The 144,179-nt window shown below is 44.0% G+C and overlaps 1 long non-coding RNA gene across 1 annotated transcript; it reads left to right on the forward strand.

Moving 5' to 3' along the window:
• Nucleotides 1-28,952: 28,952 nt before the first annotated feature.
• On the forward strand, nucleotides 28,953-111,966 carry LOC146863897 (uncharacterized). Its single transcript, XR_014976585.1, has 3 exons — nucleotides 28,953-29,103; nucleotides 110,366-110,506; nucleotides 111,808-111,966. It is a non-coding gene; the product is annotated as an uncharacterized LOC146863897 (long non-coding RNA).
• The last annotated feature ends 32,213 nt before the right edge of the window (nucleotides 111,967-144,179 follow it).

Here is a 144,179-nt window from a genome sequence, read left to right on the forward strand (position 1 = left end):
TATTGGGAAGATTCAAAACAGGCCCCAGAACCATAACAAAGAGTCGAAAAAAAAAGATGGCTGCCCCCATTGGCGACCCCGTGGTGAAGTTTGCACACTATTTCCCCCGAACACGCAATCCGTGTTGCCGAACGTCAGAAACGTCTCGCGAGCATGTGGAACAAGCAACTCCGCATGCTCGTGGAACTCTGTGTAGCGTTGCAGAGTTTTTTTACCACTTCGCAAATTCTGCCTTGGTACTTATGTGATCGCAGCCCCTAACCAGGCTTCGTAATCATTAGCCGCAAGCTCAATATTGCTATCTAACAAATGTCAAGAGCTATTTAGAATATTACACAATATTTTGTTATCAATGTTTGTCCAAGCCTGATAATTTTGCTGTAATTTTAAACACAATAGCTTTATGATCAGTCCAGGTCAGAGGTATTATGTTTTCAATCGAGAGCTCAATAATATTAGAAAAGATATCATCGAGAATATGATTCGTATCATGGGTAGGAAGACTGATCTGTTGTACTAACTTAAAACACAGAAGGATATCAATGAAAAATTCTGGGACAGATTTATAATGGACTTGCGCCACTTTTACTCTGCTGTTGCGTCACTTTTGTGACGCAGCAGCGGCGTAAACCCTGCGCCATGTTGCGCCCCATTTACAACGTGACGCATCTAGGGAGATGCGTCATGTTGTAAAGCTTGCACCACATGTGGGCGTACCTGCACAGGGGGGGGCGTTCCGGCGCAGGAACGCCTCCGAAAAGTGGCTGAGTGAAATCTACAAGATTTCACTCAGTCACTTTTCCGGCCATGCTGCGTCAAAACCCTGCGCCTGCTTGAAGCAGGCGTAAGGATTGACGCAGCATTGTAACGATAGGGCACTCCCGAGCCTTGCTGGAGCTGCGTCGCGCTTGCGACGCAACTGCAGCAATGCGCCAACCTTCCGCCATCAGATGCGTCACGCATCTGTTTATCCTTGCGCCACGATGCGCTGCATTGTAAATGCGGCGCATCTATTGTGGCACAAGGGTAAACTTTCGTGACGCATCTTCCCTGGCGCATCCATGCTGATTTGCAGGGATGCGCCAGGGAACATAAGTCTGCCCCTCTGTGTTTATGTCACCATTCTTCATGCATGTAGCAAACACCCGGACACCATGAAGATAAGATAAGAAAATTTGTATTGCACAATTAATTAAAATCATTGCAATGAGGTGAAAGAAACCAAATATAAAATACATCAGTTCCAATATTACAAAAGGGTATAAAAAAGTGTGTTTGATCAGTTGTTCAACAATTTAAAAGGTTTAAACACTGCACACGCAACTGGCACAGCATTATGAATTATAGTTCTGTGTGTTGGTCGGAGTCCAAAACTGCCTTTACTGCCATCAAATATTTCATGAAGCGTGCCGCCAGCTGCACTGGTTCACCTTTCATGCACTCCACTAGGGCAGCTTGACATGTCCGCATATTTAAAATATGCCAAATAGGGCGAAGCCAGTATATTCTCAGTGTGCATAGTTTCTCGTAGATGCACAGTATGTGACTTAAGGATTCCTCTACTGCACCATATGCTTGGTACTTAATAGCTACAGCCTCTTTGTACCCTCGTCCATATTTGTATGCCAACAATGGGATCAATTTGAACCGCAGTTTCATTTATTGACACTTCGTTATTGATTTTATGAGGGAGGACAGATAGTGTGGCAACGTCCCACTACCATAAAGTTTTAGTGCCCAGCTTCCATGACTTGAGTTTTTCAAAGTTTGCATATCAATGTCAGCAGACAGTAACTTAGTCTGTTTTGTTAAAAGTCTCATGGTCGCTGATATGGGTATGGGGGCTGACCATATTTCCTTTGCTTCCAAAGCCTCAACACAATGCGCTAGAAATTCACACGATATGGACCCTCGGTGTTTATCATTATCCAGATGTTTTTCTTTAGTGTTTTGTCCTGGGCTTGTTTAGCTTTTAGACAATACACCATAAATCTAGCTTTCAGTATCCACTTCTGGGATTTAAGGTTGAATTCCCTATCTATTTGCGCATGTGAGGTAGCGGTCGGTAGGAAAAAGACTGTACGGAAACAGGCAGACTGAGCTCAGTCCAGCCATGTTGTCATCTTATCTTTGAAGGCCATTGCTCCATGGGCTACAGACGGTAAAAATGTTGCCCCCATTATTCGAATTAAGGGAGTGAAGTCAGGTAAACTTATGGCTTTACTTGCTCTCCAGAAAATGCCTTCCAAAGATTGAGCCGTTCCTTGCATTGCAGTGATGTGAGCGGAGGGCAGTCCTTTGTGATTGATCCACACTCCTAGGTACTTGTAGAAGGTCACTATCTCAATGAGTTTACCTTCAATGGTCTATGCACCTTTTCTTTTTGTTTGTCGGAAGATTATCATTGCCTTTTGTCTTTGCTGTGTTTATTTTTCAAATTGTTCTCTCTGCAGTATAGAGACAATGCCAATAAAAGCCGAAGTAGGCTGATTGTGGTTTGATCAAGTGATATTGTATTGTCCGCGTATTTAAGCAATTGGATTTTGGTTTTGACTGGTTTGGGAGGAAACGCTCATACTTCAGCCAACCATTCTGGTAAATCGGCCAGGTATAGATTAAAAAACATTGCGTCCAATAAGCATCTTTGCTTTAAACCTTTATTGGTTTGTATATTTTTGGTGGTGGACCAGGCTGTAGTGACTCTAATCTTGACCCAGGTATCCGAATATAGAGCAATCAGTGTTTTTAAAAGCGTTTTACCAATGCCCCAATTTGTTTGTTTCATCCATAGTCACCGGCAGGACATACTGTCAAAGGCGGTTTGGAAATCAATGTATGCAAGATACAGAGCCCTGCCTTTTTTTGCCAGTGTTGTCTCGATCAGGTTGGAAATACAGATCAGGTTGTATTCGATGTGTGATTCCTTTTGGAACCCAGTTTGCGTGTGAGGGATCAATTTACGCACTTGGCCCAAGCTGTCAGCTCTTGTAGCATTATACTAGTGTAGCATTTCCCATCCACATCTAAGAGCTCAATCATCAGACAGTTTTCTAGGATAGACCTCGAGCCTTTTTTGTGTATTGGGACAAGAAGGTATCCCCTCCATGACTCAGAGTTACTTCTTCCCAATCTATACTCCCAGGATAAAGGCGCCATGATTGTTGCCCACTTAAGTGCCATCCCTTTGAAGACTGGCAGCAGAATACCATTGGGGCCTAGTGCTACTCCAGAACGCATTTGTTTGATGAGATGCAATATTTAATTTCGGTCATCGGGAAGGTCTTGTGGCTCCATGCTCTGATATACGTTGTTAACGCTCCTCATAAGGGGAGATGTGCCATTGTTACTGGATAGCTCCACACAGAGAACTTCAATGTAATTTGCCCTAGCTGTAGGCGAGATATTTGTGATTATAGGGCAATGAGTGGATCTACAGCACTTATTCATCCAATTCCAGAAACGCTTCTGGTCCCATGATTTTATAATTTCATGTGCTTTACTCCAGTGGTTTTCTTTCATCATTCTTGTATATGAGAATCTTGCTTTTCTATATCCTCGGTGGATATATTTACAATTTGCCTTTAGGGATCTATATTCAGGCACCTCCTCCGTGTGCATGATATTATTTAGTTTGCGTTTTATTGTCGCTATTAATAGCTTTTGTTTTGTGGGGCAATCATTTTTGGGGGGAATTGGTTGGGTCTTGAATTTGTCACCGTTGTTAATTTTTCCTTTGTTTCTTCCAAGAGGAGTTCCTATGATTTAATTTGGGGCAATTCACCATTTCCCTGGGTTACTTTGTTCAACAGAGATTCCACTTCCCGGACACCATGAAATGGAGTATCCCCGATGGGGAATTAATGAGAGCCAAACGTAATTGCAGTGATGTCTCTACATATAAAAAACAGGAACTATGCATTTGCAAGAGAATTAAATGGTATGTTATGTTACGGATATTTCTAGAGTGCAACGGTTACCCAAGGGTGTCCTGGCGCTAGTTACCTATCCTTTCAACTAAAGCAGCAAAGGCAGAGCTACTTATCAAAAAGCCATGTTTTCAGACCCCTCCTGAAGGCTAAAAGATCTGTGGCATTTCTAAGGTGGACAGGAAGGTCATTCAAGGTTTTTAGCTGCCCCAAAGACAAAGCTTCGGCCTCCCCACATTGCTTTTTTTATATCTGGAACTGTAACCAACTTGGCTCCTAGCGAAAGAAGATTTTTTTAAACTGTTTTTGTAGATAATTGGGTCCTATTCCTTGAAGTGCTTTAAATACGGTGCAAATAAGCGCACTCGATTCCTCACCGGAAACCAATGTAATTTTTTGATTCCTTTGGAGATTGAGTCAAACTTGGGCGTGCCCGTAAGTAGCCTGGCAGCCGCGTTTTGCAGCCTTTGGAGTTTGTTCATAAAACGTTCTGGAATATTTAAATAGAGACTGTTGCAATAATCCAGCCTTGATAGGACCTGTGCGGTGACCACTGTTTGCTGACTATCAGATGGTAAAAACTGTAAATAATTTTTTTTCACTGTTTTAAGAACACACGCAGTTGAAGAAGAGACTGCATTTACTTGGTCACCGAAATTAAGTCTGTAATCTACTATTACTCCTAGGTTTTTCACTTTTATCATAGGTACAGCAAGAGAGCCCATGGAGGACGGCCACCAGTTTGGGTTCCAGAAATTGCCATAATTCCCAAATTTTATAACTTCTGTCTTGCCTAAATTAAGCTTTAGACAATTTTCCGCCATCCAGCTGCCAACTGATTCCATACAATCCTGGAAACGTTTATCCATGCCCACCTCCTGTCCTGGAATCAGAGACACCACAATTTGGGTGTCATCTGCAAAGGAGGTGAGGCCAAAGCCAAAGGCACTAATGATTGGGGCCAAGGATGTGACATATACATTGACCAATGTGGGGCTCAGCGATGACCCTTGCGGGACTCCACAGGGAAAAGCAAAAGGTTTTGAATGGTGATCACCCAGAGATGCAATTTGTACTCTACCTGTTAAGAAAGATTATAGGAATTTCCATGCTTTATCCAGGATCCCACATGCCCTTAAACGGTCCATCAAAAGATCATGATGGACCATATCAATGGCCGCGGAGAGATCCAGTAGGATCAAGGCGGCCTTGCCACCTTGATCCACAGCTTTCCTAATGTCAGCAGTGGCCTTGATGAGAGATGACTCCGTACTATGTCCCTCTCTAAAGCCATATTTGGTGGGATCCAAGGCTTGGGTCTCTCGGAGAAAGGCGTTAAGTTGTACATTTATAATTTTTTCTATAATTTTTGCTGGTAATGGGAGCCGCAAAATTGGACGAAAGCTGTTTGGGTCCTTGGAGTCCAGACTGTGCTTTTTTTAGAAGGGGTAAAATCGAAGCCACCTTCCAGAGTTTGGGAAAATGCCCTGTTTCAATCATAGCATTAAAAATAGGCGTAAATGCAAGGGTAACTGATTCCATGGCTAGTTTGGCCACTGCAACTGGGCATGGGTCATAAGGGGACCCTGAACTTGCTGCCACGAGCATGCTACGAGTATTGTCCATGGTTAATGGCTCACACTTGTCAAGGATATGGGGGGGACGCTTTAAAGATTTTATGTTCCTCTTTTACCGTGGCCATCCCAGCTGCACTTGGAACATTGAAGGCCGAAAAAATTACCTTCAATTTATTCAGGAAGAATTTGGCGATAACTTCGCAAAGTTCCTGACTCGACTGAACTTTAGCTGGGTGTGGTGATGCCAAGCTAGAAACTGTTCTTAAAAGTAATTTTGCCGAGTTTTTTGCTGAATCAATTCTGTTAGCGTAGAACTTTTGTTTGGTGGTAAACAGGAGTTGTTTATAGCTCAGAAGGCTATTTTTATAAACCTTCTTTTCTGTTTCCTTATATTCTATCCTCCAGCTCCGCTCATGACGCTAACACTTCAGTTTTTCATTTCTCAGTTCTTCAATAAACCGTGGAGCGGAGGGGAGTGCTCTTTTGGGAAAGATGGTTTTAACTGGAGCTTGTTTGCCGCAAGCTCTCTCCAACCATTTGGTATATGCGATGGTCCATTCCTCCAAAACCAAAGGCATTTGGTCCGCAGTCGATGTAAGGAGTTCCTGTAGAGCGTTTCCATCCACTTTATTCCAGGCTCTAAATTCTATCTGCCTCTTGATGCATGCCCCACCCACCCACTGGTCCCTAAGGGCTAGCTCAAACTGAACAGCAGCATGGTCTGTCCAGATGAGAGGCAGTACACCGGTAAACCGGAGACCTGGGTGGTTCGTAAAAATACCGTCCAGGGTATGTCCAGCCACATGCGTAAGGCCAATAACATGCTGCCAGAGGTCCGCGCTCTTCATCATATCGATGAGGATCGCTGTGTCCAGTTCGGTGGGAGCCTCCAGGCAGTAATTGAAATCCCCCATAATGATGTAAGCATCCTTGCAAATGCTATCTTCAAGCAAATTTCCAATGGACATATTAAAGGGGTTCCTAGCTCCCGGTGGTCTATATAGTAAAATACCTTTAAAGGTATGATAATGGGATAGGCTAAGGTTAAAGGACAACGCCTCACAAGCTAATTTTGAGGCAGAGCGAAAAACCGCCTTCATTGAGCTGGGGTAAATGACTACTTGTCTTCCCCCTTTCTTATATGGCCCATTCAGAGTATGGCATAAGAACCCGTGGTGGAGTGGCTTTCACCAGGTCAGGCCCTGATGCTTCGTCAGTCCATGTTTCCGTAATGAAAGCCATATTTATGTCCCTTCCCTCGATTAGCCTTGTGCACTCAATGCTGTGCTTGACCAACGATCTTGCGTTCAGAAGGATGCAATAAAACACTAGTGTTTCATGCCCCGGTGACACTGCCCTTACGTCCTTCATATGCCTAATTGCTTGGTTTTGAATCTTTGGCAGGGTCACTTTACAAATGGGACAGGTAACTGAAAGAGATATTGGCTTAGAGTTAAAAGTGAGACACAGGCATTCTGAATCCTTATCCACCATGTTCAAACCTAACAAAGCTGTTCTAGAATATTTGATAAGGGTGGTTTTACCTGACATAGGACTGGCAGGGTTCCTGGCGATGAGCGCGGGACGAGTGAGGACGGGCGCAGAAGGGCTTACCTTTGGCGCGCCTGCTGCGCACTTGCGCCAGCCTCTCTAATTATAGCGTGTTGAGGAAAAAGCCTAGTCTGCTCACCGAAAGTAGCCCTAAGATGGCGGCCCCGCCAAACAATACGGATGTGAGCTGGGACTAACGCAGATTCAGATTCGGGATGAACAATGAGTAACACAACCAACCGCAGAATTAAAACAAATATTTCTAAAATGTAGTTTTCTAATATAAAATCTATTTAAGTTTGTGCAAATGACGCAATTCTAGTGCAAGTATCGTAACGAATTCTAGCGGTCTCCCGGCTCAAGCCTCAGGAGAGGTAACGCTGCGCGCTTGCGCCAGCCTCGCTATTTATAGTGTGTTGTGGAAAAAGTCTAGTCTTCTCTCCGAAAGTAGCCCCAAAATGGCAGCCCCGCCAAACAATGCGATGTGAGCTGGGACTAGCGCAGATTCAGATTCGGGATGAACAATAAGTAACACAACCAATAGTAGAATTAAAACAAATATTTCTAAAATGTAGTTTTCAAATATAAAATCTATTTATGTTTGTGCAAATTACACAATTCTAGCGCAAGCATGGTAACAAAGTCTAGATGTCTCCTGGCCCAAGCCTCAGGAGAGGTAATGCTGCGTGCTCGTGCCAGACTCGCTAATTATAGCGTGTTGAGGAAAAAGCATAGTCTGCTCACTGAAAGTAGCCCCAAAATGGCAGCCCAGCCAAACAATGCAGATGTGAGCTGGTACTAGTGTAGATTCAGATTCAGGATGACCAATGAGTAACACAACGAACAGCAGAATTAAAACATGGCATAAAGTGGAAAAGCAAGAGGGGAGTTACCCAGGTTCGGTACCTTCTAATTCCAAAAAATGAATGAGGGAAGTCACTAGAATATTTTGTTTAAAGACCCTCCCAAAACCACCCTAGAGAGCAATCCCACTAATAGACTTATTACCATGTACTGCGTATCACACCTAGAGCTACACATTCTCAACAGGCAGTGTCAGGAAGAATCAAACTACATATCAAGTAGCTGAATGCTCAGCTCCTCTTCTGTATTCCATCCATTGGTTGTACCTAGATCAATGATAAATCAAGACTCCTGTTGTCTTAGCTTGAGTTCTCTATTGCCACCCCTGGTACACGGTGAACACGTTTAATGGCAAAATACTCTTACGCAAATCCTCTCTATGCCATTCCACTTTACAACACTCCACTGCACCCCACTCCAATATAAGCTATTACACTTTACTCCACTCCACTGCATGCAACTCCACTGTGCTTCACTCTACATTATTCGACTGTATGCCACTCTACTGTATGTTACACCACTTTGCTCCAACCTACACGATTCTACTGTATGTCACTCTACTGTATGCCACTACACTGTATGCTACTCCACTCTACACCGCTCTATGGTTCACCACTCCACTTTGAGCTGCTACACTCTACGCTATTCCACTCAACTGCACTCCACTCTGTGCCACTCCATTCTACGACACTTCACTGCACGGCACTCTACTCTATGCCATGCTACTCTAAGCCTTTCCACTGAACACCACTCCAACATACTCCCCTCCCCTCTACGCTATTCCACTCTCTGACACTTTAATGTATGACACTCCACTCTACTCCATTACACTGCATGCAATTACACTCTGCGCTACTCCAGTGTATGCTATTAAACTGTATGCAACTTCACCCTAGGCTACTACACTCTACGCCATTCCACAGTATGCAACTCCATGCTACACCACTCCACTATAAGCTATTCCACTGTACATCACTGCATTGTACTCCACTCTACGTCACTTCAATGCACATTAATGCACTGTATGCAATGCACTCTATGCTCTTCCACTGTATGCCACTCTATGCTACTCCACTCTTTGCTAATCCACTCTACTCTTCTCACTCTATGCTATTCCACTCTGTGATATTCCACACTATGCCATTCCACTGTACGCTACTCCACTCTACTCTATTCCCCTATATGCAAGTCCACTCTATGCCATTCCACTCTACACTATTCCACTGTATGCCACTCCACTGTATGCTACTCCACTCAATGACAATCCACTGTTTGCTATTTCACACTACCCCACTTCACTGTATGCCACTACAGTCTAGGCCACTCCAGTATTTTACCACTGCACTGCCGTTTCACTGTACACTACTCCACTTTATGCTTTTCCACAATATGCCATTCCATCGTATGCCATGCAAATCTATGCTATTCCACTGTATGTCACTCTAATGTATGACACTTCAGTCTATGCCACTCCACTCTACACCACTCCACTGAATGCTATCCCACTGTACGCTATCCCACTGTACGCTATCCCACTGTACACCAGGCCACTGTATGCCACTCCACTGTATCCCACTCCACTTTTACTCTACTTCACTGTATGCAAATACACTCTATGCCACTCAAACCATTTTTAAGGAAGAGGTAGGTAGTAGTGGTAAAGTGTGCACAGTCCTGAGGCCAAAAAAATCAAATTTGAGCAAAAACTGGAGGTAAGTTGGCCAAAAGATTGGAGGAAGAACAGTCTAAGGCTGACAGGTCTAACATCCACAATGCACTACAATACGATACTCCACTATACACTTTTCCACTCTACAACACTCCACTGGACGCCACTCTACTCTATCCCTTTCCACTTTACTGTATTTCTCTGTACACCACCACAGTCTATGCCACTCCACTATATCCAACTTCACTCTGCACTACTCCGCTCGACGCTATTCCTCTCTATGCCACTGCCCTGTATGCCACTCCAATCTATGCTTTTCTACTGTATGCCACTCCACTCTACGTCAGTCCACTATAAGCTTCCATTGGTCACCACTCCACTGTATGGCACTCCACTCTAAACTATTCCACTCTATGTCACTCCACTGTATGCTGCTCAACTGTATGCCACTGCACTATGTGCTATTCCAGTGTAAGCCACTCCTCTGCACGTCACTCCACTTTCCACCACTCCACTGTAATCCATGACGCTGTACTCCACAACACTTTACACCATGACAGTGTAGTCCACTGTGATAAATTGGGTTGCAGGTTAACTGGGGTGTGAGCCCTGGTCCAGCAATAGCCACAATCCCCTGCAGGGTGAAGTAGAAAAGTCACAACATTAACCTATGCTTATCCCTGGGCAGTTTGGTGCAAAAAAGCCAGTTAGGCTTAACTTAAAGGTAAAGTATAAAGTATTTATGTAGCACAAAAACAGTAATAAAGTAAAAACACGACAAGAAAAACCCCAAACCAATTTTGAAGGATAGATTACATTTTAATAAATTATTTAATATCAAAACAACAAAAATCCAATCAGTAGAACCAGAGTTAAAAAAATCTTTACGTTTTTAGGAAAAAACAATGCCTAAAAGATAAAAGTATCAACTGCAGGCATTTAGTCACATGAGATAGGATCTAAATTGAAAATATGGCCGACCACGATGGATCACGGTTCAGATACAAGATGTGGATTGGGCCCAGTCAGAGCTTACATTCAGACTTACACAAAATTCTGAGAAGGTAAAGTTTAGCGGCGTAAGGCTGCAGCACGTGTCTGAGGAGGGAGTGTCATTGTCATTTGGAATGAAGCCACAGTGAATATTTCTACATTCGAACTTAGTCGCTGAAATGGAAGCCAAAAATCTCCGGTGGGGCGAGGCAGAGGACTGTAGCTGAAAACAGTTCCATGAGGTCATATACTCCTTTGGCGAAGAACCACTTAAAAGAATTTGCTACTGTGGAGAACAACATAGCGGGAGAATAAGAGGAGTCAATTAAAACAGTGAAGAACCTTGGACGGATATGTGAGTAGGTTGGTTCCTGTCTCCTACTTGTTCTCAAAGCAGTTTTTGGCCAACATTTTTCTAAGTTTTCAATTTTGGGATTTAGCCATATGGGATCCTTCAGCACCACAACCAAGGGTCCAGGACTGGGGGGCACCTGTTTGGGGTTCAGGACTCATTCAGGCTGTGTCCAAGAGGGGTTCAAGATGGTGGGAGCCTCTTATGTCCCCACGGCTCTGAACTGGAGGCCTGCAAACTAGGCCTTGGAGTAGCTCTGGAAGTCTTGGGTGCAGGTGAAGATGTAGAGCTTAGCAGCAGAGTTCACCTCAGAGGGTTCAAGGCAGGCTCCAGGCAGCCAGTAAAACAGTCCTTCCAGGCACAGTGGTGCTTGGACATAATTAATAGAAAAAATACTCTGATGTATAAATATCATGGCAAGAATATAGGGATATCAAAAATATTGTGAACAGGAAAATCGAAGGTAAAATATCGTTTTTAGTCTTGTTTTTATTTTCATAAAAAAGTAACAATGAAGAAAATATTGCTGTATGCAATATCAATTATAAGTGTTAATAAGTATGTAATTTATTGTAGTGTGTTTTATTGTATACATGTATTTTTGTCTATTTGCGTTTTTAGTAAGATCATTTTTTAATTATGAAATTCTTGAAATTTGCATTTTTAGTTGTATTAATGTACATAATTAACTGTTACTTACTTTTTTTAGTAGAAGAATATTGGGTTTTTAGGTGATCAGTGTGGGCAGAGTTTAAAAAAAAATTATGTTTTAAATTGAAACTTTCAGTTAATAATTTTCACAATATGCAAATTGATAATTTAGAATTTGTATATTCATTCTGTCATATTAATATTCGTAATATGGTAATTAAGATATATATCAATGGTATTAAATATTTTTCTTTAAAAAAATGTACATAAAATTTGAAAACATACAAAAATTATATTTTTATTTTAAAATGTAAGCTTTTATATTTTTAAAACAAATATTTAAATTGCATACACATTTTACATTTTTCAATACTTTTTTTTTTACATTTTTTAATATAAAATGTATTTAAAGATTTTTTAATTTGTGATTGTTAATTTTGTCTTATGATTTTACTTTCAGTTTATTTTGTAAGTATATAAATGGTAGTAAACATTTCCAGCAGTATATTAATTTATAACAGTCATCAAAATATTAATTTTGTACATTAAAATGTAAATATGCATATAAAGGTTTGTAGTTCGGATTAGTGTGTTCTAGATAACATTTTTGGTAATTACATAGTAAAATAAAGCAAATATGGTAAATTTCAGCTCTTTAGCATCCAACACCTTCTTCAAATAGCCTTAGATTGGAGTAGGATTAGTATATATGACCCCTTTAGAGCCCAACACCATCCCCAATGTGATTAGATTGGGGTGAAAATTGTAAATGCCACCTGTTTAGTGTCCAATGCCTTCCCCAAATTGATTAGCTTGGAGTGGGAATAGTAAATGTCACCCCTTTATTGTCCAACACCTCCCCAAACTGATTTAAATGGGAGTTGCAACAGTAAATGTCACCCCTTTAGTGCCCAACGCCTTCCCTAAAGTATTTTAGAATGGGGTGGCAATAGTAAATGTCACCCTTTTAGTGTCCAACACCTTCCTCCAATATGGTTAGATTGGAGTGGGAATAGTAAATGTCTCCCCTTTAGTGTCCAACACCTCCCCAATTTGGTTTAGAATGGAATGGGAATGGTAAATTTCAGCCCTTTAATATCCAACACCTTCATCCAATATGGTTAGATTGGAGTGGAAATAGTAAATGTCACCCCTTTAGTGTATAATACAGTGCCCCAATATGGTTGGAATGGAGTTGAATATTAAATATCATCCCTTAAGTGTCCAACTCCTTCCCCAAATTGGTTTACATTGGAGTGGGAATAGTAAATCTCACCCGTTTAGCGTCCAACACCTTTGCCCAATATGATTTGATTGGAGTGGAAATAGTAAATGCCACCCCTTTAGTGCCCAATGCCGTACAAAACTGCTGTAGATTGGAGTCAGAATAGTAGATGTCACTCCTTTAGTGTCCAACACCTTCCCAAATTTGTTTAGATAGGAGTCCGAATAGTAAATGTCACCCATTAGTGTCAAAACCTTCCCCTAATATGGTTATATTGTAGTGGGAATAGTAAATGTCACTCCTTTAGGGTCCAACACCTTTCCCAAACTGCTTTAGATTGCAGTGGGAGGAGTAAATGTCACCCTTTTAGTGTCCAACACCTTCCTCTAATATGGTTAGACTGGAGTGGGAATAGTAAATTTCTCCACTTTTGTATCTAACACCTTCACCCAGTATGATTAGATTGGAGTGGGAAAAGCAAATGTCACCCCTATAGTGTCCAACGTCTTCCTCAAACTGCTTTAGAGTGGAGTGGAAATAGTAAATTTCACACCTTTAATGTCCAACACCTTCCTCCAATATGGTTAGATTGGAGTGGTAATAGTACATTTCACCCCTATAGAGTCAATGCCTTCCCCATATTGGTTTAGATTGGAGTAGTAATAGTGAATGTCACCCCTTTAGTGTCCAACACTTTCCCAAATTCATTTACATTGGAGTGGGAATAGTAAATGCCACCCCTTTAGTGTCCAACACCGTCCCCAAATTGGTGTAGATGGGAGTGAGTGAACATAGTAAAAGTCACCCCTTTAGTGTCCAACACTTTCCCCCAATATGGTTAGTTTAGAGAGTCAATATTAAATCTCACTCCTTTCGTGTCCAACACCTTCCCCAAATTGGTTTAGATTGGAGTGGGAATAGTCAATTTCCCCTCTTTAATATCCAACACCTTCACCCAATATGGTTAGATTGGAGTGGGAATAGTAAATTTCACCCGTTTAGTGTCCAACACCTTCTTCCAAAAGGGTTAGATTGGAGCAGGAATAGTACATGCTACCCCTTTAGTGTCCAACACCTACCATAAATAGATTGGAGTGGGAATACTAAGGGCCCTATTGCGATGTCGGTCGGAGTCGCCTCCAACCTACAACGTCTTTGTGTGGGATCCGACCGACCGCAGGTCGGCAGTTACGAACATCGTATTATGATGCAACCGCACATGGTTCAGTCGCAAACTCCAATTTTTCCATGGGAGCTTGTGAAGCTGGTGGAAACTGCACATAGCACAAGCGCCCGTAAAGAAATGAGAGTTTGTGTAAATCCCTGCACCATGTGACAGGCACCTTATGGTGCCTGTTACATGGTGCAGGGGTTTTCAGGGGGGCACAATAGGTGCCTCCCATGCTCATAACCGTAGGCCCCTGCTAGGGGCCCCCAAAGTCACTTTCCGACAGGCTTTCCATGTCAGGAAGCCCGACATGGAAAGCTTGTCGGAAAAAGACATCATAATCCTGGTGGCGGAAACACAGGGATTATGTGTGGCTTCTGACTGGCCGATGGGCTCCTTGATTTTTATTATGTTTTCCTGGAACAAGCTGTGGTAAGGTGCTGCTGTTCGTTGAAACAGGTAAGTCTTTTTTTAAGGATTTTTTATGGGTTTTGAGTGGAGCGGGATTTAGGAGGGAGGTTTAGAAGTAAGTCATAGGGTTTTTTTTTTTGTATATTTAGATGTATCATTGTTTTTTTTTTAAAAGAAACCTTTATTTGACTTCAAAAAGTTACAGACAAGTGCCTACAACCCCTTGGGCCGGCCACTGAGAGCATGAGACGTGTCATTGTACCGTTATACAGATTAGGCAATCCGAAGATCCCGTCAGTCCATCAGCACTCCCAGTGAAGGCAGAAGCAGCAATTAAGTAACAATATTAAATACGGTTTCTATTTTCATTTATAACTAATAAACATGACACACAAACAAGGCAATAGGCAGTGTGAATATCAGGACGCGCTCCCCGGGGTAGGAAATCAATGACCTGCTGCAGAGAAGGGAGGGGGCCCGGGAACAGAGGAAAAATCGAACTGTAACCTACTCATAACCTAACAGATGAGGAATGGGCAGCTAGGGGGACACAGGGACATCCAATACAACAGCCAAAGGAGGGGCACAGATGTCTCCGCGATAAGAATTCCACGGACCCCACACCCCAGTCCATTTCCTAGGCTTGCCTCTCGCTACATACACCGTCTTTTCCCTAAACATGCACCAATCCATATTCTCCTTCCACACCGAGATCGTGGGCGACCTCTGGGAACCCCATAACTGTGCGATGTTGCGTTTAGCCACCATTTTTCCCAAAGTCGCCCACTGCGTCTGCGCCACATTATAATCGTTTGGCTCCCACACATTCAGCAGACATCTCCTAGCTTCTGGAAGCAGAGCAACATGTGTGACCTCTTCCATTACCGCGTGCACCCGATGCCAAAAGTGAGCCACCTCAGGGCATTCCCATATAACGTGAAGGAAAGTACCCAGTGAACCACAGCCACGTTTACACATCCCATCCACGGAGAAACCCATGCGCATCAGGCGAGGACCAGTGACATACACTCTATGGAGCACCTTTAGTTGTACGAACCGAAGACGGGCCGAAATTGCCACCTCCCTCGGGGAGGCTACTGCCGAGACCCAGTCCTCATCATCTAATTCCAAACCGTCAGACACCCAGGTCGCCCTCAAGTGGGTCAACAGGTCTGCCCGGTCGTTGATAAGTTTTTTATAGATCAGGGAGATTGTGCTGTCAGGCACGTAGCCATCGAGCACCCTGTCCTCCAGCAGGGAGTTTTCGGGGATGACAGTAGCATCAGGGAAAACCGAGCACAACGCATGACGGACCTGAGCATACCGGAAGTACTCCCTATCATTCAGCTTATATTCCGCTTTCAGCATTTCAAACGTTTTAAACTCCCCTTTCACCCAGAGATCACTCACCTTACATATGCCAATCATATCCCATTTCTCAAATCCTTTAGTTTTCCACAAACAGCCCAGCCTTGCTGAAGCATACAGTGGAGTCGCTGGAGTCAGGCGGTCTTTCCAACCCATCGCAGCGTTAGCAGCATGCCACACACGTACCGCTATCTTGGTTGGGCCTGTCAACTGCACACCAGGAGACTTCGAATAGAGTGCTCTATTATAATCCCCCCCAGGCAATAGCATTTTATCCATCTCGAACGCCGGGTTCAGGGCCGGTCCGTACATCCCGTGGTTAACCGCCGCCAATTGGGACGCCCAATAGTATCGCTTAATATCGGGGAGTGCAATACCCCCATCATACCAAGGGAGTGTCAATTTTGAAAGGGCGATTCGCGATCGCCCGTCCCAAAACAACTGCCTCTGCAAGCTCTCCACCTCACGGAAGTAGCGGGCCGGTATGACGTCAAGTGTATGTGCATACAGGAATCGTGGCAGCGACATCATTTTAAACAACGCCGCGCGTCCGAGCGGCGAAAGCGGGAGCCGACGCCACCTCGAGACGTCGGCCCTCAGTCGTTGGAGTGGGGGGAGTAAGTTCCGCTCATAACGGGCCACAGGGTCTAATGTTAAGAATACCCCCAAGTACTTAAACCCTGACTGCGAAATCTGGATAGAGCAGCCACGCGGGAGGAGAGGAGCATCCCCAGAGAGAACGTAGATGCATGACTTGGCCCAGTTAATGACCAAACCGGAGTTGTGACCAAAAGAGGTCAGAACATCAACTAGTACAATCAAAGACTGCCGTGGCGCTGTGAGGTACAGGAGAATGTCGTCCGCATAAAGAGAGATGCGGTCCTCAAATTCAGGCGTCCACCTAATGCCGCGCAATGAGGGCTCCCATCGTAACCAGGCAGCCAGAGGCTCCAATGCAAGTGCGAAGAGGAGGGACGACAATGGACAACCCTGCCGCGAGCCTCTTCCCAACTCGAAGGGTGCCGATGCTCTGCCATTCACCACTACCTGAGCCAATGGTGCCTCATACAGCAACTTTACTCAACCGATAAACCCGGGGCCAAAACCAAATTTCGCAAGCGCCGCCCAAAGATACGGCCATTCTAGGGTATCAAACGCCATTGTAGCATCCAAGGATGCAAAAATGGCTGGTTCGCATATGTACGCCGCTCTTGCGAGCACTCCATGAAGACATCTCAGGTTCAGAGCCGTATTGCGGTGAGGTATGAAACCGGACTGATCCGGATGGATCAAGTCGCCAACGACCCTAACCAGATGATTAGCCAAAACCTTAGCCAGAATTTTAGGCTCCGCGTTTAACAATGAGATGGGCCTGTAAGAAGTACACCGATCCCGCGGCTTCCCCTCCTTGTGAATCACGACTATTGTAGCGAGACGCTGATCATAGGGGAGGGAGCCCATGTCACGTGCCTCAAGGAACATGTCGCAAAGATGAGGCGCCATCTTGTCCGGGCGCAGCTTATATAGTTCAATGGGAAAGCCGTTGGGACCCATGGCCTTGCCAGAAGCGACCGAGCGAATAGCCAAAGCAATCTCATCCGGCGACAACGCCGCATCCATCAGCACCCTGTCCGCCTCCGACAAAGACGGCAACTCAATATCTCTCAGCAACAGATGAGAATATTCCTCAAGGTCATCCGAGACTGGAGAATATACTTCTCGGAAATAAGTCGCGAAACATTCAGCAATGTCCACAGGGTCAGTCAAACACACGCCATCCGTTCTCTCAATAACCGGCACCACTCGACTCGCTCTCTCCTTCTTGTCCAACCATGCAATCAATTTTCCAGCTTATCTCCCACATCGTATAAGCGCCCTTGTTGCTCTCTACTCATCACTTTGGCAGCATCAGTAACCAACGCTTTATAGTCAAGCTGCTTGAGACTGAGAACATGCAACTTATCATTCGTAACACCCAACTCCAGGTCCCCCTCCAACTTGGCTATTTCGTTTTCAAGGCGAACCACCTCTTCAGTCTTGCTTTTCTTGGAGTGGGAAATTAGAGAAAGTGCTTGCCCACGGATCACTGTTTTGAAGGCTTCCCACAACGAGACAGCAGATGACACTGACCCCACATTTTCATTGAAATAGTGCTCAAGGGACTTGACCAGGTCCGCCCGGAGTTTAGGATTACGCAGGTACCAGGGGTTAATCGGTGCTACCCTCCCCTCGGCCCCGAGGGTGACCTGGATGTGCAACAGTAGTGGGGAATGATCAGAAACACCCCGGGCCAGATGTCTTACTTCCCTAATCATCCCAGCCTGGGCCGCAGGCATAAGGACATAATCGAGTCTCGACAGACTGCCATGAGCCCCTGAGTGCAAAGTGTATTGCGCCTGCCCCGGGTGCATCAGTCTCCAACAATCTATCAGCCCGAGGGTATCTATAAACCCACTCAGCCAGGCCTGCGCCCCCGGGAGGTCCCTGGGAGGGTGACGATCCGCTCTACCGGATACGACAGAGTTAAAATCGCCCCCCATCACCAGAACCCTCCCCGGGAGCCCCAAGACCAAACGCCCCAAATCAGCAAAAGTTGCGGTCTGCAGCCCTGGCGGGACATAGACAGAAACAAGCGAGACGGTTCTGCCCTCCCATCGGCCTACAAGTGCAGCATACAGTCCTCTATCATCATGGATCACATCGTCTACTTCCAACGGGAGAGTGGTTCTAAGCAAGATGCCCACCCCCGCGAGCCAGAAGTGAAACCAGAATGAACAACGAGACGGTATCCCCGCCTATTCATAGCATGGCAAGAATTCCCAATTAGATGCGTTTCCTGTAGAAAGACAATGTCTGGCGATAGCCGTTTCAAGAACTGCAGCACTATTCCACGTTTAATCCTATCCCCCAAGCCATTCACATTCCACGAAAGTACTCTCAATCCCCTACCCCCATCCCAACCCCGCACACAACTCCCCCCCCAGAGAGCACGACCCCGACCACCAGTCGTATAGCGTTACGTTGCCTTGTAAAACATTCAAACAGTCCCCAACTCAACCCCACCCCCCCAACATTTCAAATACAACTCCCCCCTCCCTGCACCCCTGCGTGAGCCCGTGCAGCCCCCCCAACTTGCAGTGTGCCTGTCGCCCTAACATTAACTAATCTACAAAAAGAAAACCCCAGAGGAGGAAAGAGCCTCACTGAGCACCCCACAACCCCCGGGCATTAAAGGATAAGGCACTGAATAGAACATCAAACCAAAATATGGAAGTGTCATCGCAATGTTCAGTCACCGGGACCAAAGTCTATTCCTGTCCAGCCAGGCCCACTCCGTTCTCCTCGGTCGGTCCCTCTCGACTTCGTCGCTGGGGCAGGGTATCAAGCCAATCTCCAACCTCCTCCAGCCGATCGAAAAAATGTGTCCGATCCTCAAACTCCACTCGCAACCTGGCCGGAAAGAGCATCGCATATTTCAGGTCCATGTCTCTCAGTCGCCGTTTAACACCCATGCACCCCTGTCGCTGTTTTTGAACCGATTGTGTAAAGTCCGGGTAGAAACTTATATGAGTGTTCTCAAACTTCGTTGGCCCACTCCCCCTCGAGGCCTGCAGGATAGCGTCTCTGTCCCTGAAATGAAAAATTCTGGCAATGAGGGGCCGTGGGGGAGCGCCCGGTTTCGGCTTCCCACTCGGAACTCTATGGGCCCGCTCGACCGCAAAGAATTTACTCAATCCCTTGGGTGCGAGATGGTTGATCACGAGGTCTTCCACGAAAAGGTCAGCCGCAGGGACCTCCGATTTCTCCGGTACCCCTATTATGCGCACATTATTCTGCCGAGCCCTACTTTCAAAATCCTCCAGCCGACGGACAGACAAATCATTGGACGTCCGCAGATTACGGACCTCGGTTTGCAAGTCAGACACATCCGTTGCCAGACTCGACGTTGTCATACCCAAGGATTTGACCTTCTCATTTGTTTCTGCAAGGTCTGCTCTGACAAGTTTAACGTCGATCAAAACCGTGTCCAATTTATGGGCCAAGGTGTCGAATTGCTGGCCGACTGCTGCTTTCATCTCATCGATGGCGCCCATGACGTCCTGCAATGTTAACTCCGTAGACGATCCAGGGCCATCCTTGGATCTCTCCGGTGACTTATGCAGGCCACCAGGGGATCCTTTTGGCTGGGTATAGCGGTCCATGTTATTAGCTTGGGTATGAGCTCCCCGCCTAGTCGTCTTGGATTTTTGCTTGTCTCCGTCCAATCTAGCCGCCATTGTCTGATGGTCACCAAGGTTGTCGTCCAACAACACGATTAGCACTCCTCGGAGAGCCGATCTAGGGAGCCCCAGCGATCACCAAAGGTGGTCCAGACTAGGGTCCAATATCCAGGCAGGACACCCAATCTTCCCACCATCAGTGTATGCCGACAATCCAGAGTCCCTCCGTCAATTTCAGCAAGGAGACCCAAAACCGAAAGTGAAAGTAGGGAGTGCGCACCGGTCCGGGTCCCGCAGGCCGTTGTTGTTCACTTTCTGCCCGGGCACCATGCCAACTCAAATCCGGGGCAAGGTCAGGAGTAGGCCGCCGACTTGAAATCGATGCTATCCCGGTTCCTGAAGTCCGATTTGAATTTGGACAACGGGTATCACCTCCGCATAGGTTCGCCTTTAGAAGCCCGTCGATGGAATCAGGATATAGTCAGGATAGACTTAGGAGGTTGTGGAGGCCCTCGGGAGCCCTGTGCCTACGCGGCCATCTTGGTTGCGCGCTAGGCTCCTCCTCTGCATTGTTAGTGTTTTTCACTTGTTTGTAGTTTTGCGTTTCCCTACACTATGTTCGTAATGTATCACTATGTTATTTTAAATAGTGTGATGTTAGCTATATTTTGATGATTAACTGATATGTATATTATGTATTTATGGCTATTTTATATGTTTTGCTGGTGTTTTTTAGGCTGCAGGTTTTTGTCTAGAAAATTCCCTATGGGCAATTAGGGTGTAAGCTTTTGTTTTTGCTCAGACAATCAGTTTTAGTTTATAATGAATCAATGTTTTTTTCTTTGATTTCCATTTTATGGGGTGGTCAGGAGAATTTATTTTTTAAAACATGGTTTCTAGTCTTTTATTGGTTGTAGATACTTTGGTTTGCTTTGAGGGATTTCTATATTGGGTTTGTTGAATTGTGGTATCTTTTTTGAGTAGTTTTTGATATTTTGTAGCTAATGTTTGGCCCATTACTATCTATTATTATGTGGCTACAGAGAAAGATCTGCAGCTACAAAACAGTAAGGGTCCTATTACGAGTTTGGTGATCTCACTGCTGTACCGCTGTTGTGGCGGTCCCAAGAAGACAGCTGCGTCGGCGGTCTCCCACCCTCCATATTACGATGCATGCAGCCTGAAACACTGACGGGGTCAGAGGAGTGGTTCGCGCCTGCGGTGCGCCGGACTGCAATGTTGACAATGCATACTCCATCTCTGTAAATTCCTCAGCTTCCTGCCAAGCCTATTATGAAAACACAGTTGTACTGGCGGCCCTCTTGCGGGGGTTCCCCAAGGGTGTTAGGCGGTCGCAGTAAGCTCTCAGCACAGCACAAGAACAGTGGCCATTCAATGGATACAAACACCACACAGCTGATGCCAGTTGGCTAAGTGGACACACCTGCAAATCACACCATAAAACACACCCCATTCTAGACCATGATCCTTTGCCTCTCCACTGCTGCAAAGCAAGACAGAGGCCAAACTGTTTTGGTGAGATAGGGCAGCCCTATTTTTCCTCATCTTTTTTTGCACTCTCCAATCACTTTTCTTACACATTTTCTCACATCCCTTGGTGTTTTTTCTACATAGTCACTCACTTTACTTTATAATTATGTTATGCCAAAAAAAAAACACGTTTTTCAGAGGCTGAATTGTCATTCATGGTGAATGAAATCATAAGAGAAGAGCCACAATAGTTTGGACCCCAAGTCCAACATACTCCTCTCACTAGGAACAGTGAAATGTGGTCCAGGATAGTTGACAGAGTGAAAGCTGTATGTTCCACCATATGCACACAGGCGGAAATTAGGAAGTGGTGGAACGGCATAGGGGAAGGTGTGTCTCCCCCCTCCGAGCAACACCTCGAGGCCAAAAGACTGGCAGTGTCCTCCCAGCGCCCCACTACATCTGTTTCCCTGAAAGGTGAAGGTCTTGGCCATCCTACATTGTGAGGGCTTGACAGGGGTATCTGGGGGAGTGGGGTCTAGTAAGTTTCACCTCACTTACTGAAACAATACCTCAACGATCTGTTGGCTATCAACTCATCTTTTGCCCTGTGTTGTGTACCTAGTTTCCTAACGTGTACTCCTCAAAGTATCAGAGATGTGGGTTTGTCTGTGCCAATGTGTATTATTGCATATAAGATCTCATGTATAAATCTCCATTACAAGCCAAATGTTGGAATGGTGTCTGTAAGTGTCTTGCTATAAAAATATCATCCCAGGACCCATGATATGTCTCAATTTTTAAATATATGGTCCAACACAATTGCATTTTGGCAACAGGTATGCAAGAATATCCAATTTGCAAGTGTTGAGAAGTAGAGATTGAAATGACCACAACTACAATGAGGCCGTTTCTGTAACAGAAAACAAGATGCAATTATAATTTTGCCCATTCTCACTTGTCCGACATGTTACAACTGATGTTCATTCCTTATGGACTGAGCAATCTGCATACAATTTTCTACTCAGAGACATTTCTGCCTACTTAGCTTTATGTTGTCCTGGTCACCTCAACTGAAACTATGGATGGCAAGAGTGACACCATACCAAGTGTGTAGCTCAGATATTTGTAAGGCATAAAGTTAACTCAGCTGATTAGAAGTGGCAGGTGACCCATTGACTCGGCACTGCTCACATGTTGACTAATGCCAAACATACAACCATGTTGTATAATCACCTGTTTTGTACCCAACTAGGCTTTATAATGGTCAAATACACGTTACCTCTCCACTGTGTTGCCTTAAATGTTTGTGCAATGTGATGTTCATTCCTTATTTCAAAATACAACATCTGAGGACATCTAATGAACTGCTTAATTCAAGGAGATGTATTGAATGTATCCAAATGTCCTTTTTAAAAAAAAAAAATATTTTTATTGAGATTTTTACCCCTTTTCTTATTATAAAGAAACACGGTACAGAGAAAAAAAAAAAGAAAACAAGTTTATGATACAATCAAATCAGTTAAATATGCAGAACAGAGAACGAGATTATCGAGTCGATTATGGACTGGGTGACTTGAACAAGATAATGATAATTCATGCAGCGCAATACATTTTCTCAAAGCTAGGACCCCTAATTTTCAAACATACAAACAGAGCCCTTTGCTCGCTCAAGTGCAACAAAAATAAGCATTAATTAACACTAATCCTACTTTTAGACAAGTAAGCGCTGTGTATCCTACATTTGCTGTATCCAATCCAAAATTGGGGCCCAAATTTTACAGCCCATAGCCCTTTTCCTTCTCCATTAGGTCTTGTAAATTGATATCTCTAAATTGTAAATGGCTAATAGTCTTGATCCCCAATTAATGAAGGTGGGTGGGTCAGGACTAATCCATTCATTAGTTATGCAAGCACGTACAAGCGCCATGGCAATAAACAAGAGAGCAGTTGCGGCTCTAGATCTTAAATTACCTTCACTTTCAAAGCCCACCCTGATAATTACTAATTCCCCGGTAATTTTAATCGGAGCGCCCAGAATTATACTCAAGAAGTTCTAAATCTCTTGTAAAAAAGGCATTAATCTAGGACAAGAAAAAAACATATGAGCCGAATCTGCAGCCCATAAACCACACCTATTGCACTTGTCCCCCATTGTTGCCCCCCATTTAGCAATTTTACCGGGAGTATAGTACAAATCAAAAAGGGACATATAGTGCTGACTTCTTAGTCTACCGGTCATTAATATCCGGTTCGCCAAATCCAAGGACTTTTCTATATAAATACCAACAACTCCCAATTTGTTTGCCCATTTTAAATTCCACATATCAACATCATCAGGGAATGTTTCCAAAATTAGTTGATATAGCTGTCCTATAGAGGTTTTTTCCTCACAAAAACCGCCAGGAGACCCTGTCGAACGCCTTCTTGGCGTCCAACAGGATCACCCCCAACAGGGATTCGGTAGCCTGAGCCCAATCCAGCAGAGCTGGATTGGGCTCAGGCTCAGCAGAACTCTTCTTACATGATCGGCAGTATCCCTACCCGGGATAAACCCATGCTGATAGTCGGATACTAAAGGAGTAATAACCATACCTAAGCGCCCGGCCAGAATTTTTGAGAAAATCTTGCTATCAGAATTGATAAGCAAGATAGGCCTGTATGACGAAGGGTACAGCTCAGGTTTGTCCTTTTTAAAAAAAACAATTATGGTGGTTTTGCGCCAAGAATCCGGAGCCGAGCCATGTTGAGCAGAAAGAAACAAAAGCATAAGTTCAAACCGAAGCACATGTCGGAACGTCTTAAAAAATTCAAGATGGAAAACATCTGGGCATACCGCTTTGCCAGTAGCTAAAGACAATATTGTTCCCTCCACTTCTTCCCAAGTTATACTTGCGGCTAATTTCTCATTTTGGTCTTGAGTGACCTTATTTTTTGCTATTCCACATCTAAAATCCTGCATAATATCCTCTACACCGATTGTCTCTTCTTCTGTATATAAATGATGGTAATACCTGCTAAATACGTCCAGAACTTTGCCAGGGGAGTCCTGAATCTGATCAAGATAGTCCTGAATTTTGTGAATTCGATTTGCACTTTCCCTTTGTTGCAATCTCTTTGCTTACATCCTAGCGGTATTTTCCCCAACTTCGTATACTTGAGTCCTATAGAGGACGGATTTAGCAGCTACCTTCATAGCAGAGTGTTGATGAATCTTCATTTTTAGAATAGCAATAGCTTTTAGGGTAGACTCACTGTTTTGTTGCCGAGTTATTTCCCCCATAAGATCTATTTCTAAGTTTCTTAGCTGATCTATCCAGCCTTTAATTTCCACCTGAATTTTCCGCTGTTTAGCTATGGAATAGCTGAATGTTTCACCCCAGACCCCGGCCTTAAAAGCATCCCATAAAATAGGGTCAGAAGATGTGCCCCAATTGATTTTAAACAATTCTTTAATCCAATTACCCATATGTGCACAGCAATCGGAATCCAACAAGAGTTTGCGTTCAAACGTCCATGCCTTCCGTTGACTCCTTGGACTGATAGCGAATTCTAAAACTACCGGATTGTGGTCTGAGGTGATCCTGGGAATAACTTCTATCTTAGCATGCAATACTTTTTGAGCTGGAATGAAAAAATAATCCAAGCGCACACATTTTTTATGTGGGGCTGAATAAAATGTAGCTCCAGAGTCACCACTCTTATGGGTGTACCATACATCCACCAACCCAAATTCTCTAACTAAGCCTTGAGTAGCTTTGAAGACCTTAGTTTTCTTACCACTATATGGGAGATTGCTTGTTATATCGAAGCAGCTCTCTAAATGTAGGTTAAGATCTCCACAAAAGATCAGAGGGGATGACCATAAAACTAGTTCAACACTCAGATAAAACATCACTTCTGGATCATCTAGGTTAGAGCCATAAATGGAACAGATCGTCAATGGCGAACCATTAATTTGAATCTCAACAATGGCCTATCTCCCCAGGATGTCCTCCTTTACCCGTTTGCAAACCCCGAAACATGCTTAATCAAAATCGCCACCCCCCTGGTAGTTGTACTCTGTCTGGTACAAGCGAGTACTTCCATGCCCAGATCATTCAACCAGCTTTGATTATTCCAGGGATATGGGTTTATTGTATACAAAGCACATCAATACGCATAGCCTGCAAGATTTGGGCCTTTACCCCTCTTTTTCTCTTATCATTCAAGCCACATATATTCCAGGAACATATGCGTAGTTTACCGGTCGTCATTATGTCTAAACATTATCAATTCCGGTCTACCCAGCCCAGTACCAAGACTACGTTTCGTCACTCCCCCAAAAATTGAAGTCATTCACATTGAGAAAAGTACCATAACCTAAATGCATGCCAAACAATAAACACCGACTGTGCATCCCCCAACCCCCCCTCCCTCCCCCACCCCATACCCACCCGAGCCTCCCGCACCCCACTCCCCCCTCCCCTCCTGCACCCCACTCCCCCCCTCCCCTCCCAAATGGGGCATAAGTACCTAGTCCTCTGTGATGGGAAGCGGATAGAAGAACACTCCCCCCCCCCTAAAAAATGTATACAAATATACTGGAAAGAAGAGAAGAAAGAGGAAAAGCAGTTGAAGAGAAAAATATACACAAGAATAAAAGGGCAGTACACTTATCAGACATTCCCCGAAGGGATCACCTAATATTGTCCATATATATATTAGCCCTATTATCCGTCAATTCCCTTCAAATTGTACTCAAGAACTCCTTTGATGCAATTTCGGATACAAAAACTGTGCCTGACCCTTATGGATAATTTTCAATTTAGCTGGGTTGAGTAAGAAGGCCTGTTCCCCCTTCTCCTGAAATAGCGGAATCATTTGGCGCAGATGCTACCTCTTTTGCACTGTCATCTGACAAAAATCAGGATGAACAAAAAATTAACATCCTTTTCCCCCTCTCTTCCTGTCTCGTCGTGCTAAATCATAGATTGCTTCCCTTGACAAAAAATTATTAAGGCTAATCAAAATCGCTCTTGACCTCTCAATTGTGCCCCCAGCTCTAGTTCGCTGATTAAATGGAAATCTATGAGCTCTCTGAAGCTCCACATTCCAATCCCATTGCTTAAGCTCTGGAAAGGCTTAGGAAAATAGTTCAATTACAAACTGCTGTGTGTCTTTGCCCTCCAGTCCTTCAGGAATTCCCAAAATCCGTAAATTGTTCCTTCTGGAGCGATTTTCCAATTTCGTCAATTTCCAAATTGTATCCTCTTTCAGGGAATGCAGAGATGCAAGAGTGCCTTGTGCTGTACTGTTTTATCCTCCAATACTGAAATCCTGGCCTCAGCAGCCCCGATTCTTGCTGAAAACTCAGTACAGGTCTTTGATACTCGGCGCAGGGTGTTTTGTAGTTTTCGCACTACGCCCTGAATCCAAAGCCCTTCTGCCCTAGTCTCCTCTCGATGGGCCATTATGCTTTGGTAAATGGTAGAGAGGGTGATTTCTCCTTGTACTGGAATATCTAAACTTGCAGTTTCTTTAGAATTAATTCCTTGTTCCACATCGCCGGTAGATTGAGGAGAAAACGGATAGTCCCAGACTAATGATCCTGCTAGGCCGACAGAACCTTTTTCCAGTGGATGATGTGATTCCCTTTGTTTACGAACAGTCCCCTTACTGATAGAGGTCTCCTCACTCATCTCATCTTCATCTAACTGTTGACTGCTTATGTCACTTGTGTCATCTGCCCAATCTCTCCCTAGGCTCTCATTTTCAGAAGAGTAAGAGGGGTCTGACATGGAATAGAACTTATCACCAGAATCTACATCTCTAACCCCCTCTTTGTACGGTTGTTCCATATTCCGTAGGCCCAGAGTCTCTTCCCCCCTTTCCAAATGGCTACCTTCCAGATTATTTATATTCTCCAGGGCCTGATTAACGTCCAAAAAGTCGGACAAAGGCATAGCAGCTGGAGCAAGTATCATAGGTTCCTTTCTTGGTGTTACATCACTAATAATCAAACTCCCAACCGGAGCCAACTCACCCTTAGAGAAAGAAAGTTGTATGGTTCCTACCTTCCCCGCCTCAGATCCAATACTTTGCATATCGCCGCTTGTGTCCACTGATCTGCTCTCCATGGCCCCAGTGCAGCCGCTCTCTTCAGCCGAAGTTGCAACAGTAGCAGGATCATTACTGTATTCTGGCAGAGGTAGCGGTATTGCAGCTGCAACATTATTGTCCGTCATAATTTTGTTACAGCCATTCCCCCGATGAAACATTTGACTCTGCACCCACCGAATTCTTCCCTTTTACCAGTTGTTTTTTTAGCAGCCCCGGGACCGTTAGGTGTTTGCAGACGGTACTGCCTCCTTTCTGCACCGGGCCGGGGGAGGAGCCATTAGCACCACGGCGTGCTCCGCCATCACCACTTCTTCCAAGACCAGTCTTCGTCGGGCTCTCGGTAGAGGAGACTGTTGTTGTTGTCGAAGGGCCCCAGGTCTTGGAGCCCCTAGCTACATTCTTCGGAGCCAACGCAGAAGCCGATGAGCACAGGAGGAGCTCCAAGCACAGCCGGCATGCAGAGGCAGTACAGCACCAGCTCAGAAAGCCGACGCGCCACAAGCCCCACGACCAAGTAGGTACGGTTTTCCGAGCATGCAGGAACTGATATTGCCAGAGCATTCCTTGTTGTTTTAAATTTAGATTGTCCAAGCCATCATCCAGGCAAATTTTTGCCAAATTAAAGATATGGCGGGGGGGAGGATTACTCCGGGAGAGAGTCCGAATCCAACTTACTCAGCCGAGCAAGCGGTCGCCATCTTGTCTCCTCTTCATGCCTTGTCGGCGTGAAAACCCGAAAACAAGATGCAATTATAATTTTGCCCATTCTCACTTGTCCGCCAATTACAACTGATGTTAATTTCTTATGGACTGAGCAAGCTGCATACAATTTTCTACTCAGAGACATTTCTGCCCACTTAGCTTTATGTTGTCCTGGTCACCTCAACTGAAACTATGGATGGCAAGAGTGACACCATACCAAGTGTGTAGCTCAGATATTTGTAAGGCATAAAAGTAACTCAGCTGATTAGAAGTGGCAGGTAACCCATTGACTCGGCACTGCTCACATGTTGACTATTGCCAAACATACAACCAAGTTGTATAATCGTCTGTTTTGTACCCAACTAGGCCTTGTAATGGTCAAATATACGTTACCTCTCCACTGTGTTGCCTTAAATGTTTGTGCAATGTGATGTTCATTCCTTATTTCAAAATACAACATCTGAGGACATCTAATGAATTGCTTAATTCAAGGAGATGTATTGAATGTCTCCAAATGTCCTGTTACTAAAGTTCAATACCACGGAAATATATCACCGTACTGATCGCCACCTATTTTGTTTTACCTAGGTCTCTACTTACTGTGTCACAAAACATTTGGTTGTAGATACCACACTTCTGCCAATAACAATGCTCTCTATTTCACAACAGGTTGTACTGGCAAAGCACCCGGGCAGAGCTTGACCAGTCAAAAGACCCCCACTCCAACCCTGGATGAAACTCTCAGTGATGACAACACTCCTGGAGATGTGGACGGGGAGGACGTTGCTGGTCTATCTGGTCAGCCTGGGCAGATGGTAACAATGAGTCTCACTGTACGCACACCAACACCTCCTACCTCAGCTGCAACACCTGTTGTTGACAATGTTTAGCTCAGGATCACAACCATGTCGCACCAACACAAACATACAAGTATCTTTATTCAATTTTTTCCAACCATAGGCTGGCATTATGTCAGAAGCTTAGTTAATCATACATGGGGTCATAAACAGGCAGAAACATGTTGAACTAATTTAGGGGTATATTTGTTGATACACCCTAGTCCTCTTTTCTTTTAATCATGTACTACGAGACCGCATATTAAAGACATGGGTCTCCCAGAGCCAGTTTTATTCTAAAAATATCTATTTTTGTACTCTACCCCTCACTCTCCCCATTTCCAGTCCCTTTTCCATATAAAACACCCCAGCTCCTCTTCTAGACCAGAAGAGTTGTAGCCCACACCAAGGACCTTGCGACCCTGGTGTGAGGAGCAAACCCTATGATGAAGCATGTCACCCATGGGTGCATGAGGGTTCTCATCCTAAGAAAAGGTCTTCCCCACCTCACCCCACCTGTCCCTATGCTTTAGATGCACATACCCTTCCTGGCTCAATGTAGATAACATTTCATGCGTGGGGGCCCTTCTTCTTTTTGCGTCTATGTTTTGTTGAGGGTCTACTTTAAATGACAATTGTACCAAACAAGCCACTTTTCTTCATTGTGTCAGGAGTAATGCTCCCTCACCACTGCGTCTCAAGTGACCCTTCTTACATGTGATTATAGTGTACAGAGCACTTTGGATGCAGTGACTGAGCAATACTTCCCCTTGGTAAATGGGGAATCTACAGTAACATGAGATAGAAAACATCACTGGTTCCATCAGTATTAGTGCCTACATGTTGGCATGTGTACCTTTCCCAGTTGTAGTATCATCTGCACGCCTGTTTCATTGAAGAACTATGGGGCATATCAACAAGCAGCAGCGATAATTATCGCTGGCCGCCCTTAGCGTGAGGAATTTTATTGCCGGCTATCACAGATAATTTTCGCCATGCTAGCGCTATATTACCAACGCATAGCGCAATGGCGATAATTATTCCTGTGATAGCGATGTTTCCATGGAACTTCGCTGGTTTTCCAGCAATGTTCCATGGAAAACAGCGATATCCTTGTTGATAGGGCTGGGTGGTCTCAGCCCTATAATCCACCACCCATTGACTAACATTGTTTAGTCAAAGGAAAAGCAGGCGTAAGGAAAGTAGCGATAACCAAGGTTAGCGCTACTTTTCTTATCGCTATGCTTGTTAGCGTGCCAATTGATAATTGGAGAAATGTCGGTTAGCGACATTTCTCCAGTTATTTTGGGACGGAACGCACCCTTTGCATCTCATTAGAGATGCAAAGGTGGGCGTTACGGGAAAGGGCGCTGAGGCAAGGATCCACGCGATAGCGTGACCTTGCTGATAAAGCGATAAAATTATCGCCGCTTTTCGTCCGAAAACGGATGCAAAAGCGGCGATAATTTTTTAACGCCGCCTTGTTGATATGCCCCTTAGTTTCTTCATAGATTGATGACTGAGTCCATCACAAATGTGTGTGTAGGCCAATCCGTATTTGAAAATCGTTATTTCTGATGGGTATACAGTTCATGTGTTACCACAGACAGGAGTGTGTAAACATTGGTGTGTGGGTCACCCTAAACCATTACTCAATGTAATTAGTCAGGTCCAATTGATGAAGCATTGAAGGACATGAGAGGTAGACTTACAATAGTTTGTCACAATGTGAATTTCCATGCCAATAATGTGGGAGTATTCAGTTTCGTGAACTGCACATGTTGATTTGACAAGGTTAATTCACTGACTGGTGACATGCATCAGGGAGTGACATGCAGAAAATGTAGGGATCAAATGTGAGTGTCTATGGCATTCATATTTACGAGATAAAAAAGTAAAGTGATGTGCCTTCCCATTAGGACAAAAGTGAGACAACCTCTTCATGTAATGGAGATTCCCTGAGCCTCAACAACCTTCAATATTCTATTGCTATTTATGTATGCAATGGACGAATGGTGTTGTCACCAGTACCAAGGTAGATTGGGGATGCTCCTAGGCGTAGGTTGAGCACGATGCTGTGGATATTTGTGGACAAATCTCCCAGATATTTGGGCCATATTGCTACAGTCTACTTTTCTGTGCAAAATGTGATATATAGCAAAGATACTTAAGTACCGTTTTCATGAGACTATTCTGACAGTGGACATATGAGGACGTTTCTATTAAGAAGTGTCAACAGTGTGAAATGAGCATTTCCATGTCACCTTCTTACTGCTACTGTACATATCGCTGTAACATAGCCTTATTACAAGTCCATCAATTCATCATGATGTGGTATTAGATATCTGACCATTTGCTGATTGCAGGGCCTTGTGTTGAATCTATAGGGATGAGTTTGTCATTGCCATCCTATTTGATGATATCAGGTCACTATGGTATACTAGCAGAGACAAAGTATACAAGGTGATCAAGTATTCTACTAGATACATGAGGATGGAGTTGAGACAACGTTACTAATGAGTTCACGGTGAGCAACTGTTTACAGGTCATATAACATGCATGTGCTCATGCTAATGTTGAAGTCACTATAGTTCAAGTCTTCTGTGCACTTTAGTAATGTTCTGTGGTAAAAGCTCTTGGTCCAGTGTATTCTGGTGCATGTCATTTCTGCATCAACCCAGGCAAGCGGAGGAGACAGGACCAACATCATTGGGGAAGCAGCTGGCCACAGTGGCTCACATCATGAAACGACAGACACTGAGGAAGCCAATGGTTGAGGGGAGTGCCAAGGAGTACACAGAATCAATGTCATTATCTTCAGAGTCAACCTCAAGTGGACACTCCCTAGTCATGGTGTAACACACATGAAGAGTAACAATATCATCCTTGTCTGCCACCCCCTTCAATCCCCCCTCCTTGTTGCTCCCCACCTAGTTGTCCGGGCCTGCTCTCCTAAAAGGGGAGCCATCTCCTTCGCTCCAGGCACCTCTGCCCTTGCCCCTGTAACCCATTCTGCCCTGAGTGAGTAGGCTATTGACCTCCTGAGGCACATCTCTGCATGGCAGACAGCACTACTGAATGCCATCCAGGGGTAAGGCAGCCATCTGCAACAGATGGTGGCCTACCTGGAAGGCATCCACAGTGTTAAGTCTGACCTACATATATCTTTTCAGGCTCTGGCCTCTTCCCTCACAGCAGCCTTTCACCTGTCCCAAACTTCCACCCCACCTCCTGCCTCTTCCCCATCCAAATTCCCTGTTCCCATGCCTGTCCCAAGCATACTCACACATATGCATGCACGCACTTCAATAGCCCAAAGCAGCACACACAAACAGAACCACAAAAGAAAACAGAATCATGCAACTACTCACCTCACACTCACCCCCTCACTACCACCACCCCCAGCATGCCCCTAGACACCACACTTGCACCCACAGACCCATTCCCAAAACTCAGCATTCCCCCAGATAACACACCTGCACCCACAGAGCCATCCACCACCCCCAGTATTCCCACAGACTCCACACCAGCACCCACAGACCCATCCACCATCCCAGCATTCCCCCAGACAACACACACACAACCACAGACACATCCACAACTCCCAGCCTACCTAGCATGTCCCCATCACAAAATCCCAAAAATGCAAATGCCCACACACACCCATACAACAGACACCTACAAAACACAAACAAGATACATCAGACCAACTGACACCTGCACCATCAACACCCACACTGGAACACCTTCACACCCTCTACCTCCCAGCCCTTGCTCCCTCCCTGACATCCTGCCCATTTTCCCAGTGAAAGCATGTTATTTGCACTTTCCCTTGTCAAAGCCACCCCCGAGCCAAAATAACCCCTCACTCCAACACATGCCTTCCACATCCCAATCCACCCCTGAGAAAAATGATCCCCTGAGCCCTAGACCCAGGTGTACCCCTGAGAAGAACATTGCCGAAAAAACAAAGACACCCCTCCCAATACTGACCCCACCCATCCAAAGTGACATCATTGAGGTGGCTGGACTGCCCACTAGATGACCCTTCTTCAGAACTTGCCCTGGCTGTGTCATGAAGCGCAAGTTTAGGGCACAGCAGTGTGCTGGACCACACAATGTGTCAACGGACTAGCCATTAACCTTTGATTTTCTCCATGTGGTTATTTTGTAGAAATAAAAACCTTGCTTGGCTTAGAACACATTAGCCCTGCCATTTCTTTTCGGACTATTTGATGTTATTGAATGCCTGGGGATGAGTGACTACAGTTGTGGTTGAAGTGGTTAGTATGATCTGACCTTGGAACCAGTGCTGGATTTACACAGGACAAGGTGAAATGGTCAATGGATGGATATGTGGGATGAATTCCAATTGGGGATGACATTGCATTCGGTGGAATTTTATATGGTTTGTATTTCAGCTTGGCTTGGCCAATATCAGCATCATTTAGCTTGCACTTCTCCCTATGATGTAGGTTGGATATGTGTTTGATGTGTGCAAGTTAGTTATTTGTTTATCCATACATGGAGGGTATTACATTGTCATACTTTTTTAGAAACTCTTATGGACATATGTCCATTTGTGTGCATGTACCTTACACCTTCTTCATCCAAATGCAATGCAAATGCTGTTACTGCTTTGTTTACTTTCATGACTTGCACTTACATATTTCTCACATACGCATGGCACTTAGTTATGCAATTGGTTGTCCCTGATATACTTCAAGCCAAAGGTCCTGTCCACATAGAGGTTTTGAGGCATGTGCAAGGTGACAGTGGCCCAGGGCTCCAGCGTTTCGGGGGTTCCCCTGGTAGACTCAAGCCTATTCTGCAGAGTCTTCACATTGTGACCTTTGAATGCTTCTCACTCTGATTATTTGGATTCCCATTTACCTTTTAATGTGGGTGATGTGTGAAAGTCAATTATAGAGATTTAGCAGAGAAGGTGTGTTTTCAGTTTCATGACTTATCCATATAAATGTATCTTTGATATCACAACAGGACCTAGCATGTGAGCAATGTGAAGTGTCACTGACATGTCCAAAGAGGGAATCATAGAGCTGTAATTGGACCACATATTCAGAAGTATTCCGAACAGGCGGCCCACAAAATATGTTTGGCCCAAGGACCCCACACCTATCGACTTGTCCATGGCGGGGCATCTATTTACTGAGGAGTCAATGGAAACAAGTAGAAGTGGGATTTACTATTTGCTGCTTCCACGACGGTGTCGCTTTTGGATGTCATTAAGCAGGAACAGAAGGGGCAGGACATGTAGGATTGGCTCCATGGCTGCAAAGGACGTGTGAAGCTGAGTACAGGTGAGTTCCAGCCTTATATCCCTCCCTTTCTGCCAGCTCAGATGTGGAGATTTGACCGCCACAGTCACGGAGGCAGGAAGGCACATCATGATTGGGCCAGCGATAACACTGGTGGTACACCCTCTGACAGATGCATTTGCCTATCCTGCTGCTGCCGCCAAGATGTTCTGGTGATGGCGGTGGTACCACAGCGGACTTTCGTCTATGAAACTGCATGCATCGTAAAAGGGTGGTCGGACTGCTAACTTGGCAGCAGGGATTTAGATGCCTTGTGGACAGCGGTACTATAACTGCCAAACTCGTAGTCAGGCCCTAATTTTTATTTCTTTTTTTCTTTTGGGTGGGAAATGTGATTTAATGTTTATGTCAAATTGATCCGATTGATATTTGCTTGGTTTATGTGTTGTAATTATTTTTTATGATGTATTGAGTTTGTTTCCAGCTATCTTGTTTGGGGATGGTTAAATGTTTTTTTTAAATAATGTATATTTATAGCCTTATATAAGTTTTTATTATAGCAGTCTTTATTAACACTGAGATTTAAAAGAATTATTTGACTGATCTAATAAAATATTATCTTTATTATTTTTTTTTTTTAATGGTTTGGTATGTTGGTTTAGAGTTTGTCATAGTTTTTGAGGACTTTGGCAGATTACTACTTATGTTATAGTATGCTTTTGGCTATGATTTCCGAGAAATTTTCTCCTTTGTTATTTAAGAAGAGTTTGACTTAAAATTGTTGCATGTTGTACATTTGTTTGGATTGTCTGCTAAATTTAGGGGCAATTTGGCTAACAGATTGCTCCATTCGTAGTTCTTGGTATCTTTGCTCTTTTTGTAATACCTCTATAAATCTGTAGAACGTCGGATGAGTTTTGACTGCTGTCGATTGGAAGACATTGTGGCATCCTTCCACTGCATTGTTTGTTTTGGTTTCCTGTGCCAAGGTGTTGTCATAGACATTCCACCATGGAATTTGAAAATTGAGTTGGCGTCTGAGTCTTTAGCGATGTGGTCTGCCAAACCAATTGTCTTTGAAATAGTCTATACATGGACTACTTTTGTCTTATTTTTTGGTAGAAAGGGCTTTCTATTAGTAAGGTGTTGTAGTTGGCTACATCTGTGACAGGGACATAGATTAGTGCTATTATTTTTTGTTGATTTCAAAAGCAAATTGACTGTTTATAGAATATTCTACACATATATACGTTAAGCAAAATAAAAGTAATAGCCTTGTATGGCTGTGTGGGGTACATTTTCAGAATGGTTTGAATAATGGCTTGCTCAAAGTCTATGATTATTTTTTGGGGGTAGTAGTTATTTGTTTTATGTTTTTTATGGTTTAAGGGGCTGTAGTAAGTGTAGCTTTGTTTAATTGGAAGTAGGGAATAAATAAAATGGACATCTTTGTTTTGATGTTCACTATGAATGATGTCTAGTGAATGGTTTTGGTACTCATTTTGAAGGTTCCAGCCATCATCCACGTTTGATATTTGCTACGTTTACTTACCTTGTCTGCAATAGAGACTATCAAGATTTGTTGCCTTTATTTAGGTTGTCATGTAAAAGGCAAGATTCCTCATTGTGTGTAATTGTTAAATGTTCAGGTATGTGTTTGTCTTGGTATGTTCTCCGGGCAGGTGAGTTATCCCTGGTGGCTGTTTTTAGTTCATGCAATTAAATATTTTAAAATGAGTATAGCTGGTAGTTGCCCGTTATGTGTTCGGGAAATTTGGGTAGTATATCCTTTTAGGATTTTGCTTGTGGGTTCCTGGGAGGTAGTGCTTGCCTCTCACATATCCTTCAATATCCCTTTTATTTCTATTCCGATCACATTTCGGGGTGGGGGTGCTCTCTTATATGAATTGAAACATCTTGTTTTGTCGTTGCCCTCCCATAGTATTAATTAGAGGAATATTTAGTACAATTGTAATTTATATTTTCTGATGATGCAATTTTTCTTGGCTGTAGGTGTAGCCCATGTGATTTAGTACGACGTTCCTGTCTCTGAAGTGATAGATTTGGCAGCCTTTGTCATTGTATCTGTAAGTAGTCTAATAGTATAAATATATATTATATTTTAGCTTTTGCATGTTTGTTATTAACATGTAAAAAAATGCAACTACTTCTATTTTCTATAATTACATGCACCTTCTGTTCAGATGTTTCACACGTTTTTGCATCTTTTCCGTTGGGGTGTTCTAATGTGGAGCAGGTACTTTCTTTTCTGTTGGTTGCAAAAAACTGTAATCTTCATTTTAAATTTTAATTTGTTGGTAGTTTGTAGAGGTTCAGGTCGTTAGGCTTATTTTTGCTCTTTATTTGGGTGAGTTTATACTTTATCAGTTTCTGTATACTTACTTTTATATCTTTTTGCTGCTTTGTTTTAGTTGTTATTTTCTGGTAGCTTATAGTTTTTTTGTGTAATAGATTTTTTCTTTTAGGACATCTATGTAAAGAGATTGAAATTTGAGAGTGTGTTAATGTTAATTTGCTACTTCACTTTTTAAAGTTTAATAACAGTTATATTTTTACTTTAAATACAAGTTTTACCTACTTAGTTAGCTTTTCAGAATTACATTTTTTTCTTTAATGTTCTGGTCAGAGGATCTGGCACAGTTTCCTTGTCTTGCAGCATTTGTTGATTTTGAAGTATTTAGTTGTGGAAATTAGTGTGCCTTTTAAATTGTTGATTTAATTGTTTGTTTGATTTTATTGGGTAATGTTGTTTATAGTTTCATTTTATTGGTTAGCTTCGTTTAGTATGGAAGTTGAGTCCTTCTATGTTAAATAATAATTAAGGTTTTATATTTGATGTATGATATATAGTTTGAGCTTTCTGGATATAAATGATTGTTTACATATATTTATTAATATTTAGGCTGTTGTTTAAATGCTTGTAGTTAATGAAAACAGTTTTTGGGGTTGTATTGTTAATATTTTAGGTATATAAATTATTGGGGTGAATAATAAATATTTAGTTGATTTAATATATTTGTATTTAATTTACATATGTTTCTAATAAGTTTGGGGTTTATTTGACGTAATTGTTTTATGTAAAAAGTGTTTTTTAACTATTTATTAATGATTATTCAATTATTTTGGCAATAATTTTGTAGTTGATATTGTGGAAATCAACATTTTTGATATTTTTTTTCTAAATTTTTTGTTTTTTACATAGCTAAAAATTGAGATTTTTAACAACAATATTTGTGTTAATGATATTTGTTGTTTTACAGTAAAGTATAGGAAGTCGATATTTTTGTTATCGATCTTTCATTTCCAATATTTTTGATATTGTATGCATCGATATTAAGTCAGTGATTAGGTAACAGCAGCAGGCAGTCCTCTGAGAGTACTTCCACAGGTCCAGTAGTGAACTGAAGAGTGGGTCTGGGGGTCCTTTTCTGATACTCTGGTGCCATTCTTCTGGAAAGTGAGAGAAACTTTGTTAAAAGCTCTTTAAAGTGCATGTCATTTTCTGACTTTCCTGCCCTAGCTCCAAGCTGGCTGCAGGGATAATATGGGGTTGTTAGTCCCTCTTTATGAAAGCAGAGCCCAGGCCATTCAGTAGTAAGTGGGGCTGTGCTCAGTGCCGTTCCCCTATCCTGCCCGATGGCCTATTGAAGTACATCCATTCCGTATATAATGAGAATTCCAATAGTGTAACTGCCAACCACATGACCCAAGAAAGGCTGCTGGCACAAATGGCTAGGGGCAGGTAAGTGCCAATTTTCTAAAGTATTCAAATTAATTTGGGCAACCCAGTATACCCTTGTGGACTTGTGTAGTTGAAGTTAAACAGGTAAGAGGGCCTGCTAGGGATTTGTTTTACACAAAAGAGTTTGTATCAATCTGTCTCTTATACAAGATGTCTCACCATGAAATCCCAAATTATTGGAACAGTACTTACATTGATGACTAGTTAATTTTCTTCTATTACAACTGTAATATCTGTTATCAATGTTTGTGTGAATTTATGGTATGAACCCATATTTCTCTGTATTTTCATATAAACTGAAAAAGAAGAGACACCCGACTAACGGAAATTATTTAATCATACAAATAAGTACATGTACTGTTCCAAATAATTTCGATGTCATGGTGAGACATCTTATATAAGAGATAGACTGATACAAACTCTTTTGTGTAAAACAAATCCCTTGGAGGCCTCACAGTTGTGAAAAATGAATGTGTGAGTTTTTCACCACCAGGACATGTAAAACTCTAAAGTACATATGCAACCTATTGATTGCTATGGGCAACCTAGGTCTTAACTTAGGGGTGACTTATACGTAATAAAAATGGGAATTTAAGACTCAGCAAGGGGGTTTTAATGCCAAATTAACATGCAATTTAAAGCTGTATGTATGTTGCAATGGAAGGCCTGGGACATGTTTTAGAGTGCTACTTCAGTGGGTGGCACAATAAGTGCTGCATGTCCACGGGTAGCATTTAATTTACAGGTCCTAAATATAAATTTAAATATGCCAATTAGTTATATGCCAATCAAACCATGTTTAGGGGAGAGAGGAAAAAAAACTTTAGCACTGTTAAGCAGTGGTAAAGTGCAGAGTCCTAATGCCAACAAACAAAATGTCCGCAAAAATTGGAGGTAAACAGGCAAAACATTTGGGGGAAGAATATCCTAAGGCTGACAGGTCTAACAACCACAATGTATTACAATACAAGTTACGACACTCCACTGTACGCTATTCCACTGTATGCCACTCCACTGTATGCCACTCCACTCTACTCACCTCCATTTTACTCTATTACACTGTACATAGCTACACTCTACTCTTCTCCATTATATTCTACTGCACTGTACTTCACTCCAATGTATGCCACTCCAGTCTACTCTGCTCCACTATACGCCACTTCCCTCTAATCTACTCCACTCAATGCTATTCCTTTGTATGCCTTTTCCTTTGTACAATACTCTCATCTACGCTATTCCACTGTATGCCACTCCACTCTACGCCACTCCACTCTATGATATTCTACTGAATGCACTCCACTGTATGCTACTTCACTCTATGCCACTCCACTGTACAACACTCCACTCTATTCCACTGTATACCCAACACCGCCAGACACAACTTTCGAGAAAGCATGGAAGCTGTTGCCAAATGGATGAAAAACAGCCGCCTACAACTAAACACCAACAAAACGGAAGTACTCATCATGGGCCCAAACCCCGACACCTGGGACGACACCTGGTGGCCCCCCGCCCTCAGATACCGCCCACCCCACAGGCCACGCATGCAACCTGGGAATCATCCTGGACTCAGAGCTCAAAATGGACAGCCAGATCAACTCAGTCTCGTCCTCCTGCTTCTGCACTATCCGCCTCCTACGTAAGACCTTCAAATGGATCCTCCTCAAACACAGAAAGACCGACACTCACGCCCTGGTCATCAGCAGGCTTGACTACGGCAATGCACTCTATGCCGGAATAAACAAAAACCTCACCCGCAAGCTACAGAACATCCAAATCGCTGTAGTAAGACTGATCCTCAACCTGCCAAGACACTGCCACATCTCCCAGCACCTGCTCACACTCCACTGGCTCCCCATCGAAGCTAGAGTCACCTTCAAGATTCTAACCCACACTCACAAGGCCCAACACGACACCGGACCAGCATACCTGAACATCCAACTCAAATTCCACGCACCCCAAAGGACCCTACGATCAGCCCAGCTCTCCTACACCGTGGTCTCCCACACCAGAATGACCAGATCGGGAGGCCGCTCCTGGAACGACCTTCCGCTCTACCTCAGTCAGACAACATCACTCCCCATCTTCGCAAGAAACCTCAAAGCCTGGCTCTTCGACAGACCCCCTCCTTGATGGACTGGAACCTGCGACCCCCTCCCCCAGCGCCTTGAGACCCTTACGGGTGAGTAGTCGTGCCTAACAAACACCTGATTGATTGATGCCACTCCACTGTATTCCACACCACTGTGTACGCTACTCCACTCTACACCAATCTACTCTACACTATTCTACTGTATACAACTCCCCTCTCTGTCGCTCTACTCTATGCAGTTTCACTCTATCCCATTCTACTGTATGACACTCAAGTGCATGTCAGCACACTGTATGCTTAAGTCTATGCCACTCAAGTGTACTCCACTCTATGTACTTCTACTCCACTGTATGGCCCTCTTTGCTCTTCACATCTACCAAACTCTACGACATTCTATATAACTCCCCTGTGCAACTCTGTACTCCACTCTATGTCACTATACACCACTGCAGTTCACTCTGTGCCCATCTACCAGACTGTGCTCCACTCCACAACACTCTACACAACTCTCTCTATGCCACTCCACCAGAATATACTCCACTCTACTCTATAACACACTGCTCACCTCTGCGCCACTACTTCACTCTATGCCACTCCACTCAACAGCACTGTATGCTATTCGACTGTAAAATACTCAATGCCACTGAAATGTACCACACTATACCACACTCTACTCTTCCTCACTCCACTTCACAACATTTTACTCCTCTGTATGCCATTCCTCTCTACTCCACTCTATGACAGTATCAAACACTCTACAACATGGCATACCACTCCCCTGAATGACACGCCTTTCCACTCTATAACACTTTACCCTACTCTATGCTACACCACTACAGTGTACACCAATCCATGGCACTGTGCTATATGAGGCACCACTCTACTATGTGGCACTTTATTTCATTCTCTTCTAAACCATTGCACTCAACTTCAATGTACAACAGTTTTCCCATTCTATGTCACTGTATACCACTCAAGTGTACGCCACTCCACTCTACAACATTCTACTCTATAAAAGTGCACTCTGCAACACATTACTAGACTCTATACTCTCGGTGGCCCACTACAGGACGATACTCCACTCCACATAACTGAACTATATGACAATTTACTGAACTGTACTCCACTCTATGCGACTTAATCACAGAATACTCTTCACCACTCTAAACTACTGTACGACGGTATACTCTACGATACTGCACTCCACTCCATGACACTTGACTCCACAACACTGCAGTCAATGACAATCCACATTACAACACACAACTGTACTGTACTACACACGAGACCACTCTATACAAAGCCGCTCTACTCTATGATACTTCACTCAACTATATGCCCCTCTGCTGTATAACACTATACTCCACTATACACAATGATACTCCACACAAGTCCACTCCACTCTATTCCACTCTACAACACCAGATTCTATGACTCTTTATTTTATGACACTGTACTTCACTATACTCTACAACACAGCACTTAGCAACACTCAATTAAATGACACTTGAGACTACGATTTGAAACACATTTTTATTAAAAAATAAAAACCATTTGAATTCAATGAAAAAAACAAAGGTTTACACAGTCTTGTCAACTCACTTGCCAAACTTCATTAACTATAACTCACCTTTTCTCCATGTACTGGTTACATACTTCCACATTATGTAACTTATAGATTGTGAAATTATAGCATTCAAAACAACACTTATGACATCTGAAATGACATTATTACTGAGAACACAGCGCATGGTAAAGTGGCGAGTTATAGTTAATGCAGAGTGGTGAGTGAGATGTGACAATATTATGTACACAGGTGTGCGGCTTATATTAAATTGAAGGTGGTGCATGAATTATAAATTTGAGTTTTATATCTATATTTATATCCATATATCTATCTTTCTATCTATCTATCTATCTCTCTATCTATCTATCTCTCTATCTATCTATCTATCTATCTATCTATCTATCTATCTATCTATCTAGACAAATATATTAAGATACACATATATATATATAAATATATATTGGTATATATATATATATATATCTATATTCACTGAAAAAAACATAGGTTTCAGGGGCGTTATAGTTAGCTGGACTTTTCACTCATACAAAACCATTGAAATGCCCCCCCTGCTATATAACACTATACTCCACTATACACAATGATACTCCACACAAGTCCACTCCACTCTATTCCACTCTACAACACCAGACTCTATGACTCTTTATTACTCTTTTATGACCAAGTCATGAGTGATGTAATATGTGACGTCATCAGCAGTGCATTGCGGGCGCGCGAGTTATAGTTAGCTGAACTAACTATAACAGGGGAATTGCAATGGTTTTGTATGAGTGAAAAGTCCAGATAACTATAACGCCCCTGAAATCTATGTTTTTTTCAGTGAATTTCTAAGGTTTTTTAAATGCTAATTCCTAACTATAACGTGCCTGAAACCTATGGTTTTTTCAGTGAATTTCAAAGGTTTTTTAAATGCTAATTTCTAACTATGCCTACAGAGATAGGACATGTGAAGAAAGAAGAAAAAACGCACAGAAAGAAAAAAAAGAAATGCAGAAAGAAGCAACAGAAGTCCTCAAAGACGAAGAAAAGTGCAGGAAGAAGGATAGCGTGCAGAAAGAACAAACAGAAGAGCAGAAAGAAGCCTTGTTGCAAAATCATCCTGTACCCTCAACTTTTTCAGACGGATACTGGTGGTAACTGAGTCTGACTAACCAGTCCTAGAGCCAGTGCTATGTTGAAAGACACTTAGAATACCGTGAAAACACCTACCTACAATAGGGAACACTATGCGTTGGGGCCCCCCTGTTATTACCATGACCTCCTCTGTAAGCCCCTAGTATATAATAGGGCAGGGGATTAAAACTACCTCTTAAAACGCGCCACAGGGCGTGTTTGCACACGTCACCTCAGGCCCGGTCCCCTCCCTTCTCCACTGTGTAAACACGCCCTGTGGACGTTTTTTAAGTTGGGACATTAAGTCCCCTTGAATCCTGAGGGTCCCTAGGGGCAAAATAGACCACTAGGTACGTCCAGTAAGTGCCATTGCAGAGAGGTGTAAAAAGGGGCACAGCCTGCACCACCTCTCTACAACGCAGAGCAGTGGCGCTTACTGGAAGCACCTGGTGGGCTAGTTGGCCCCCAGGGTCCCTCAGGATTGAAAGGCAATTATTTCCCCAACTTAAAACGCGCCACAGGGCGTGTTTGCACACGTTAACTCAGGCCCCGTCCCCTCCCTTCACCACTGTGTAAACATGCCCTGTGGCCGTTTTTAGTTGGGAGATTACGTTCATTTGAATCCTGAGGGTCCCTAGGGTCCAAGTAGCCCACTAGGTACCTCCAGTAAGCGCCACAGAGCTGTGTTGCAGAGAGGTGTAAAAAGTGGCACGGCCTGGACCTCCTCTCTTCAACGCAGCTCAGTGGTGCTTACTGGAAGCACCTGGTGGGCTAGTTAGCCCCTAGGGGCCCTCAGGATTGAAGGGGAATTATTTCCCCAACTTAAAACGCGCCATAGAGCATGTTTGCACACGTCACCACAGGCCCCGTCCCCTCCCTTCACCACTGTGTAAACGTGCCCTGTGGCCGTTCTAAATTTAGAGATTAAGTCCCCTTGAATCCTAAGGGTCCCTAGGGTCAAACTAGCCCACTAGGTACCTCCAGTAAGCACCACAGAGCTGCGTTGCATAGAGGTGGAAAAAGGGGCGTGGCCTCAGAACACCAGTCTGCATTGCAGCTCCCTGGCTCATACTGGAGATACCTGTTGGGCTAGTTGGCCCTCAGGGACCCTCAGTATTGAAGGGGAATTAATTCCCCAACTTACAACTGGCCAGGGGGTGCATTTACAGAGTGCTGCAAGGAGGGGGCGTGGCCTCCGGCGCGATGCCAGTCTTTTTTTTTTTTAGAAGGAGGGCTGTGTGGCCCCCCTTCTTTTTCTTATTTAATGGACCTTCGGGACCCCATCCCCCAGGGCCTGTACTCTAATTTTTTTTGTTGTAAAAAATAAATTTGGCCCTCCCAAGGCCTTAATCGGCCCCGGGGACCCCAACCCCCGGGTCATGGCCTTTTTAAAAAAAAAATTCTTTAGGAGGGGGCTGCGTTGCCCCCCTCCTCAGGTCACTTATGGCTCCGGGGACCCCATCCCCTGGGGCCGGCCTTTGTTTTTCATTATTTAAAGAAAATATATATTTATAGAAACAACTAGGACATGCTGGACAAACCGGATGTACCTATCACCATGACGATTTGCGTGATATTCATTAAAAGGCGACTATGCATACAACGAATCCACGTGGAATGTATTTACACCGCTATTGAAGCTCTGACGTGTCTGACGCCCTACCGTGCCTAATACCGGTGCCCCCGCCGGTGGGTACTCTCCAAGTAGACACCCTTGTCGTTTATTTATACAAACATGGGTAGCTATTGACGGGCACATTTAATACACACGCACACCAAGCCATTCAAAGGGGATTCGACAAAAATTCGACCAAACTATGCAAGAAACCCCCCTCACGGTTCATAAAACACACATCCACCGCCGAATGTGTAATACTTTTTATTTTACTCTCTGGAAAGGAGACAAACCTCACTTGAGAGTCACAGCGTGCTCCTGGCTGAGCCCAATGCTGTGTTACACCCACCAGTGCCTGCCGAGTGCCACACACCTCTGTGTTGTAGTCCACTAGCTAGTGCTTATGCTATGACACTCTCTAGCCCATGTGCACTGTAACACCACACCGTGAATATGTCATGCCACACTTGCCTTCGCACGGGTTATATTGCCCCATCTAACATGCCTTCCTTGATGCCTATGTTATAACGCACAGCGCTATGCCATACATATTACAATCTGGGATCCATATCTTTGTCACAGTGCATATGCAACGTTACACTCCCCATCACATATTTTATATTGCAACTTTAGAGACTAACTAGGTTACACAACACTGCCCTGTGCATATTACACTCCAAGGCGCATATCGCATAGAACGCGCTAGTGCCTGTGCTATCTCGCGCTCTCCAATGAATCTGTCATTGCGCACAATGTATTGCATATTATATTTCACGCCCCGGTTCATCTTATATCACACTTTTTGGTGCATAATTTATACCATATACTATATCTAGTTTTCATTTTCAATCGTGTTCTCAGGACTATGTTCTATATAACACTGCGTCCACCTACCCTTTTCACGGGCATTACATTTTGCGATGGGGGTGGAGGGTCAGGGGGTGTTTCTGCCAAGTGAGCCCGGAGTCACAGTCACAAACGTCCTCTTCTTCCTGAATAAAAGTGAGATTATGCTGCATACTTGTTCATATTTTAAGTAATTCGCACAGACACACATTTTAAAAACAATAAAGTTCCTAATGCCCACCTTCTCTGAACAGTTAGCTTGCTGCCCCATCCCCCTCCTCCCTATCCTCTGTTGTCTGAATCCATGGACTAGCCTCCTCCCTCCTGCCATGGATGGTCTGATGTGCTGCCACTGCCCTCCATTTAGCATGATGTACCAGTCTACTCCTCCTGCCCTCCATTGCCCAATTCTATGGCCCATGATTGACCTCCTGCTTAGCCTCTGTGCTTAGCTTGCTGCCCCTATTCTCCTTCCCCCTGCCCTCCGATGTCTTTGTGCATGCCCCTGCTCCATCCTTTTTTCCCACCATGTTCCATGGACCTGCCACTCCTATCTACTCTGAGTGTTCTGTTGAGCTGCCACCCCCCTCCCACCTGCCTAGCATTGTCAGATGACTGTAACCTGTCCCTGAGACCTCCACCCTGCCTGTCCATATTCCATGCCCCTACCCCCTTCCTCCTGTCCTCCATGGTCCATTTTACTGCCACACCCTTCTGCCCTCCTTGGTCTGTTGTCCTGCAACTGCTCCTCCTGCCTGCCCCGCACGGTCTGTTGTGAGGCCCCTTCCCCTGAACTCTCTTGTCTGTGCCCAGGTCCTGACCCTCCCTTCTATCCTCCATGGTCCTTCGTGCATGCCCCTGCACCCTCCTTCTTGCCCATCATAGCCATTGTGCTGCCACTAACCCTCCCGCTTGCCATGCATTGTCTTCTGTGCTGCCATGGCCCCTCCCACCTTCCCTGTGTGGTCAGCTAGCTGCCCCTGACCCCCTCCCACCTTCATTCCATGGTCTGTGTGTATGCCATCATAGCCTCACTGTTGCTCTCCATGGTGTATCTTGTTTCTAGTGCCCATCCTGCCTGACCTCCATGGTCATCTTGCTTCTCCTGCCCTGCCCCCTTGCCCCCAGCCCTCTGTTTCCATGTGCAGACCCCTATTCCCTCCCTCCTGGCTTGTCTGTTCCATTGTAATGCCCCTGATCCGTCCCTCCTGCCCTTTATGCTCTGTTATGCTGCAGCTTTCTCTCCTGTCTGTCCATTATGGTCAGCTAGGTACCATTGCCTCTTTCCCCTCTGTTGTCTGTTGTCCATGTGCATGGTCCTGTCCCCTACCTTTTGCTTTCTATGGATTGTTGTGCTGCACTCCCATTCCGCATGCCCTGTGTGGTGTATTGTGCTGCTGCAAACCCTGAGGCCTGCCCTGTAGGATCAGTTTGGTGCACCTCTCCATGTCCCTCCTGTCGTCTGTTATCCGAGTCCATGTCTCTACCCCAATTCTTCCTGCCTACCATGATCCAATGTACCATACTTGTGAACATTTAGAACTTGGTAAGAGGGAGATTATGAAAAAAAACTGGGGTATTGATTTTCCCCTTTGAGGTACATTTAAAAAGAGGAGATTGTAGACAGGAGACAGATCAAATAAAGGCCATTTGAGCTTAAAAACATTGGACGTTTCCTGGCTGAAACGGGTCTGTTGGCATGTATTGTTGTACTACCACTGCCTCTTCCTTCTGCCCACAATGGTCTATTATATTGCCACAGCCTCTCTTGCCACTCCTGTATTGTTGATTTGTTGCCCCTGCCCCCCCCTTTCCACTGCCCTTCATAGTCTGTTGTGCTGCCACTGCCCTTCCTGCCTGCCCAGTGTGGTCAAATTGTTGCCTCTGCACTCTCCTACCTGCCTTCAATTTTCAGAGTCCATGCCCCTGGCCTCTGCCTCTCAACAGTATCCCAATGAACAACTAGATTGCGAACATTCTATATTTATTACAAAAGTGTGGAACGCCAGACTTCATCTTGATGTAATTAAAACTGTAATACCTAGAGCAGTTCCTTTAGAAATTATATATATGAGAGGGTCTTAATCGCATCTGAATTATGGTTAGTGCTCTAAAAAACTAAAATGAGGACATATTTTCTGAGTTTTCAAATAGCGACAAAGAACTTTTAAATTATTTGTAATCTTTATGTTTTTTTATCCAGTTGACCATTTGATTATATGTTGCACCTAGGGGAGAGGATGTGGTGTTATTTCCAGAGCTGCAGACTTTGCAACTGGGGAACCAGGTTGGAGTATCTGCTTCAGCTCAACATTTAAAGAAAATATATATTTATAGAAACAACTAGGACATGCTGGACAAACCGGATGTACCTATCACCATGACGATTTGCGTGATATTCATTAAAAGGCGACTATGCATACAACGAATCCACGTGGAATGTATTTACACCGCTATTGAAGCTCTGACGTGTCTGACGCCCTACCGTGCCTAATACCGGTGCCCCCGCCGGTGGGTACTCTCCAAGTAGACACCCTTGTCGTTTATTTATACAAACATGGGTAGCTATTGACGGGCACATTTAATACACACGCACACCAAGCCATTCAAAGGGGATTCGACAAAAATTCGACCAAACTATGCAAGAAACCCCCCTCACGGTTCATAAAACACACATCCACCGCCGAATGTGTAATACTTTTTATTTTACTCTCTGGAAAGGAGACAAACCTCACTTGAGAGTCACAGCGTGCTCCTGGCTGAGCCCAATGCTGTGTTACACCCACCAGTGCCTGCCGAGTGCCACACACCTCTGTGTTGTAGTCCACCAGCTAGTGCTTATGCTATGACACTCTCTAGCCCATGTGCACTGTAACACCACACCGTGAATATGTCATGCCACACTTGCCTTCGCACGGGTTATATTGCCCCATCTAACATGCCTTCCTTGATGCCTATGTTATAACGCACAGCGCTATGCCATACATATTACAATCTGGGATCCATATCTTTGTCACAGTGCATATGCAACGTTACACTCCCCATCACATATTTTATATTGCAACTTTAGAGACTAGTTAGGTTACACAACACTGCCCTGTGCATATTACACTCCAAGGCGCATATCGCATAGCAGGTGCTAGTGCCTGTGCTATCTCGCGCTCTCCAATGAATCTGTCATTGCGCACAATGTATTGCATATTATATTTCACGCCCCGGTTCATCTTATATCACACTTTTTGGTGCATAGTTTATACCATATACTATATCTAGTTTTCATTTTCAATCGTGCTCTCAGGACTATGTTCTATATAACACTGCGTCCACCTACCCTTTTCACGGGCATTACATTTTGCGATGGGGGTGGAGGGTCAGGGGGTGTTTCTGCCAAGTGAGCCCGGAGTCACAGTCACAAACGTCCTCTTCTTCCTGAATAAAAGTGAGATTATGCTGCATACTTGTTCATATTTTAAGTAATTCGCACAGACACACATTTTAAAAACAATAAAGTTCCTAATGCCCACCTTCTCTGAACAGTTAGCTTGCTGCCCCATCCCCCTCCTCCCTATCCTCTGTTGTCTGAATCCATGGACTAGCCTCCTCCCTCCTGCCATGGATGGTCTGATGTGCTGCCACTGCCCTCCATTTAGCATGATGTACCAGTCTACTCCTCCTGCCCTCCATTGCCCAATTCTATGGCCCATCATTGACCTCCTGCTTAGCCTCTTTGCTTAGCTTGCTGCCCCTATTCTCCTTCCCCCTGCCCTCCGATGTCTTTGTGCATGCCCCTGCTCCATCCTTTTTTCCCACCATGTTCCATGGACCTGCCACTCCTATCTACTCTGAGTGTTCTGTTGAGCTGCCACCCCCCTCCCACCTGCCTAGCATTGTCAGATGACTGTAACCTGTCCCTGAGACCTCCACCCTGCCTGTCCATATTCCATGCCCCTACCCCCTTCCTCCTGTCCTCCATGGTCCATTTTACTGCCACACCCTTCTGCCCTCCCTGGTCTGTTGTCCTGCAACTGCTCCTCCTGCCTGCCCCGCGCGGTCTGTTGTGAGGCCCCTTCCCCTGAACTCTCTTGTCTGTGCCCAGGTCCTGACCCTCCCTTCTATCCTCCATGGTCCTTCGTGCATGCCCCTGCACCCTCCTTCTTGCCCATCATAGCCATTGTGCTGCCACTAACCCTCCCGCTTGCCATGCATGGTCTTCTGTGCTGCCATGGCCCCTCCCACCTTCCCTGTGTGGTCAGCTAGCTGCCCCTGACCCCCTCCCACCTTCATTCCATGGTCTGTGTGTATGCCATCATAGCCTCACTGTTGCTCTCCATGGTGTATCTTGTTTCTAGTGCCCATCCTGCCTGACCTCCATGGTCATCTTGCTTCTCCTGCCCTGCCCCCTTGCCCCCAGCCCTCTGTTTCCATGTGCAGACCCCTATTCCCTCCCTCCTGGCTTGTCTGTTCCATTGTAATGCCCCTGATCCGTCCCTCCTGCCCTTTATGCTCTGTTATGCTGCAGCTTTCTCTCCTGTCTGTCCATTATGGTCAGCTAGGTACCATTGCCTCTTTCCCCTCTGTTGTCTGTTGTCCATGTGCATGGTCCTGTCCCCTACCTTTTGCTTTCTATGGATTGTTGTGCTGCACTCCCATTCCGCATGCCCTGTGTGGTGTATTGTGCTGCTGCAAACCCTGAGGCCTGCCCTGTAGGATCAGTTTGGTGCACCTCTCTATGTCCCTCCTGTCGTCTGTTATCCGAGTCCATGTCTCTACCCCAATTCTTCCTGCCTACCATGATCCAATGTACCATACTTGTGAACATTTAGAACTTGGTAAGAGGGAGATTATGAAAAAAAACTGGGGTATTGATTTTCCCCTTTGAGGTACATTTAAAAAGAGGAGATTGTAGACAGGAGACAGATCAAATAAAGCCCATTTGAGCTTAAAAACATTGGACGTTTCCTGGCTGAAACGGGTCTGTTGGCATGTATTGTTGTACTACCACTGCCTCTTCCTTCTGCCCACAATGGTCTATTATATTGCCACAGCCTCTCTTGCCACTCCTGTATTGTTGATTTGTTGCCCCTGCCCCCCCCTTTCCACTGCCCTTCATAGTCTGTTGTGCTGCCACTGCCCTTCCTGCCTGCCCAGTGTGGTCAAATTGTTGCCTCTGCACTCTCCTACCTGCCTTCAATTTTCAGAGTCCATGCCCCTGGCCTCTGCCTCTCAACAGTATCCCAATGAACAACTAGATTGCGAACATTCTATATTTATTACAAAAGTGTGGAACGCCAGACTTCATCTTGATGTAATTAAAACTGTAATACCTAGAGCAGTTCCTTTAGAAATTATATATATGAGAGGGTCTTAATCGCATCTGAATTATGGTTAGTGCTCTAAAAAACTAAAATGAGGACATATTTTCTGAGTTTTCAAATAGCGACAAAGAACTTTTAAATTATTTGTAATCTTTATGTTTTTTTATCCAGTTGACCATTTGATTATATGTTGCACCTAGGGGAGAGGATGTGGTGTTATTTCCAGAGCTGCAGACTTTGCAACTGGGGAACCAGGTTGGAGTTTCTGCTTCAGCTCAACATTCTGTGATTCTGGTCAAATCACTTAATCTGCCCATGTCTACAACCAAAATGAATTTGATCTTGTGTGATGTAACCAATACTCATGTAAAGCACTCCAATACCTGACAAGTCTGCACTATATAAAACTGCAAATACACAAAAAATAAGTGTTTTGCACACTCTGTCATTGGGCTACATGTGGGCTACATCTGGGTGATATTTGTGCTGCATTTGGGCTCTTTTGTCTCTGGTGGCCATCTTGGGAGATTTATTTGTTATGAAGTTTCCTAATTTCCTCATTTACTGCAGTCTCCTCAGTAGGAAATGCTTTCAGTTTTTTACTTTGATTCCATCAAGAAGGTATTCAGTTTTGTCACACATTTGCCATACATTCTGAATGTTAGCACTCTAGTTGCTCATTAGATCACTGTAGTAAAGCTACTGCTCACCAGAGAAGTCTGCTGCTGGTATTAAAAGTGCATGTTTCAGTCTGCATATCAGAATTTTTTTATGAAAGAGTAGAGGATTTGAGAAGTCACTCAAAAAATGTGCCTTAATTTTTCTTTCTTCAGCACTAATCATAATTTTTATGGCAAAATGAACCCCCTCATTGTGTTCCTTTTTAAATTAAATGTTTTAAGTGTTACCAGTTTATTCCAATCAAGATGGCTTCAGGTGTGCCATACTGTTGTCATAAGTAAGACAGTAAGCGCTCTAGTTGTTCTTAAGAACACTCTGGGACATTCTGTCACTGGGCTATACTTGGGCTACATCTGGGTGATATTTAGGCTACATTTGGGCTCTTTTGTCTCTGGTGGCCATCTTGGGAGAATTAATTGTTATGAAGTTTCCTAATTTCCTCATTTACTGCAGTCTCCTCAGTAGGAAATACTTTCAGTTTTTTACTTTGGTTCCATCAAGAAGGCATTCAGATGTGTCACACATTTGCCATAAATTCTGAATGTTAGCACTCTAGTTGCTCATTAGATCACAGTAGTAAAGCTACTGCTCACCAGGGAAGTCTGCTGCTGGTATTCAAAGTGCATGTTTCAGTCTGCATGTCAGAATTTTGTTTATGAAATAGAAGAGGATTTGAGAAGTCAAAATGAGCCCTCATTTTGCTTTCTGCAGTCCTCTAATCATAATTTCTATGGCAAAACGAACCCCCTCATTTTGTTCCTTTGTAAATTAAATGTTTTAAGTGTTACCACTTTATTCCAATCAAGATGGCTTCAGGTGTGCCATACTTTTGTCATAAGTAAGACTGTTAGCGCTCTAGTTGTTCGTTACAACACTCTGGGACATTCTGTCATTGGGCTATACTTGGGCTACATCTGGGTGATATTTGGGCTACATTTGGGCTCTTTTGTCTCTGGTGGCCATCTTGGGAGATTTATTTGTTATGAAGTTTCCTAATTTCCTCATTTACTGCAGTCTCCTCAGTAGGAAATACTTTCAGTTTTTTACTTTGGTTCCATCAAGAAGGCATTCAGATGTGTCACACATTTGCCATAACTTCTGAATGTTAGCACTCTAGTTGCTCATTAGATCACTGTAGTAAAGCTACTGCTCACCAGGGAAGTCTGCTGCTGGTATTCAAAATGCATGTTTCAGTCTGCATGTCAGAATTTTTTTATGAAATAGAAGAGGATTCGAGAAGTCAAAATGTGCCCTAATTTTTCTTTCTGCAGCACTAATCATAATTTCTATGGCAAAATGAACCCCCTCATTTTGTTCCTTTGTAACTTAAATGTTTTAAGTGTTACCACTTTATTCCAATCAAGATGGCTTCAGGTGTGCCATACTTTTGTCATAAGTAAGACTGTTAGCGCTCTAGTTGTTCGTTACAACACTCTGGGACATTCTGTCATTGGGCTATACTTGGGCTACATCTGGGTGATATTTGGGCTACATTTGGGCTCTTTTGTCTCTGGTGGCCATTTTGGGAGATTTATTTGTTATGAAGTTTCCTAATTTCCTCATTTACTACAGTCTCCTCAGTAGGAAATACTTTCAGTTTTTTACTTTGATTCCATCAAGAAGGCATTCAGATGTGTCACACATTTGCCATAAATTCAGAATGTTAGCACTCTAGTTGCTTATTAGATCACTGTAGTAAAGCTACTGCTCACCAGGGAAGTCTGCTGCTGGTATTGAAAGTGCATGTTTCAGTCTGCATGTCAGAATTTTTTTATGAAATAGAAGAGGATTTGAGAAGTCACTCAAAATGTGCCCTAATTTTTCTTCCTGCAGCACTAATCATACTTTCTATGGCAAAATGAACCCCCTCATTTTGTTCCTTTTTAAATTAAATGTTTTAAGAGTTACCACTTTATTCCAATCAAGATGGCTTCAGTAGTGCAATACGTTTGTCATAAGTAGGACTGTTAGCGCTCTAGTTGTTCTTTAGAACACTCTGGGAAGCTGCAGTAGAACACAAAGGAATTAACTGACAGTCTCTGCCCTTGTTGGATGTAACATGTTTTACTGAGAATGTCAGACTTCATTCTCACATGACTGAGAAAGATAATGTGAATTTACAGAAAATATGCTCTCAGTTTAGCTTATAGATCACCTTCCAAACCTCTGTGGGAAAAGCATGAGAAAATAGTTTTCTCTCAAACATGATTCATGATATCACAGCAGAAGGCTTTTTCACATGGTAAAATCACCTTAGAACACACCACAAATCCTAAAATGAGTATGGTACCATCAACAAATGATTTATAATGTAACTAAAGTCTTAAAACCTTCTATTAACTGCAATGCTTTTTAATGAGGTGCTATAATGTATATTGGTCCCAAGATGGCTGCCAACACTTCTTGAAAGAAGTACTGACAGCCAATCAGATCTCACGATGAGATGTGTGGTTAGGCTCCGCCCAGATATATCTATCTATTTAACTCTCATTATCTCAGGAACTACTGAACGGATTTACATCATTTAAGCAAAAGGCATGAGTCTGAACTGAGGACTTCCTCTTTGCCAAATTTGGTGTAATTCCGTTCAGCAGTTCGGGCTGTAGCTGCTTCAAAAGGTCCTATGGGAAAATGCATGGGGAAAACGTGTTTTGGGACCCCCTTTTTTCTCGCCCCCGCTTGACAAATCACCATGAAATTTTCAGGATAGGAGCAGACCGGAGCTGGCCAAAAGTTTGGAAAAGTTTGCGAAGATTCGTCAATCGGCGCCAACGTTATTCCAAATAGAATGTTGCGGATTTCCTATGGAAAATAGCTCCTAACTCTAACTACCTACTGGCGACTGCCAGTAAGTAATATATATATATATATATATATATATATATATATATATATGCACGAACAATTTTCCACAAGTTGGGTAGAAAAACAAGCCACTCCAGTCCAAAGGTTTACTCAATGCTGCGGGTTTATTCGACAGACAACAAGACGCGTTTCGATCTCAGCCGAGATCTTGGTCACATGACCTTAGGTGAGTTTCACTTACAATTTAAAGGTACAGTGTACACGACGCAGCGTGTATAGTAAACATAAAAGAAATATTCATCAATACAGAGGCTTGTGCGTGTTCGTTCAATCATACAATAAAGTTTGTTTTTTGTACATACAAATATATAGTTATTTCATTTGTAAATAAACATAATCCAGAATATAAGCTGAGGAAATAAATTCAGGTTTATTTACCCTCTTCAAGGTGGCACAGATTGAAATGGAGAGATTGAGTAAAGTATTTCAATCAGGCAGTATAGGTAGGGGTGAAGGTCTAGTACCTCAGTTGAGCATTGGCCAAAGTGGAGAATATCGGTAAAGTACCTGGATAATCAATGAGGAAGGCGTGAAGGTGTAGTACCTTAAAGTGCTGACAAACAGTGAGGCAGGTGATAGTTCTATTTATTCAATAATCGTGATATTGTCTAGATGAAAAATTCAACAAGATTGTCGAATCTTGTGTGCTCTTAACCAGTTATCAGTGACTATATTCCTCGTATTCCAATCTGTCAAGATAAAAATAATAAATCATTAATATTGAAATATAAATCCTCTGGTATATCAAAGCAGCACTTTGTTGTGTACATAGTCTCAACATAATAACATATTTCCACATTCTACACATATAAAGGTATATGTACCACCAGCTATACAATTCTGGAAAAGAAGGTAGAGTTACAAAACAGCACATAAAGTAAGCCATAAAATGAAGTTAAAATTTGTATCACCCCGTTAAGGTGATATCATAAAGAAACTCATGGTTAGGTTGCGGGAAGCGTATATCAATTTTCACAAATGTACATAAAGTTCTTCATCATTATTCATACCGAGTGGGAACATACTGCCAGCTAGTAGAATCAGTCGTGATTCCAGACGGCGCAGGGCTCGAATTCTATTACCTCCTCTTGGGTGTTTTGGGATGGTTGCTAAGCCAATGTATCTAGCTTTGGTCCAGTCACCCCCATGCATCTCATCAAAGTGTCTCGCTGTACTGTAGCTATGGTCATGATTGGTGATGGCCCGCCAGTGTTCTAAAATTCTTTTCTTAACTGGAAATGTGGTTGATCCTACATACCATTTATCACACGGGCAGATAATAGCATAGACTACAAATTCAGTGCTGCACGAAATGGACTTATTGATTTTCCATTTGTTTTTGAGTCTAGGTAGTGTGATTTCCTTGGTGTTAACACTGTGGCTACAGGCTTTGCATTTGCTGCATTTGTGAAAGCCTATTCTCTGATCTAGCCAAGTTTTTTTCTTTTGAGGCTGTAGATGACTATCTACTAGTTTATCTTTTAAGGATGTAGTCTTTCTGTAGGTGATAGCTGGTGTCTGTCCTAACTTAGTTTGGAGGAGAGGATCCTGTGTGAGGATATGCCACCTTTTCTTTAAGATTTTCCTCAACTCGTCTGCCTGTGTACTGAACATTGTAATAAAACGGACAGGTGTGTCAGTATTGTCTGGTTTATTCAGTTTTTTAGGGGGCGAGAATAGGGCATCATTATGGCTTAAAAGATCTGCCTTTTTGGCGCCTCTTTGCAGCATCTTGCTGGGATATCCCCTGTTTTTGAATCTAGTTATCATTTTAAGTTTATTTTTTTCATACAGTGTACTGGTGCTACAGTTCCGTTTAGCTCTTAGAAATTCGCTGTAAGGTATACTCCACCTAAAATTAGGTGGGTGACAACTAGCTGCATGGAGGATAGAATTCCCTGCCGTTTTTTTCCTGAACAAGTCAGTGGTTAACATGCCATCTTCTATTGTTAATTTGATGTCAAGGAAATCTATACTGTGTTGGCTGTGTTGCATGGTAAACCTAAGGTTCAGGTTATTGGAATTCAAATGATTTACAAATTCAAGCAGATCCAATTTGTTGCCTTCCCACACAAAGAAAATATCATCAATGAATCTGAGCCATAGTCCGATATTATTTGACCATGGCTCAGTATCTTCACTCCAGAGTACCTGCTTCTCCCACCAGCCAACCATGAGATTGGCATAGCTGGGGGCGAAGCAGGTACCCATCGAGGTGCCCTGTAGCTGTTTGTACCATTTGTCATTAAACATAAATACATTTTCAGTGAGACAAATTTCGATCATTTGTAGGAGCATCCGTGTGTGTTCCAAAAATTCAATGTTTCTAGCTTTTAAGAAATATTGGCAAGCCATCAGGCCATCTGTATGTTTTATGCTCGTATATAAGCTCTCTGCATCTAGACAGACCATCCAATATTCTTTTTCCCAGTGCAGGTTCTGAATTTTCTGAAGGAAATCTGTGGTGTCTCTGAGATATGAATTGAGGTCTTTGACATATGGAAACAAAAAATGGTCAATGTATACTGATGTTTTCTCAAGAAGGCTATTTTTGGAAGAAACTATAGGGCGACCAGGTGGGTTGATTGGATCCTTGTGTACTTTGGGTAGTAAATAGAAGGTAGGTGTGGTGGGTGTTTCATTCATTAAATATTTCTTTTCATCCCAACTCAAAAGTTTTCGGTCAGACCATTCATTCAGGTACCCATGGTATCTAGTGAGTAGTATGTCAAGATATGACTTATCTACCCTCTCATAACATGTGGGGTTGTTTAATTGTCTCATGGCCTCTTGGATATATTTGTCCCTATCCATGACGACAATGTTCCCCCCTTTGTCAGATGATTTGATCACTATTGTATTGTCTTGCTGTAAGCTGGATACAGCCTCCCAATGTGTTTTACTCATATTCCTGATTTGTGGGTGTTTGTCAATAATTTTGAGTAGATCTTGACTGACCGTCTCATGGAATAGGTCGATGTTGTCTTTGGGTGTCTGTGGTACAAATTTGGAGGGGGCTCTGAAGTTAGTCAGACTAGGGGCATTGGTTTCAATTCCTAGTGCATGTTCATTGATGTCATTACTGTTGGGATCAAATGGGTTTTGTGTGTTCATGACATTATCATTGGGATTTTGTAAGTGCTGCATGTTTAAAAGAAATGGAATATCAGCTATGGCTAATCGCTGGTTACCACTAGAGCTAGCTTCTTGCGACAAAGTGCCGGCATTGGTATGAATGACTTTGCCACGTGATGCGTGTAGTTTGTAAAGTTTAACTTTACGTACGAATTGATAGAGATCAATTGGAGTTTGGGCATAGTTTAGGTGATTATCAGGACAAAACGATAAGCCTAATTTTAAAACTTGTTCTTCAGAAACTGTAATAGGTCTAACTGACAGATTCATTACCGTTAATTGTTGGGTGGAGTCCTCCATTATTGTTTCTTGTTGTCCTGGCTTCTCGTTCCCATACCAGTATTGTTTTTCCTTTGCCCTCCTGCACCGTCTTTTCTTGCTCTCATATTGGCGCCTCTTCCTCTTCCCCCCGGTTTTCCTCTGTAGGACTGTTCGTGATTCCTCTGAATGAGGCGCATCTCCTCGGAAAAAGACGACGATTCACCTTGATTTGATGCACCACTGTCTACTGAATCTTGATCTGAGCTCAAATCTGTGATTGAGCCATCCGTGCCTCTGTCAATTACTCCAAGTGTTTTATCTTTCGCCATGTCTGCTCTGATTTTATCAAATTTTCTTGCGAATGTCAATATACGTCCCAATCTGTAATCCTTCTCATCGCGTTGGAACTTTCTTTCCTTTCTCTCAATTACTCCTTTTTCAAAAGCTTTAATTCTCTCATCTACAAGTTTCAGGATGCTTTTAACTTCATTCTGGTCTGTGTTGCTAGCTAATTCATCCATTAGTGCTTGAATTTGCTGCGTTAATTCCTTGTGTTCTTCCCATGCATTTTTGATTAGCATGTGAATCATATTCTTAGAACAGGTATTAGTGTTATCAGTCCAGTCTTTAAGTAACTGTGGCTTGGGATTATTGAGTGTAGGAATGATGAAAATTCTTAAGCCTCGTGGGATTCTATCAACCTCAAGATAATTTTGCAGCGAAGTCGCCTCCCACCATCTACTTGTTTCTTTTTTCCGGAGCCTCTCGATTTGGTTCCCCAGCTGCTTCGCTGTTGACCCCTCGGGCACTGTTGGTACGCCGGCATTGTCTCCCACTCCCGAATTTTTCTTTTTGAAGATTAGATTAGCGGACGCTTCCCGCCCTTTTAACCATTCGTCTGTCATTTCGGAAAACTCCGCTGTGGTCACACATATTTGCATCCACCTTGGACCGCGCTACAGTGATACGTTCACTCACGAACTCTGGCGCAACCGTTTAAACAACGATAAAGCAATCGGGGCACTTGCGTACTCACGAGTCAGTGCTGGGCGGTTCAGGGTAGATAATCAGTCTGCTCTTCTCTCGCCCATTGGTTCACTCGTTTTCCGTTGGCTCTCCGTGTTGTAATTTTCGTGATGTCGAGCCGTGGCTCTTTGGATGTTGAATCTTCCTGGTTGCGCCGGCGGGCGTGTCTTTCGGGTTCATATATATATGAACAAGGCTTGTTGCAAGCCGAAACTTCTAGACGTGGTTGGTATGCGATACATGCATTTTTTTATATAATTGCTGCACTACGTGGAGTGCCGTCTCTGGAGTATTTTCTCGGAGAAGTTCTGGAATACATATGTACATATATATTAACCACGGGCAGAGCAGGTGGAATTGCTCTACGTAGAGCTCTATGGAGTTGACCAAAAACTCCTTATAGCTCCGCTCCATGCCTCCCAACCTTCGCAATAAATATTTTTAAAATAAAATTTACAATTAAAATAAAATAAAAGCGCACTTACCGTATCGCGGCGTCTTGGGCTGCCCTCCTCCTCGCTGTAACCCCGTATGCCATGGTAGGTATGCGCATGCGGGTGCATGCGCAGTTCTACCATGACGTCCGTCTGACGTAGGGGATTACGGTGAGGAGGAGGATGCACTTTTCTTTTACTTTATTGTAAATCTTATTTATATAATATTTATTGCGGGGGGGAGGGAGGCGGGAGGGTCCGGGGCTGAACTCCGCTCCACTGCGGAGTCTGAAGTTTTGCAGGAACGTTGCTTTCTCCACGGAACTCAGAGTGTGCAAAATTATGCAAACTCCGCCAGCAGAGCGGAGTTCATGCCCAAGGTTAATATATATATAGTTTTCCCCTTCCGAAAACCAGAAACTGGCTGAAAGGTTAGCAGTATGTGTTTTCACTGAAACCTTTCCTCCCCGCAGCTATTCCTTCAGCTTTAGTGGCAGGACACTCCTTGGAGTAGCAGTGGCCTCTATTTATATATCCACATAGACATACAAACCCATGAGAGGTGGTGCGCTAGCTGTCCGTCAAAAGCAAGCAGAGTATAGAGCGCTGTCACATCACATCAGTGGGGAGCCCGGTTGCGCTAGAACACTGCCAGAAACCCACGTTCCGTGACGAGGCCAGTAATCCCTGATAAACTACACTTCCCATGATTCCATGAGAATACCGATGTAAACTGATGTGGCCACGTCAGAGGAAGCTCAAGATGTAAAGAGCTTCAGGTGCAGGAGCCCGGGCAGCTTATTTTGTTTTGGAGTTCCAGCGAGGTCGAATTGAGGTCCTGTAAGGGGGCTGTGTGCACCAAGTTGCCCTATTTTTTCTTTTCTCTTGTGGCTGGGACTGAGGACCACGCTGTGTGTGCATCAGCACATCGCGCGCTTTGAGATTCCCCGCTGTTCTCCCGTGTTGGCGAGTCAAGGTTTCGACTCTTGCAGGGGGACTGAGGAGTGGCAGAGCGTTTGTGCTTGTTCTCTTCTGAGCGCTGCTAATAGTCCGAGTTGTGGGTTTCATTTCCACTAGAGATTTTGAGGAATACCCACTGTTCTCCCGTGTTGGCGAGTCTAGGATTTGACTCTTGGGGGGAGAACGGGCAGAATCTTAAGAGGCAAGTTACATTAATATATTGTCTCGAAAATAACTGCCACTTGTCTTGATCCCAAAGAAGTGACTGGGGAACTCTCTCATTTTGGTACTGATTTGAGAATCATAGGTACTTGGATCCTTCTACCTTGAACTAAGCTGTGTTTCGCCAGGAGGCAAGACCAGCCTAGGGAAACCTTCATTCTGGTGTCATAAGGTTTCAATCAAGTACTGCCTTTATAATGTATTAAATGAATTACAATTGGTGATTTTGATTCTTTGAAGTGGTATCCAGGAATCTATGGGTATTTTTCTTTTGAAAGGTTGCCCTTTAACTTTGAAGTCGTATGGAAGAATCAACCACGACATTTGCTAATACCAGTGTTGTTTACTGAACTTGCTTGTGTTTATGTTTCTTACAGCAGAGGTCGTTCGAGAGTTCCAGGATTACAAGCTTTCCGCCCCTTTTAATCTTCTCACATGTATATCTTAGGTAGGTGTGCTTCATAGGGTCACCTCATGGTTATGGTGCTGTCATTACAGTACACTATTATTCCTTTGAACTGGTGTTGAACTATCTATTCCTCTCATTAGATCACAAGGTGGATTATATGCATCACTATCTCCTGAACTCGAAAAAGGCAACCCCTTTTGTGTTTCAGGTATATCTAGCATTTAGATACTTGAAGGCTTCATAGTCAAGGAGTATATATATGAACTGTACTGTTGTTGTTTTCTTGCTACAGGTCTTCTTCCCCACTGTTCCCTTCCTATCCTTCCCCCCCTTGATCACTCCATTAAGTCTGTCTATTCAAACCAGACCTTGGGGCCATCAGGAGGTGGACCATACATAGCAACATAGGATCCTGAGGCTTCATGGCCTTGACAGAATAAGCGGTCCAAGAATTACAATCCTCCCGGTCGTAAGTTGCAGTATGGCTACCTTGGATGATGTTCTGGCCGCCTTGGATTTAGTGCAGACAGAGCTAACTGCCTCTCGGGCAGAAACAGCAGCATTACAGGCCAGAGTGGAGAAACTACAGAGAAACCTGTTTTATGTGGTGCTGACTCAAACACACCAGTCCACCTCCTACCAGTCTTTTCCTGTTGTGGTGGAGATGCCTACCCCGATCCCAATAGCTACCCCAGAAAGATTCCACGGGGAGAGTTGTAAGGTACAGGTATGCCTCACATAAGTACTGTTACATGTAAGGTTAAGGCATTCAACACCAATCATGCCAGAGGAGTGTTTTTAATCTCATATCTGGCAGGAGGTGAGGCCCACTGGGCAGTACCACTAGTGAAAAGGCACAACTCTTTGTTATACAATTGGGATTCCTTCATCAGAGAATTCAAGAAAACTTTCAATCGAAGATCTTCCATGTTTTCAGTGGACCAAGACTTACTAGAGTTGGAACAAGGAAACCGTGACTTGACATCTTATCTGAATGATTTCCATAGGTTGGTTACCGAAACGGAATGACCAGAGGCTAAACAAGCTGCTATTTTCCATCACGGATTAAAGGTGGAGATGAAAGATGTACTGGCACAAATTGATCCTCAACCCACTTCTTGTGAGGATTTAATAAGCCTTGTTTTACGGCTGGATCATCGCCTTAGCGAAAGAAAGGGAGAAAGCAAGAAGAAGGAAAGACCTGGTTACCGTTTCGATCGTCCCCGGTCCTTCGAAAATAGTAACCTTCAGAGACACGAGCCAATGGAGATCGGAACTGTGCGTTCCTCATTAACCCCTGAAGGGATTTTCGAAGAAAGAAAGGCCTGTGTATGTATTGTGGGAAGAAGAGACATTTCGTCAAGGAATGTATCTTAAAGGCAAAGAATCCTTGTACCGATTATAAAAAGGTATCAGTGATCACGGCCGAACAAACGTCGGGAAACGAATACGCTTGAAGAAGGAAGAAGGTACCACTTCAAGCCAGGTCTTCATTCCTTCTTTGGAAGCAGCCACAACCAGTAGTAAGGAACATTTTTTTGTGGAAATTAACAACCTGATCCAAGAAGAGTGGCATAACGTACAGGCCATGGTCGATTCTGGTGCGACAGGTTGTTCTATGGACCAGGATCAAGCCCAAACACTGGGAGTCACCTTACATTAAAAAAAAAGAAACACCTGAAGCCATTTTTGCTGTGGAAGGAAGATGTCTGGACTCAGGACCTATTTGTTTTACCACTAGTGCACTCGAACTGTGCTGTTATTGTTGTTTTCTTGTTACAGGTCTCCTTCCCCGCTGTTCCCTTCCTTCCCTTTCCCTGCTTGATCAATCTATAATTCTGTCTATTCAAACCAGATCTTGGGGCTATCAGGAGGTGGACCATACATAGCAACATATGATCATGAGGATTCAAGCCCTTTACAGGCGCAATAGACAAAACACAGAGATGTGGAGCAAGGAAGATTTATCACTTCCTAAATCTCAACGTAACATGTTTCGACCAGACAACTGGTCTTGATCACACGGTGAGACAAAATACAGAGCGTCAATACATAGTTTCGGCTGGTACAGACATAAGCTCAGACATAGGACTCTACCTGGACTGTGAATATCAACATAGGGCTAATTGTACTCGATAGTGGTTGCCATCTTGGAGTGTCCAAAAACTGGCAGTAAATGTTCTCTAATACACTTGTATTAGAGTGACTCAAATGATAAGCACGACGACCAGTGTTACAGTGGTCACTGCCACGTGCGCCCGGGGTGTGGAAATGTCTGCCCAGGTCCGGAACCAGACAAAATAGTAGAAATAGTCAAACATACGCAGATATGTGGATGGATTGAAAGACTGAGGCAGGTAAATGCAACAAGACAAAGGTAAAAAATTAGAGGATACTCTAGACATAGTGTTGGATATTGTCTAGCTAGCCTTGATAAGGTATAGTGTCGGGAAAATGACTAGATGCCGGGGCATTCAAAGATATAGATCTATATTAATATATATATATGTATATATATATATCAATCCACGATACTCCTATTCGTGCCTTCAATCTTTATGGGGTGGCGTGAGACCGGCAGAGAAAGACCGGTAATCAATATGTTCCCAAAACGAAGTACCACTCGCGCTCTCAGAAAGTTTCTGACGCAGATACACCAGACCTTATTTCAAGCAAGTTGGGGGTTTATTTCAGTCATAAACCCGCCGTGTCGCGTTTCGCCACCGTAGCGGCTTGTTCACACAGCGTTCGTAAACACAGGGATGCCGTTACATACATGTCTGAATTCATGAAAATGAACAAAGGACTTTCCGTTTCGTAACCTCAGTCACTGCACTTTGGGCGCCATCTTGTACATGCGTTTTATAGCCCGTTTTATAATTAATTTTAAACATTGCTTCATGTATTGATATACAGTTATTGCATATGTTAATCTATGTAGCACGTGTCATCACTCTATTGTTTGTAAATTGTCAAGCGGAATAATTACGGACCTATCTCAAACTACTCAGGAATTCTGGTCTACGTAGTACAACAAAGCTATCATATTCCTGGCCTTGTTACACATCAACACATGCTAATGCATTGCATTCTAGTGCATTTTGGTGTCATCACGCTATTATTTATAAATTATCACTCAGTATAGTGGCGGACCTGTCTCCCACTCCTGAGGAATTCTGGTCTACGTAGTATCACAACACTTTCGTATTCACAGCCTTGCTATCAATAAACACATGCTGATTCATTACATTCTAGTGCATTAATATCACGGTTGAGTCGTTTAGTCCTAAATGGTTACTCGACCTTTCTTTCTCCTGTTGTTACCCTTGTTAGTGGGTGATCTCATGATGAAATCAACACTTACATGAAAATTGACATTAAAGAAGGGAGAAGTCCACTTACATCACTATATGTCCCATAAAACTGATAGTAACTGAATGGCATCTCGTTTACCCCCTGTATCACCCCCCCAGAGTGTATACACAATTTTATCAAACATGTGTCAAAATTAAAATCTTATCTTAGATGTCACATATAATTGTAGGATGGTCTGAAGAAAAGGGTAGGGATCTCGTTGGCATTGGTCAGCGACGTATTCCCTTCCTTTTCCTCCTGTGGGAAATAGATATATTCACATTAGACAGATTATTTGATGGATTTCAAAGATACACACATTAAAAAAACAAATCAATGATTACTGATTACAATTCATTCTGAAGATGTATGGCCATTTCCTCATCCAGATTATGGCCATTTGGAAAAAGGGTACACATGCCTATTATGTGTCTTGATTCTCGCTGTCTGAGTTTCAAAACTCGATTGCCACCCCTGGCCTTTGGTAAGATCTGTTCTATGGCATAATATGTTAATTTGGTGTAATCTGAAAAATGGTGACTAGCGAAATGACGGGCGATAGGATATTGCTTATCATTGTTAGATATCGCCCTCATATGTTCTAGCACACATTTTTGTGCCATATGTGTAGTGCTGCCCACATAACGAAGTTTACATGGGCATTCCAACACATAAATGACAGACGTGCTAGTACATGTCAAAAATTGAGAGATGTTGATCATGGCATTGGAACTGGTATTCCAGTATTCCTTAACCATTTTGCTATTCCCACAAGCTTTACAGTGGCCACATGGAAAGAAGCCTTGTAGATTTATACCTCTTGTCTCAATATTAGAAGTTAAATCACTGTGTGCCAATGAATCTCTAAAGCTACGTCCTCTCCTGTATGTTATGTTTGGTCTAGCAGGTAAAGTCTTGCCTATTGTGGCATCGTTTCTCAGAACCTCCCAGTGTCGATGGACTGCTTTACGTATCTGGGCAGAGTGTCCATTGTATGTCATAATCATGCGTGTTGTGTTATCCTCATCACTTACTGTGGTCGTTTTGTCTGGTGTTGCCAAAGTACTAGATCTCTCTACCGTTTTTACCCTCTCAACCGCCTTTTTGAGGACCCATGCAGACCGCTACGGTGGCGAAACGCGTCACGGCGGGTTTATGACTGAAATAAACCCCCAACTTGCTTGAAATAAGGTCTGGTGTATCTGCGTCAGAAACTTTCCGAGAGCGCGAGTGGTACTTCGCTTTGGGAACATATATATATATGTATATATATATTATCTACTGGCGGTCGCCAGTAGATAGTTAAAGTTAGGACCGTGTTTCCATAGGAAATCTGAAAATTCTATTTTGAATAACTTTGGCGCCGGTTGACGAATCCTCGCGAAATTTTCAAAATAGGTGGGGCGCTCCGCTCAGCTCCTACCCTGAAAGTCTTGGGGGGATTCGTCAAGCGGGAGCTGAGAAAAAAGGGGGGTCCCAAAACGCGTTTTCCCCATGCATTTTTCCATAGGACCTTTAGTCCAAGGTACAGCCCGTACGGCTGAACAGAATTACTGAAATTTGGCAAAGAGGTAGTCCTCAGGTCAGGGATGTGCCTTTTGGATATCTGGAGTCAATCTGTTCATTAGTTCCTGAGAAAATTGCAGTTAAAAGTATATATATATCTATAAGCGTGCACCGTGCGCGTACGGTAAGCATACCGTACGCGCAATTCTGATTGGTTGTTGGATGCCAGTAAACATTCGAATCGGTCGAAATCAGGAAGTGTCGGCCGCCATTTTGTCTCTCGCAGTCTGAGGCAGTGAAAAAAAAGGTGGAAAACGTGAAAAGGGGGCAGGATGGACAGATCCTGACCCCCTAGCCTTTGTCAGGGGGTCACTAAAGGACCCCCAAGGGTAAAAAAACCAATATTTATTTTTTCGAAAAATCGCGGAGTGCACGCACCGTACGTGCACGGCACGCACAACGCATCGTGGGCGCTTGGTGCGCGAAGTGCACCAAGTGCCCACAGCGCGCGCACGGTGCGCGAAGCGCACTGTGCGCGTACGGTGCGCGCACGGAGAAAAACCTGAAAAAAATATATTAATAAATACATAACTTAGCATTTAAAAAAACGTACAAATTCACTTAAAAAACCATAGGTGTCACACACGTTATAGTTAGGAATTAGCATTTAAAAAACCTTGCAAATTCACTTAAAAAACCATAGGTTTCACACGTTATAGTTAGCTGGACATTTCCCTCGTAAAAAACCATTAAAATTCCCCCGTTATAGTTAGCGCAGGCAACTATAACTCACGCGACCGCAATCCTCTGCTGATGACGTCAGATATTACATCACTGATTACATATGTGTCTTTATGAAAAATAAATATTTTTAATATATGTATAGCTAAAGATTAATGGAAGAAGACATGGGTAAATAGGTGTCTAAATACAGTGATGTAATATCTGACGTCATCAGCAGAGGATTGCGGTCGCGTGAGTTATAGTTGCCTGCGCTAACTATAACGGGGGAATTTCAATAGTTTTTTATGAGGGAAATGTCCAGCTAACTATAACATGTGTGAAACCTATGGTTTTTTGAGTGAATTTATATATATATATATATATTACCTTCTACCTACCTACCTACCTATGGAAACTAGGTTCTAACTGTAACTACAGTTAGAACCTAGTTTCCATAGGAAAAGCATTTTTTGATTTGCTAATAACTTTGGTGTCGTTTGACGAATCTTCTAAAAATTCTCCCACACCAAAGTCTATCCAGGTCAGCTCCTATCCTGAAAGTTTGGGGGTGATTCGTCAAGCGGAAGCTGAGAAAAAAGGGGGGTCCCAAACACGTTTTCCCCAAGTTAATTTCCATAGGAAATTTTGAGACGGGCTACAGCCCGAACTGCTGAACGGAATTAACCCAAATTCAGCAAAAAGGTAGAGCTTGGTTCAGAAAGTGACCTTTTTTTAAATGGTGTAAATCCGTTCAGTAGTTTCTGAGAAATCCAAAAAATAAGAGTAAAAAAATCAATTTCCAGTACGGAACTTTGGGCAAGGTTACAGCTGAAACTACTTAACGGAATTACCCCAAATTTGGCAAAAAGGTACTGCTCGGCTGAGAAAGCAACCTTATCAAAAATGGTGTAAATCCGTTCAGTAGATGCTGAGTAATTCAATAAATAATAATATCGATATCTAGAGGCACGGTGGATCCGCACACCCTCCCGACCACGAGCTTTATTCTAATTGGCTGTCAAAACTCCAAACCAGGAAGTGTTGGTAGCATCTACAAACACGAAAAACAGGAAAAGGGGTCAGGGTAGAAACACCCTGACCACCTAGGCCTGCTCACAGGGTTCCAAAAAACAATCGGCCGAATTTGCACTGAGTGTGCGAATCCGGCCGAGAAAATTAAAAAAACGAAGCGGGCTCCAGCGCTTCGTTGTATTGAAGCTATCGGGTGGGCCAGGTCCCGGGGGCACTGAAAAAATGTGTAGAGGGGCCCCAATCTCCCCATACTACCCCGGGGACCGCCAACCCCCGGGGCTAATTTTTAAATGTGTAGGGGGCCTCCAAGGTCCCCCAAACCCTGGAGACCACCACCCCGGGGCTTTTATTCATTATTTGTTGGGGCACACGGCCACCCGCAGCCCCGGGGAACGCCACCCCGGGGCTTGTTTTAAAATAAAAAATAAACCTGTGTGGGGGGGTTCAAGCCCCCCCATATGCCCCGGGGACCGCCACCTCCCCTAGGCTTTGTAATTGAAGGGAGGCCCCCCTCCTGGAGCCCCTGATGGCCCAGGGGACTGCCACCCCCCAGGGCTGGCTCCTGCAGTGTGCTGGGGTGCCCACCCCTGGGACACTGCTATTTGCTATGACAGGGTGGGAGCATGGCTGTCCCCGGGGCTAACAGAAGCCTCAGGAGGGGGGCCACACAGCCCCCCTCCTTTGTAAATATATTAAAAAATATATATATGGGGACCATGTCCCGGGGGTTGGGGTCCCCGGGGATGAAAATGGCCTCGGGGGGGCCGTGTGGCCCCCTTCCGTTTAAAAAAATGAAAATTAACAAATCAGGGGTCAGGCCCTGGGGGATGGGCTCCCCAGGCCCAAAAAATAGGAAAAGAAGGGGGCCGCACAGTCCCCCTTCTAAAAAAACCAAAAAAAAAACGGCATCGCAGAAACACTGCAAACGCGCCCTGTGGCGTGTTTTAAATTGGGGAATTAATTCACCTACAATCCTGAGGGTCCCTGGGGGCCAACTAGCCCATCAGGTACCTCCAGTTAGCACCACAGGGCTGCGTTGCAGAGAGGTGGTCTGAGGCCACACCCCTTTTTACACCTCTCCGCAAAGCAGTTCTGTGGCGCTTACTGGAGGTACCTGGTGGGCTAGTTGGACCCCAGGGACCCTCAGGATTGAAGGGGACTTAATCCCCCAACTTAAAACGAGCCACGGGGCGCGTGTGCACAGTGGTAAAGGGAGGGGGCGGGGCCTGATGTGACATGTGTGCAAACAGGCCCTGTTGCGCTTTTAAGTTGGGGAATTAATTCCCCTTCAATCCTCAGGGTCCCTGGGGGCCAACTAGCCCACCGGGTACTGCCAGTAAGCACCACAGGGCTGCATTGCAGAGAGGTGGTCTGAGGCCATGCCCCTTTTTACATATCAAGTGTGCAAATGCACCCCCTGGCACATTGTAAATTGGGGGATTAAGTCCCCTTCAATCCTGAGGGTCCCTGGGGGCCAAATAGCCCACCAGGTACCTCCAGTAAGCGCCAAAGAGCTGCGTTGCAGAGTGGTGTAAAAAGGGACGTAGCCTCTGAACACCTCTCTGCAACGCAGCTCCCTGGCGCATACTGGAGGTCCCTGGTGGGCTAGTTGGCCCCAAGGGACCCTCAGGATTCAAGGGGACTTAATCCCCTAACTTAAAATGCGCCACAGGGCACATTTGCACACTTGTCACAACAGGCCCCGCCCCCTCCCTGCACCACTGTGCAAACACGCCCCGTGGCCCGTTTTAAGTTGGGGGATTAAGTCCCCTTGAATCCTGAGGGTCCCTCAATCAATCAATCAATCAATCATAACACTTGTAAAGCACACTACTTACCCGCAAGGGTCTCAAGGCACTGGGGGTGGGGGGAGCTGCTACTGCTCGAAGAGCCAGGTCTTGAGGAGTCTTCTGAAGGTCAGCAGGCCTTTCGGTCTGCCGTAGGTGGGTGGGGAGGGTGTTCCAGGTCTTGGCAGCGAGGAGGGAGAAAGATCTGCCACCAGAAGTCGTTCTTTGGATGCGGGGGACCGTGGCGAAGGCGAGGCCGGCAGAGCAGAGCTGGCGGGTGGGGGAGTGGAAGCTGAGTCGTCTGTTGAGGTATGCTGGTCCGGTGTTGTGGAGTACTTTGTGTGCGTGGGTGAGGAGCTTTAAGGTTATCCTCTTGTTGATGGGGAGCCAGTGCAGGCCTCTCAGGTGGGGTGTGATGTGGCTGCGGCGAGGGATGTCGAGGATCAGACGTGCAGAGGCGTTCTGGATGCTTTGCAGCCATCTCAGGAGTTTGGCCAAAGTTCCTGTGTAGAGGGCGTTTCCGTAGTCCAACCTGCTGCTGACGAGGGCCTGGGTAACCGTTCTTCTTGTTTCGGTGGGGATCCACTTGTAGATCCTGCGGAGCATGCGGAGGGTGTTGAAGCAGGAGGAGGAGATGGTGTTGACCTGCTTAGTCATGGAGAGGGTGGAGTCGAGGATGACCCCTAGTTTGCGTGCGTGCGTGGATGGTGGGTGTAGGGGCTGTTCCCAGAGTGGTCGGCCACCAGAAATCGTCCCAGGCCGAAGGGGTGGATCCGAGGATGAGGACCTCCACCTTGTTCGCGTTCAGCTTCAGTCGGCTGTTCCTCACCCATTCGGCGACGGCCTTCCTTCCTTCCTTCGTGGAGGTTGGTTTTGGTGGTGTGAGGGTCTTTGGTGAGGGAGAGGATCAGCTGGGTGTCATCGGTGTAGGAGATGATGTTGTGGTTATGTTGTGGGGCGACGTGGGCGAGAGGTGCCATGTAGATGTTGAACAGCGTTCAAATGAGGGATGAGCCCTGGGGTACGCCTGAAGAACCAAGGCCTTATGGGCCTGGCGGCACAGGGTACGCCTTAATCTCCTGAGTTCACCTGCTTTGTTGAACAGAGACACAAGACACTCTGTTGAGCGTAGAAGATCAGGTTTGTTAGCTGCAGCTAAGTACAGTTGTCCCAGAAGTACACTCAGTATGTTCTTAGGAGACTGCCACTTTACTCCGTGGCGCACAATCTTTTATAGCGCATAGATTCACCAAGAACACTCCCAATACATACATGATTATCCAATGAGAAGAGTTTGAAAACAAGATATAACCAATGAGAAAAGTTTAAAAACAAGATATCAAGTAACCCAAATAGACCTCTCTTCCAACTGTTTTTGTTGGTAGTGTCTACAACTCAACTTGCAGGTGGCAGGACATATTTGTATTCTTTGGAGGACAGTTGTGAAATGAGAGAATACAAGTAGAGAATAGCGAAGGCCAAAAGATAAGATAAAGTCAGGAAAGAATGGTGTGAGCCGACGGACAGTTGAGACAGGGTTTAGTCAAACCAGACGAGGATTAGTGGATTCAGCCAGTCCCTGACATCAGTCTCGTAAACAGAGGCAGAAGGTTATTTGACACGTCGCAGTAAGATCAGCAGAAAAACTTTGTTCATTGTGCTGCCTGAGTGAGGGCAAAACAAAATGGCATTGGAACACAAAATGGTGGCTGAATATAAACGAGATCGAAAATCGAATTTCCTCAGACCCTCCTTTTGCCATTACTCAGGCAAAACACACAGATTCACGTTAATCTGAATCAATGTCAATAGCCATGAGGTCGTCAAGCTGTTGCTGCAACATCATTTTAATGTTCTATGTTTTCTGTGACTCAGGTGTTGGGACACACAGAGTGGCACAAAGACCGCAGCTGGCGGAGCCACACTGCATACAGAGACAACAGGAAAAAATGATGGCCAAAACCACTCCAAGGAAGGTTAGTACCTTCCATCCCCATTTAGATAGTAATCCCCAAAACCATCCTAATAAAGACCAATCTCCTTCGTCTTGATGAATCGATTCGGAGATCATGTGTAATTTAGAGATGGCTTGGTATACCGTAGGGGCGTCGTCAGGTATATAAATACAACAGCTAGATCCGATCAATTTACAGACTCCACCACGATCTGCAAGAATAACATCTAGTGCACTCCAGTTCTGCAAAGTCATGAGACGATCCGCCTGAAGTTCAGCTGTGAGATTACTCAAAGCTCCCACAGTGACATCTATGGTAGTCTCAACAACACGAAGCAGCTGTCTCATGTTTCTGCTGTTGGCCATTGGGCCCCAAAAAGGAAGAAATCCTTTGAGGAAATCACTTCCCTCTTGTCCTGCCGTGTCTTTAGAATCAGTAATCCCTCTGCCATATCTGTTTCTATGATGGCCTGAAGGAGCAGTGTATGTAGGAGGGAGAAGAAAAGCTATATAGCATGTTCCTGAAAAATCCGTTGGTAAGCTCTATCGTGGCAGACAAAATATGTGCCCTGGGATGGCACTAACGGCGGTGAATTCTGGGACGTGTAGATGTATGTATGGGAACAAAAGCTTTTTCTTTGTCCAGTCTCAGTAGTCTGGCCATTCATTTGTAAACAGAAATTACCTTGATGAGGGACAGTCCAAATTGGTGGAGATTTTCCCTGTTTAGTTTTACCTGTAAGGCTAGTAATGTATCGAGTCACGTTCCAATTAGTATATGTCTGTCTTTCGTCAACAGGAACCTTATTATTCTCCACAATTTTAGTCATAGCCACCATTCCCTTTATCAGAGAATTATGACTAAAATCTGGCTTACTACCATAGGAACCAACTGGACGTCTAAATCGGCTCTGATATGCATTTGAAAATATTACAAAATAAGCCCATGTGGAACCTTCATAAGAAAATGGAAGGACTAAATATGGCATGCCTTTATCTGTGGTATGAGGCATAAGTCCACACACCCAACAGTCGGTTGTGTCGACTACCAATTGGTGTTGGTGCAACAATTGGATAAATGAATTATTAAAATATTCTGTTCTCCTGATTAGTTGATGTTGGGGAAGTGTATATAATTGATGTGGGGAGATAGTAGAATGAAGAGGCAAAGAGATAGAATTAGGGACAACTTTTTGCTGCGTAGCATGAATAACCCAACCTACACAAATCAATAAGATACACAAAAATATAGAAACACACAATGTTACGCCACATCGACTGTACAATATTTTACAATATTTCTTTCTCATCTCTTCCTTATTATCCTTCTTTCCTAATTTAACATCCATCCTCTAAAATTGTTGCTCACAGCAATCTTCCTTACTCACTTGGCTGTGATTATTAGCCGTCCTATGACACTGCAAGTCCTGGGGGCCTAGCCACTATACAGGTCACAAACCAAGACTCCTACCGTGACCCTGCAACCTGGACAGATGATAAATGTAGCAGAAGAGATGGAAATCTCAGGTGTCCTTGACCAATCTAGGTCTTAAATTGTATCTAGTCCTTGTTGGTACAGTTTGGTCTTGAAATAGGGTATGTGGCTCTGTAGTGTTTAATCGTAGATGGGAAGGTATGGCTTCCTGTAGAATGTCGTCATCTTCTTTCTCTGATCGAGTTCCATCCAGGTGTGCACTACTGAAAGGTATGAATCGGGGGACTTTTTCTCCTTCAGAATCACCTATACCCTTAAGAACCCACTGCTCAAAAGGCAAGGGCACTTTCTTGCAGTGCACGCCGTGGATCCAGGTCTTTTTCCCTTCAACTTTTACTGCTGTGCGAGTTGTCAGGAGGACTTGTCGAGGTGGCCTCCAGCGAGGTTCCAAATTCTTTGTCCTCTGAAAAATTTTCACGCAGACCCAGTCTCCAGGTTGGATATAATGACCTGGGTCTGTGGAGGCTTCTGGTAAAGAGTTTTGAACCTGTTGGCGAAGAACACGTAATTTAGTGGTGATGTCATGTAAATAGTCAATCAGCATTGGATACTGTATATCAGAATACTTTCTAGGGCGGGGGACTCCCCATACATTAGCTGGACACCCAAAAACAATCTCGTATGGGCTGAGTCCCAAACGAGAATGTACAGCTGTTCTAGTGGACAGGAGAGCCAAAGGTAAAGCATCGGGCCAATTAAGACCTGTGCTGGCTTGTACTTTTGCAAGCTTAAGTTTGAGAGTGCCGTTATAGCACTCTACCAAACCCGCGGACTGAGGATGATTTGCCGCATGAAATTTCTGCCTTATACCAAGACCGGTACACACCTTTTGCATAATTTGGCCTACAAATTCACTTCCATTGTCACTCCAGACAATGCGCGGCAAACCAAACCTAGGGAAGAACTCTTTTAGAAGAACCTTGGCAGTGGACAAAGCAGTGTTGTCTTTCAGGGGGTAAGCCTCTATCCATCTGGAAAAGGCACATACCACTACTAGAACATATTTAAGATTGTTACATCGATCCATGTGAATGTAGTCGATTTGCAACACCTCAAAAGGATATGTTGGGGGAGCAAAATGACCTGCCGGAGTTGGGGTTCCCTTTCCCGGATTGTACATCAAGCAAATGATACAATGCTTCACCACATTATCTGCACATTTTGGAATCCCTTTGTTCAGCCACACTGGAGCCAGAAGTTTACATATTCCTTTTGCACTGATGTGGGCTGGACCATGCGCCATAGTAACTACAGGCAGTACGTAGGCGTCTGGTAACAGCCAACACTGGTGTTCTGACAATTCTATCCAACATCCTGTTGCGTCTAACATTCCTGTACTCTCTTTCCACTTTCTCAACTATTTCTCTGTAGCATCTCCCTGAATCGATCTCACACTTTCTATTGTGTCCTCACACATCCCTCTTTCCCTGACCCAATTCGCAGGGCCCGCAACATACATGCGACTTGTAGCATCTCTGGCTGTCCTTTTTGCTACCTCATCCGCAAAAGCATTTCCGCGACCAACATCATCAGTAATCTTCTTATGCGCACTACATTTCACAATTGCTATCTGGGTAGGCAAAACAAGTGACTCAAGAAGATCAGTTACCAATTGACCATGCTGTATTTTGGTACTGTGGGAGGTAAGGAATCCTCTTTCCTTCCACAAACGACCGAAGCTATGCGCCACACTGAACGCATACTGGCTGTCGGTATACACATTCCCTCTCTTTCCTTTAGATAACACACACACTCTGATCAAAGCTATCAGTTCAGCTGCCTGAGCTGAATTATGTCTGATGCGTGCTGTCTCCACGAGTGTATACAAGGTGGTAATAGCATAAGCTGAAGTTGTCTCACCATTTGGGAGTTTGAAACAAGACCCATCCACCCATAGGATCCCATCTGGATCCACTAACGGCGTATCTTTCAAATCAATCCTGCCTTTTGTCTCCTCCTCAGTACGGAGAAAACAATCATGTTGTTCCTGAATACCTTTCTCTTCTGGAAGAGTTAACAGTGTGGCTGGATTTCAAATATTACATTGTTTGATGGTCACATGACTAGCCAAGAGCGTCAGCTTATATCCAGACAATCGAGCACTTGTAAGATGTTGTGTTTTCGTCCTATTTAGCAAGGTATCCACTGCATGTGGTACCATAACAATGAGAGTATTATCTAGCACCACTCCAGCAGACTGACGAATAGAAATTGCTGCTGCTGCTGTAGCTTTGAGACAACTAGGCAATGCCTTGGCTACTGGGTCTAACGTAGCTGATAAATAGGCACATGGCCGCTGTTTGTCTCCAAATCGTTGTGTTAAGACTGACAACGCACAACCCTCTCTTTCATGGACATAGAGCGTGAAGGGCTTACTGTAATCTGGAGTACCCAACACAGGAGCAGAACACAGAGCAGTACGTAAATCAGAAAAACTCTTCTGACATTTGTCAGTCCAAGGAAGGGGTTGGGGTGTGTCTTTCAAAGTGTTTGCTAACAAAGGTTTGGCCAACAAAGAAAAATTCGGTATCCACTGTCTACAATAAGAAGTGATGCCCAGAAAGGCGCGCACCTCTCTTTGTGTAGATGGCACAGACATTTGCGCAATTGCTTGAATTCGTTCTGGGGTTAATCGCCTTCCCTCCTTTGATAAGAGATGACCCAAATAGGTAACCTCTCGACGGACATATTGTAGTATAGAAGGCGAAACCTTATGATTACGATCAGACAAGTGACGTAACAGTGCAACAGTTACATTCTTGCAGACATCCTCTGAATCAGCAGCAATCAACAAGTCATCCATATATTGGATAAGAGTAGCACTTGGGGGCAAAGGAAAAACATCGAGCTGACATTTCAGAGCTTGACTATTAATGGAGGGGCTTTCACAATAGCCTTGGGGTGCGTGCTTGAACCGGAAACTTCGGGCTCCTAGAGAGAAACCAAAAATATCCCTACTCTCTTTGGCAATGGGAATGCTGAGGAAAGCATTTTTCAGATCAATAACAGAAAACCAAGCCGCTGAGGCAGGTATCATAGTTAACAGGGCAGTGATATCTGGAACAACAGGAAACTGTGGTACAACAATTTTATTGACCTCCCGAAGATCAATCACAAAACGATAAACAGGAGGCTTAGAAGGATCAGTGCGTTTAAGAACAGGAAGAATAGGACTATTACATACATTTCCTCTCGTTTCCTCAATCACACCCTTTTGAACCAAATCATAAATGATATCCAAGAGCGCTCTTTAACCTTCATTGGAAATTCTATATTGAGGAATGCGTGGCGATTTAGCATTGGGCTTGAGAGTTACAACATAGGGCGGGATCTCAAGACAACCAACATCATTTGGACCCGTAGCCCAGAGTGTTGCAGGAAGAGAGAGCAATTCAGGTGGGAATTGATCTTTAGACAAATACATTGAAGAAGTCAATTTTTGCCCTAAAGTAAGATGCACACCAGAAGGAGAACAATATATCGTTGCATGCATTCTTTTCAATAGATCTAAACCCAACAGATTCTCGCCGCAACCAGTCATTAAAAGTAGAGGAGCTTCCATATCATAAGGGCCAATTGAAATAGGCAAAGGACAGGAGACCGGGTTACAAACTGGGGCGCCAGAAAATCCTACCGATACATTTGTTAAGCCAGACAAAGGTGCCCCAGGGAGTTTAGAATGAATGATAGAACTTCTCATTGCACCAGTATCTAAAAGAAATGGCTCTGAAACACCCATTGTAGTGACATTGACATAAGGCCCATCCTGATTTACTGGAATCGATGCAACTCCCTCACTTTGTCTATGGCTGTCCTAGTTAGCGTGAAGGCTTTCATTTTCACCTTCAACATGATATTCATCATTGTAATACTGTGTAGATTGAGTATTCTGCTGATCGAAGTAGTTCGTAGAATTTGGAGGGGGTAAGGAACGCTGTTCTTGAGGCATCACACCTCGACCTCTACCACTGTATATTATCTGGAAACCACCACGGCCTCGTGGAGCAGATAGTTCTCCCATACGCTGCAATAACACCGGGCAGCTATTCTTAAAGTGCCCTTCCTCTCTACAATAGGCACATTGGTTAGGACCTAATAAAGGTCACGGAATAAAGGGCTCAGGTTTTTGATACACCCTCTGAAACTGTGGAGGCTGTTGAAACTGGCGCTGAGTATAACGAGGAGGATAAGCTTGTTGCAGAAGAACCTTCGTTTTTAATTCTTTCGTATTCTTCTCTTGCTTATCTTTCTCCTCTTTATCCCTGTTCTCATAATATTGAGCAGTAGCCAATATCTGGGCAGAAGAAGAAACAGCCCATGAACTCTCGGAGTCTTTCAACTTATGTGACAGTTCGGGAAGCAAATTAAATACGAATTTATCTACAAATAATCGCTGTCCACCCTCCGTAGTCATATCCTGACCACTGTGATCAATAAACGTCTCCTCAAAACGAGTGAAGAAATCAGAGACACTCTCATCTTTCTTCTGCTTACACGCAGCTAATTTATCCCAATTAACTCGCAAGGCAGGCATCATTGTTTTCATTAAAGTAATAATCCTACCAGGGAGTTCTGAAATCAAAACATCAGGCTTAGCACCACCCACTTGGGCTGCTTCCGCGGCAATTATAGCAGCCCAATCGCCACCCAATGCTTGGGCGTGATCCTCTCTACGAATCCGAGCCCGAGCCCATAATGCTTGTGGAACTACATTTCCCATCAACATATCAATATAGGCTAAATTCATAATACAGGCATCAACAGTCTGGGACAACTCTTTATAATAGCCAGCAGGGTTTTTACGGGGATCCGGTAGAGACTGTTTAAGAGCCAAAACTTCAGATCTCTTCCAGGGGACATGTACCCATATACGCTGGAAGTGCGCGGGAACAGCTGGATTAGCACCTGCTTGTGCAACCGCTTCTCTCCACACTGGAGGAACCTCTTTCATGGGATAATGTTTGGATGTCAGCCTAACAGCAGGATCGGAATCAAAAAAAGTCTGTGAGGAAAATAAGGAACTAAAAGTGACAAGTGTCCTTACGGCATCCTCAACCTTAGAACCCACAATGAGTCACTTATTGAAATTAGCCTGAACATCTAACAAACCCTGAGGAAGTAAACCCAAATCCGTATCCTCCCATTCTTTAGCGAGAGTGTCACACATAACATTAAATACATATCTCTGCATGGGCGCCCCCCACTGATGAAAGGTGGTCATGATATCTTTCACACTATACTGGGGACCCTTCTCGATCCATTTGCGAGCGAGAGAGTCCAATACCACCCGTTCGTCGGAACCTGGGAGTTGACTACGAGACTGTCTTCGAGAAAAAGCCAGAGACATATTCAAAGTCTCAAAGAAAGGAGACAGAAACCCAGAGACAGTATCTGTGATTCGTTTGCGCACAGTAGGAGAATTAGATATAAGAACAGGGGACAAGGTATGAGGTGAACTAACAGAAGAATTAACAGATATAAGGGGAGCCGAAGGCAAAGGAGGCAAAGAAGTTGGTGGCGGAAGAGGTGGGGGTGGCACTACCGGAAGGGGCAAATGCGGAAGAGCCGGAGCAGACGAAGGCGCAACTAATGGCTGGACTGGTTGTAACATTGGGGGTGCATTAGCACCTTGTACATAGGGAGGAGGCAATCTCAATAAGTGAGACATTAAAGGGTCTTCCTCCGGATCCTTACTTTTATCAGAAGGGGAAATAGGCAACACCGGATAGCATTTATCTATCGCCATACGATGCTGTCTCTCAGAAATTTCCATTTCATGATTAATCTCATTATCTTTAAACTGCTGGGCAGCCTGTATAATCGTCATACTTTTTGTTTTCTTATCTCGTTTTGCCTGTTTAATTTCTCTCTGTGTGGCTTCCTTATGCCAGAGGCGGAAAGAGTCAAACATTGCCGGCCGGGCTTTTCTTTTAAACAAAATTGCTTCCAAATTATCTAATATGTCAGGCTCAAATTTACCATTCTGTGGCCACTGTAGGACATCATCGTTCTTCGTGTATCGGATCCATGCCTCGTTAAAGGCAATGGGGTCAACACCGTGTTTAGAATAAAGCTCATAAGTGGGAGTTCCAACCGGAGGAATTGGACAAGAGTCCTCCAGCCGGGAATCCCTATCACAACCAAAACAACAAAACGTTCTAAACTTACTCAGACCAGGCATCGTTATTTCACTGGACTGTTCACAAACAGCAAGGGGTTAAATCAAATAATATAGCACAAACGTACTCACCCCTCGGCTTCGGCTTTTGCAATAGCCGAATCAAAGACCCAAATCAAAACAAAATAGTGGGAGCTACCCACCAATACTTAACTAAGTGTCTTCTTACGCCAACAGAGGACCGTCTAACGTCTCACGATACCGTACATCACCAAAAAGGGCCAAAGCAAGGCGGCAGTCAGGGCAGCAGTCGTCAGCAGCCGTCAGGAAGGAGAAACCACGCTGAAAAAGACTTTTGGACCACTTCGACATACAGGGGTCGCTTGACGTGGTTCGCGATTCCTCCAGAATTTTCTTGCGGGGTTCCTCACGATCCTCGGGCAAGATCGCTACCTCTGAAGCTGCCTCACAGAGGGCACCAATTGAAGAACCAGGGCCTTATGGGCCTGGCGGCGCAGGGTACGCCTTAATCTCCTGAGTTCACCTGCTTTGTTGAACAGAGACACAGGACACTCTGTTGAGCGTAGAAGATCAGGTTTATTAGCTGCAGCTAAGTACAGTTGTCCCAGAAGTACACTAAGTATGTTCTTAGGAGACTGCCGCTTTACTCCGTGGCGCACAATCTTTTATAGCGCATAGATTCACCAAGAACACTCCCAATACAAACATGATTATCCAATGAGAAGAGTTTGAAAACAAGATATAACCAATGAGAAAAGTTTAAAAACAAGATATCATGTAACCCAAATAAACCTCTCTTACAACTGTTTTTGTCACCCCTCCCCACAAGTTAATCAGTGGTAGTGTCTACAACTCAACGTGCAGGTGGCAGGACATATTTGTATGCTTTGGAGGACAGTTCTGAAATGAGAGAATACAAGTAGAGAATAGCAAAGGCCAGAAGATAAGATAAAGTCAGGAAAGAATGGTGTGAGACGACGGACAGTTGAGACTGGGTTTAGTCAAACCAGACGAGGATTAGTGGATTCAGCCAGTCCCTGACATCAGTCTCGTAAACAGAGGCAGAAGGTTATTTGACACGTCGCAGTAAAATCAGCAGAAAAACTTTGTTCATTGTGCTGCCTGAGTGAGGGCAACACAAAATGGCGGTGGAACACAAAATGGTGGCTGAATATAAGCGAGATCGAAAATCGAATTTCCTCACGCCGCAGATGATCTCGGTGGCATTGGAGCGGAAGGGGGGTAGGCGGACGCTCTGTGTTTTGCTGGAGAGGAAGGATGTGGTCCAGTCTAGGGTCTTCTCTTGGATCCCAGCGTCGCGTAGGCATGCTCATAGGGTGCGGTGACAGACTGTGTCAAAGGCGGCTGACAGGTCCAGGAGGATGAGGGCCGCTGTTTCTCCGTTATCTAGCAGGGTCCTGATGTCATCGGTGGTAGCGATGAGGGCGGTTGTGGTTGCTGCGGAACCCAGACTGGGACGGGTCCAGGATTCTGTTCTTCTCGAGGTAGCGGGTTAGTTGTTTGTTGACGGTTTTCTCGATGACCTTCGCCGGGAATGGGAGCAGGGAGATGGGCCGGAAGTTCTTGAGGTCCTTGTGGTTCGCCTTGGGTTTCTTGAGTAAGGCGTTGATCTCGGCGTGCTTCCAGCTCTCCGGGAAGGTTGCTGTCTCGAAGGAGATGTTGATGACTTTCCGGAGATGGGGTATGATGGCTGTGATGGCTTTGTTGAAGATGTGGTGTGGGCATGGGTCTGGCGGTGATCCGGAGTTGATGGTGCTCATGATCTTGCTGGTGTCTTCGTCGTTGATGTTGGTCCAGGAGAGCAGGCGGTTGGTGCGGGAGGTGGTCGTGGGGGTGGAGGTCTCAGTAGTTGTCGGGCGGTCGTGACATTGAAGCTGTCGTGGATGTCGGCGATCTTGCAGTGGAAGAAGGAGGCCAGCGAGTCGCACAGGTCTTGCGAAGGTGGGATGTCGTTTGTGTTGGAGCTTGCGTTGGAGAGTTCCTTCATGATGTTGAAGAGCTCTTTGGTGTTGTGTGCGTTGTTATCTAGGCGGTCTTTGAATGAGGCCCTTTTGGCGGATCTGATGAGGTGATGGTGTCTGCAGGTGGCGTTCTTGTGGGCTGCGTAGCTGTCCGGTGTTCTTTTGCAGAGCCAGTTTTTCTCCAGTTTTCAGCATGTTAGTTTGGAGGCCTGGTGGACTTCGGTGAACCAGGTGGCTTTCTTGCTGGTGTGGCTGTTGGAGGGTTTCTTGAGCGGGGCGAGGGTGTTGGCGCAGTCGTCGATCCACTGTCTGAAGTTGCGGGCGGCGGTGTCGGGGTCGGTAGGTGGGCTCTGGATGAGGGTGGTGGTTAGCTGGTCTTCAGTGACCTTGCTCCAGCATCGGCGAGGCATCTGTTGGGTGAGGTGGTGCGTGGTGGGCTTCCTGAAGGTGAAGTGGATGCAGCGATGGTCGGTCCAGTGGAGTTTGGTGGTGTTGTTGAAGGAGACATGGGCGCTTGTGGAGAAGATGGGGTCGAGCGTGTGGCCTACGGCATGGGTGGTGTTGTCACGATCTGTCTGAGTCCAAGGTTGGCGAGGTTGTCGATCAGGGTGGTGGAGTTGGTGTCGTTGTTTTTCTCGAGGTGGAAGTTCAGGTCCCTGAGGAGGATGTAGTCCGCGGAGGCGAGGGCACGGTGGTTCTGAGGGTGTCGTCGGTGTTGGTCGAGACTCTGAGGGTGTTCTTGTGGACAATGGCGATTCCTCCTCCTACTCCGTTGGTGCGATCCCTGCGGGTGATCTTGTAGCCTTCCGGGATGGCTATGGCGATGTCGGGTGCTGAGGCGAGGTTCAGCCAGGTCTCTGTCAGGAATGCGACGTCTGGGGAGGTAGAGTCGAGTAGGTCCCAGTGTTCAATGGCGTGTTTGCAGGTGGAGCGGGTGTTGAGGAGGATGCATCTGAGGTAGTTTGGTTCTTTCCTGTGCTTTGGTTTGGCAGGGCGGATGCTGGTGAAGCTGCAGGTACGGCAAGTGAAGGGTCCTTGGGTGCGCTTCGGTGTGGCCCGGTAGCAGGTGTGTTTTCGTCTGGAGTTGAGTGCGTGGAGGATGCTGGCAACGTAGCGGAGTCAGGCGTCGTGGTGTTCACGGGGGCCAGGGGTTCTGGCACTGGGCGCAGTCCAGGCGTGGACAGGCACAGACGGGCTTGCCTTATGCGCGCCTTCAGCGTGCCAGCGGCATGGCCGTGCAGCAGCCGCCATAAGTAGGGGAGGTGGGAGGGAGGAGCAGCTAGGAGGGGAGCGAGCGGGGGGCGGTGCAGCAGGCGACGCAGTGGCGGGAAAGCGGGAAAGGTGAGGTACAGGGGGCAAAATGGCCACAACAGGCAGGAGAAGATAAGAACAAGAAAAGAAAAAACAAACAACACCGTGGAGCAGGCAGCAAGCGAACTTACAGCAGCAGCTGGGACCAGAACACGGGCACAGTCAGGTGGAGCTGCTTGGCGTGGGGAGTGACCTACCTGGCAACAGGGTCAAGGGTCGCTCTCACTGCCACGCAGCGGCTGCCATAAGTAGGGGAGGTGGGAGGGAGGAGCAGCTGGGAGGGGGGAACGATGAATGAGCAAGCAGGGGGCGGGCTGCAGGGGACGCAGCAGCGGGAAAGCAGGATCGGCGAGGAACAGGGGCAAAATGGGCACAACAGGCAGGGGGAGATAAGAACAAGGGGGAAGCAAGCACAAAATATACAAAACAGAGGGGAAAAACAAGCACAAATAATACAGTTACAAGAAAAGAAAAAATGAACAACACCGTGGAGCAGGCAGCAAGCCTCGAACTTACAGCAGCAGCTGGGACCAGAACACGGGCACAGTCAGGTGGAGCTGCGCGGCGTGGGAAGCGACCTGCCTGGCAACAGCCAACTAGCCCACCAGGTACCTCTAGTAAGTGCCAGGGAGCTGCCTTGCAGAGAGGTGGTCCAAGGCCACGCCCCCTTTGTACACCACTCTGCAACGCAGCTCTGTGGTGCTTACTGGAGGTAGCTGGTGGGCTAGTTGTCCCCCAGGGACCCTCAGGACTCAAGGGAACTTAATACCCCAATCTACAATGCACCAGGTGGTGCGTTTGCACAGTGGTGCAGGGAGGTGGCGTGGCCTGATGTGACAAGTGTGCAAACGTGCCCTGTGGCGCGTTTTAAGTTGGGGAATCAAGTACCCTTGAATCCTGAGGGTCCCTGGGGGCCAACTAGCACACCAGGTACATCCAGTAGGCACCACAGAGTTGCGTTGCAGAGAGGTGTAAAAAGGGACGTGGCCTCGGACCACCTCTCTGTAACACAGCTCTGGGGCGCTTACTGGAGATACATGGTGGGCTAGTTGGCCCCCAGGAACCCTCAGGATTCAAGGGGAATTAATTCCCCAAATTAAAACCCGCAAGGGGGCACGTTTGCACAGTGGTGAAGGGAGGGGGCGGGTCCTGATGTGACATGTGTGTACTTAGGCAATCACTCCACCAAAACCCAAGCACTACAACTCCCAGAATGCAAATAACATAGATGTATCTATTCTGTGCACGATGCTTAGACATTTAAAACATTCTAATTCCTAATTGTAACTTTCAACAATACTATACTGCTATTTTTCCATAAACTGCACAATGGACTGCTCCCTTCACGCAGCAGTAATGCTGACTCCTGGATGATGTAGGGTCCCTAGTGGGGACAGCAGGGGCCTTATGACTCCCGCCGTGGAGCCGGGGGATAAAAGATGAAAGAGGTTAAATAAAGGTGAGAAACAAGGAGAAAAAAGACAGTTTAAAGATCAGAAGTGAGCAGCAAGAGGCATCATAAAGGTGAGAAACAAGCAGAAAGAGGCAAAATAAAGATAAAAAACTAGCAGAAAGAGACAAAATAAAGGTGAGAAATGAGCAGAGAGAAGCAGACTAAAGATCAGCAATGAGCAGAAAGAGACAGAATAAGGTCACAAACAAGCAGAAAGAGGCAGAATAAGGGCCAGAAATGAGCAGAAAGAGGTAGAATATAGGTTTGCAATGAGCTGAAAGAGGAAAAATAAAGGTCAGCAATGAGCAGAAAGTGGCAAAATAAAGGTGAGAAATGAGCAGAAAGAGACAGATTAATGGTGAGAAATGAGCAGAAAGAGGCAAAATAATGATATGCAATGATCAGAAAGAGGCAAAATAAGGGTGAGAAATGAGCAGAAAGAGGCAGAATAAAGGTCAGAAATGAGTAGCAAGAGGCAGAATAAGGTCTGAAATGAGCAGAAAGAGGCAAAATAAAGGTCAGAAGAGACCAGAAAGAGTACAGAATAAAGGTCAGATGGGAGCAACAAGAAACAGAATAGAAGTCAGAAACCAGCAGCAAGAGAGAGAACAAAGGTCAGAAACGAGCAGAAAGACACAAAATAAAGGTTGTGAGTGAGCAGAAAGAGGCAAAATAATGGACAGAACGAGCAGAAATAGGTAAAATAGAGAGCAGGAACAAGGAGAGAAGAGGCAGAAAAATTAGTAAAAATAAGTGGAGAAGGCACAAAACCGAAGGTAGCAGAGGGTAGTGAGTCAATGACTCATGCACTCACTGGCAGACCCACTTGGAGACTCATGTACTCACTCACAGACTCACTCACATACCTACTCAGACATTCACACACCCTGAGTGATCCACTCAGACATTTTAACAACCATTCACAGACTTACTGAGATACTCATGCAGTCACCCACACACTCACTGTCAAAGGTTAGTGGTTACAATTAGGAAATAAAATTAAGAAAACCTAAACAATTCACTTAAGAAAACAAAGGTTATAGATATATATGTATATACCACACAGACATTACCTACTGGTGGTCGGCAGTAGGTAATTATAGTTAGGACAAAGGGGCAGATTTATGAGGGACTTGCGCCCCTTTTACGCCGCCGTTGCGTCACTTTTGTGACGCAGCGGCGGCGTAAACCCTGCGCCATGTTGCGCCCCATTTACATCGTGACGCATCTATGGAGATGCGTCACGGTGTAAAGCCCTGCGCCACATGAAACCTGCGTCAGGTTTCATTTGGGCGTTTCTACATAGGGGGGGCGTTTCGTCGCAGGAACACCCCTGAAAAGTGACTCAGTGAAATCTATAAGATTTCACTGAGTCACTTTCCCAACGCTGATGTGTCAAAACCCTGCGCCTGCTTGAAGCAGGCGTAAGGCTTGACGCACCATGTTAGGGATAGGGTAGGCTGGAACAGTGCTGGAGTTGCGTCGCGCTTGCGACGCAACTTCAGCACTGCGCCAATCTTACGCCGGCAGATGCGTCACGTATCTGCTTGTCCTTGAGCCACGATGCACCGCATTGTAAATGCGGCGCATATGCGGTGGCGCAAGGGCAAACTTGCGTGACGCATCTTCCCTGGCGCATCCATGCTGATTTGCAGGGATGCGCCAGTGAACATAAATCTGCCCCCTAGTTTCCATAGGAAAAGCATTTTTTAACAGGCCTATAACTTTGCCGTAGTTTTACCAATTTGCATGTAATTTTCCCAAAAAGGGTCAAAGTATGTTCTGTGTGTCTTGGCAAGTTTAGGGGTGATCTGTGCACTGGGGACCGAGTAATAGGGGTGCAAAATAAGGGTTGCTTTGTAATGTTAATTCTCGTAGAAACGTATTGTTGAACCTACAGCCCGAACCGCTGGATGGAATACTCCAAATTTGGTAGAAAGGTAGATGTTGTTACGCAGATTGTGCTTTTTGTTAATTCGTGCAAATCTTTTCAGTAGTTTTTGAGAAATGTAAGATGAAATTTATTGATATATCTCTAACCGTGGATATTTCGCGATGATTTCGTGATTAATTTCGACTGAGCCTGCTAACAGGAATGCTGTGATTGGCTTGATGCAAATGAACAGAAAGTTTCTGCTGCCATTTTATCTATCAGCAATGGATTCCGGGGCAAAAAAATTCTGTGAAAGCAAACATAAGGAGTCAGTGTCGAGGTACATGTTTGAGGAATATAAGTGTTAGTGACACAAGTTATGTGTCCTAACTAGATTTTTTTAATCACGCGCAATATTCGCGTTGATACTGTGATTGCCAGTGTGGCCCCGCCTGTGTACCATCGGGGGACATTGTGCATATCACGACGACACTGTGAATATTGGTGGAAATGTAAAAAAATATATCAGTGAATCTTTAATACACATTGTATTATATTGAGATTCTGATCAGTATTTTCATAGCGTTAGTTAGATAGTGATTTATCTAGTGTAATGGTTAGAATTAATTACATAGTTGTAATTTTTTTATGTGTGGTGGCTATTGAATTCCTGCCTTTGCTTTCCGGTTTCACGCCGTATCCACGGGAATCGCGATTACCAAAATCATTGCGATCTCCGGCCTCCCTGCGAAAATGGAAAATAGGTTTTAGAGATGGTTTTTCTAGAAATACACCAGAAAAACATGAGTGTGAAGGGTACAGTAACAAACTCCTGGTGTGTAAAATACTGTAATATGTGTGCATATTTGTGTTTTTCACTTTATGGAATTTTTAGTTAATATATTCATGGAAATGCTAGTGGTGGTTGAATGTCTACTTTGGTTTTGTAATTTTGCAACGTATTGGCAACGATCTTCGATGTGTTCACGATGATTCTCAAAAGCTGACAAAAAAGGATCCTCATAAAGAAAATTCCCAATATTTGGGTACTAGGGTGGCTCTGACAAGAGCCTTTGTGTTGACTGTTTACAGCTACACATAAGACCGGATGCAGAGCTTCAGGTTACTTAGAAACCCCCTGTTGCCTTCGTCGGTAAAGTGTACTCCCTCATTTCTGTAAATTCCATGCATGTCAAAATGCAGATTGTTGTTATAGGTACAGCCCATGCGATGGTCTCTAAGGAATGCAGAAACAGTTTTGTTATCATGTTTCCTGGCTTTGTCAATCTGTGGACAGAATTGATTTGACCACTTCCATTTCTGTCTTTGGCATATATTAAAGTACACCAAGACAGTGTGAGGGAAAAGCGACATTATTTCTGCAAAGGTATCTTTCATTAGGATTTCCATCCCTACCCCAGTCAATGCACCTAGGTTATTGTCACCACAGCTTACAATCATGAGGCGAGGAGCTCTGCAATCAACAATGGTTTCAACAATGCCAGCAAATGATGAAACTTTAGCCATCTCTGGCCAAACCAAGTAATCTCCACATTTGGCAAACCCAAGTCCCTGTCAATACTTCTCTTTTTTGCAGCCTCTTTAGCCCAATAGACATAGCTGTGGCCAACAATCCCCACTCGAAGCATTTTGAAGTGAAGGAGCAATAGCAGTCAGGAGAACGCTGGAGCTGAATGAGGTAGTTTTCCAAATGAAAAGCAGTTAAAATGAAGGTGTTTTCTTTTTTTGTAAAAAAAATATATATTTCATTGGATGCTGTCAGTAAGTAAGTGAATAAACGTAGGTAGTACGTTGAATACATTACTAAGAAGTCGTATTATTTACTGTTGTTTAAAAAAAGGAATGTAATACAGACTTGGTTATGCTTCTGAATCTGTGCAGTAAACAGCACCTGCTGTAACTCATTTGAAAGTAACATATTCCTTCTAGAATGTGCTGTGAACTTGTGACCTAGTGGTTCCTCAGGGTTGCTAGATACACTGAGCTAAGAGTGTATTGGGGGAAGGGAGTTAAAGAGACAGAACATTTTTTTTAAGTTGAGAAGTTATGACATATTTAACTAATGATAAATGTAATTTCCAATTTAGGACTATGTAATAAACTGTAATGCAGTATTTAAATTTAAAAAAAACGGAAGATAAATTTAGGTTTCAACTCCTGTTTTTTATGCGAATACTCCGCGATCATCACAAAAAAAATGTGAACACGCAGAGACAGGAACCTCATTTTGAATAGGGGTGGGCGGAATTTGCGAAATTAACTTTCGCAAATTATTGCGAAAATGCGGAAAATCTCCACAAACACGCCGGAAATATTGCGAAGACGCAGAAGTTTTTTTCCCGCCTGTTCGCGGTATTTTTTGCGTGATTGCGTGTCGCCAACTTACCCATGCGGTTGCTCACGGGCGCGGCCATCTTGTTTTCACTTGTCCCGCCCTCTCGCGATGCTTACTTCCTGTTCCGGGTCGCGCAATGCATGTTCGCGCCCGTTCGCGGTCGATATTTCCTGTTCGCGACCGCTTTTACCTTGATTGCGCTGCTTTTTGCTTGCTCGGGGAGAAAATATCGCGCGAACTTGCGCACTTGGTCGCAATGGGCGCGGCCATCTTGTTTTTCACTCTATTGCATGGTTCTGGGGCCTGATTTTGAATCCTCCCAAAATCTTTTCAATCCTTTGTTTATAGCCACTTTTTTTGGATCTTTATTACTTATTATTTCTCTAACTATTTTCCTGCTTCTATATTTTTGGTTTTTGTCTACTTTTTTTGTTTTTTAGCTACTTTTTCTCTTTCTATTGCCTGCTATTTATTTCCTTTACTCCTCTATTTATTTTACCTTTTCTTTCCCGCCCCGTCCCCAGAACCATGTCCAAGGGTAGGGCTGTTCGCCGGCGCAGCCAGAGCCGCGACCGCCTTCCTTGCGGAAGGCGGCGCCCACAAGGGGTGCAGGCACGGGCCTTATTTGGGGAGGTGGAGATGGCTGCACTAATTTTCTTTGTGCAGCGCCACCTCCCCTTAACCCTGGCAGCAGGTGGCAGGCCTGGGTCCGGGTACGGCCTCCGGGAGCGTCGGCAGCGGTGGGGGAAGGTGTGCCGGGCAGTGTCACGCTTCTCTGGTGTCCGGCGCACCCAGGCGCAGCTGACGCACCGTCGGTCCGACATCTTGGACCGTGAGCAGGACCTGCTGGACCTGCTGGGAGTGGAGGTCCCGGGGCTTGGTGAGTACCTATTTAATTATTACTACTTTGTGTCTGTTCTTCTGCTCTGTGTTATATATTGCGAATATCTTTTTTTTCTTCCGACCAGCTAGAATGTTGCTGCTTACATTCCAGGTTAATTACGTTTAAAAGCCTGTGATTTTTTTTGACAAAGGTGCTCTTCTGCGCTACTACTAATCTTACTTGTTTGCAGCTGTGCGTTTGCGCTTGCTTAGCGTGATTCTTTTTCGAGTTTATTTTAGAGAAATTAAGTTACGTAATGCTACAGTGACTCTGGTCCACTCCTTACTTTGTCCTGTCACTAATAGATAGGGGCGGATTGATACTTAGGTTTAGGTACTTTGTATGAGCTTCTAATTTGTTAGTGGTATGCGTGATGCCCCCTCACTCAGTTACGTGACGTGCTGCTGGTACGGCAGTCTTTATTAGAACCTTTTCTAGTTTGTTCAATGAGTGGTGGTAGGCTTAGCAGTTACTTAGCACTAGCAGATCAGCATCAATCAATCAAACCCAAATTTGGTGTATACAAACAATGTAGTCATGTTCATGTGTCCTCCATGATTTGACCATATGCATTGATGAGGAATACAGTGGAAATGCATACTTAATGTACAATTGGCATGCCTGGAATAGGTGGGCTAGGTTGGGTGGTACGTTGTACTTAGGCTTAGTTGTAACTTAGTATTCTGGAATCAGAATGGAAGACTGGATTACTGTTGATAAATAGTAACTTAAGTAGTCGAACTGCGAATCCCCCGATATTACTTGTTGACCAGATGAGATCGGTCAATTTAGTTATTGCAATTGTTGTTTACATAAGTGTTTTTTGACCGTTGTTGAAAAATATTGTATTTGTTTCACACCATCCATCAATGTTTGTCTCTTTCTTATATCTTTCCTGTTCATCAGCACCCAGGGGCAGACCGACAGGGACTGGGCAGTCGGCGGGACACTCAGAACACCACCAGGAGGACACCGCTGAGCGCTCCTCTGCTGGCCCCAGTAAGTCTTCTTGTTTTTAATAATATTTCTTATTCCATAACTTTTACTGCCCCATATTTTTCCCGAACTATTGTTTGTTTCCAAATGCTATTTTTTTACCACCAATTATCCTTCGATCTGTGCGGTTTCAAAAATCTTATCCCTGCCTCCGCTATGATGACTCTGAGTACTGCTACTACTACATACTATCAGTCTGTCTGTACTGTAGTAGCTAGTCTTGCCCAGTTGGCCAGTGCCACTCTTTGTGAAAGGTTGTAATATAAAACTCATATTCACCAGTAGCTCGAGCCATTGAGTCGAATCCGTTGGGTCGTCGTCTTGTACTACTTTTACTCTAATTGATCTTGAGGCTTTGAAAATTCACAGCAACAACAGCCCTACCAGATTTATTACTATTTTGATTTGATACCCTATAGGACATACAACTGTTGTAGGGATCTTGCACATACACAGACATTTGCACCAGAAAATAGGATGTTGGTGATGGTAGGTTGGACCTTCCTTGCACACCTCAATCAGAAATTTCCGCACCCACCACAATTCTACTGCTTGACTATAGTACTGTCTTGTCATAACTATTAGGTCTCGGAACCCTCCCCCCAAGATACCCAACAAGTAGACAACCCAGAACATAACACACCCAACCTCGCAGTCGTGGAAGCAATTCACATGCACACCCTTACTTTAATTTGCTCACTCGTGTAAGTTAGTCCACACCAAATATCACCAAGTCTATGTAAGTGCAAAATGTTTATTTCAATTTGAGAAGATCTGTACACTGTTTTCTTATAAATGCAGCACCAACCGGAAAATCAATAACATTAAAACAATATATATTGTTACACTGATAGAGTTGGGAATTAAATCATGATAACTGAACAGTGGTGGAAGGCAGCACCACCATCCCCTAGGAAATTAGTTTATATAAATTTATAAATGAATATGTGAGTGAAGGGACCCCTCACCTTAGAAGAACCTAGTACTGGTAGTTGTTGCATCATTCAGAAGCTCTGGTTCGTAGAAGGGAATCTTGCGTCTGTAATGCGAAAAATGAAATGGTGTGCCTTAGTATATTGCAACTTGCAAGCATTTCTCAGCCGTGCCAAAAAGTGCAGCATTTATGGATAAGCAATATGGACTAACAGTAACAGTAGTACACCAGTACTTCCTAAAAAAGTGGCTTGTTAATGTTTGTTGACCGCTTGTACGCAGCGCGTAGACTAGACAGTAGCAGTGTGAGGCAGGTCATGTGGGCTCAAAGGTGTCTTAAGAAGCTGCAAGGTAACGTCACATGTGCAAAAATAAAAGACACAAAGGTAAAATGGTAGCATGGCTAGGGCTAATTAAGCAAAGGCTACAATGATCATATATAACTATTAGTGTCTACTCTACTACTACCTGATTTGTACTAGTGATGTATGTTAATATTAACTCATTTTTCAACCTTGCTACTGATCAATAGGGGGGAGGTGTATATGACGCCTAATAAATGTGTAATGTTTTCTAGGCGCACTACCGACCACCATTGCCGGGGCCAGCGAACAAGGCGACGCGGAGGGCGAGGATGCGGCAGTTGCTGCCGATACCGACGATGGGGTGGTAGGGGGAGTGGCAGCACCAGTGGCAGGCGGTGGTAAGTTAGATTCATAATCCTTAACTATTGTTGAACTTGACAGTACACTCACTGCAAGGGTGTACTGTATGTATATGTATACTGTACAGTTATGACTTAGGGCCCCATTAGGATGGTGGGTGTATTGCCCCCGCCGGGCCGGCTGGAATTCACTGCCGACACCGCAGGGGCAAACCGCCCGCCATCCCTGTAGAAAATATTCAGACCCCCCACATGTCGACCGGGCGGAAAATGGTTCAATATGCCGGTGGTGTCTCTCTGAACACACCGCCAGCCATATAATCTGCATTTTGGAATGCCTTTGCGTGGCGGCATTGCCATCCGCCACGGAAAGGCATGCAGACATTGCAGAGTATGCTTGGGTGCCCCCATGGAGGGTACCTACCAATGCTATGGTACCCCCCCGCCTTTCAAAGCAAAACGTGACAGGCTCCATGCGGGGCCTGTCATGTTGTGCTTCGAAAAGCAGCACAACATTTAAGCATTGCTTTCAGCAAAGCCAACCGGAATGTAAAAAAAAAACAGAATGCGCCCACCACTGTGCCGGGCGCATCATCCTAATTAATTGTCCCCACGGGACCCCCACCCTTTTTAGCATGTGGATGGTGGGCGGACAAAGTCCGCCCACTATCCGATGTCGTAAGTAAGTATGAGTTGTTGGGGACGTTTGAAGAGTGAACTAGAAGACTAGATTTCCCTTTAATTGGCATAGGAGCGGGAGTATTGAGTAACCAATGGCCTCATCTATCTGATTTCAACTCCGCTTTGAAAGTTTTATGGAGAAGAGCACCTGGTGCACTGTTCAACTAAAAAGTGAAAGACGGGTGGAAGGAAGAAGGACGGGCGACATTTAAAATGTTATGTACTACTGTGCTTTATTTTATAGTGCTACTCTACCATGCCACTATGTGTATAAATAATTACCTTGTCCTACTGTTTTTCTAAGAGTATATTTTACAATTGTCTTGTTTTTTTCTTTTTGATAAACAGCTACTCCGAAACAAAATCGGAAGGAGTTGACCGCCAAGGCACGGCGCCGGAAGCTGGAGGCAATCCAGCAAGAATACCGGCGGCTGGTGGTCTTAGCCGAGGAGGAGGAGGAGACTGCGGCTGCAATTGTTGAAGCCTCCTCCAGTGGCCCGGGCCCCAGCCACCGCCCTCCAGCGGTACGGCGCCACCGTCTGGGGGCTGCCCGCTGCCACCATGCCATCTCCGGTGCCCCCCCCACTGTGGTTGCAACTGCCGCGCCCTTAGACGCCGCGTCGCCCGTTTAGAGGGCGAGATGTGCCAGATGTGTGTCCTCCTTGAGTCCCGCCCCACCACTTAGTCCCTGTCATCCTGTTCTGCCCCTTTTTAAATTCTTGTTTGGGTGGGTGGGTGTAAACTTGTTTGGGCGTTACGGACTTCTATGGACATTGGTTGGGGTTAGGGAGGGGGGTGGGTCAGCTTTTGTGGGTTTAGTTTATTTTTGTTAGGGTAAATTAAATATATTTTTCTATGTTACATGCAATGTTGTTAATGTTTTGTAGGTGGGGTAACTGTTTTACATCACACTGTTTCCTTGCTGGTGCATGGCCGCCCATAGCCTGTGTTTGATTTCAATAGTTGGCTGACTGTATAAGACACAAACAGATAGATGCGACACATGGTGAAGATGGTTTCCTTTTTCATACATGCCATGATTGGGGTGGTGGTAGCATAGTAGTAGTAGTAGACACTGGCAGGGCGGCAGCATTTGCAAAAAAAAAAAAAGGAGACAGTCAATCGCCTTTGAGAGACTGTTAGAGAAGTAGTTGAATGAAGTACAGTACAGAACTTACCGAGCAACAATAATATGCTCAAATATTTGACAAAAAAACAGAATGGTGGTTTGGGATAGCCTACTAGACAGAGTTACAAACTATAGTTGTGTCGAGTCACTTGACTAGGCCTACAGCCTAACAGTTAGTGCTGTATATGAGGAATGAGAACAAACAAATCCAATCAATGCCGGCAATTCATGCTGTGGTATGTGTCCCTTTGTTAAATAAAATAACCTCTGAAATAACCTACTCATGGGTGGGCAAGCAGAAGAAGATCATCGCTCTGCCTTGAAATTGAAGTAGTGTTGCCTTCCCCACATCCGCCCCAGCAAGTGTGTGATTAAGTATTGGTGTACATTTAATTTAGTTACACCTCGACAATAAGTCACACAGCCCGGGGGAAGAGGGTTAGGGTTTGTTGAATGGATGGGAAGGGGGTTTTTGGGAAAGGTTTGACATAGAAAAACAGTATGCATACATAGACAAACAAACGACAATCATTGAAGACTACCATATCCATATGTTAAGGGAGAAAAAGGCACTGCATGCATGATGATGAGAGACCCGGATTCAATACACTTCTAGTTCTTGTTCTGTGCCGGCCTTAATACTTTTACAGTTAGCAAAGGGAAATTTTAAATATTGGTAGGGAAGAATCGTAAACACAGAGCAAACCTAATGATGATAATAACAACTCCAAGATCACACTGTTGTAAAGATTGTATACAAAATATTAATCAAATTATTTAAAAGAAGATAAAAGTGGATACTGTTACTCTGTTATCCTGGTCAAAAAGGTGGACTGGATTTGCATCTCGGCATTCCTCTTGCTCCTCTCGTCCATCAATCTTGGGTGTGTCGCCTCACCAGTCGCCACTGCCCGGCTGGAAAAAAAAGGTGATTTATTGGTAAGGTAATTAATATGCATTGTAATGTTTTACAAAGTTTAGGGCAAGGCCCGGCCTGTAATTGTAGATGGAAAACCAAAGGGGATATTGAGAAAGAAAGTTAAAACAAATGCACAAGTGATGGTGTAGTGCAACAAGAACACTTTCCGAGGTGGCATGTATGCATCATCTCTACTACTCTAGTCTGTTTACAGCATTGACCTTCAACAGTAACAGGAGAGAGCAGGCCCACAGTGCTTAGCAGTAGCACATCCTACGTTAACAGTTTAGAGTCCTTTTTTTTCTCTCAAAGAGTTGGACAAACGCAAAGCACATTATCCATTCCAAACATTGCATTTTACAGTTTCAGTTAGTAAAATCAATGCACTGCAGTCATCCCACCGCTACACTCTATTCCACTTCTACACAGACATTTGTGTCTGCTGTGGTTGTTGTTGGCGTGTTTACCTTTATGCTTTTCCATTTTATGCCACTCATGAAACGTCCTCCTGACTTCATCATCATCTCCGATACTTTTACTGACTGACTGTGAAGATCGGCCTGCAGTATAAGTATAAGTAAAAAATTTTATGACACAACAAGAGTAGAAATATAAATATTACTGACTGGAGTCATTCTTTATTGTGTACAGAAAGATAGAATACTAGTACACTTTGACATCACTTTGTGCACAACAAACAAACAACGGAAACACAAAGACCAATCGCTCAGAGTCAGGTGTCCAATGCATGCCATTAATTGTCATCATTACCTGTTCCTTCTCATCTTAAGTTAACGGGCCGTCTATTTCGCCATCATCATGATGGACGGGTCTGTTGTATCAATCATACTCATTGCGCAGATTGAGTGAGTGCCCTTCCTGTATTGAATTAAAAGCAATGTATCACCAAGCTGCAGGAGAAGTACAAATTTCTTATTTGCAAGAAGGGGAAAATTGAATTCACCTTGAGTTAAGTTTAGTGTGTTCTGTACGAAGTTGATTAGTGGCAGTGCACAATTACATAAATTAATGCACAACAAACACAACAAAATCTAAATCATTCAGTCTGCGACTCTGCGTCCAATGCATGGCATCAATCATTACCTGTTCCATCTTATTTTCAGTTAATGGCCGGTATCTCTCGGCTCTGAAAGGAGGATAGCTATAGTAGTCATCTGATTCATGCTCCACTTCTTTTGGAAGGACTAGGAAAGTTTGAATTTGTTGTTACCATCATCCAATCATCATTCATGAGGGAAATGGAATTGAGCAGGAGATTCAGTATGATGGAGCGGAGGAGCTGGATTCGGAGGACTGTACTGTCAAATAGCAGACACCTGAAACTTGTATATTAAATTAGAAGAGTAGAAGACGGTGGTAATGGATTTGTTGTGATTCACAAGTTTATAACCGGAACGACAGACACATAAGCAAAGGGGGAAAAAAGGGAGAAAGACAGTAAGTGCGAGCCTAATTGTCAGGGAAGTATAGCTCGTCCTCAAACTCTGGGGGTTCAGCCAGTAGTAGGTAATCATCTGACACAATATTTCCGTCACCTGAGCCGCTGTCCTCATCTTCCTCCGTTGATTCATGTATTGTGTAATTCGGTGGTATGAAGTGCTGATTCATTTTGATCATTATTTACCTCTCCACGTTTTTTGGAGATAGACTGGTCCTTCTCAATGTTACAATGGAACCTGCAGCACTGAAAACACGTTCGGAAGAGACACTTGCGACAGGGCAAGCCAGATAGCTTATCGCCAGCCTGCTGAGCTGTGGCCATTCAGACCTTTTCCTATACCAATACTGCAATGGGTTTTGATCAATGTACACCTCTGTTGGGTCGTCCAGATAGGCCTGGACCATCTGCTCAATGTTCAGGGTTGCTGCTGGTAAGCTTTCGTGCTGTTTTTCCTGTGCATCAGCACTGTGCTTACAAAGGCCCATCTTTACATACCAATCCTGTAATGATAATGATTGTACTCGGCCTAATGATCCAGTTATTGTTTCTGTAGTCGATAGTGATGGTGAGTGTTGTGATTGTGAGCCAAACGCACTGCCCTCAGCCGATGAAGTTGCACTTGATCCTGCATGGCCTGCTTCAGTACTTGTTGTGGGTTGATCTTGCGGGCTTTTAATTAGCAGCCCTTCGTTTTCCAACTTACTGGCTGCTTCAGCTATACAACTTTTGGAGCGGGCAACATCAATGTCGGAAAAAGCAAAGAATGTCTTCAGTAGTCCTAATTTTGCACGTGGATCCAGAATTGTGGCACAAATGTAATGTTCTTGTGACAAAATTTTATTTTGTATCCTTACATTTTCAGCTAAGCACCGGGATAAGCTCTCCACCAAGTCATGGGCTTGCCTTCTGTCCTCTACACCTTTGTATAATTCAGACACATTATTCAGCTCATGCTCTAGCATTTGCAATAATGGGATAGCTTGGCCCATTGTACAGTCCTCCTTGCTGACTTCACGTGTGAAGACCTCAAAAGGAGACAGCATCTCAATCAGGCATTTAATTAGGGTCCATTGATCCCTCTCAAGGTTCATGCCTTTAACACTAGCATCCCTGCTTCTGTACCAGACATATTCATGGAGTGACCTGTGCTGTTCGTACAGACGATCAAGCATGTAATACGTTGAGTTTCAACGTGTTGCCACCTCCTGGATGAGTGCCTTGACTGGCATCCTAAGTTCACGTTGGATGATCCTCAGCTGCTTCCGAGCTTTAAAAGAATGGCTGAAATGAGTGCATATTCTTCGGCAGATGGCCAGTAAATTGCTGACTATGGGTTCTTTTTTCAGAAAGTCTTGAACTATAATGTTTATGCAGTGCGCCAAACACGGAACCCTGAAATAGGAACCAAGTTCCATGGCCTTAAGTACATTACTGCCACTGTCTGTGGCAACAAAACCAATACCAAGCCCTCTGGGCCGCAGCCATTCCAAAACCTTGCTGCGAAACTCGTGTAAAATGTTTTCAGCCGTATGAGATTTCTCCATGGCGAACATGGCTACAGTTGCATGTTTCCGAGTACCTTCAAAAATCGCAGCTGTGTCAACAACACCTCGTGCAGATAGTTTATCTCTAACCCCCACAAAAGAGATCCAGTGTGCAGTGATGCACATGTAATCTGTGGCTTGGCAACTGCTCCACATGTCTGTTGTCAGGTGGATATTGTGCACAGCACTCTGCTGCAAAGCTTGCGCAACCAATTCCAGCACATCATGATGTAGTGCCGGAACAGCAATTCTTGCGAAATAGGACCGGCTGGGAACTTTCCATTTCGGGCAGATGGCAGACACAAATTCAAGGAAACCCACCCCTTCCACAAATGAAAAAGGAAGAAGGTCCAGCGCTAAAATTTTAGCCAGCTTCGCATTGTACAATCGTGCCGTTGGGTGGTTGCGTTGGAACTGCCCCTCCAACCTAAACATGCTCTCAATGGTAGGCTGGCTTACTTTCCTTAGTGGTGCTGTTTTCGTTAACCCACTAAGGCTCAACGACACAGATTGTCTCATTGAGGTACTCGCCGGTCGCCTTGGTGTCTCACCCATACTCTGAGTATGGCTCTTACTGCCGTGCCACTCTGATGTTACTGAGGAGGATGTGGGCGTTACCACTGCACTACTGGGGACAGGGCTAGAAATGCCTCCCTCTTCTTCACCTGCCACCCCAATAATATCGCTCTCTGATTCATCCTGACCAACTTCAATGGGTTGAGTTTTTCTACTTTCTTTTAACTTAAGTAGGTGATCATCCCACACGATAGTGTGGTGTATTCTTAGATGACTTGCTTGTCCTCCGGTACCATAGTTTGTACCAAGCTTACCACGCCGAACACCTTGCCGACAAATTGAGCATATAGCAATGTTCTCCTCCTTGGCGCTAACAGAAAAGAAGTCCCAAACTGGGGAGGAGAACTTTCTGGCACTGCTGGATGTGCCACTTCCAACACCAGATGAACTGGAGGGGGTGCTTGAAATGTGACCCTGTGCACCTAGACTGTGACTTTTACTACCACTACCTACTGAGATGGTTGAGCTGGATGTAGGTCCCTGCCGGGCCTTGGAAAATATGGCAGCTGGAGGTAGTGGTGGTGTAACCTGTGTTGGTGATATCCGTGCTACATCCCGCTCAGTAGCAGCCTTTCTGGATAGGGTGAGAATGTTGGTCTCCAATCCCTTTGGGGCGGGAGTAATGTGCGTGATGACTGGCTCGTCTTCATCAACATCATCACCCCCCTCTTCTACATCTACCTCCATAACTCTAAGTTTTTCTGGGACCTTCCTTTTCAGAAGCATTGTCTTGTGGCGTATATCACTCTCAGACTGAGCTGGTGGGAGCCAAGTGGCATCACGATCATCAGAAGCGGGGCTTGAAGAAGAAGATGACGGACTAAGCCTCCTTTTCCTTGCTGGTGGTCTGGAAGACAATAGATCTTCTGAAACAGTGGTTCCACTTTGCTCCACTTTGTCTGCAGGAAGCTCGATTTCCTGAAATGCCCCTACGTCAGGAGCAACAACTACTATGGTGGGCTGCGGCGGCTGCTGCTGTTCTTGTTGCGGCGGCTGCTGCTGTTCTTGTTGCTTATAGTAACAATGGGGTAACCCAGTATCCCTCAGAACCTGGGCAATCATACATAAAGTCAACAATTGGTTCTGTCGGGTGTAGATTATGTCTTTAAACCATTAAACCAGTCATTGGATTATTCACATGGAAAACAAATTATCATAAACAACACACATAGAGACCATAGAGGGTATTCAAAAGTTTTATAAATTACGTCATTTATAAATACCCACATTAATTTGCATGGCTGTCAAAGCGTAAACAGTACACAGTAATTTGTGACAAGGTGAATGTAGTGCTCAGTGCTGGGGTGAAGGTGCGCATTATATACAAAGTGACTTTCGTGGTATTGTCGTTTTTCAAAAGGCCAGGAAAAAACACACAGATGTTTGAATAGTTCTGGAGACTGAATGAATAAGTCTTGATACAGAGTCTTTCAACTGGTCCAGGGGATATGTCGACGTTTCAACCCAAGGGGCATTACTGTGTTAGTCAATGCGGGTCTTCATCAGGACAGGGACAAGAGGGACAGCCTAAAAAGCCCCATGCAGCTCAAAGGGCGTGTATATCCTCAAAGGTTCCAACAGTAGCATAAGTATACTGTGCAGCAAGAAATTCTTCCCCACGGGGACCCCAGTGAAGTGAATCGACTCCTATCATCCAATGATTCTGGAGATTTACGATACCAAAGGTAAAGCTGGTAGGGGGAGGAGGAGTACAGACAGCCGTCCTGTCTCCTATGATTATGTAGCTCACTTGTACGGTTCTTGCAAAAGGACCCGGGAAAAGCAAAGTTGTTCCGAGCAGGCGAACATCCTGTCTCATCCGTTTCAATCGTTCTTGTTGCGGCGGCTGCTGCTGTTCTTGTTGCGGCGGCTGCTGCTGTTCTTGTTGCGGCGGCTGCTGTTCTTGTTGCGGCGGCTGCACACTGGTCTGCTGAGTTTGCGCCTGCGTTGAACTTGATTGTGTACTACTTTGCGGTAATGACATTTCTTCAACATCGCTGCTCGTTAGTAGACTGGCTACCTCTGCCAAACTAAAGCCCTTGTGCCTAGGTTGGTGTGGTTGGACCGCTGTGCTGCTCCCAGCTTGGTTCCCGGACAACGCTGCTGCAGGCGTAATTTTTTGGGTGCCAAAAAAAACATTGGCCGGCACACCACCAGTCGTGGTTAATGGCTCTTCCTTTTTCTGTTCCTTCTTCTCACCGGCAACTTTCTTGGTACTGGACCTGGTACCTTTCTTTGGGGCCATCTTCTTCAGATGTCAGGCAGGATGCAGATGCACAACAAGTTCTGGTCACACGTGGACGTGATGCGCAGCAGGACTTCTGTCTGGCTGGCAGTACAACGGGTAGCCGGGTGATGCTGATGACACCTCCTAATCTGTCTTTTGTGCACCTAAAAGCAAATAAGCCAGGAGAAGAACATCAGTGAAATGTTGCATTTGTTGTTGTGGTTCAGTTATTTAGTACTGTACTAGTGCAAACAAAAGATAGTCTAGCTATTTATGCCCTTTTTTTTTTAACTAGGGCTATGTTATACTACTGTGTACAGCCACACACTACACTCTCAGTAAGGATAGGAAAGTTAATAATAACCACCAAAATACAAATGTAATGGAAGTGGGGTGGACCCTATTTGCCATTAAATTATTTGAGCATCTCAGCATCCATGGAGCTGCTGCTGGCAAAGGGGGTGGATGGATGGAAGCAGTAAGCCAAATAGCCAATAGGAAAACCATGCAGGCCTATGGCAAAAGCAGGACACTAATAACTCCCAGTCCAAACACCAAAAAAGGCCACCACCCACATGGACACTCACAAATCACAAACAAGCCGAAGGCCTGGAGAACAGAACACCAGGAGCTCACAAAAGGCCTATAAAAGCCAGGTAAAGGATGCATGCTAAAGCACACTGCTCTGCCTTTTTAACGCAACAAAATGTAAATACATTCACAGGCCCCAAAAAGGTCTGCAGGGTGCATGCATTGCACACCAACAACACACCAGTGACCAGACACATACAACAAAAGCATGTCTTTAAGACAACTAACATCAGAAAGGCCACCCCCAAAAAGCACACTTCCCCAACTCAATCCAATGCCATCCATGCCCTAAATGAAGTCTAAATTCAACAGACCACACAGAAAACACTAGATTAATAAAGCTGTGGCTACATGCTCTGATCCTAGTGGATGAAAGCAGGCCTGTTGGCAGACAGGGCCAGGCAAGCTTGCAGGCCTAGGCTTCAAAAAGGCTACCAGCCACATGGCCAGGCCCAACAACATCAGAAAGGCCACCCCCAAAAAGCACACTTCCCCAACTCAATACAATGCCATCCATGCCCTAAATGAAGTCTAAATTCAACAGACCACACAGAAAACACTAGATTAATAAAGCTGTGGCTACCTGCTCTGATCCTAGTGGATGAAAGCAGGCCTGTTGGCAGACAAGGCCAGGCAAGCTTGCAGGCCTATGCTTCAAAATGGCCACTAGCCACATGGCCAGGCCCAACAACATCAGAAAGGTCACCCCCAAAAAGCACACTTCCCCAACTCAATCCAATGCCATCCATGCCCTAAATGAAGTCTAAATTCAACAGACCACACAGAAAACACTAGATTAATAAAGCTGTGGCTACATGCTCTGATCCTAGTGGATGAAAGCAGGCCTATTGGCAGACAAGGCCAGTCAAGCTTGCAGGCCTAGGCTTCAAAATGGCCACCAGCCACATGGCCAGGCCCAACAACATCAGAAAGGCCACCCCCAAAAAGCCCACTTCCCCAACTCAATCCAATGCCATCCATGCCCTAAATGAAGTCAAAATTCAACAGACCACACAGAAAACACTAGATTAATAAAGCTGTGGCTACCTGCTCTGATCCTAGTGGATGAAAGCAGGCCTGTTGGCAGACAAGGCCAGGCAAGTTTGCAGGCATAGGCTTCAAAATGGCCACCAGCCACATGGCCAGGCCCAACAACATCAGAAAGGCCACCCCCAAAAAGCACACTTCCCCAACTCAATTCAGTGCCATCCATGCCCTAAATGAAGTCTAAATTCAACAGACCACACAGAAAACACTAGATTAATAAAGCTGTGGCTACCTGCTCTGATCCTAGTGGATGAAAGCAGGGCTGTTGGCGGACAAGGCCAGGCAAGCTTGCAGGCCTAGGCTTCAAAATGGCCACCAGCCACATGGCCAGGCCCAACAACATCAGAAAGGCCACCCCCAAAAAGCACACTTCCCCAACTCAATCCAATGCCATCCATGCCCTAAATGAAGTCTAAATTCAACAGACCACACAGAAAACACTAGATTAATAAAGCTGTGGCTACCTGCTCTGATCCTAGTGGATGAAAGCAGGACTGTTGGCGGACAAGGCCAGGCAAGCCTGCAGGCCTAGGCTTCAAAATGGCCACCAGCCACATGGCCAGGCCAAACAACATCAGAAAGGCCACCACCAAAAAGCACACTTCACCAACTCAATCCAATGCCATCCATGCCCTAAATGAAGTCTAAATTCAACAGACCACACAGAAAACACTAGATTAATAAAGCTGTGGCTACATGCTCTGATCCTAGTGGATGAAAGCAGGCCTGTTGGCAGACAAGGCCAGGCAAGCTTGCAGGCCTAGGTTTCAAAATGGCCACCAGCCACATGGCCAGGCCCAACAACTTCAGAAAGGCCACCCCCAAAAAGCACACTTCCCCAACTCAATCCAATGCCATCCATGCCCTAAATGAAGTCTAAATTCAACAGACCACACAGAAAACACTAGATTAATAAAGCTGTGGCTACCTGCTCTGATCCTAGTGGATGAAAGCAGGCCTATTGGCAGACAGGGCCAGGCAAGCTTGCAGGCCTAGGCTTCAAAATGGCCACCAGCCACATGGCCAGGCCCAATTACATCAGAAAGGCCACCACCAAAAAGCACACTTCCCCAACCTAATCCAATGCCATCCATGCCCTAAATGAAGTCTAAATTCAACAGACCACACAGAAAACACTAGATCAGTGGTTCCCAAACTTTTCACTCCTGAGGACCCCAATTGAGTCACCACTGGAAGCCGGGGACCCCCAAGCAATTTGTTGAATTTAAATTTCAAACATTAAAACAGTAATTCGAAAAAAATAAACACGTGTGCACACAAAACAAATACTCGAATTACTAAGGATTTTAGGGGCATATTTACAAGTCCCTATCGCCCTGGGAATGTTACTTTTTGCGATGTTCCTGTGGCGATAGGGGCTTCGCCTTATTTACAAGGCAGCGTTAAGCCACTTATTGTGGCTTAACGCAGCCTTGTAAATAAGGCCCCCTTTCACGAAACACTTAGCGTGAAAGAGGTGGGCAGTGGGAGTTGCAGTGGGCACCCCAACACCCATTGATTTTGACGCTGCCCTATATTTACAAGGACAGCTTAAATAGGAGACAGCACCTAACTTAAGACCATGAAAAACCTGGTCTTAACTTGGCGAAACGAGGGGAGATGTCTTATTTCTCCTCGTTTTTGCTTTTTCCCACGGAAAAAGCAAAACACCTTGGATTGTTTATGTTCAGGAAGGTGACCCTTCCTGCACATAAACAACCTTTAATAAAATTTACGTTTTGTAAATTCCATGTGTGCTGCATTAGGCAGCACACATACAGGCGACAAAACAGCATTTCAAAACTGTTCATGTGCAGGAAGTAGGAACTTCCTGCACATAAACAATCTTCCCCTGCACGCAGACACTCTTGCACTATGGTGCAAGGGTGCCTGCGTTGGCTCTACACTGCTAAGTGTAGTGCCAGCGCAGGGGGAAATGCAAGGCTGCACCATATTCTTGTAAATATGGTGCAGCCCTGCATTTCTGAAGTGTGTTGTTAAGCCAAGGAGACTAATGACACGCTCCGCCAATTCTGTTGTAAATATCTCCCTTCGTATTTTATATTGAAAGAATTTGCAAAGAAACTGAAACTTTCAATGGGACGGTTGGCGCTGCATCTCCGTGACTAACTTTTGAATGGTTGGTTTTATTTTGCAGTACGAGGCTCCTGCTCCTGCCAGGGCCTGACTGGAAACCCAAAGCAGCCCTGGCAAATGTTTTCAGACCAGTCCCTATACGGTGCACACAAAGTGCAGTGAATGAGCCTCACCACTACAAAGGGGGCTTTGGGAGGCTTTCCCCCCAAAACAATTTAGGAAACAATGGTGCTGTCTACAACACATTTATCATTATTTAATGAATTGTATTAGCTTTTAAAGAATTGTAAATAAAGACCTTACTATGCACCACAATACGACAATCTTTGTTGGGGTTCTTCAATGATTCTCTTATTATCACCCTCCAATAGTGCCTCTCATCTCTCCATATCCCCGCTGTCACATGTATTTAATTTATTTTAGCATCTCTCATACCATTGTAGGATGTCAGAGCACTTTACATCACACACATATAGAGATAAAGAATCATACGTGTAAATCAGTGTATAGAAAATGTTACATAAGGCAAAGGGGACTACAAGGTGTAGGATTCACATGTCATTCATACTGGTAGGCATTTTTAAAGAGTGCTTGGTCTGGAGAAGCACAAACTCAGCATTCTGACATAACACAGTGGTTAGCATTGACTTTAACAAGAAAAATTTATTTCCACCCTAATAAACCTTTTTAGCAGCATCAGGATAATGATAGACTGGGAATAAACATATGTTACTAACTTTTACCATGCAGTTTGCAAGCAGCTCTTTGATGACAGTTTATAGGTCACTGTGCTAGATTACGATTGTCACTTATGAACTTCATAGTAACAAAAGAATCTCTCTGACAAAATCCGTAACCCACTGACCTTTGCACATAAAATCTGTTTTTTAAAATGCATTGTACACGTTCTTTGCAGTAGGTATATTAACCCTCTGTGTCACATTAGATAAGTCAAAACTGCCACTGGACAAAACTCTCATCTCTCTCCAGCAGGTACATTAATCACTGGTATTTTCTTGACACTTTTTAGTTGCTGGAAAACTGTTAATTTTACAATGAACTTTGCAGTACTTTTAAAACTGCTGCCTGCGGACCCCCTGAGAATGTGCCACGGACCCCTGGGGGTCCTCGGACCCCAGTTTGGGAAACACTGCACTAGATTAATAAAGCTGTGGCTACCTGCTCTGATCCTAGTGGATGAAAGCAGGCCTGTTGGCGGACAAGGCCAGGCAAGCTTGCAGGCCTAGGCTTCAAAATGGCCACCAGCCACATGGCCAGGCCCAAAACATCAGAAAGGCCACCGCCAAAAAGCACACTTCCCCAACTCAATCCAATGCCATCCATGCCCTAAATGAAGTCTAAATTCAACAGACCACACAGAAAACACTAGATTGATAAAGCTGTGGCTACCTGCTCTGATCCTAGTGGATGAAAGCAGGCTTGTTGGCGGACACGGCCAGGCAATCTTGCAGGCCTAGGCTTCAAAATGGCCACCAGCCACATGGCCAGGCCCAACAACATCAGAAAGGCCACCCCCAAAAAGCACACTTCCCAAACTCAATCCAATGCCATCCATGCCCTAAATGAAGTATACATTCAACAGACCACACAGAAAACACTAGATTAATAAAGCTGTGGCTACATGCTCTGATCCTAGTGGATGAAAGCAGGCCTGTTGGCAGACAAGGCCAGGCAAGCTTGCAGGCCTAGGCTTCAATCAAAATGGCCACTAGCCACATGGCCAGGCCCAACAACATCAGAAAGGCCACCCCCAAAAAGCACACTTCCCCAACTCAATCCAATGCCATCCATGCCCTAAATGATACTTGAAAATGAAATACATTCAAAAAACACCAAAAGGAACAGTTGCTTCATCATGCACACACCCATGAGGCCATGCCCATGGCTAACTTGGTGTCTACTACTACTACCCACAACATTTTTATAAAAAAGGAATGATGATAGTTATCAAAAATAAATTGTAGTTACAACAACTGCAATACCCACAATCAAACAGACACAACAACCACTTACTTGTAAAATATCCTATTCCAAAAATCCTCAAATCCAATTGCAATGATGCAGCAGACAAAAAGAGTGATCTTTCCAGCTCCAAATCCAAAGGCAGAATGAGCAGGAGATGGACAAAGCACTGGGAGCAGCCTGCTGGACAGGAACAGGAAGTTGGAGATTCTGTGTCACTTCCTCCCTCTCTCCACCTTTTTAAAAAAGGACTCCTTGCACAAAAAAGGACAGCCAAATGTCAATGTAAGGAGTTGTTTTCATCCAAAATCAGCATTTGCAGAAGGTTTCATGCTGCTAGAGCTGATATTCCTCTCCAAATTGAAAATTTTACATGTTCGAGTTCTCGAGCTTCACATTACTTCCGCCGGCGTGTCGAAAATGACATGATCGCGTTCTCTTCGTCCCTGTCGTGTTGGATATGACGTGTTCGGGGTCTCTTTCTCCTGTTCGCGTTCGATTAGACGTGCCCGCGTCCTCACCCTCTCGCTCGCGATGTAGAATGACGTGTTCGAGATCTCAATCTTCTCATACTCGCGCGGTGCATGATCGCGAGAAGAATAACGTGTTCGCGCAACAAATGACGTCATCGCGCGACAATGCGAGCGCAAACTGTTGCGAGACAGCGCACAATGGCTACCAACAATCCAATATCTCGTGGAGAACGCGACCGGGTCGGGAAAACTTGTCAGCGAACGCGGGGATTCAGGTAAGGCGATCGCACGCACGCAAGAATGTATTTTTTTACAGCGCTAGCAAGAAACAAATTATCGCTAAGCTGCGGAATGCAGAAATTTTGACATTTTCCCACGTTCCGCGGAACGCGAAAATGCCAAATTATCGCAATTTCCGCAAACGGAACGGAATTTTGGCCCAGGCCTAATTTTGAAAGAGAGGGAAAGGGTTAGCAGATGCTAACCATTCACAAATGGAGATAGAATAGTCTAAAATGAAAGACATGATTTCATTTTCTACCTTTCTCATGATTATGGAGTGGAAAATTGAGGAGATTGCCATGTTATAGTTGCTTGCAAGTTTTAACAGTGTCAAAACTATCCAATAAGACCTAAAACAACAATATAATCTATGAACTCAAATCACTGTTATGTATAAAACTTTTTTAATTATTTTAAACATTTACACTAGAAATGAGGATGTATTTAGGAGTTTGATAAGAAAAGAGTATCACAGTGATATGATTTTTTTTATAATATGATATGACCTGTCTCTATCAGAGGGTTTATGTTTAAGATGTTCTTAACACATGTTTTGGTAAGTAAGAGGAAAACTAGTTATTGGCTCTTTAGTCCATTGTGCAGTTTATGGAAAAATAGCAGTATAGTATTGTTGAAAGTTACAATTAGGAATGCATTTAAAGCTAAGAATGTTTTAAATGTCTAAGCATCGTGCGCAGAATAGATACATCTATGTTATTTGCATTCTGGGAGTTGTAGTACTTTTAGTCAAATTATTATATCGGAGTACTGTAGTCACAAATAAAAGATAAGAACATGTTCTGCATCTGTATATGTATTATAAAGTAGTAATTCTTTTAGGAAGTGTTTGGTAATGTGTTTTTTCTTTACTTATATGACCAGTTTGCATATGCTTAGATGGTGAGATATGTTTTTGTGGTTGCAGATAGTTTTATTTATTTATACATTATTTTTATTGAATCATACACAGAGAGAAGAAACAAACAGCAAGGACTATTGTTTACATTCAGTGTGTCTCAAAGATTCCCAGCAAACCTATTGAGTAATAATCGTTATCCACATGAAATGTGCCAAATGATAAGTCCACTTCTCGTGTTAACGTCCCACTGGTTGATAACATCCAAAATATCTGGAAAGTCCCAGTTGTCTATTTAACCTTAATGTAAAAACAGAAGAAAGAGAAGAAGAAAAAGGGGGGGAAGGAGGAAAGAAGAGAAGAGAGTGTTCTCTAAATTACGTGGGGTGATCTGCCCCAATCAGTGCAGCGTGCTTGGCTTCCCTGTTAGCGATGTACTTGATCAGTGTGCAGTGCCTCTGTCTCCTCAATTGTGTCCTCCCTATAGTTTTGCAGTGGTGCCCATATGTTCTGCGGGTGTGACTGCGTGGGGATTAGTGGTTGCATATACTTATATGTACGGTGGGACTCGAGTTTATTTGAAGATGCAAAGAACTATGGGGCATATCAACAACAACAGGCGATAATTATCGCTAAGCGCACTTAGCGCTAGGATAATTATCGCCGGCTAGCGTGGATTTTTATCGCTGAGATAGCATGCTATTAGCAACGCTTATCTCAAAAGCGATACAAATCCTAGCACTAACTGCCTAACGTGAGATTATCGCTAGAAACCCAGCGATAATCTCATGGAATGTGGCGTTAGCTTGTTGATAGGGACTCACAAACTTAGCCATGATATCCTCCTTCCATAGGATATCATGGCTAAGTCAGTCCTGAAGCAGGCGTAAGGAAAGTAGCGATAACAGGGGTTATCGCTACTTTTACTGCCGCTATGCTTCATAGCGTGGGGCTTGATGATAGGAGAAATGTCGCTTAGTGACATTTCTCCTGTCATGTCAGGTCAGGAAATCTGGGCTTTAAGATTTTGTACGCTAAAGCAAGGTTTCACGCGTTAGCGTGACCTTGCTACTTAGGCGATAAAATTATCGCCGCTTTTCGGCCGAAAACAGCCGCAAAAGCGGTGATAATTTTCTATCGCCTCATTGTTGATATGCCCCGATGTATTTTTGGAAAGCTGGCATGAAGGTTTATATCTATTATGGAATCACATATATGTTTACATGATGATCTATGTTCTTTAAGGCTAATGAAAATTTCATGTATGTAGTGAGGGTGGTGTATTTCTTTAAACATGCTCTGTTTAAAATTGAGGAGAGTTTATAGTGCAGAATGTCTGTTAAGAGTTCTTGTGCTACCTTCATTTGGCATGTAAATTCTCTTTGAGAAATGCAGCATATATGCTTTAAGCACCCGAGAAAAAATTGTGAAATTATGTAAATATGCCATTAATAAAAGGTTTTGGGCTTTTAAAAAGTGGGATTTTTTTGTTTTCCCATCTAGAAATTTACTTTTGAATGTGCATGCTGAGTAATAGAGCAATGTAGGCTTGTAGAGAGGCATGTATCCAATTATATATGAAGTGTGATATCTAGACTTTTCTGACACATAGGCCATTAGAAAAGGATAGATACACTAAAAACATTGTTTGATACTGAGAGAAGGAGTTAAACAAAGAGTTACAGATATAGTCACAACTATTATGTATCTAACAGCTATGGAGATACTTTACAGTCACCTAAGCATTACTTAGGAACTCATCCTATCACTAAGCCATTATTTAGGCAGTTATTGAATCACCCACAAACACATACACAGTTTTTCCATTACCCAGGCACTACGCATGCACTTTTCCAATCATGCAGGCACTAATTATGTACTCATTAAACTACACAGGCAACACCCATGCATTCATCCAATCCCCCAGTAGCAATATAGTTGTGTGAATACACAGGCACTAACTATGCAACTATGGGACCACTGATGTAGTTTCTACATACTCAGGGAACCATGCAGGCACTACCTATATTTTGAAGGAATCGCCTAGGCACTATCTATGCACTCATCCAATCATCCAGAGAGTGTTGTTGTACTCAAAAAGAAACAAATGTATTCACAAGTTTCAGTGAGGAATATGTACTGTTTTAGAAGCATCTGGTGAATTATATATGTAACCTGTCACACATTGTTTGAATGTACTCAGAAGTGACCCTGGGCATAGTTCACGAAGTAGCGCTATGCGTAGCTACGCAAAGTGCACTTCGCACTATGCGAGCTACGTGTAGCACTTCGCGAACTGTGTAGTACCCTGTTTGCACTGCGAAAGATGCCGTTTTCAATGATTGCATAGTGTGGACAAGCATCCGGCACTGTGCAATCATTGAAAACGGCATCTTGCACAGTGCGAGCTGTAGTTTTCTGCCGCTCGAGTTGATTTTTACTCGAGCGGCAGCTTTCTCAACGCGGACTGGTAGTTTCTCATCGCGAGCGGTCACAAGCATACGCGATCACTCGCAATGAGAAATCTGACCTCCCCGCATTGAGACTCCGCCGGGAGGTTTATTTTCCACGCTCGCGATCGGCAACTTGATGTTGCTGATCGCGAACAAGGAAAAAGTCTTGCTGGGATGTCATTTTGCTTGCTCGCGGTCGCCAACTTGATGTTGAGGACCGCGAGCAAGCAAAAAATGACCGCTGCACTACGCTACGCTATGCTATGCGTATTTGCACTGTGCTATGTGCAATTCGCGTAGTGCGAAGTAGCGCAATCTTCGCAAACTACGCAAGCGTAGCGTAGTGCTTTGCCCAGGCTTACTCAGAAGAAATAATGAACTGTATGATGTGATACAGATTAATGTGCAGATTTGTATATGCAGTGTTTCTCAAAATTCAAATCTGACATATCTATGTAGAAAAGTACTGAAACACTAAATCTGCTGTGACACAGTGGTGGAGAGGCACAGAAATAGCTCTTATATTGTGTTTTCAGATTTAGAGTATTGAGACACTGTATGTAATTTTACACTTTGGTTAATGTTTATTTTAAAATTTAGTACAAAAGCGATAAAGTGGTCTTTTAGCGTCTAGAAGTGAGAACTGAGATATGGTGTGGTTGTGTTGTAGGAGATGGTGCTATAATATTAAAATGTAACTAATAAGTTATGCTCTGTGTTTTGATTTGAATTTGGTACATCGAAGCAAGTGCTTGTAGTTATGTAGCTGGGTTCATCTGTAGATTTTCAACTGCAACATAACATAACAACTGTTTTTGTATTAAGTGTAAGCCAGTAGCAATGTAGTTGGTACATTGGCTAGAATAAAGAGTCAAACGCACTTTTTTTTAACAGAACAATATCTGCATAACTACAGACAGAATGCCTACAACAGCTTGGAGGAAAAAGTAACGGAAGCAACTACAGTATCTATGCAGAACTGAGACAAAAAAGGGGCAAAATGAAGAAAACTGGTGAAAGAAAAAAGAGCTACTGGTAGGAGGACAAAGTCATTTCTTAAAAATATATGTGTTCATTTCCAAAGATTACACGATAATGAAAATAAAATTCAATCTATGAGAAATATTAACAGTGGCCAAAATCTATACAACAAGAACAGGAAAGAATGTAACAAGGATGATCACACCTTAACCAGGAGACAGAAGCGGTTTAAGGAAATCAGAGCGAGGATGTTTCATAGTACAGTAGGTATAAATCTACTAAGAACTATGAAAAAGTATAGAAGAAGGAGAGAGGCACTGAAACAGAAAGAATGAGTTGAGAGAGTAGTTGATACGGCCTTTGCTTTGAAGAGGAAGCTTTTCATTTTGATTATAAACAGAATGAAGACTCTTGACAAAATGGCGTTGTGCATGAGGAGACAAAACCAGAAAATAAAGATTGCTGAATAGAAGTTTTTAGTGGGGAATGAGTACATACTTCTAGTACAGAGCCTTTCTTTAATGAAGAAAGCTATCTCCAGGATAATATACAAGTTACTGGAGAAGAGGTACAAGGAAGGCAGAGTCAGGCGCCTTTATACAAATGAAAGTGTAGTACTGTTCGTAGTATTTGACAGCAATTCATTGATATATTAAGGACATTTCTATGTATCTTTCCAATGCAAAGTTTGAAACACAAAATAAGTGCTTTACAAGTATTGGATCCTTGCAAGATTAGAAAGCATACACATTTACAGGTACACTCACTAGCTTGTTTATCAAAGAAAGTGTGCCAAAGCACCTTTCATAATTTCAGGATGTTAGCTGTACATCACTCAATAATGTGAACTTTAGTTAGGAGGCTGTACTATGTGAAAACTCCTGTTTTATGTTCAGAAAAAATGAATAGAGCACTTTTGCATGGTACTGTGGCTGACATAGACAAGGTTTGTGATGATGCGCAGTTTAGTTTCTTTGGTCCTGAGCAGGATTCTAGGGAAAATGAAGAGTTGTTAAGAGGAGGAGTTGCAGAACAGGACACAGATATTACAGCTGATAGTTTTGAAGAAGAGATTACAAAATTTAACACAGTGTAGTCAGATCAAACAGAGTATGTTTGTATATGTTGCTGATGCATTCACTACAAGATTCAAACACAGACTGGTGTTAAAAAGTAAAAAACAAAATAATGATAGCTGGCAAAAGTTAGCTGTGGATTGCTTTGACTTGTCCATACAGCAAGTTATATGTAAGTAGTGTTACAATAAATTAGAAGATATTAAAATGTCTGCTGCTGTAGAAAAACTATGAAGGGCCAAAAATTAAAAATAAATAAACATTTATGATTCTTTGCAGCATTGCGAAGGGCTGTTATGGACTTCTCTCCAGCACTCACTACAACTCCACAGTCCATGCAGTATGATGTCATGCGGGAAAACTCTGGAGCCAAATCTCGAAGTTGAGATTGGCCTTCTGATGGGACACTCTACCACGGTGTTGTTGCAGCTGCTATTGAAGTTGAGGGTCCTTCAGCCCCACGTTGCCTTCTTGCTGCTTTTATCTGATTGCCATGGTATGTTTTTAGATGTTAAAGTATGGACGTAGTCCCATAAGGATATTTTTTATTGGTACCCCTTGACAATGTTTTGTCGCATATCGTGCATTGCACACATTTAGGTGTAAAACTGTGTAAACCAATGAAAGTTCTTTGTTTGATAGTTATGTTCTATTTGTGAGTTCTGATGAAGACATTTATTTTTTGAAACTGTTGTTTTTTTACAAATGGGTTGTCAAAATAAAATTAAAACATTATGTCACCAAACAGCTAGACTGAAAGTTTCTGTAAAATATGTCTATATATCTGTTTTACACTTTGTCATTTGTATTCGTGACTACTGACATTATTGTGACCTCCGGTGTTGCTGTGAAAAAGGAAAATGCATTTTTGATGTAGTAATTTTGACGAATGAATACAAAGGGCAATGTTAAATTTGTATCTTACTAAATAACTACACTGAAACTTTATGTAAAATATGTCTATATATGTACTTTACACCTTGTCAAAAACACCCGGTATTCACAGTGTGTCCTTGGTAATTGCACTCATACAATCACACAGGCACTAACTTTGCAATCATGCAATCACCCAGGCACTGCTCATGCACTTACATAATTACCCATATATTACACACTCACTCACAGACCCATACAGCCACTCATATAACCAGTCACTGACCTTTACAGCCACTCACATACCCACTCTGAAAGATTACAGGGTACAGTAAGGAAATAAGAAATAATACCTTTGAAATTCACTTAAAAAACCAAAGGTTACAGGGCTGTTATAGTTAGGAATTAGCATTTAAAAAACCTTATAAATTCAATGAAGAAAACAAAGGTTACAGGGTCATTATAGTTAGTAAATATCATTAAAAAAGCATAGAAATTCACTGAAAAAAACAAAGGTTACAGAGAAATTATAGTTAGGCTCAAGTTTCACTGTCCACGTCATGAGTGATGTAATATGTGAGGCCAGAAGCAGTGCATTGCGGGTATGTGAGTTTTAATATAACTGGTTTGTATGAGTGAAACTTGAGCCTAACTTCAACGTCTCTGTAACCTTTGTTTTTTGGGGGTAATTCGTAAGGTTTTTTGAATTATATTTCCTAACTATAACGTCCCTTTAGCCTTTGGTTTTTTCAGTGGATATATATATGTGCATAAATATATATGCATATTTATATATATTCACTGTTATATTTAAGTGGCAATGATATGTGAGTATCAGACCTTTAGGAACAATGGGAATATTTGTGGACCTGAACAGATTGTATCAGGTCCAGGGAAAGCATGGCTTGGCATTTCGGGCTGGACTGTTCCCATGAGGCACAGGGTCAGACTGATTTGCAAATGGCCATGTCTGAACTGGGGTGGGAGAGTGGGCTAAAGAACGGTGATGGATCAAACCCAGATCTATTGACTGGGTGTGAGTGTTTGATTGGGTCTGATGCTCCGTCCATCACCACCCTCTTTTGTACCAGATTGTAAACATGTACATACAACCTCTATTTGATAGTATAAAAATATTTTTTATTTTTTGTTATAATTATTTTAGATAAATTAAAATACACAAAAAGACGAGAAATACAAAAGAACATCCTCTATATATGTGTTCACATCAAATTCAGTAAATCTGATGACAGAGATAAGTTTCTTACATTGACAAAATTCCAAATGTGATGTGTACATAGTCAATCATTGATATATGAAATGCTATTTAACATGATACAGTTGATATCAAAAAACATATGTACAAAAACATTATATTTAGTAAATACAGAGGACAATCATTTCTGGCATGGCTCTTGAAAATCTGTGTCCTAAATGGCAATGTAAGTTAAAACATACTGCTTTAAAAGAACAAAGAACATGTTATGGTTATCTGAAGTAACTATAACTTATGTCCGAAAGTAACTATTACTCACGCCCCGCCATGCACAGTGTTGTCATGAATGATGTAATTTCAGATGTTGCAGTGATGATATCAATGATGTCACAGGACACGTAATGAGTGACGTAATTCCTGAGGTAATTAGCAGTGCATGGCGAGGGTGTGAGTTATAGTTACCATAAGGCACAAGGTATAGTTACTGGAAATACCAATAACTGATTAAGTTTTGTGTTTTTTTGTCTAAAGCAGTATGTTTTAACTGAGATTTTCACCTAACTATAACACCCCTTTAACCTTTTCTTTCAGTGAGTTTCTAAAGTTTCTTTTAATGCAAAGAAGATATTATTACCATACCTAACTATAAGGTCACTTTAACCTTTGTTTTTTTTTCAGTGACTTTCTGTGTTTTTTTAACTTAAAGTAAGATGTCAATTGTGGTGCGCGATGTGGAGTTTGACATAGGTCCTGGCCTGTGGCCAGGCCTTGCACACAAACCCCGTGCTGCTGCCCAAATCCCTGCTGCACATTACCCTTGGTCATGCACAGTGGGGGGTTGGGTGCAGTACCTGCCAATTGGCGGTGACTTCTGCGTGGTCAACCCTGCACTCCGCATGGTACAGTGGGGTATTCGGTGCAGGGCCTGACCTATGGCCCACACTCCCGACTGGTGCACACAGTTAACTATGTGAAGCAATATAAAGAGTGTACATTTTTAGTAATTCAAACATGCTGGCTTTAGGTACCATATGTGTTGGTGCTTAATTATTGTCACATATAAATAATATGGGGCTGACATATGCATTTTTTAAGAATTGTAGATATCCCTGAGGAAGGTCGAGAAAAAGACCGAAATGCATTGGGTGAAGCAATGAAATGGACTAATGGAGTTTCTTACGTGCCTGTGGATAGGCCTGGATGGGCAATCCGAGAGTGATTAAAATGCGTGAAAATTTGGAACTTTGTTTTCTGTGACGTGACGGATAAAACATGAACAGAGTATTGAAATAAATTGGATGAACTTTTGTTTACTACTGAGTACGTGGTTAAACTTTTCACAAATGTGCATTGGGCTGTGCAACACTCTGACACGTAAACCACGTGTCACAACTTCTTGACCTTTAACAAAATTCACCCATTGCTATAGTTAAATTTATAATTCAGAATTTCCCACATTGCAATGATTAATATAAGTGATTGTCATAAAATATTTTGAATGAAGCCTTTTAAAAACCAATAACATGTCTTTGAGTCTTTCTTTTAATATTTTTAGAAGCACAAGTGCAACCTTAGAACCAAACACTAGAGATCTCTTCATTCCAGCTGTAGAGCATATGGTAAGCTCTCCTGGGGTCATGGATTTAATGACCCAGGAGACATACTATTTTTTCAATGTTAAGGGGGTGCTGCTTTCCCTGCAACCCCCCAAAACATTGTAAAAAGTGTTAGGTGGAGCTCCTGCCTCTTCTATTGGCACCACCAGCAAGAAAATATGTTGGGTGAAAATGCACTAGAGCATTATGGGTCACTCTTTCCTAGGAGCAGTGTATAATAAATGAGCAGCTCATGCAGCTCATTTATTTATCATCTTTCTGTTTTTTTATATATATATTGAGGAGAGGGAGTGTGGCCCCCCTCCCAGAGCCATTGCTGGCCCCAGGGATGCCATCCCATGGGCCAACATACAGAAAAATGAATCAGGGCTTAAAGCTACCCCTCCCTGAGCTTTTATAGCCCCTGGGGTCATTTTAATTTTCTAGGGGAGGGGGCACATGGCCTCCCACCCTGAGCCATTAGAGCCCCCGGGGATTACTTAAGGTAGGTACCCAGGTGTCTATCCAGAGATCCCACAACACACAACACTGGGGGCTGTGGGTGGAGCCCCAGCACCCCCACCCCCTCACCCCCCACTGGCTTCCCTGCATGCACCCATCAGGCTTTGCTCCCTCTCACTAGATGGGAGCACACATTTTAATTTTCCTGCCCAGACTCTTGTGGGCAGAGAAACAGTGTTGGGACCCCAGGGGCACAACAATGGAACTTGTCCCGGGGGATGGGACCCTGGGCCTCACTGAGGCACATGGAGGAATGGTGTGCACTCCCTTTCTCTTTAATTAAAAATTTACCCTGGTCTCCTGGGACCTCAGCGGGCTCTGGGAGGGAGGTCACATGCCCCCTACCCTTTTAAGTAATTTAAAAGCGGCCCAGGAGGGAGACTGTGCTCCCCATATCCTTTATTTTAGAATCAGCCTCGGATGATGGAATCCCCGGGGCATTAGGGAGGCTCTGGGAAGGGGGCCACATGCTCCCCACCCCTTTAAATTGTATGTGCCACCCACCAGGCCCTGGCCCACCTTGTGGGTTTGTATATCTAAACCACGGGCCCCGCCTTTAAATAAAAAAAATATATATATATTTCCCACATTACACACACCACACACAGACATATGTACATAAACACAAAGGTGGCCACATAGGCATTTATAAATGCAAAAAGTCGCACTCATACTGCATGTGTTCATCAGTGCCTCTGTGAGTTGGCCTAGTAATCTTAAACTTACTCCTAAATGAGTTTTTCGATTTGGTGGCTTCCTTTTTTAATGCTCACCCGTTTGGCACATAAAACCATTTTTTATGCTCCTCTTTATTACAAACTATATTCCTACTCATAATGGCGTTTCCGAAAATGTAAAGTAGTATTAAAGGAGAACTAATTCATATACTTCTAAGTGCTTTTGTGAATTGGCAGCATTATTCCAGCTCCTCACCCGCAAAACCTTGATGTTCCAGGATCGGGTATGTTTTATTTCAGTTGGCAATGGATCTTTCAGGAGACAGTCAACATTTAAGAATTAACGTATTGGCTAACAGGGAGGATTCATTGGACAGAGTGAGTTAGAACTTCTGCCAGTGCAAGTTTTAATCATAAATCACAGAAATTTTCAGTATGAGCAAATGTACTTCAAATATACATAAATAACATTTATGATGCGAACTGTTACATGGTGCCTTTGTCTGCAAATCTGTAATGTATGCACACCATGCTGTATTAAAATATTAGAAAATGCATGGAGCGGTCAGACTTAACTGGCTAGTTAGGAGGATTGGATACCAGACACTAGCTGCTAAAAAAAAAAGAAAAGTGACTGGCAATGCACACAAGCTGTACCGGCCAATCAGAAAGTGACTTTCACAGCGGTTTCTACTGTTGTCGTTGCTCAGCTCTTCTCAAGGAACTAAAGTCATTATGCTACAGTTCCTGTGAAACTATATTACTTGAAAATGAAAGATGCAAAAGTACACAGTCCATGTAAGCCTTTAAGCCTCAGAGTGGGTTTTCTAAAACCCTTATGCTACCAGTTAGCATGTTGTAGTAGCCCCATAGAGGTAATTGTCTCTCATCCGTGGTGTGGCTATAACTTGGGTGGCTCTAGAACATTCATTAATGCTATGTTAAAGTATGCTGTCCACGGCACGACTAAACTGAATGCGTATTGTGTGAGCTACATGATGCTTAAGGTCTGCTTAACACAACTCTTTCATGTCTGGTGTAATAACAATGCTTGCACTAAGCAATATTAACTGAATTACCACTCAGATAATTAGCCCTACAATCTGGTAATGTACCCTTGCCTTAAATTTGGCAATTGCAATTTATTTCTTGTAGGATAAACACTTTTCAGAGTTACATTTAAAACACTTTTCTTAGATTTCACTTTGTCCCAGAACCTTGTTTTGTGAAGTTATATTCAAGCCTCCATTCAGATTTTAGAGAGAGGCATTTAGTCAATGGATTTTAATTAATATTGAAGGGTTATTTCTAGGGTTGGGCGGAATTTGCGAAATTAACTTTCTCAAATTATGGCGAAAATGTTTAAAATTATCGCAAACAAGCGGAAATATCGCGAAAATGCGGAGGTTTTCTCCCCGTATGTTCGCGAGATTTTCTGCATGGTTGCGGGTCGCCAACTTACCCATGTGGTTGCTTGCGGGCGCGGCCTTCTTGTTTTGAGTTGTCTTGCGGTGCATGATTGCGAGAAGAAAGACATGATCGCGCGACGCATGACGTCACTGCGGGCGCGAACTGTCGCGAGACAGCGCAAATGGCTAAAAACAATACAACATCTCATGGAGAACGCGACCGGATCAAGAAAACTTGTCGGCGAACGCAGGGATTCAGGTAAGGTGATCGCGCGCGCGCGAATGTATTATTTTACAGTGCGAGCAAGAAACAAATTATCGCCAAGCTGCGGAAACCGGAAATTGACATTTTCGCGCTCTCCGCGGAAAGCGAAAATGTCAATTTATCGCAATTTCCGCGAACGGAGCGAAATTTTCGCCAAGGCCTAGTTATTTCCACACACTTATTGTTAAGATGCTCAAGGTCCTAGAGGGTAGCAACATCATGGTAAAAGCTTGAGTGAACACACCAATTTATCAGACATGATGACAGTGAGAGGGAGCCTCATTCAGCCTACCTGGGAGCTGAGAATGTTAGGGATTCACTCACATCCAGAGTATCACACCTGAGCCTACCTGACCTCATTGCAACTGCATGATATAATTTTAGAAGACACTGGTTGAAGTATGCAGGAGCGCACTAGAGATTTTCATCCAGTCCTTGTTGCTGGTAATGATGTGTGGCTCACATGTATTCTCCATTTTAAATTCAACTGCTTAACTTGACATCTCTTTTTGTGGTGCCCTTTGTCACACATTCTGCTAATGCCTGAATGTGCTGTATGTGCATTTCAGAAGGCACAGGCACCTTGTATTCTGTACAGTTAGTTCCAGGGTTGTACAAGCAGAACGCATTGTCATTGTTTTCATTACTTTCTGTACTCGTTGTGAGACACTTCATTTTAGCTAGACAAAACCAAATATTCTGCTATGCACCTCTGCCACAGTTGATAAGAACAATACTTTATTATATAAACAATTTCCATGCTAAAACTCTTTGAGAGGAGTATTTCTATGCTGCAATTATCACAGAGCCCCTGCATACTGTGATTGAGATGCAGCTCTGCTGACTCTGATCTCCATCCTGCTAAGGAAGATTACCTGTGCACTGAGAATGACTTCCTGACACCTTAGACCAGGGTATGGATATTAGACTATCCAAAATGATCTGGCAAAATGGTACTCCTGGTATGCTGTCTTTAGTATAGTTTTAGATACAGATAGGAGTAAGCAACTATTAGCAACAATTAATAAGGTTGAATTCTTCACATTGTTTACCATTCTAGTAATGCCAATAACACTAACATGTCTCATCTTTCTAATAATCACAGCTCATGCTCGCTTTGCAAGAATTTGATAATTTCAATAAATGTTTGAAAATGCTGTCTTATCTTTCTTGTGTTTACCTTGGGTGTGTAAGAGTAACCAAACAAAAGAGCTATCTATATCCATGGATTCCTTGATAATCAGTGTCATGTTTGAGGTAACCAACAACATCTGGTTGGGTTAGGGATTAGATGTGGTACTGAGAGCTAGCCAAAACCCACCAACACTTACTGATGGTATATGTGGACTAAGTCTATATATATTATATGAAGTTTGTGTTGGTCTGTTACACACTACTGCTATATTTGTAGTAATCGAATAACATGGCGCCACCAACATATTAGATCAGGTACTTATTTAATGGGCCTCCTGAGTAGTTTTGTTGCGTGTGCCCAAGGGTCCTGTTCACCTCTACATGGAGACATCCACGGTGAAAAGGATCTATCCTCCTTGGCTTGCTAGGAAGCACCAATTTATATAGTATGCTGTTCAACCTTGAACCTTTAAAAAAGGATCACTCCACTGTAGTGTCAACTTTCTTTGAATTCCATTCATTAAAAATTGCGCTGAAAGTGAATATTCCTGTAACTTGTAGACAGACAGTAACTGTTCACTTAACTGTACATGGGCTCACCAATGGTGGGGTAGATGTTACCTTCATGACTGAGGCCCACAAAGCTTGTAATTGTCTTTCCTGCATTTGATGCTAACATATATACTTTTCATACATACACTGAGGCAGCAGCACCGCCTGTATATAGGCATTATGAATACTTAAAAATACCATTAACATACCAGGAACATCAAGATTGGTTTCAAAGTGCCCTACCACACACTCCCAAATGTAAGACTGGGGCCTCTCAGTAATGACGGAGTGACTTGGCCAGTTTTAGCTGGGTACACACCATTTCCAAATACAGATGCATTAAATATTGGCACAATACGGGCTTTATATAATCACTTAGTTAGACTGTATCAACATCTAATGCAGTTTGTTATGCATACAATAACAACTGCCCCATCAAGGGCTGCCAAGCTGGGCTGCCATAGTTAGCTGCACCTTCCATTAGTCCAGTCAGTATTAATGCCATTATGGGTAAAGTTCCCACCAATCGGGAGGAAATTCCATTTTGGATAGCACAAAAAACAAACTACCTTGAAGCAGTGTTTCCCCATGCAAGACCCCAAGATAAATTTAGAATTCTCACTATGTGTCTGCCACTTGGTATGGTTCCCCCAACTGAAGATTGTGTGACATGGGGTACTGTTTTTGTTGCCGTATATACCATAACACACGGCATCTCATCAATTGCTATTTTGCCTGAAGTGCTAAAGCAAATTCAAAATGAATACATGACAGCCCCTGCCATGGACATGGGGATGAAATTAATTAGCAACTTTGCAAAAGTATCCTCAATGATTTGAAGTAATGTTAAAGGGGGGGCAGCATCTTTGGTGATACGCAAATGGCTCACAATGGTTCACACTACCCATCAGGACCCGTGCAACCTAAACTTATTTCAGAAACATATGCTTCTATAGGTCATGATAATTTGGGAACCAGGCTTGGTAAGCCACAACTTAAAACTAAATCTGATTCAGATACCACCAAGCAGAGACCTGAGGCTTCTAACAAATGCGGGAATTAAAATGATAAAAAAGATAAACAGAAAACACAGAGTTGATCTCCCCAACAGAATTCCTCTGAAAAATGCCATAATTTACGTAAATGTGATACAATTTAACAGCCTGATACGGATCAGTATTCTGACACATCTTCCTCTCGTTCCTTTCAGGACTCTTTAGACAGAAAGTCACAAAGAGGTAGACACTACAATCAAAGACATATGGAGTACGTAAAACTGAAAAAGGACTCACAGCACTCCTCTGATGTCCTCATACAAAACGAAGAAAAACTTACCCCCAAAAAACATACTTTAGCAAGAAGAAAGTGGCAAGAAGTTCTACTAAATATTCACAAATATTCAGGATGCTTCTCCTGAATGAGATGTGGGCAAAAACACTGTTCAACAGCGCATCAGTGGTCACAACAGTTTGACAGACTCTTAAAGAGTATCTGGTGGCAGGACCGACTAATAGCTATATTGAAGCTGAAACTCCAGATCAGCAGCTAAGCCCTCCTGACAGAATTTATGATGTGGAAATCCAAACCAAGCGTATACCACAAATATACCGCACACTATTAAAGTAACATTTTGTCAGAAGTTGTCTAATGCTTCTGACATTCTCTTTGCTGAAGTAGATTAGCCTCCTGAGTTTGGTAGAAAAGTCCCATGGAGATAAAGGTAATATTACCATTCTTTTCAGTTCTTGTTCTCAAGGAAGTAAAAGAAGCATATGCTACAGAATGGGCTCTTGCACAAGCCCCTGCGTTAAATCGCAATTAAGCAGGCTGGAATAAGGACTCGCTTTATCATATTATCCCCAAAGGGTCCAGCCAGCTGGTGCAACCACAATACCGCATTAAACATGAAGCTAAGCTCCCTGTTAGGGACATTCTATCACAATTAGAATATCAAGGCATAATTGAGCCTTGCATCTCTCCTATGAATAATCTTTTATTAACTGAAGCCAAATCACATCATTCCTACCATATAGTCTTAGACTATAGACAATTAGAAGGTCATACACATACTTTTGAAATACAAAATTCACACAGCACAGTTTTAATGAACAACATTGTACATAGAAATACAAATAATTGTAATATTTCCAATGTTTTTTTCTGTCAAAATATAGCACCTGAAAGCAGAGATTTGATGGCGTTTATCTATGGAGCCTCAGGTAGCGAAAGTTACCACCACATGTTATGTAATATAATGTAATGCTGTGTTATGTGAATTTGTAGAATGAGACTAATCACGAGTAAGGTAGGAAGGTACTGAGTAAGGGAGGCTTGATGTAGGAAGAGTAGATCATGCCAATTGCGTACGGAAGAACCTTATTTTGAGGTTCCTTTGGAAGTCCATGAGACAGGGCGAGGTTCTGAGGTGTTTCGGGAGGTTGTTCCAGATCTTGGCTGAGCGGTATGAGAAGGAGCGTCCTCTGCTTCTGGTCTTCTTGATGCGAGGAAGGTGTGCTCTTGCCTGGGATGCAGATCAAAGGTGTCTGGTAGGTTGGTAGAAGTTGAGGCAGTGGTTGAGGTAATCTGGACCGGTCTTTTGGAGAGCTTTGTAGGTGTGAGTGAGTAGCTTGAACTTACATCTTTCCTGAACTGGGAGCCAGTGGAGATTGTTAAGGTGTGGAGAGATGTGGTTATTTCTTGGGATGTTCAGAATGAGTCTGGTGGCAGCGTTCTGGGTGGTTTGGAGTCAGCGTAGGACATGGGTTGAGATTCTGATGTAGAGGGCATTTCCATTATAAAGTCTACTTGTAATAAAAGCATGGTTGACCATTCTGGTGTTCAATTGGATCCACTTGAAAATCTGGTGTTGCATTCGCAGGATGTGGAAGCACGATGAGGAGATGGCATTGATCTGTCTACTCATGAATAGGTTGGTGTCCAGTATGATCTCAAGGTTCTTGGCTTGGTTCACAAGTGTGGGTGTGGGACATATTCAGAGGGCCACCAAGAGTGTCCCAGGGGGAGTGGTTATTGCTGAAGATTAGGACTTCGATTTTGTCTGTGTTGGGCTGGAGGCAGTTGCTTTTCATCCAAGCAGTGACATTGCTCATACAGTTGGTGAAGTTTTCTTTGGCACTGCTGGTTGAGTTCATAAGGGAGAGGATGAGCTGTGTGTCATTGACATAGGTTACTATGTTAATGCCGTGTGCTCTGACGATGTCCGTGAATGGCGTCATGTAGATGTTGAATACTGTAGGATTTATACATTTTATATCAAAACGTTCTTCTGCATAATATACAGTCCTAATTACCCATTTTGAATTAAATCCAACTTGTTTCGTCAGCTGACCATAGTCCATTTTGATGGTGTTCTTTGCAATCTCTCATGTTGCTAAAATAAATAAAGGTATACATGCATGCAGAACCTCAAGAAGACTCACTCCACCAATCTCCTGACACTCAGTCCATGAATAATTAGGTTATAATCTCAGTAGGACAAGATGTTGCACATCTGTTCATAGGAACTCAAGCTCAATAGGTACAAAAGAAGTGATCAGTAGAGCTGTCCAGGAGAACTCATTCATCTTTTCTAGTCTGTTCATCTTGTTTTTAATCTGGAAATATGGACATACGATTTTACAGTGCTGTAAGAGTGACCGTGAATGCTGATTAAGCCTGGCCACTTGTGAACTATAAAAGCAAATGCATTTTATTTAATGACTGTCACTCTAGTGTGGCATCTTCCTGTGAAAGGATCCCCTGCACAACTGTCATGAGTTCAGATAGGGGAAGCTGTAGTAGAGGACATTTCCTCTGCTATTTGATTCTGATTTTGCCATTAGTCTGTAGCTTTTGAATGGTAGATAAGATCAAAATCAATTTTTAGATATAGGAAGACATATCTCAAAATATCATTTTGAGCTTAGATTCCAGTTACCATTTATGTATATGGCATTTCTAAAGTGCATACCTAGTCAAAAGGCAGTGGGCGCTGTACAGACTCAACGACACTCATAAAGTCAACGAGTAATAGGAAAGGTAGCTGGTCTTTAAAGAGGTGAATCTTCAACTCTTTGCCGAATTGGAACAATGTTATGGTAGTCCTTCTAACTTCAGGGATGTTGTTCCAGATTATGGTGGGTGCATAAATAAAAAAGGCCTGCTGTCTGTTTTTTTCGTTTCTACTTAGTCTACACACTGAAAGTGTCCTGGCTGCAGGTGTGATTAGACCCACCACACCTGGTGAGATTTTCTGCAAATATAAGTAGGGGTGTTGGTTTCAATGGCTTTGTAAATGATGCAGCTGGTTTGAAGATGGTCGGGCAGCAGGGAGAGACAATGGAGTTTCATCAGGATGGGACCTACCAGGTTCCGGAGGCGGGGATAGGTTTCAAGACGCACATTCAATGGAGTGCTGGAGACTAACTTGTGGTGTCTATTATCCCGCCGGATACTGATGAGGCAAAGCTTTTTAGGCATTTAGGTTCCTCAACTTCTGTGGGTACTTACCTACAGTCTTACGACATGGGAGGTAGGTTCCCCATACCACGATGTGTAGATAGAATTTATTATTTTTTGGTCCTGAAGAACTGACACCCAAAGCAAGAAACATGTCGACCTATTGAGTGTAGGGCGCAGACATTTAGACACCTGGGGGCATATTTATAATAACTGACGCATCCCTGCATATCAGCAGGGATGCGCCAGTTATTTTGCGCCCCAGCTCCGCCATCATGGATGCGCCGCATTTATAATGCGGCGCAACATGGGGCAAAAACGGCACAGATGCGTCACGCATCTGTGCCGTAAAAGTGGCGCATTGCTGGAGTTGCGTCACAAGCGCGACGCAGCTCCAGCAATGCTCTGGGGGGCCATCTGCACAATGCTGCGTCAATCCTTACGCCTGCTTCAAGCAGGTGCAGGGTTTTGACGCAGCATGGGCTCAAAAGTGACTGAGTGAAATCTTGTAGATTTCACTCAGCCACTTTTAGGAGGCGTTCCTGCGCCGGAACGCCCCCACCTGCCCTGGAATGCCTACATGTGGCACAGGGCTTTACGACGTGACGCATCTCCCAGATGCGTCACGTTGTAAATACCCCGCACCATGGCGCAGGATTTGCGCCGCTGCTGCGTCAAAAAAGTGACGCAACGGCGGCGTAAATGAGGCGCAAGTCAAACATAAATCTGCCCCATAGTCCCTAGAAATTTGCCACTCCTTAGTTTTTAATCAGGCAGTTTACCCTCCAGAATAAAATTTGTTCCAGGACTGTTTTAATCACTTCCTTCACCCTTGCACTACATCTACACTAGCTAGGCCCCTCACCCCCACTGCACCAAACAGCAGTAACAAAAGGTCTCTGCTAAAGAGCCCCTCATTGTGTGCCCGTCGGGTATTTCAACGCCAACCTGACGAGGAGCAGGCCCAATGATGAAGCATGACACCTAGCTGGCTGGGTGTGTGAGGGCCCTACTTCCAAAGGGAGGAATTCCCCTCCCTCCTTTCTCTGTGGGGCACCCCTGCCCCCATGAGTAAATTAAGTGTAACTCTCTATCCTTGTCTCTCTCTCCCCATAGGAACTGCATACCCTCTTCTTTGTATATTTTTTGTAGTTACCCATTTAGCTGAGATGGTGGTCCACGAGGTGTGGGGGGTCCACATAGCCCTTGCCTAATGTTCACAGTAGCCCTGGGGAGGTGGTGGGCCATGGGGTCCACTTGGCCCCCCTATTTATTTTAAAATTAAATAAAAATAAAAATAAAAATAAAAATAAAATAAAAATAAAAATAAAATAAAATAAAAATAATGGTGGGTCTTGGGGCAAGTGGGGGGGTCTGCACAGCTCCCCTGCATTATTATAAACAAGAGCCGTTGGAAGGTGGTGGTCCCTGGGGCATGAATGAGGACTAGGAGGGAGGCCCTGTGTGCCGCCCTCGTTTTAAAAAACAAACAAATGCTTTTATCCTTCTGGGACCCCAGCAGCAGAGCTAGAGGGTCAGGGTATTTGGACCCTGCCCCCTTTTTTTGGCTTCAGTATTGACAGCCAATCAGAGCTCTGCAGATCGATTCATGAGCTTGTTATTATTCTTGAAGTAGTTGTGATCGTAGATATACAAATTTGGATTTCCTTTAATAACTCGCCAACTACTGAATGGATTTACACCAAATAACAAAAATCGCATTCTGGAGACCAAAGGCTAGCTTTCTACCAAATTTGGTATAATTCCATCTAGCAGTTTGATCTGCAGGGGTCTATAGAGTCTATCGAAATTAACATAGAAAAATTCCCTTTTTTTGCCCTCTCCTTATTTTCAGCCCCCGCTTGACGGATTACCCAAAACTTCCCATGCACAGCAAGAATTAACTTGACACTTTTTGGGGAAATCTTCATAAGATTAGTCAAACGTTACGGGTAAGTTAAAAAATGCCTTCCCTGTGGAAACATGGTTCTAACTAAATTATTTTAATTACAAAGACTGGAAAAACATCTGTATTTGTTTATATATTGTTTAATACTGTATCCACATCAGTTCCCACTATAAAAGGTTTCATACTATCAAAGTAGAACATTACACTAACATGTTTGCCTAATCTTCCAACTGCCCACCACTCCTGGCTTAGTAAAAAGGCAGTGTTGCAAAATTAACGCTTTCCACAACATTACACTAGTCCAGAGAGTTGTAGGGACTCATCTACTTATTTAAACAATCTCTGTACTCTTACAGACTCATACTACTATTGTCCTCTGATTATAACATTTTGAGTAAGATAATAGCTGAAAACTTACTGCCTCTCCTGCCAGAATTAGTGCACCCAGATCAAAATGGATTTATACCCAGGAGTAACATCTTACTGAGCATTAAATGTTTCTATTTAATAAGGAAAGAGGTACCCTTGGCCTGGCCCCAATCAGCATGGTTTTCTCTGTATTTATAACAAGCATTTAGAACACGAAATTGGAATTTGTATGCTTCAGGCCCTTCAATACTTCTGATTTGGCCCCCAGATATTGTGATGTGTTCACCAACTATATGCTCACTGCGCAGAAAGGATAAAAACAGGACACCACTTATCTGGTGCCTACCCAGTGTATAGTAGTGCAAAGCAGTGATGGCCCTCAATCCCCCCTCCTGCTTGCGACCAAGATGAGAGCTTTGGGAAACGCTCATATCTTATTTCCTTATCTGCTGATAATATGCTTCTTTACGTAAGCAATATATATGCAGACCTCTCCCCTCTCCCCACGGAGAGCATAATAAATGAGTTTGCTGTTCTGTCTGGCCTCAAAGTCATTCATGATAAATCACTAATATCTCCCTATAGAAAAATCCTACAAGCAAGGTTTATTTTGCCATGCTGACCTGGCAAAACAAGCATCTTACTGGCTTCTTACAGACACTTCTCCCTTTGCCCATTTATGGGTTCCTATTGAGCGTTGTCTGTTTGCCCCTTTTTCTATCAAAGAGATTCTTGCATTCACTGTCAAGGCTATTCTTACATCTTTTCCACTGTTTAAACACACTTGCTCTCTGTTAAGGCCCCACTGTCCACCACAAATAGTTTCTAGAAGCACATTCCTTTGTTCTCCTCTTTGGTATAACTGCCTCATTACCATTAACGGCAGACCTTTGTTTTGGAGATCCTGGAGGACTAGATGTATCATCTGGGTTCAGGATATGTTTGATGGCATATCTCCTTGTTTCTTTCCTCAATTCCAAGCCACATTTAAATGTCCTCACTCGTTTTTGCAAAATTCTTTTACACATATGGAAGTGATTCTGGATGTTTATTTTTCCCTTCCTCCTGAAGATTCCCTGTCTACACAAGACCCGCTCCTCAGAATGTTGTTGCTACTTCCAAAGGCCTCCTTGATATATAAATACTTTTACTCCACTGACCCGGAGCGTTCTAAGACTAAGACAGATTTTGGTTGTGAATGGAGCATTGATCTATGGACTAAGATTTGGGCTGGATCGTTAAAAATCTCTAGATCTGCATCCACTACTGAATCTATGTTTTTTCTATATCACAGATTGTTTTTTACTCCCCTCTCTATAGCTAACTTTACACACACTAATAATAAGACCTGTTGGTCATGTGACTTTCCCCTGGCTGACTTGTCTCATCTCCTGTTTTCATGCCTCCCGTAGCTTCTTTTTGGTTACATATTTGGTATCACATCTCAATTATTTTTAATATACATATTCCTTTATCAAATGTTCTTCTCTTTACGGGAAGTTAATCAGAATCTCTTGATTTATTAATCCATGACAAAGGATTGTTTGACCTGATGTTAGCCTTTCAACAAATTACAGCAAACTGGAAATGCTCAAACAAACTTTCAGTTAAGTCTTGGTGGAACACTGTGTGTCATTATCATAGACTGGATATTGCTTCTGCCTCCTATTGTAACCCACATGTAAACAGGGATCTATTTTGGTTACCGCTAACTATTTATTTGAATGAGATTGCAGTTACTCAAGTTTCCCATAAACATTCTAAAAATGTCCGAGCTCCATGATTCTATTCTTTGCCTTTTTTCCTTCCACTAACCCTTAGCAGTGTATTATTCATATGAAGATATGCTTATTATACCCTTCTTGTTCTTTAGAGTACTATTGTTATTTGATCCCTAGTTGCAGAGTATATCTTTCTTCCCCCCCTTTTTTCTCTCTCCCTTCCCTCTCCTCCTTCCTATATAACCCTTAAAATTTAAACAGCTTTCTGCTTTGTCTTATTGCCCATCTGTATTTTATATGATGATTATTATGTAACTTTCTGTTTGGCATATGTTTTATGAGTAACTTTTATTCAATAAAGCTTATTAAACTTAAAAAAAGAACGATATGGGGGAATAAGGCAAAACATATGGGGGACAATTATCCTAACGCTGACAAGTTTAACACAGTTCTTCTTTTCTCTTCATATAACCCTGTCAAAATACACTCTAAGAGTCTTATCCCAAGACACAAATGTATTATCTGTGCAGTGAACGTTGGGCATCTTTCCGAAAACTGAATTAAAAAAAATAGAAAATGTTATTAGTTTTTATTTTGACAGAAAAGCATACATCATAGAAGCAACATTTCAGAAGAGGCAGGTTCAATTATATCAGAATAAATATAGGTCTCATCCTCAGCAAAACAGCAAAGGGAATGGCAGAGTACAGTTAGAGGGAAGGGGAGGTATTCAGTTGTTTTAGTCATCATGAATATGTATGGGGTTAGTATTCTGGTTAGAGGTGGGAACGGTGCCTAACTAGATGAGGGGCCTTGGGAGAGAGAAGAGAACATGGGAAACCTACTTGTAGTCAGGAAGATGACATAGAGGGGAGGGTATAAACTGTGTCTGGGGGTATACCCTGTGTCCTACCTAGGGCATGGCCTGAGCAGAGTTAAAAGAGAGACAAGTATGGGGAGCACATCAACCAGTCACCTCGTGTAGGTTAGAGTGGGGAGCTCACTCCCTCTGGTCCTTTGTGAGATATTCCCCTTGCCACAGGATATGATAGTCCTGGCAGGTAGGGGTGTGGAGGGGATCAACACCCAACTGTGTTGGGATCATGAGTTGGAGAAGCCATCCATCCCGGGTTCCATGAACCGACACAATAGTTGATATCACATCGGGGCTGCTGGGCAGTGGCAGATGCCCTTGGCCTACTCCCTGTGACGGCAGCTGTCCCTGCTCCTTCCCACTCTGCCACCACAGCCCTCCATACCACACCACTTGGAGATGCAATGATTTTCCATTTAATCGTTACTGACCACTTTTGTAATATGAGTGCTAGGTCAGTAAAGAGAGCCACTATCTTATAACTAGCTCTAAATTCCCAAAGCTCCAGCCTCCCAGGAGTCCAAGCGAGGTCACCTAGTGGTCGCAGGGTAACTTCTGTCCAATAGAGGTGGGGCAGTCCCAGAGCACATGAAGGAGACCTGCCACTGGGGATGCGTACTGGGTGCAAGTTTCCTGGCATCCAGGAATATGTGGTGGAGGTGCTGGGGCAGAAGATAAGCTCTGTGTAATACATAGAACTGTATCAGTTGTTGGCACGCATTACAGGTGCCCAGACAGGGATATTCCAGAGCCCTTGCCAGTTCCCTCTCTTGTAACGCCCCACCAAAGCCTGCCTCCAAGGTCACTGAGAGATGCAGTAGTAGAGGGCGACCATTGCCTGTGTGATCCAAAATAAACATCTCTTCCCAGTTCCCAATGTGTGTTAGGAATCAATAGGGGGCACTCAAGCCTGCATCGGATTCCTCTGTCTGCCAATGCTCCTGTAAGAGCCGGCATAGTAGACCATGTGCCTGGTCTTAGGTTCTCAAGTCCCATTTGGTGAGACAACTAAGGACTTTGGGGAGGCCCAGAAGGGAAATCGAGGAGGAATGAGGGGTAAAACCCCGGTGAGACGATGTCTTCTGGTCAGGCACCACAGGGCCACCCACAACAGGTGAGGGCGTCCTTCAGATGAGCAGACACCAGCAATGTTAGGGCTAGGACAGCCATTTGGTTAAGGGGGCCAATTCCCCGTCATCTCCAGTCAGTGCCCTGTGAGCTATTGTAATTGGTCATCCAGGAAATGTAATTTGAACCAAGGGGCTCCCAGACCCCCAATGCTGGAGGGAGCAGCAGCTTCAATAGAGCCACACAACGGCAGCAGTTATGTCAGATGAGACCCCCCCCCCCCAGTAACTTAACTAAGTCCTGAAAGACCTTCCATCAAGATATAACTGAGAGGGTAGTTAAATTATACAGAAGCCTGGGGAGCATCACCATCTTCTACGTGACCCTTTACCGATAGTGGCCAGGATTTCCAGAAGGTAGCTTGTGCTCGGATAGACAACACTGCAGTAGTGAGTTTCCCATCTAGGTAATCAACTCTGGAATGAAATATCTTAATACTCAAATTGCAGAAAGACCTCTTCTCATATTGTAGCGGGACTTCCACCATATCTAATGAGGTTAGTGCCATGAAGGAGTCAGGGCAAATAGGCAGTTTTTGGCCCAGCTCAATCATAGCCCAGAGAGGGCTCCAAATAACGTTAAGAGTCAGGCCATTTCAGAGTGGTCATCGGTCATCTGCATACAGCGAGATTGCATGTATTCTGTCTGGCAAGGTGATGTCCCAATACCTCCTTGAGAGGGGGGCACGTTCCTAAAGAGGTTACATCGTCAGTGCAAAGAGTAGTGGGGAAAGAGGACAACCCTGCTGGGTGCCTTTAATCCCCTGTATAGGGTGCAAAATCAGGCCCCCTGAGCAGACCCTCACCATTGGGTCAGTGTATAACAATCAGAATAGTTTGATAGTGCAGGTCCCAAATCTGAAGCGAGTCAATGTTGAAAACAAGTCATATCAACTGAGGGAATCAACATCTTTTACCAGGTCCAAGACCAGGGTTACGGCCTGGGTCCACTGGCCAGGCACCGCCTTAAAGATGCAGTACAGTTGCCTGATATTCAAAGTGGCACACCTACCAGGGATAAAACCATTTTTGCCGTTATAAATTAGGCGGGGAGGACTTGTTGGATAAGAGAGGCCAGAATTTTACTCAGGATTTTTGAGTCCTTCCTGGAACACTGTAACCCAGGCTCCTAATAGGCATAATGGATTACCCTTGTTCTCTGTATCACTGGTGCAGTAATTGAGGGGAAGAGATGTGCCTAAATCATCATGCAGATAGAGTGGCTGGAGAATTTATGTAGGTGAGGGATTATATGGTGCCCTCATGTGCATTTGCAAGGAGTCCATTGTGCTTGTTGGCATGCTCTGACTGTTCAACACAAATGAAGGTGGAGCTATGTGTCTTGGTCAATCCATTGACATTAGTCTAAAGAGGATTATGATTAGTGGTCATGTTTAACAGCCCTTTAGCTTCGGTAAACCTGTACCTCAGTGTAGAAATGTCAATGGCTATAGTAATAGGTGCATCACATGGAGTATTTGTATTGGTACTCTTATGCTTTCAGTAATTTATAATAGGCTGAATAGTCATGAAAACTCCTAATTTGAACATAGAGTCTGTTTTGAAGTTTTGTTCTATGGCTGGATCCAATCAATACAATTCAGGGTCTGATGTATGCTGGGATCGTAATTATGTGCATCTTTGCATAGATTCTTAAGCAGACTTTTCTGTAAGACATTTCCCATGGAGGACTGTGGTTTCTATTCCTTGTAGAGTTTGGTGGGTGATGCTTAGAGACTTTAAAACAATTCTACCTCTTGGGATTCTGTGAATGGAGCTTAGGGCTGGGCTCACGTGGTTCTACTGTTTGCAGATGCAGCACAACTCTTGATACAGTGTTTTACATCTGTTGTTCTGTTGAAGCCCCAGAAGTAAAGTGCCATGTACAGGGTATTAGCTGTAGCATACTTCAGAGCACAAAGGTGATGGTTGTCTGGACCCATAACATAGGGATATAGATTCTGAACAGAGGATATCATAAGAAGCACAATGCAAGGAGAGGCTAGAGCCAGAATGTAAATGAAGCGAGTGTTTAATCTACTTCAAAAATAGTTTAGAAACTAAAATATTACACAAATCAGAGTCTATGTATTTGTGCTTTCTCTAACAGGTAGAGCCCAGTCAGCTTCTTATAGTGTGGACCTTTCAGACATATTGGGGGAGGGAGAAGCAGGAATGGTTTCACTTAGCAAGTGTAATCCAATGTAAATCAAGAGGGGAGTGAACCTTGCCAGTCTATGAACCAGAGTCTCAAAGAGATTGTGTTGGAGACCCTCAACTATATTGTTACCACCATATAACAGTGTATATTATCTCCATTGGAGTGATGTAGTGGATAGTATCAGCATTGGATCTCTTACTTGAGTGTTCGGTTTTCCCAGTGAGTCATACCTCCACCAGGAGGAGATTGTCTGGGTGAAGACAATGGTGGGATCTAGAGGAAACAAGTAAATAATTACCTCCTACGCCTGTGAGAGTGATTTATTAAAACAGGGATAAGGGTAAGACTAAAAACATAGAGATGTTATTTGGGTAGGTTATTGGTCCTAAATATCTAAAAATCTGGTTGACATGTTTTGGCCTTGTGTTGCCCCATTACTTTGAGACTCTTGTCCATAGACTGGTGAGGTTCACTCCCCTCTTGATTTACATTGCATTGTGGAGCATGTCCTGGAGCGAGCAGATACCTTTGGTCCAACATTATTTCAGAGAGGGGTATCCGAGTGCACAAACCTGCACGCTTTCTGCAGGAGTTGAAACCCACACTCTTATCATGAATTATCATGAATTATCAGATTTTTTATGAATCATGTCCCGTTACTGAGTAAATGTTCTTCAATGTGTTGTGTGCAGATTTAGATTTCGCATATAGGATTCCCGATTTATGCCCTGATATAGGTACAATTCACATTGCCCTTATTTGGAAATAGAAATCCGGCCATTATTTAGACATTGTCCGTACAAACCAAATACAGGCATGGCCACCTACATCGGTCCATCCACGTCACAACGAATTCTTGCAAAACCGGACCCTTAAGCCTTTAGGAATTTCCCTCAGCTTGAATATTGATTTCTCCAAGAACTCATTAAGTATGCATGAACGTCTATTCCTTAGGGGTTCATTCATGACGTTCCTCTGCCTGACTTTTACGTCAATACTGGCATTCCTAGACACCTTCAAGGTATAAATATACCAGCACTTACCCTGGCAAACTGCGGTTCCCGGAGGATTCAATCCAACCCAGACTACGCGGTTCGCCACGGCAAGTTCGGAAGGAGATCGAGTTCCAGCCTGATGCACTGACGCTGACATCCTCCTCGCAGAGAATCCAGCTCCAGTGCTCTCCGACTTCCCTTGTGGGGGGTTAGACTATCGAGTCCAGAAAAGAGATTCCAATCTCTCTCATTCTAAGGTATGGAACTGACTAGAACTTAGAGAAACTTTTGGCAACTCTTGGCTAAACTAAAAATAAAGCTAGCTATACTTTAGAAATGGCACCTACTTCAAACCTCGTACTGCACTTAGGTTAGGTACACTGGGGTAGAACAATTTAGAAGCATCAGATGAGTATCACATTTTAGCTTATGTTATTTATGTATGTGTTTTGATTAATATATGTCATAGCTACAAACCATGCTATTGCAGTATTATTTTATCTTACTGCTAATCTCATACATATTGTACTTTGCAGTCTGTCTTACAATTGTAGCAATTCATATCTCTTGCATGAGAAATATGACTGTTCAATAAACCCTTTTATTGAAATGCCCGTCTCTCTATTTCTGTGCAACTCTGTAGAAATGAAGCATGCACGATTGACTGAGTGAAACTGTTATCTATTGTTTCCACGATTCTGAGACTGTTCCGATTCTAAAAGGAAACAAAGTTGTCATGTTTATGCGGTTGTCAGAGACTAATCCCTTCTTGTATATTCGAGAAGTTTCTAGTGACCTTTGAGTTAGCTGGCACACACAAGTAATTAAGTTTAATATACTCGATAGAGACATATTGACCTTAGTCCTATGTCAAATCTATAGTGTATGTTATTCCAATGCGCAGAGCCTATCAGGGATATAGGAACTACACTACAAATGGTGACACAGCTCAGTTTAATTTCGATTTGGTGAAGCTATTTTTGAGAGATGATGCACCTTTGGTCCATACCTAGGATTTGTAGACCGGCAGAGACCTTGGCTGCCCATAGTGTAGAAGTCTTAAGTTTTGGTCTCATTATCAACTAGATGAGGACTAATTGAGGACTCACTAGGGCTATTGTCCTGATTATAAATTCAAATCTGTGATCTTCCAACATTTTAAAAGATGTACTCTACACCTGAGTGTTAGAGGGTGCATAGAGGAAAGTCAGGAATTACCTTGCAACTGGAAGGTTTTATTTACTGCCTGAGGCACTGTCTTCCAAACCTGGATTAACCAATATAGCCAGGTACTTTAGGTTATTGGGAAAACAGTTGTCTGTTACAGTTGCACTAGTCATGGATCTGGTCATAGATTTGATTTCACTCTTCTCTTAATTCACTCGCTAGCATGAGAATGTTGAAAATCTATCACAGCCATCAGTCTGTGCTTAGAAACTACCCTATTATCCACTGTAAGCAGGATCTCATCATAATATAGAATTATTTTCTGCTCCTTAGCTTGAGTACCTATTCCTTTAATAATCTGGGATTGACGTATGGTCGCTTCCAGGTGATCCAAGGCAAGAAGCAAAATTAAGGTTACTGGTACACACCTGCCGGTAGCATTTCGTGACCCCAAACTAGTTGAGTAAAAAAAAACACAGATCACCATGGTGCAGCATCAGTGGCCTAACGAAAGTTTAAGGGGCCCCCCTGCAATGCACACTGAGGGCCACCTGCTCTGGATGTATTCCGGAGCGCTCAGTCCTAGGTACTGTGCTGAGGGGACCCCCTGCAGCCCTGGGGCCCCCGCCGCACCGCGGGGGATGCGGGGCCCTGTGTTACGCTCCTGTGCAGCATTTTATTCTCACTTGGCACAGTTGAACATTTTCTTTGGATTGGGAGACTCTCTCATTCCTATCCTTCTGCCACAGTATGGGTGGGATAATATGAAACATATTTGTTGATGAGGAGCTTATAAGGCTTTGAATCACTGTAGAGAGGGGGTCAGTCAGACCGTTAGCCAGTATTGTCATGTCGGCATTCATAAGGAGTATTGGACGGTAATTGCTGTATCATATAAGATCCTTCACAGATTTATGTGAGAGGGATATTGTGAAGTCAGAAGAAAGGAAAACATATATTTCTTCATCTTTATGCTACACAGTACGGAGGAGAAATGAGGCCTATGCATTTTATATAGTCTGATGAGGAAGCCATAAGAAAGCCTTCTCACCTTTGGCTTTTCCTCTGGCCATATCCTTGATAATTATAGCTATTGCCTACATCATACTATCTTCTTCACGAGACAGGCATGGAAGATTGATATGTTCATGAAACCCTGCTTTCACATTAAAAGTATCCACATTGTCAAGGAGCTACAGTTGACTAGAGTATCATAAATAGCCGAAATTGCTGACATGGGGCCAGATGTAGGTAATCCTGAAATACCGAGTCCTTAATAGCGATTTTTACCGAAACGCTATTAAGAACTCGGTATTACAGATGAACGTAAAAAGTCGGTAAAAATTACCGAATCGGTAATAAGCGGTAAAAATTCGCAATTCGGAAAGAATCTGTAAAAATAAATATCGATTCCCCATTACCAAATCGTTATCACCGATTCCTTAATACTGATTCAGTAATTAGCGATTCGATAATTAAAAAAATCGGTAATTGTCAAATCAGCCAATCCTGTGCATCCTCATTACCTCCCAAACAGGAAGTGGACACAGCCATGCAGCTGCACTGATCCTGAAGCTGTTTGTGAGGCAGGGAGCACAGCAAACAAGCCAGGACCAACTCTACAAACTATTTGCTGACAACACTGAGCAACTATGGACAACCAGGAGAGGGAGAAGGATGCAGCTGAAAGAAAGAGGAAGCACAAATTCAGTGAGAGGGAGCTGGAGGTCCTTTTTGAGGATGTCACTAAGGACCACGACAAACTTTTTGGGAAACAGTCTCTGCACGTGCCTGAATGCCAGAAAAGGCAGATTTGGCTGGTCATACAAGAAAAAATCAATGCCATTGGAGTAACCCAGCGCTCCATTGAGGAACTCAAAAAACGCTGGTATGACCTGAGTAAGCGTGCTAAGGAGGGGCTGGCAGAGAGGAAGAAGCAAGCCAACCGTACAGGTGGAGGGAGAAACACAGCACCTGCACCAACTGCCCTGGATCTCCTGGTCGAGTCCACCCTCCAGCCGGAGAGGGTGAGTAGGATTGGGGATGCAGACAGCTCAGCCAGAGATGGCAACAAACAAGGTAAGATGCATGCACTGCTTGCTGTGCCCCCCACTCCCTAACCCCAATCCCCAATGAGGCATTGTGAATCTCACTCCAGTACATGTTTTACTAAAAAACAGCAATGCATTATGGGAGATGTAGTCAGAAGTAACACATGTCAGAACAGTCAGTCCACTGAACCCAAAGGCATGTGACACAGATCAGCAATTAGCAAGCAGAAGACAGTCAGTTTGATTGGCAGGCATGAAATTTATTATTACACAAATGCTGCCAGATAAGTGAGCAAATGTACATTCTGTCTGCCATCGCAGGGCTGCAGAGGGGAGTAAAGGAAAGGCATCCAGGACAGAGAGGACACAAGAGGAGGAGGTACTGTCGCCCGCAGGGCACACCACCCCACGACCACCACCACCATCACCACCACCACCACCACCATCACCACCACCACCACCATCACCATCACCACCACCACCACCATCACCTACACCACCATCAACGCCACCAGCACCGAGAGCCAGGAGGTATGCAGTGGCCAGCCTCCAGCAGATGGAGGTGTCCGAGGAGGACAGCATAGGAGGACAAGAGTCCACGGTGGCTGAGGATGCCAACGGTGCAGGCTCACAGTCCCCCTCAGATTGCGCCCACACACGTGCCAGACGCCGCAGGGCAAGGGCAGCCAGTCCAGCTTCACAGGGTGATGATGAGAGTTTGTTCGCCGGTCTTGAGGGGAACATGCTAAAGGTGCAGCGCCTGAAAGGCAAAGCCATAAGGTCAGTCCAGCGGCAGATGGCACAGATGAATGGGCACATTATGCGAATAGGGAAGGGCATCTGGTCCATGAACAATACTGTGGCTGATGGCATGAGGGACATGTCCGAGGGAGTGAGGCTGCTGTGCAGAAAATTGGATGAGGACCATTTGGCTCGGCGCAGGGAAAGGCAGAAATTTGACAACTACACCAAGGCGGTGAACCGCCTCTCCAATGCCACCTCTCTGCTCTGCAGGCGCTCGGTGGCAATGCAGGAGGAGATGGCCCACTGCAGCCATGATGTGGCAAGGGGGCTGGTCACAGTGACCAGTGCACTAGAAGTGCTACAGACCAACCAGGTAGCCACTACAGGTGATGGAGGGGATAGTGAAGAGGCTACTAGCCGCAGTAGCATCACGCCACCTATCACAGAGTCCAGGAGGCGCAGCGAACAGCACTGCGCTGCCACAGGACAGACTGGCAGTGAGGACAGTATGCCCAAGGAACGCAGCAGTGCAACACGTGGGCACAGGAACTAATACCAGCCATCACATGGTTTACCGAAATGGGTGGTGTAACCCGTTTTGGTTTTGGAAACTGCATTTATATTAGGTCTGGCATGTGACGCCCTTCATGTTGTGGTGGTGTGCTATGATAATTAAACATCGTCACTCACTTACAGTAACTGGCTGTGTCTCCTTACTTACTCAGAAATAGTTGCGTGTTATCTCAGCCTGTCTGTGTCTCCTATCTGGTGCTGCTGCCACACCTGCTGTGCTGTGCTCTGGCTGTGGACAGTCCTCACCCTCATCCTCAGAGTCAGTTAGTTCCACTGCTGTTCCTTTCTTTGTGGCAAGGTTATGCAGCATGGCACATGTTGCTATTATTTTGCAGCAGATGATGGGCCGGTACTGACATGCACCTCCACTTTTGTGGAGGCAACGGATCCTGCTTTTTAGAAGTCCAAAGGTGCGCTCCACAACGTTGCGCGTGCTTTTATGTGCCACATTGTATCTTCTCTCACTTGGAGTGGAAGGGTTGAGGTATGAAGTTAGGATAAATGCCCGCACGGCATATGCGCTGTCACCTAAATGGGAAAGGAAGCGCCATTAATAAGAGTCACCAACACATTCATCCAAGGTATACATCAGGGTGTGTCACATTGATATACCTAGCAGGTATCCTTCTCCAAATTCACCCCCAGCCAGATGTGTGTAGATCCCACTGTTCCTGAATATGTACGAGTCATGGGTACTCCCTGGAAATTTGGCCACGATGTCAGTGATGATGTTGTCCGCATCGCATATCACCTGCACGTTGATGGAATGCATGGATTTGCGGTTCTGGTATATGTATTCAGTATCTGCCTGTGGGCAGATTGGTATGTGGGTCCCATCAATGCACCCTATTACATGTGGGAACTGTGCCTTTTAGTAGAAATCAAGCTTTGTTTTCTGCAGTTCCGCCTGCGTGCTGGGGAAGCGTATGTAGTGATGCATTCTCTGCATCATGGCATCCAAGAAGGAGTTGAAGATACAGGACAGGCAACTCTGTGACACACCACCTGCCACAGCTATCACCCCCTGGTAACTTCCTGATGCAAATAGGTGCAGGCTACAGAGCACCTGAACATGTGTTGGTATGGCATGTGCACTTGGTGTCTGATGCTCCAGGAGTGGGTGCAGTTCCCGTATCGGGTCTAGGATGGTTTGGGGGGTGTAGCCTGTACCTCTCATGTATTTCAGCCTCAGTCATTTGGAACAGTGTAACACGCAGTCTGTACACAAGCTCCTCCCGTCTCCAGATCCTCAGTCCTGCTGCTCGCAAACGTAGCCGCCTTGCTATCACATAGAGGGTCGCCATTGTGTTCACACTGTTGCATAATTTTGGGGCTGTTTATATGCAGTGCACCTGATTACCACCTGCTTTGAGTCAGTGGTAATTAGCGACTCTTAAATACCAAAAATTCTAAAATTCGGTATTACCGATTTTTGGTACATCGCATTTGCGATTATTTAAGGATTTCTCATTTACCGATTCGGTATTTAGGGGTTTCGGTGTCTGCTAATCGCTAAATAAGGAATCGGTAGCTGGTTTCCCTTATTTTTACCGATTCCTTATTTGCGATGGCGTTCGGTATTCCCTACATCGCACATGGCTAAATACCGGTCGGTAAGGCAGATATTTAACGAATTTCGGCATTACCAACTGGTATTTAGCCACCTACATCTGGCCCATGGTTTCTGTTAGGAGCTGCCCCACTTCTGAGGTTTGAAGTGTCTTCTCTTCACCCTCAGAAAGGAGTATTTAGCCTGTTGTTCAGTGAACAGAGGATTGATTTTACATTTTGCAAACTCATCCATGCATGGCTGCTCTCATTTACAACTATGAAGACACATAATGGGGAGCAACGTGAGCAAATTGTATTCACATCCACTTTGACTGTGCTATTGCTCCTTTCACTTTGCTTTGGATGGACAATTATAAACAGCCCCATGCTGGTAGAACCATTATGTACAAAAGGAGGAGGAAGTACCATTTATACTGCAGTTGGTACCTCTAACAATGGCAAGTGGCAAACGGCTGTGAATGCTATTTAACACTTGTTCATGGGCTTAAGGGACCCAGTATCTATATTAGCTATGAAAACATTCGGGCAGATTTACAAGAAAGTGACGCATCTGAGAAAACGCCACCCTGAGAAACCCTTGCGCCACCATGGATGCACTGTATTTACAATACGGCGCACCATGGCGCAAGGATTGACAAATGCGTCAGAAGTTCTGAGGCATCTGTTGGAGCAAAAATCACTCATTGCTGGAGTCGTGTTGCAAGCAATGTATGGGGAGGCCTATCCTCATTGTATTGCATCACTCCTTATGCCTGCTCCAAGCAGGTGTAAGGTTTTGATGCAGTGGCGTCCTAGAAATGGCACAGTGAAATCTTGTAGATTTCACTGCGTCACATCTACAAGGCTTTTTTGCGGTGGCACGCCAACCCTGTGTCACATTATACCTGACGACGGTATAATGTGACGCAGGGCTTTACAACATGACGTAACTCCCTAGATGCCTCACATTGTAAATGGGCCGCATTTTTACGCCGCTGCTGCGTTACAAAAAGTGACGCAACGGCGGCGCAAAAATTACACAAGGGGCTTGTAAATCTGCCCCATTGTATTTAATATTGAATAAGATATCATCAAAGATGGCTCAGTAAATTAGGAAATCACTACAGGTATCTAACTTGAATCCTTCCAGTGACAACTGAACCTTTCACTTTACTGAGGAATGTCATTTGTTACAATGTGTGACGTTATATCGACGTCCACTGCAACCAACCACTAGCCATGAGCTGGGCATGCACCTATCCCCCTGCAGGTAGCCAACCCCCTGCTGCTCGCCAACCCTCCACAGTCACACATTACCCAAGGACATCCATGCCAAATAACTATTTTTTGGAACATTTTTAGGCTGTACCTCGGTATTCCTGCAGTACTATTGAAACAGCAGCATATTAAGGTACAATGCAAGTTTCACTTTTTAGCAGTTGCACATTTCTGCTGCACCCAATGAACTCCTGCAGTAACTTATGGAGACAACGCTGAGTTTCGCCTTACCCTGGTGGTCCACAACAGAGGTGTTGCTGGGTCCAACAGACCTACAGTGGGAACCACAGCACAAACTTGTTTTATTCGGGCTCCAGGGGTGGCATCTCTGGTAACCCCCAAAAAGGGTCAAGGAGTCAGGGTAAAATAAACTACCCTGCCCTCTTATACTTCATTTTTTTAAAACACAAGACATGAGTCTCACGTGCTTGAGTCAGTGAGTCCTAAAATGGTAGCATAACATTTCTGTTGATATTGCAGACAGCCAATCAGATTGCTCGGTGCCAGCAGACCAGGAGTGGTCTCACAGTAACGAAGCTGTGATGTAAAAAAGCCTTCTCAACCAATCAGAACGCCCTATAATTTTAATTAACTGACCAACCATCTAAATATCATTATATTTTAATGCTTAACTTCTCAAAACAGCTGAACACATTTACACCAATTCACCAAAAGCACACTATCTGAGTAAATGTAGGAAAGTCATCCTTTTTGCCCTGATCACCCCCCCCATTTTTGGACTGATGCTGGTGGTTACTGACTCTGAAAGTGCCCTGGGCTCTGCTGACTAGGCCCAGGGCCAGTGCTCCTGCCCCTAAAGTTATATGCTGATTGGTATAATTATAATTGGTAAGAGCAATTTTCTTGTATGTCCACAGTATATGGTAGGGTATGCAGGTTTAGACACCCCAGTGGCTTATTGAACTTAATTGTGGACTGATGTAGTATCTGGTGCCATTTTGAAGCCAGGCATGCTTTGCAGACTGGTTTTAAAATTAAATTATGCCAATTTGACTTTGGGTTTATAAGCACTTCAAAAGCCCAAAACTACAATTGTATTATTTATACATCACCCCTAAGGTCTGCCCTTGGAGCTCCAAGGGTAGTAAGGTGCACAGTTATAAAAAGCAGGGCCAATATAGAAGGTATTTTATATTCTTTGGTATGGTCATTGTAGTGCTGCTAGCACCATAGGCTAACATGGGGAACACCTGCTTAAATTTAATAAAGTCTAAATTGGATTGGAGCTACCTCGCCATATAATTCAAAGTATCAAATTAATTGTTACATTGAACCCAACAACTTGCTAAGGCCAGATTTATTATAACTATTTCAGGAAATTTGATTTAGAACCTACGATCTTGAAATTACCTGAAGCAGCCATGGGGCAGTCCCTTCTGATTGGTCAGCCTTTGCCAGCCTGAGCCAAGCTGTTCTCCGAGTAGGTGAGAAGAGGCCTGGGACTGCGACAATACAGCCATTTGGTGGTAGGAGATCTCCTTGCTGGACAATTTAGGGAGAGGAAGGGGGCTAGATAGATAAGCAGTGGCCACTGCATAAAACAGATGTCACAGGACCAAGACCACCCCAACTTCCTTGATCTTTAGTCTAATGGGAACCCCCTAATTAGATTAGGAGTGGGGATGGAAGGGGAGTGTAGTCCGATATTAGCCACACCACTGGATGGATTACACAGACACACACTCCAAAGAGAGATTTTCTCAATTTTTATTTTTGGGAAAATGTTGCATTCTGGGATGGAAATTTGCCACACTTCATAGGAACTACTCGTTGGGGGAAGCAGCCAACTTTAGTCATGAGGCCCTCAGGAGGCAAGGGAACCTCATCCCCCCACCAGCAGTGCACTGAGAGATGCATTTGCAGAGTGGTGGAGAAAGGGGTGTGGACTCCGACCACCTCTCAGCTATCCAACTGCGTGAGGCTTACTGGAGGTAACAAGTGGTCTTGTTGGCCCCTAAGGGCCACCAGCAGACAAGGAGACTTCATCCCCCAACCAGGAGTGCGCCAGGAGGCTCATTTGCAGAGTAGTGGAGAAAGGGAGTGGGACCTCTGGCGAGTTGCTGGCTTTTTTTGTTTCTTTTTCTATATTTTAGGAAGGGGGGCCATGTGGTCCACTTCCCTGGACCATTCTGGGCCCCGGGAACCCCATCCCCCGGGGCCCAACCCTTAAAAACAAATTAATATAAAAAATGGGAAGGGGCTGTGTTTGGCTCCCTCCCAAGGCTGATTTCGGTCCCTGGGACACCATCCCCCGAGGCCAGGCCTTTTCTTTAAAAAAACTAAAAATTCATTAAAGAGAAGGGGGCCGCCATCCCCCGGGGCCATTTTCATCCCCAGGGACCCAATTCCCCCAGGGCTAGGCCGCTTTGTTGAGGACTGTCGGAAGATCGTGAAGGCTCCCCGCCTCCTGCTGGAGCCGGCATTGCTTTTACACACAGGGAGCTGCAGACATGCAGCTTCCTGTGTGTAAAAGCAAAGTGCTCCACCTTAAACAAGGGAGAGCAAAATGCTCTTGCTTGCTCAAAGCAGAGCACTGTTTGCTATGGCTTTGCAGGAGTAAACCGTAACATTGCTGGAGCCGTCCCTTGGGGGTGGCAAACCCCAGGGCCATATATGGCTCCTGGAGATGGGCCGCACAACCCCCTCCTTTGTTTAAATTTGCTCCAGGAGGTTCCTCGGGCTGCAACAGACCCACTTAATTATTGCATCTGTGCTCTGGGGAGGTGGCGGTTCCCGGGGCAGCTGTGGAGGCCCTACGCCCTCCTAACTTACAATAAAAAAATGTGCGTCCCAGGGAGGTGGCGGCCCAGGGGCAGGAGGGGTCCACGAGGCCCCCCTCATAATTTTGTTAAGCCTTGGGGAGGTGGTGGTCCACGGGGCAGGGGGGTGTTCATGAGGCCCCCATATATTTGTAATTAGCCCCGGGGAGGTGGCGGTCCCTGGGGCTGTGGGCAGCATTCATAATTAACAATGCCCTGGGTAGGTGGTGATCCCCAGGAGGGGGCTTGTGTGCCCCCTCCTATATGTAGTAAAGGGCCTCGGGATATGGCCCACCCAGGGGTTATTCCAAAGCAAGAGCGGGAGCCGGTGCTTGCTTTTTAAAAAGAATTTGCAGCAGATATGCGTACCCACCTGCGAGACTGCGGCAACATTGAAATTTTTTTTTTTACCCCTGGAGGGATACTTGAGGGACTTCCCCCCATCATATCTGGGGGGATCAGGCCCTTTTTGTGCTTTTTTTCTGGGACTCTGGTTTATGCCTAGGCCCGAGATGTGAGCTATCCCACACCTAAGAATAGAGACAACTGGCTGACCCAATACTCTTGCAGGTTTTCTGGCTGTGGACAATGCATGGCATGCAAGTGGGCGCACTCTAGAATTACTGAATTTCAAGGCCCGGGTGGGAAGA

This window comes from Triturus cristatus, chromosome 2_1, assembly GCF_964204655.1.
Source record: "Triturus cristatus chromosome 2_1, aTriCri1.1, whole genome shotgun sequence".
Lineage (NCBI taxonomy): Eukaryota > Metazoa > Chordata > Amphibia > Caudata > Salamandridae > Triturus > Triturus cristatus.